Below are 144,179 nucleotides of genomic sequence, written 5' to 3' on the forward strand. Positions count from 1 at the left end.
TTGGTGTACTTTACCGTTTTCGCCCTCTGCTTCCTTTTCCCGCCGCTGCTCCCTGTGGCCCCGCCCCCCTGCCGTTCCCATTCGCCACCCCGCTCCCAGTTGCTCCTCCCTCCCTCAGCCCCTCATATGGAGGCCGCGCAGCGGCCGCGCGCAGCGGGCGCGTCTAAGGCAAGCCCGTCTGCACCCGTCCGCGCCTGGACCATGCCCAGCGCCAGAATCCCTGGCCCACGCCGAAGCCAGGCTACCCGACTGAGATACGACTCCACCACCGTCACCACACTCGACACCGGATGAACACCCGCCTGCTACCGAGCCACCCCGAAGCGAACCCACGGACCCTTTGCCTGTCAAGCCTGCAAATTCACCTGCCTCTGAACCTGCACCCCGCGCGCCAAACCAAGCAACAACAACAACCACCTCAAGTGCATCCTCCTCAACACACGCTCCATCCACAAACACGCCATCGAACTCTGGGACCTCCTCGACACAACGGCACTAGACATCGCCTTCCTCACAGAAACCTGGATGAACGCTTCCTCGGCCCCCGACATCGCCATAGCCATCCTGGACAGCTACAAGATCACCCGGAAGGACCGCATCAACCAAACGGGTGGAGGAATTGCCATCATCTACAGGAACACCATCGAAATCACGACCAACGCCAAAGACACTCTCCCTGCCACCGAACACCTACACTTCCAGATTCACACCGACCCCAAGACCACCCTCAGAGAAACCCTCATCTACAGACCCCCGGGCCCGCGCACACAATTCAGTGAAACCATCGCCGACTTCATCAGCCCGCACGCCCTAGCCTCACCAGAATACATCCTCCTAGGGGACCTAAACTTCCACCTGGAGAAGAACAACGACAACAACACCACCACCCTGCTCGACAACCTCGCCAACCTCGGACTCAAACAACTGGTGAACACCCCCACCCACCTCGCAGGCCACACGCTCGACCCCATCTTCTCCGCCAGCAACCATGTATCCTTCAACCACTCCAGCGAGCTACACTGGTCCGACCACAGATGCATCCACTTCACCTTCAAAAAGACTACATCCCACCACCACACGCAACAAATCCCCCGAAGATGCTGGAGCAAGATCACCACAGACCAACTCCTCTCATCACTTAACAAGAACCCGCCAACCGACACTGCTGACACCAACGACGCAGCCCACAACCTCGCACAGTGGATCACCAACTGCGCCGACGACCTCGCTCCACTGAAGAACCTCCCAGGCAACACCGGCAACAGGAAAACCCTGTGGTTCACAGACACCCTCAAAGACTCAACGAAATCTTGCCGAACCCTCGAAAAAACCTGGCGCCACGAACGAACTACAGAAAACATGACAGCCCTCAAGAACGCCACCCACGAACACCACCAGCTGATCCACACCACGAAAAGGACATCATTCAAAGAACGTCTAGACAACAACACCCACAACAGCAAGGAACTCTTCAACATCGTCAATGAGCTCTCCTCCCCCAGTGCCAGCAACAACGACATCACACCATCACAAGATCTCTGTGACTCCCTCGCCACGTTCTTCCACCGAAAGATCGCAGATATACACGACCGCTTCGGACCCCAGATTCCTCCTCCAATCACCGAACCAGTGACCCCCAACACCACCCTCAGTGCCTGGACCCCCATCAGCACTGAAGACACCACCAACGTCATGAACTCCATCCACTCCGGCTCCCCCTCTGACCCATGCCCCCACCATATCTTCAACAAAGCCGACACCATCATCGCACCCCATCTCCGGAACGTCAGAAACATCTCCTTCGCGTCAGCCACCTTCCCCAAGAGCTGGAAACACGCAGAAATCAACGCCCTACTGAAGAAACCTACAGCGGACCCCAAAGACCTCAAGAACTTCCGCCCCATCTCTCTTCTTCCCTTCCCGGCGAAAGTCATCGAGAAGACCGTCAATAAACAGCTGACTGCTTTCCTCGAGGCAAACAACTTGCTCGACCCATCCCAGTCCGGATTTCGAGCCAACCACAGCACCGAGACCGCCCTCATCGCAGCCACCGACATCAGGACCCTGATGGACAACGGAGAAACAACCGCCCTCATCCTCCTGGACCTCTCAGCAGCTTTTGATACAGTATGGCATCGCACCCTAATAACCCGCCTCTTCAACATTGGGATCCAAGGAAAGGCCATGGACTGGATCACCTCGTTCCTCTCCGACAGAACCCAGAGAGTCCGCCTCCCTCCCTTCCGCTCAGCGGCCTCCGAGATCATCTGCGGCGTACCCCAAGGCTCCTCGCTCACCCCAACCCTCTTCAATATCTACATGAGCACCGTCGCCGCCATCGCACGCAAACACAACATCAACATCATCTCCTACACCGACGACACCCAGCTGATACTCTCCCTCACCAAAGACCCAGCCACCGCCAAAACCAACCTCCTGAAAGGAATGAAAGACGTCGCAGAATGGATGAAGCTCAGTCGCTTAAAACTGAACTCAGACAAGATGGAGGTCCTCATCCTCAGACAATCCCCATCCACCTGGGACGACTCCTGGTGGCCCACAGCACTGGGCTCCGCGCCGACACCCTCGGACCACGCACGCAACCTGGGATTCATCCTGGACTCCTCCCTCACGATGACCAAGCAAGTCAATGCCGTCTCGTCCTCTTGCTTCAATACCCTGCGCATGCTCCGGAAAATCTTCAGGTGGATCCCCACCGAAACCAGAAAGACCGTCACCCAGGCCCTCGTCACCAGCCGAATGGACTACGAAAACGCCCTATAGGCAGGAACCACCACCAAACTTTCAGAAACGTCTACAACGCATACAGAACGCCTCTGCACGACTCATCCTCGACATCCCCCGCCACAGCCACATATCCGCCCACCTGAGAAACTTGCACTGGCTCCCCGTCAACAAGAGGATCACGTTCAGGCTCCTCACCCACGCACACAAAGCGCTCCACGACATGGGCCCCGAATACCTCAACAACCGACTCTCGTTCTACACTCCCACCCGCCAGCTCCGCTCCGCCAGCCTCGCCCTCGACACCGTCCCACGAATTCGCAGAACAACCACCTGTGGAAGATCTTTCTCCTACCTGGCAGCCAAAACATGGAACTCCGTCCCCGCACACCTACGACTGACCCAGGACCATCTCACCTTCAGGAACCACCTCAAGACCTGGCTTTTCAAAAAGTAGCAGTACTCCCCGCCCCCCTTCAGCGCCTTGGGACCCTCACGGGTGAGTAGCGCGCTCTATAAATGTGTTTGATTGATTGGTCACCAGTAACAATCTGGGTAAATTAAGAAGGGCTATTTTTTCTAGGAGTTGTCACAGGTTGGCATATATGATATTCTCTTGACAGATGCACCATGCACATTATCTCATGATGTGATGAGGACATATTCAACCTTGTATGCAGTTTCCAACCATTTTGTCAAAGACATGCACATTTCAATGTTCGCCATACAGCCCAGTCCCTCAGTTCTGTGGGATAGGCAAAGCTCAATTAATGATGTAAAATTAAAAGAGACCTGGAACCAGTAAACCAACCAATGCCTCATGTTTCAAGTCTCTGTATTACTTGGAACAATCAAGCTGAAATGTTAAGATTGTGTTGGCATTATCTGCAAGAGAAGAGCTTGACACCAACATTTGCTGTTCACAAGTGCCAAGGCCAATGTGAGAAAGACAGTTTCACCACCTCACACAATTCCCCCTGCAACACACACTGTTCCCCTCCAGTGAAGTCAAACCAGAACAGAGTTGCCTCAGGCACCCAGAGGGAGGTGCCACCGAACTGCCAATCAGAAGAGTTTGGAAACATGTCATAGAGGCATGACGAGGAGGCTTTTAAAGCACTGTTATCCCAGCCAGGATGCAGTCTGACTGAGTGTTTGGCGGGAAACGGCCTTTACAACATGGACTTTAGCATGCGTGCCATTTCCCCGCAAGTTGAACAATGCTTGCCTTAACCATGCATATGCCTTAACCATGCATGTGCGTGGTTAAGGCACCCGGCATTCTAGCTGTCTGAGCGGGCGGGGAGAGGAACCAGAAGGATCGCTGCAGGAAGGACCTGGAGGCAGTGTGGTAAGTTTGGTTGGGAGCAGTGGGGTAGGTTTTAGGGGTGGGGGTCGGTTTTAGGGCTCAGGGCGGGAGGCTGGGGTGGAGGTAGGTATCAGGGCAGGGGCCGAGTTTTAGGGCTCAGGGCAGGGGGGAAGGGGCAGTTTTCAGGGCTGGGGGCAATTTTTAGGGCTCAGGGTGGAGGGGGCTGTGGTCAGGGTAGGTTTTTGGGTTGTGGGCAGGTTTTAGGGCTCCGGGCAGGAGGATGGGTAGTTAATAGAGCTGAGGGGGGTAGATTAGAATGCAGGAGGGCCAGATTTTAGGGCTCAGGGCAGGGGGGGCTGGGTGGTATCTTTACTATGCATATACCTTTACCAAACATGCCGTTACAATGAAATGTGTTGTAAAGGCATGCGTGGTAAAGACATGCACTGTAAAGACACGGTCGTTGTAAATACCTCATAGTTAAGGCATGCGTGGTTTAAGCATGTGTCATACAACGTGTTTGGTACCAAATGCAGCCCGGAACCTCACTGTGGAGAAACGTTTCGGTTACTTCCGTTATAACCTGCATTTGTTAGGTCCTGGCTACAGACAGCTATAGATGTTTATTGGCCAGACCTATTATTTTGAATACATACACACACAGCCACCTTTGTCAATATGGTGCCCTGGGGGAAAGCAATTTGGCACTGTTGCTGCTTTTGAATAAAATGAGCTCTTTTGTGTTCAGAGGTGAGTCCCTGGCTGTCTACATCAGAATTGTGAACTGGCCTCTGAATGCCAACATCTCAGCACTTGCCCCAGCTCACCTGACCCACTCACAGATTAGCTCCTCGTGCTGGGTGCCAGTTTTGTTTGTTGGAGGGGTGGGCTTTAGTGTGTCGCAGAAGGGGGTGACAGGGAGATGGGGGGGCAAGAACGGAGACTGATGGGGTGTTCAAAACAGCGCTTGCAGCACTGCAGCAGGGTGACAGGGAATCTGCAGACAGTTCCTTATGCCCCCCTCTGAAGACTGGCGCCCCGGGCCTGGGCCCTGCTCACCCAGGCCAGAAGCCGGCCCTGCAGACACACGTACATTGAGGGGGCTGTTGGTCAGCACTTGCTCCTGATTGGGCGACTTTGATGTCTATTACTTCCCTGCAAGCTTCAACTTCCCTCCTACTAAAGGCGAGCCAAGCTTACCCATAATGCACCTGGTTAGCTTTATGGATCCTTCACCCCCGACCGTGTAGGAGTTCAGATACAGCTGAGATATACAATGTGGCCTCTCTATACCGTGGTGTGTCAAACAAATGTACTACATTAACAAAACTAGGGCACGAGTCGGGGGTACACGCAGGTGGACGGCATCCACCCACTATTTTCACAGTGTGGACGCCGTCCACCCTGCAAAGAATTTGGGCCCCACTGAATAATATGCTGAACTCGTCCCGGTGTAATTTTCAAGCACTGAGACACTTTCAGCAGCGCCTGCACTTTGTCTGCTTTCCATCTGCAACAAGCAACAACGTGCAGGCGGGGACGGGGCTTTCTTAAGACTCATGCTGGGCCCATAACAAAGGCCGGATTTGAGGGGTCATCAGACCTCCTTTTGTTTTGTTCAGTCTCTTGGCTGGCAGCAGTCAGGTGCCTCACATCTGAAGCAAATGAAGGGGGGGGGGGGGGGAACAAAGACTCACACCTTGTTAGCACTTCCCACATAGTTAAGAGAGGCAGCTTTCACTTTGTTCAGTCCCTGTTTAGGAGATATGCATGCACTGTAAGAATATCAGATGAGTTGGTCTTTCCCAGTATTTACACGAAGGAAATTGCATTTATATAGAGCTTTAAGTACCACTATTTTTACTTGACTAGCCCTACTCATCCCAATGCAGGGTGTCAGAGCACTTTACATCAACACGTGCATATTACATGTACAAGACATTATAAAAGTTTGTAAATGAATGTACAGGATGTGTAACATAAAACTGGGGGATTGCAAGGTGTAGAAGTCACAAATCATCTTCCACTAATGTCTGTGCAATGCGCTCAAACTTACACATGAGGGACCTGCTAAACACATATGTGGGCCACTTCTTGTGATGCCACTTCCTGTAAAGTTGTGGTTTGTGATGCCACGTTCTATGATGTAAATTCCTGTGATGGCATTTGTGATGTCATGCACCGTGATGTTGTGTGCCGTGATGTCGCGCACCGTGATTTCATGCGCCATGATGTCACTTGCATACTGCATAACTAGGTTAGTCCCCCCAATTCTTTTTTTAGGACTTGTGCCCTGAACAATACGTAGAATGTCCCAATGTATAACACCATGACATACCATACCACACGGTACCAGATCACGACATACCATAAGGTACCGTACTATACCCTGTCATACCATAACATATCAGGCCCTTGTAAGGACATATCATAGACAGAGTGACATCACTAAACATCACACCACTAAACATCACTGTGACCTCAGCAAACATGATCAAAGATTACCAGACGTCACATCACTAAACATCATGCTACTTCGCCAACACCCTCTTCACCATCACAACACAAACATCACATTACCATATGTTTACATCATCAAACACCACATTGCTATTCCAGAGTTCTAGGGAATGTACAACCGACGATGACGTAGATGCCCGCACGCTGGCTCTGTTATTAAACCGTATTTCCCCCTAGCCTTTATGTGCCGCGCTATGAAATGGCAACACACTCTAAAAACACAAATTAAGTTCATTGTTGTGACTGTGTAGCCAGCACGGGACGGTGTTCCTACGGAAAGTGTGCAGGGCTCGCTCATACATAGCAGAGAGCGTGAGACATGCCAGCGCTGACTGGACGTCGGGGCCCACGGGGGAGCTATTTAAAGGCGCTGGCTCATTGCCGTTCAGCTGCTGAGCCGGTGCCGGGGCGCGGAGCATGGAAAGGAGTCTCGGAGGACTGACCTGAAGCGAGGCGTCAACTGGGAACAGAAAGGTAAAGTTTTACGTCATTCTACGTGCAGTATTGACAACAGGTGCTGCGCACTCAGAAACGAAGTGACGTCGAGGGGTCACCTGGGAGACTGACATTCGCGCCTTTCTAGCAGGAGAGGAGCCAGTAACCCTGACCCCCCTCCCCCTTCCCAATTCCGGACTGTTATTATTTTTGCTCCCTTCACTTAAGACAATTTCCGGGTTGTGCGGGCTCTTTGACAGGCGAAAACATATTTTCTCAAGAAATATCAAATGTCAAGGAGTTATCACCAGTTATTTCCTTTCATTTTGCTTGTATCTATTGTTTTATGTTTTTTTCCGCAAATTGTACTTATTCTCTTTAGAGGACTGATTGTTGTCCCACACAGCACTGTAATACGTTATCTGCTATTTAGTTGCATCGTGCACTTAAATTACAACTTATAAAAGGGAGAGAATGCCTTACTTAGGGACTCCCAAAGAGAACTAAACAAAAAAAGAACTAACTAATCATGTTGAGCATCTCGAAATTGCAATATCCAAAAAATACAAAAAGTAGATGCCTTATAATAATTCACAACGAAATTTAGATACATTTAAATTGTTAATCTCTCACAATTACGCATGACCCTTACAAACTTGACCCCTGCACTGCGGCTCACTGGTTTGCATTTTTAAATCCTTGTCAACAAAAGGGATCTGCTTCACTGAGGAAGTTCCAAGTGACAGCATAGACAACATGTCTATTATTAAAACACACTTTTCTTTTTTGTTTCTAACTCTATCGCCGATGGTACAGTGACGGAACACGAAGCAAGGCTAGTTTAATTTGTCTCGGTGAATTGGGGCCTTTAAATATTGTACGATGATGTTCATAGGTTCAGTGAGCCACTCAGTGGTCATTAATTGGTGCAGTCTAGGCAGAAAGAGGGAACATCAGTGTGATGAGCCGGCATCAGAAAGCAACGAGGCACTGTTGTGTCCTTGAGTTTGCTAAAATGTGATAATGTATGAGGTGTTCCTTGGAGACTTTGATTGACAGGGAAGTACCTAGAATGACGCTTCATCAGTGCAGCCACACTGATGGCCCTGCAGCTCATGATGCAACAGGGTGCAATTAGGACTAACAGGTTTGCAAAAAACCCGAACCTTCTGAGGGGTTGAATCAGCCTTCAAGGGAGCTTGTGCACCGTCGTCGTGCATTTTGGTTACAAGCTATTGTGAATGTGTGCTTCCTGCACTTCAGCAACAAGTGTATTGACTGGAATAGGACTTGAAAATGCAGTTTTGCACAACTTTTCCCTCAGAATTGTTGTAGAGACCATGCTCTCTTTCTTCCACCCAGAAGACTCAGTTCAAAGTGAAGTTGTCCTCCAAGGTGATACTTGGTGCAAGCTTGTTCCTGTGCTGAAGTTCCAAGAGTGCTTCTATCCGACTGTCCATCAACAATGCCGCAGTGGTGTTTGCCTTATGTTTACATCTGGCTCTTTCTAAAGCGTGGACGTTGGCCCCAGGGTAATACAGCGCAATCAGAGCCATAGAAAATATTACAACAGTGAGCCATTTCACTAGACAAGTGCAAAAATGCATCCGTAGTCCAACATCATGTGGGTTTTGAAGCTTGCCTCTTCATGGTTAACCGGAAGGTGAGGAGGGATGTAAAGGGATGTATAAAGTCCAGAATGAAGTTCCAAAACCTGGGAGCAAAACTGGAACTAGAAAATGCCTGGATATTGAACTGTAATAGTCTTGAGAGTGCGGAGTCCAAAATTACCTGGGATGTGTTCTTGGTAGAACACATGGCCTCCTCAATGGGGTGTTTGAGGCAATGGTAAGCGTCTTGGAAGAAAGGGATACAAACAATTTTGAATATTACTCTTGATTCCAGAGAAAAACAGTGCTCTGAGAAAAGGAGAGGGGTAATGTGGCTCCGTTTTCTAGCTCCATGAATTTAGCAACAGATGTTCAACATGTCGATTTTACAGTCTTCGAGTAACCGCTGTCCACTTCTGTTAGAGTTATTCCTCCAGAATAAGAAACGTAACTATCCATATTCTCCTCCAAAACACCTTTTGCCTTACCATCAAGGAGAACTTGAAACTGCAGAGGATAGTATTTTCGAGGTGGAATGCACACCGGCAAAACAGGTACTTTGGCTTCAAAAAAATGTAAGCCAGAAAGGCAATAAGAAAGTAAGTAAAAAGACAGAGAGCCTAAACAAACAGGCGAGCTTCACATTTGTATTAGGAGATGGTAATGTCAGCAGTACTTTGCAAGAAGTCTTCTAGATTGCTCCAGGCGTTTGCCCCAGGACTGGAAAGGATCTTTGTCTGATTCGCATTTTGTTTACATCAGCATTTGAAGGCCAAATTCTGGAGGTGGAGCTTAAGATATAGTTAGGTTAGTATCTTCCCATCAAATAGTTTAGAATAGATTTTCTCCTGACATAAATGGTTTTGTGGGTCGGACAGAGCGTTTTGAAGAATATTTGTTGGGTTACTTGAAGCCAGTGAAGTTTATATTTGCTTTCATTAATATGGTCAAATTTACATTTGCCAGTGGCAACCCTTATGGCCAGATTCTGAATCATCTGCAAATCTGACAGCAAAGCAGCCGAGAGTCACAAGTACCAGGCTGTGGCGCCGTCGGTCCGTGATAGCACAGCCACTGCGGCCACCTTTGGATGATGCTTTGAATGGATTATTTTTAATTTGTTTCTGAGTATTTTTAGTTGAAATGAGCAGAAGATACTACTGAGTTGAACTGGGCTTCCAGGGCCAGTCCCCTGTCAAACTTAAAACTCATGCTTTAGCCACCTCAGTCTGGCCAGGTGGGGGCCTCGGCATACTGGTCGCATATTGGATCTCGATATCTCTGAATTCAATTTCAGCTTTTTCCAAAAATGAAGCAAGGGCAAACAATGGTTCCCAGCATGCTGCATTTTTTTTTTAGGGTGGTCATATCAAATACACAAATGGGTGTCATCAGCATAAGAAGTACTTTTTACTCCAGAAGAGTGAATCATTTTGATCAAAGGGTGAAATAGGTATTGAATAGGATGGAGCAATGACTCATAATATAGCTCTTCCTTGCACCATCGCCGACATGATACCCCTAATCTCTAAAACTCTGGACATATACCTTGAATCTGTTGATGTACCATGGCTGCTGCAGTAACTGTATGGAAGTTAGTGACCTTGTTTTGATTCACTGTACAGCCGTCGTCTGGTCCCAATGAGGTCAGCTCTGTGCTTAATAAAACCTCATACATCAAAATTAAAAAAGTCATTCCGTCAGCATAGGCGAGACAGAATGGTTATAGCCATACCCGTTAGCAACATGTTGTGAGAAGTTGGCCTGGCATATGCTGGTCACTAGTTATAGTGGCCACCTTGCACCAGTCCAATTCGACTCTTATGGTAGATAGGTTTAAGACAACCTTTTAAAGAAAGCTATCCTAGTGGTAGCTGTGGAGAGCAGCCTTCAGGCTAAGTCTCTGAGGAATGTAAAGCAGCTTGTTTTACCTTATAATCTCTTGAATTACCAAATGAAAAGGACACCACACAGGTATATATATCAAATATATATGTATTTATTTCTAGATACACTCTACTAATCTCTTTATGAGATTAGGACCCAGATACACATTCAAATGTCAACAGTTCTCAATAAATTAAGCACAAATATGGCTGTAGCCCTAGGGGCGTACCAGACCATATACTAAGAAAATGGTTTAACAAAGTCGACTTGTAAAATGACAAAGCCTAGGGCCTTGGGAATCGCTGGGGCTTCACTACTGCAGTGTTAGCAGGTAAGTAACAAGCCCATGGGAGACGCGTGCAGTGTCTAAACACAGCCGCGGGTTTCATATAGGTTACAATGGAGCAAGTCGCGGTTTGTATTTAAAAGTTTTAGGGCACTTCGAAGAAGTCAACAAGCAAGCCACTTACAGGGTAAGTATTTCGAGGGCCAACACACACTTGGGCACCGGAGTGCACAAGTTACCTCACCCAGGGAAGCCGGGTGCATAGGTGTCTTTTGAAGTCGGGTCCAGATGCTGTTTTCAATGGAGATCACTGAAGACTTGCTGCTTGCGACGACTGAAGAGGTGTCCGCTGGAATCCGAAGGTGGATTGAAGATGAAGAGGACCTGAAAATTGAGGGGACAGTGCTCAAAGTCACTTGCCAGTGACCGGTGGCCAGCAGGATGGATGGCCACTGATGTCGCGTCGTTTCAGGTCATCGATGGTGATTTGTCTCTTCGCTCACGAGGTCCAGAAAGGATTGACGATGACCAGCAGCTGGATTCGGAGTGTCCCATGACGTCTGCAGCTGATGACGGTATTGGCAACCGGACTGGAGCCAACAAGCCTTGGCAACTACAAGTCTCGTGTGAACTGAAGATTGATGATGGTGCAGACCAGCAAGATCTGATGGACTTACCCAGCAAGGGTAAGTGAGGGCAGGCCCGGAGCAATCAGGAAAGCCCTTGAAGTTGATGAGAAAGTCTTCAGGTGAGTCACTAGCCAACGGGCAAGTAACTGCGAAGACACCTTTTCAGGAAAAGTTTCACAGGAGCCCACGGTCACTCGGGATGGGGTAGGCCACTGATTTTTAGAACAAAGCCTGCTAGGGACTTGGGCCACAAGTGGTCCAAAGCACAAGTTCGTGGAATGTTGTTTAGGGTTTGCACTCGAAATCAGTGCATGGTTCCCTGGTATTGCTGTTCCTCATCACTCGTGGGGTCCAGATGCCACAGCTTCGCTGGGGACTCAAAATAGCCGACGAGAGGTCAGGAAATCCACTTCAGGGGATGCAGGGACTTCGGACTCCGGCGGGAGCGGTGAAGTTTGCAACCGTTGATGAAGAGTTTTGGTGCCTGCCAAGCAGGGGAGTCACTCCTTGACTCCAAGGGAGATTCTTCAGTCTTCCAGAGATAGTGGAATGTCGAAGGGCCAGGATTCTTCTTTGTAGAGCGTCGTCCAGGGATAATCTGAATTGCAGTGGCAATGCTTGGTATCTTATAGTGAAGATATGGGAGGGACTAGCTCTATGACCACTCCTCTAGGAGGGTCAGGGTAGTGGGTGGTTACACCCACTTCCCTTTGTCCAGTTTCGCGCCAGAGCAGGGGCAGGTAGCCCCTGAACCGGTTTGAGCTGGCATATGCACAGAGGAGCCTACTGCTCCCCCAGTGCAGGACTTCAAAGGCACTCTAAGAGTGCACCCACCCAGCTCCAATACACTAAATCCTGTCTGGGAGGTGGTGACACCTCCCTGTGACAGGATACCTTTTGTTGGGCTCCCTCCACTGCGAGTTTCGGTCAGCAGCAGGAGGGCAGCCCAGTGTCTGTGCTGGTGGCATCCATTTTGTGATGCCAGGGCTCTATAGGATTTCTATCGTTTTACATGTTGTCCCCTCTAGAAGGGTGGGATCATGCTCTCACATCATGGACTGATGTGGGGGTATGATTCCAAGTTGTTTGACACCAAACACGACATGTTTTGATGCAGTCATCCCAAAGTTAGCATTTTAATGCACTTAAGAGTATATGGTTTAACCGCATCCACAAACAGCCATAGAGAATAGACTCTGGTAGCTGCAGAGAGGCCCTGCTCAGACAGAGGCACCCCCTCGCATTGTAAACCACGCACCCTGCCCTCAGGATTGATAGGGCCTACCATAGGGGTGGCTGATAGGTTTATATGTGTGTGTATGGTGAGATATAGAAACCTATATCTCTGTGAGGAGTGCTAACACCACCTCACACAGGCTGCAGTAGCAGGCCTGTGGTGTCAGATTGAGTCTGCTTCCCAGGGGTGGCATAATACATGCTTCAGCCCCTGGTAGGCCTGTGAAGTACCTATGCCCTAGGTACCTAAGGTACCATATACTAGGGGCTCATAAGGTACCACAGTATCCAATCACTAGTGCATCTAATATGCACACCAAGTCGTTTAGAGAGAACAGAGAGACTGGGGCCCTGATTAGCAGGGACCCAGCCAGACTATAGCCAGAAACCAGTGTATACATCAGAAAAAAAGTGGGGGCAACATAAGTGCAGATCCTACTCTCCTACACTCCTCTTTTCTGGCATGGACCTCTGTGATTGATTGTCCCCGCAGTACTGCCTGACATCATTGAGTCCACTAGATCCTCCGAACGGAAGACGAGGCAGGCTACCACATTTCTATTAGCATCTTGGAATGTGGCGGGTATAACAAATAAATTGGGTGATGACCATTGGGCAAAAATTTGGCAGGAATATGATATAATTTCCCTCCAAGAAACCTGGGCAACAGATACCATTTTCGTAAATGGATATCGTTCTGTTCAAACAAGTGCAGTTCCGTCATCGTCAGTGAGGTCTAAGGGGGGTTTGTTAACACTGATCCCAAACACGTCAGCCCTATAAGTAAAGAAGTTTGTAGGAAAGAGCCAGCTTTTCCATATCCTCATTCTTGAGATGGCTAAACAAGGCTCTTGGCTTTTAATAAACTTCCACAATAATAATTTTGGGCCTAACTCGCACCTGGCTGTAGATGAAGTAAACAGGGAACTGGATGACATACTAAAACTACAAAGGATAAAGGAACCCATGCACATTATATGGCTGGGAGATTTTAACATTCACCCTTGTAAACACAACCTAGAGAATGTATGTGGTCTGGTGGACCTTATAGGCAACCTGTTATATCATTTTCCCCATTGCACGTATGGCAATAGCCTTAATCGGACACACTCGGCCAGGAACTTGGTGATTGTGAATAAGCATTCCTCCCTGTCCGACTCCCTGTTGAAAACCTTCCGACGTTCTGACTATGGAACAACTATAGATTTTATCCTAGTCTCAAACTCCCTTAATGAGAGCTGTATCAACGCTGATGCCCAATTCCCGACTTTTAGCGATCATGCCATTTTAACCTGCGAGATTCGGTCTGTTCCCAGAGAAGTGCCTAGTCAACAGGAAACAGACCCACCTTTTATAGCAAGAAGAAATGGTTATCAATTAATGTGGGCCCAAGTTGACAGACCCAAATTACTTCTTGAAACGGTCAGCAACTCTCTTGACGATATCGAAACCTGCTTGGATTTAAATATCTCCCCCCGCATAACGATACTGGGGTTTACAAAACTCCTCGAACATATAAATAGTGCGTTAACACGGTATAAATCCAAAAGGGCTAAGGGCTGGTTTGACTCGCCCTGTTCAAAATCGAGAAAGGCCTTGGTAATAGCACTAAGGACACAACCTAGAGATGCAACATTAATTGCATTTTTGTGTAGGTAGTTTAAAATGGCAAGACGGTCTAGGGAGGAGATGAGGGAGGAGATCTGGGCTAGATTAGAGGAGGCCCTCAGAATCAGGAAATGGCAAAGAGTTTTGGGATACGATTAATGCATCCTATTTTAAGACACAAGGAGACCCTACTTTAGAGTCCCATGTAGGCGGAGATGATTGGGTGGCATACTACTCAAGTATTTTTTCTCTCACTAACCCCCTTCCCAGTCTTCTTAACCCAATAGGGTCTAACCCTCAGGAAAACATAGTGTTTTTTCTTTTGGAGGTGACGTCTGGCTTAGAGGCCTGCAGTACTAGGAAAGCACCGGGCCAGGCCCCTATAAACCTTTTTCAGGAAGATGAAGATCTCTGGGTCTCTCTGTTGACAAAATATTTTTAACAAGATTGCACTAATAGCCCCTCCACCTTCATGGAAGACGAGCATAATAGTCCCAATTTATAAAAAGGGAGATAAGGGAAACCCTAAAAATGATAGACCTATCTTCCTTATAGACACAACAGCTAAATTGATGGGTCGCCTCCTCTTGTCTAGGCTTGAGATTTGGGCACAGGATAGCAATCTCTTAATGCAGACCCAGTATGGATTCCAACTGGGGAGGGGCATTGTTGGCCAGTGCCTGAACCTCTCCCTAATTATGGACAAATATACTAGATCCAAGGGTGGGAAACTTAATCTCGCCTTTATGGATTTATCTGCAGCGTTTCACTGCGTGTCCCACCCAAAGCTGTGGAATATTATGGTAGAGACGGGAGTTGAACAGCCCCTAATTGATTTCCTCCGGCAACTGTACTCTGACGCTTCTGCAACAGTTCGGTATGGGAAGAATGGGGAGCGCACCCGCCCTTTTAAGATCTCAAGAGGGGTAAGGCAAGGCTGCACCCTTTATTTTTTCAATCTATACAAATGGTGTGGAGGAGGCACTGATGGGTGCAATCCAAAATGTCCCCAATGTTTATTCCCAACACCTTCCCATTTTGGCATACGCCGATGATGCCGTATTGCTTTCTAGAACGGGCCTGGGTCTCCAGCGCCTCATCACAGCATATGCGGCTTTTATGAATACCCTGGACTTAAAAGTCAATCAGGCAAAGTCTTTTATATTAATTTCAGGGGCAGGGAAAAAGGGTAAAATCCCATACTTCCATGCGGATTCATTAAAAATTGAGGTCGTCAACTTTCCCTACCTGGGAGTTCTCTTCGATAAAAATCGATCGTGGACACAGCTGGTGGAATGAAGGGCCATGGTTATGGATAGGAGTTTAGCGGCATTAAAATCCTTTTGTAGGAGGTTGGGCGCTCGTCCTCTTTGCCCTATAAAAAAGATTTATCACGCCAAGACAGTATCAGCTGTAACATACGGGGCATGTGTATGGGGTATGGCACCCATTGAACAACTTCAGATAAATGAAAATACATTTTTCAAATCACTAACCTCTCTTCCGCAATCCTATTCAAATTATGTCTCCCATATAGAACTGGCCCTTCCATTCATAACCGATTCAATTCCCTTGGCTCCACTTATGCTGTAGTTATCGATTTGGCATAGGGATACTGTTCCACTTAACCAAAGGATCATTAGAGACATACTAAAACTGGAGAACCATAGCAAGATCAGATGGTTAAATTATGTCGCGCTGGATCTTAGTGCCTTAGACTTGATGAATCTCTTTAAAGATCCCACGTCATGTAAAATGTTTTCCAAGCAGAAACTGGCCAAGACTTTTAAACTGAGGGCTCACTATGAATGCAGAGAGAGGAATCATGGCGTTCAGATGGCCTGGATGTACCACTCAATACCCCCACGGGTTGAGGGGGTAGTTCTACCACTTAGCAGAGGTCTCATTTTCACACCATAAGTTTATTCTGCTGAGATTCCGCCTGAACCTGATTCCGCTGATGCTGGGGTATCCGGGCAGAAGATTTAAGCACTGCGACTTGTCCTTGTGCCCATGCGGTCTCAATTCACCTCAAAAAACGATTTACATCTGGTATTTTTCTGTAGTTTGTATGCTCAGGAAGGAAAGACATTTATCATACCTAACTTAAAGAGGCACAACTTTCGCTTAAGTCGGGTTGCATTATATTTTTTTAAATCACTGCCTAACCCGTTTGTTTGTTTTGCAGTAGCATCTTTTTTATGGGCATGCATGCGGAAAAGGAAACACGCGGTTTATTAATTAATTTTGAGGAAGTTTTATTGCTTAAAGGGAAGATTAAAGAAGAAAAGCAGACCGCACATGCCAAATAAATGGCCACTGAAGAATTTACCTTTATGGAACATAAGGATTGGGAGTAAGAGAAAGCATATGATGATTATGACCCATCCAAGGGGCACATGGATCGGATGATGAAATGATGAAAAACATCTTTATATAGTGACACAGAAGACAAGACAAAATGATGGAACCTGAAACAGAAAAAAGCATCAATATCTCAAACTATGAACAAAATTAATCAAATAATACATATAGAATATAGGAAGAGGCAGATCAATAGGTTTCCATGACCTCTCCTCCAGTGTCATATATATATTTTTTAGGTTTTGCAGAATCATCGTCTGTAACTATTTATCTTTGTGAGTCACTTTGCAATAACAAAGATGGATGAATCCAAATTGTGCATTCAAAGCCCGGAGTGTCAGTCGGAGATCTAAAAATCCCTTCATTTGATTCGCTTTGACTTTAGCAACATCTTGAGTGAAGAACAATTTATTTCCCAAACATGACAATCACTTTTTAGGTCTGGCCTTTGAGACAGCTATAGCTGTCTCACTAGAATATTGTGTTTAAAAAAATAATCATACAGCAGTGGCTCAGCCCACTACAGCCATTGGCCCTCTTGACTTTGAATGACTGTATTTTGCAACGTGTCCCTTCCTTTTGTTAAGAACTTTTTCTGCTTCTAAATTTAATTCTATAATTTTTTCAGATGCCAGTCTGTCACCATCCAGGCACTTAATTTGCTCCCCTCCCTCCCACTGCTTTGTTTTGAGTTGCAATGCTCTTCTCGGGTCCAGCAGCTTTCCTGGAAAGCAGATTTAGAATGTTACAATGGGGCAGTGGGAGTAAACTGAAAGCTGCTGCAGGAATTTAGGCAATTGAACAGCGGGAGGGAAGGAAGCCCACACTCTTAATTACTTTCAGCTTTTGCAGCGGTCAATATGGCAGGATGAATGAAATTTCAGTGCAAAATGAACCTGTTTCCATTTGCATTTAATTCTGTTTTAATTTGATCAGATGTTGCAACTTTCCGTAGAGTAGCCAGAAAAAATAAATACCCCCCCACTTGGACCTACATCTGGAATGGCTGTGAACGAGCAAGCATTTTTTTAGGTCTCGCCTACGCAGCGCGCATGCGCTGCGTAGGAGGACCTTTAGCCGTCGTACAGCTCTTTTTCGAAGCACATACTCGTGCTTGTGGCGGCATACAGCTTGCGGGAGTGCGCAGTGGCGCGCCACAAGCATGAGTATGTGCTTTGAAAAAGAGCAGACTGCTCTCCCAAGCACGCGTGTGCGCCTCTTTCCTTGCCCACACGTCCCGTCGCGCAGCTCGCCCAACTCTGTTTCCACATCTTCAAAACAGCCCCTAATCGGCAACAATGGTGGCTGCACCTTGTTTCTTTCTTATTCTTCTATCCTTATTTATCTTCGAATTTTCTTTCCTCGTTCTCCCATTTCCGTGTTCCTTACTCTTTCTTATCTTGCTTTCTTGGAGGGTTGTTTCCTTTCTGTCCACCTGGTCCTTCATACCCCTTCTCGCTTACTACTTCTTATATTCTCCCCCCACCTCCCTCTTTTCAGTTATTTTTGCATTTTACATTATTTGGTTCTTCAGTTCCTCGTTTCTTCTAGACTCTTGCTTTCACCTTTGTCTCTTCGTTGCCTTTTCTCTCCCAAACATTTTCATTAATTTTCCTTTATCAATCTCTACTTTTTCTAATGACTTCCACATTCACCTTTCATTTTGCTTCCCTTCATTTCCCTATCTACCGCTGTCTATGCGTTTTAGTTTTTTCTTTCTCTCTTTTGCCTAAAATCCTTTTCACCTCCTATCTGCCCTTTCTCCTTTACATCCACCCTCATCTTTCACTCCTTACCTTCGACTCTCCGCCTGGATGTCAACAGATGTCTGACTGAACAATAGCCGGCACCTTCTGCTCCCGCCGCCCAGTACGTTCGCCCCACCTCCCTCTCCAGTTGCACTGAATATGTATTGCGTGTCTGTTTCTCGTCCCCCTGCGTGTTGTCTGTGTGCTGTCCTCTGCACTCCTCAGACCCCAAAGCGTCTCTTATTTATATTATCCAGCTTTTTTCTCCGCTGTTCCTTCTCGTGTCATCGTTCTATGTCAAACATTTTTTTCTCTTTTTCATACCACCCCATGCCTTTTCTCCTCTCTCTTTTCTCTTCTCTCCCTTTTCTCTTCCCCTCCCCTGTGCTGTGGCTTCTGTCCTCTACCTGTTCTGTATTCATTCCGCCGTGACTGTCCCCTCCCCCTTTCTCTCAACTCTCGCCTAATTTCTTCTTCCCTGTTTAACTTCTCCCTCTATTTTCTCTACTTTCTCTCGCCAGACGCTTCATTGAGTCACCTTCTCTCTCTATATTTTTTGTTACGTCTTTTCGGACTCTCTTTCTGTCTTACACCTTCTCCTTCTTATCTTCCCTTCTGTCTTGACCTTTCACCTTACCGCGCGTCCTCCTTTCTTAGTTGCACCTGCTTCTCCACGTCATTGGCACCCATAATTTCCAACTCCTCTAATCTATGTCCCCCCATTAGCTCTTGTCCTCTCACCTGTCTCGTCTCCTCCACGCTCCCTTTTCATAGCGCATCGTTTTACTCCACAGTCGCCATTTGCTGGCATGCTCAGACCCGTCACTCGCCCCTCTGGTTTTGCTCTTGTCCATATTCTCCTCTTTCCTCCTGATCTCCAGCCCCTTCCGCTACCTCACATTACTCTTGTAATAAATTACGCTCGTGCTCTATCCCTTCCACTGCATTCTGCTCCTGAAGCTCTGTTTTGAGTACTATTGTATAATTGTAACACCCATTATTTACAACGCTTAGAAACAACTGCAGTATAGTCCGAGACACTATATAAAATCAAGTTCTTTCTGCCTGTCCTTCCCTCAATCCACCTCTTTCCTCAACCCATCTCCTGCTTTTCAGTACGTCTCTCTGTCCCGCCCTCCCTCTTCTTCTCTTCATCTCTTGCCCTCTCTTCCCTCTCCTCCCTTCCTCTCCCCTTCTTTCCGTACTATCATCTGGCGAAACCCAGTCTGAGTCATTACAAATGGTTTACAAACGGTGAACAACATTCTGCTGTGGATGTGAATATGTTCAACTACATGAAACCAAAATGTGCATCCTTTTGGATGTACTTCTTGAACATGTGTTGCCAGCAGATAGCTCGAAGTTACCATTTGTAATCACTCTCTGATGTTACTGGATGTATTGTTTGAGTGGCCTCACACTATTTCCAATGTATACCAATTAATGCAGCTTCACCCCAGTGCGCAATAAGGTTTCACCAGCATATAAAACAAGCATTGGCATAGCCAATAGGTCTCGCCTTTGGGACCTTATAAATATTTAATTCTGCAACACAATATCCTTGGTGCAACATCAACTGTTACATGACTAAACACTTATAATGTCCCAAAAGTAAGACGTATTGGCTATGCCAAGGCTTGTTATCTCTAGGAGCTATCCTTTTCTCCCACCTCTAGCTTTCCTCTTTTCTCTCGCATCTTCCATCTTCCACCTCTGCCTTGCTATATTCTGACCCTTTTTCTCTACTTTCCTCTTCACTGTGTCTCGCTTTTCCTTTCGTCTCACTCTCCTCCAGTAGACCCCTCTTCCTCCTCTTTTTGCCATTCTCTTTTTCTGTCCTCACCTCTCTTGTCTCCTTACTTCGTTTGTCTATTTTCCTACTTCCTCTCCCTCTTCTCGTCTCATCGATCCTTGTCTTTTCTTTCTACTCCAGTTACACACGTTCTCTTAGTTTCTATCATGGCATGTCTCATCCCTCTCCCCATTCCATTTATCTCTGCCTCACTTTTGCCCTTCTGACTCTCCTGCCCATGTGTCCTATCTCTCCCACTCACTTCTTCTAATGTCCCTCATTCCCTTTCAATTGTTTCCTCCCTCTGAGTCTTTCCCTCTCTGTCGCTGCCTTTCTTGCTCCTGGACAGTTGCCATAACAAGTATAAACTGGTGTTAGTTAACGTTAGTGTAGACAAAGGAAATTTCTCATGAAAGGGCAGTACAGAGAGAACGGCAGCGGTATGCTCGCTCTCCTGGTAGACGCCGCTTCTGTCCAAAGAGAAAGCAGGCGTTGTACCGGTGATGGGTCTGACTGCTCGGAACTCAATTTCACTGACTCCATCAGGAGATGAAGCAACCTTTTGGGGCCCACTGGAGGCTGTAGTTCGGACCAGGCAGACCACTCGTAAGAGGGCAATGTACTACAAACCCCATAAAGATGAGACAGCGCAACAAGAGGGCAGGGGCTGTCTGTCGCACTGACAAGCTCCTCCCAGTTGCTTTCCTTGACACCTTGAGGGCCTGGTAGCAGCCTGACCCCCCGCTCAACGGGTTGGGTGGGGGGAGGGCGGTTTTACGATAATTTACTAGTCATTTTACAACATGAGGAGAACTTACCTCAAATTCTAAATGTGTTGCCCCTGACATCCCTGCTGGTATATACCCATTCTCACTCTGATGTGGGCAGCCGAAGAAAAGCGCTGATGAGCCTCAAATTCGTTTGCTTCTTTTGGATCAAAAAAGGTTTCTCTTCACGCTTCTATAGACTATGGCCTTATTTATGAAGGCCTGCGTCGCTTTTGCGCCACCGTTGACGCAGCTGTGGCGTAAATAATGTGCCATGTTGCACCATATTTACAAAGTGACGCATCTAGGCAGATGCACTACAAAGTAAGCTTCATCATACGGAGGTGGAGGACAGAAAGTGTCTCAAACATTACAGTAGTTATTTTTAATATTATCTAGATACTCAGCACTGCCTCCATTTGCGTTATTAAATTCAGACTTTCACTTGCTGAAAGGATTTTCACAGTCACATGTAGCAAAAAGAAAAGTGAACACTTAGGCTGCCTACCAGCATTACTTGTCAAATCTTGCATATTCCTTTCACCCTCTCAACAAGGCAATGCACCCCTTTTTTGGCTCCCCAAATGGAGCAACTTTCTCGATCTGTGCCATGTAAACTTTCTGGGGAGTACTGATCCTCGTGCAGGCTTACCACTCATCAGGGGCGGTGGGTGAGATTTGAAAGTGGTGGGGCGCAAACGAATTAGCATACAGCACCGTAGCGAGCGAGCGCAGCGAGCGAGCCCGAACCCCAAAAGGGGGTTTTGGGGGGGTTACCCCCCCCACGAAAATTTTGAAAAAAAAGAAGAAAAATCGTGCATTTTCAAGCAAATTTGAGAAAGCAGGAAGGTTAATAAAGCAATTGTGAAAGTGCAGTTATTACATTAATAGATGGCATAACATAGGTAGCTGCTTATTCAGTATTACCACAGAGCTTCATACATTCTGGCCTATTATGCTCAGGTGCTGAATTCAGACTATAAGACTCATGGAAATCTCAGCTCTAAGAGTAGAAGAAGTTGCACAGCAGTGTAATGGTTGCCAGGCTCGTTCCGCAGGAGCGTCAGGAACTTGAAGAAAAGTCCACAGTCTTCCCCTACGGCCTTCCGACTCTATTAGAATAGACTCTAGAGTAACGAATGGCACGCAAGGGGAAAACAGGGAAACAAAACAAGGAAAGGCGGGGGAAGAAAACAGTCTTACAACATACTGAATATTAGACTCTAGAGTAACGAATGGCAAGCAAGGGGAAAACAGGGAAACAAAACAAGGAAAGGCGGGGGAAGAAAAACAGTCTTACAATATACTGAATATAAAAGAGGCAGCGCAATGCGCTGTTACCGTGATTCTGGTTGAGCTGAACTTTGTACACACACTTCACATAGGTCCACGCAAGTACCCCAAATATAAATGGTATAAAGCAGTGCTTCCCAAACTGTGGTCCGCGGACCCCCAGGGGTCCGTGACACATTCCCAGGGGGTCCTCAGGCAGTAATTTTAAAAGCACAAAAAAGTTCCTTGTAGAATCAGCAGTTTTCCAGCAACAATAAAAGTGTCAAGATTACGTCGGTGATTAATGTACCTGCTGGAGAGAGATGAGAGTTGTGTCAAGTAGCAGCTTTGACTAATCTAATGTAGCACAGAGGGTTAATATGCCTACTTCAAAGAACGTGTACCATGCATTTTGAAAAACATTTTTTATGTGCCTAGGTTAGTGGGTTACTGCTTTAGTCACAGATTCTTTTGTTACTGTGCAGTTCATAAGTGACAATAGTAATCTAGCACAGTGACCTATAAACTGTCATCAAAGAGCTGCTTGCAACCTGCATGATACAAGTTAGAAACATATGTTTGTTTCAAGTCTTTCATTATCCTAATCCTGCTAAAAAGGTTTATTTGGGTGGCAATACATTTTTATTGTTAAAGTCAATGCTAACCACTGTTATGTTCTGAATCCTGAGTTTGTGCTTCTCCAGACCAAGCACTCTTTAAAAATGCCTACCAGTATGAATAACATGTGAATCCTACACCCTGTAGTCGCATTTGCCTTATGTAACATTTTCTATACACTGATTTGCACGTATGAATCATTGTCTCCATGGGGCAGATTTGCAAGGAAATTGACTGTGTGTGTCGCAAGCCATTTGGCTGCGCCGCACTGAGTCACTTTCGAAGCACAGGGATGCGACATATTTACAACAATATGTTGCATCTCTGTGCTTCCCCCTGTGCTGGCGCACAAACTGCTGCCATGCGCCTGCACAGGCACATTTGCACCATGGTGCAAGGATGCCTGTGTCGTGGGGAGATTGTTTACATGCAGGAAGGGTTACTTCCTGCACATAAACAATCAGAAATGGCGTTTTTCAACTTCTAAGTGTGCTGCATTAGCACACATAGAACTTGCAAAACGTCATTGTTTTACTGATTGTTTATGTGCAGGAAGGGACACCTTCCTGTACATAAACAATCACCAGAGGTAATATCCTGTTTCTATGCGTGCTGCAGAATGCAACATGCATAGAAAGAGGAGAAATTAATACATTTCTCCAAGTTGCCCCTCTCTACGCCTCCCCTGGGGTGGCGTAGCATTCAGACACATTTCCAGATTTACGATTCCTCGCAAATCTGGAAATGTGTCCGGTTTAATGGGTGGTGCGTGGGAACACCCACAGCAACACCCATGGAACACCCCTTTCACGTAAAGTGCTGTGTGCAATTGGGCCATATTTACAAGACCAGGAAAAGTCACGCAGGGTGGCTTTTCCTGCCTTGGAAATATGGGGCACTAAAATGCGTCACCGGTGCATCACTTTTTGTGACGCACCTGTGGCGCAAGGGGCTTGTAAATCTGCCCCTATATGTGTGTGATGTAAAGTGCTCTGACATCCTACAATGGTATGATAGATGCTATAAAACAAATTAAATACATGTGACAGAGGGGCTATGGAGAGATGAGAGGCACTGTTGAAGGGTGATAATAAGGGAATCATTGAAGAACCCCAACAAAGATTGTCGTATACTGGTGCATAGTAAGGTCATCATTTACTACTCTTTAAAAGCTGATACAATTCAATATATAATGATAAATTTGTTGTAGACTGCACCATTGTTTCCTAAATTGTCTTGGGGGAGAGCCTGCCAAAGCCCCCTTTGTAGTGGTCAGGCGCACTCACTGCACTAGGTGTGCACTGTATGGGGACTGGTCTGAAAACATTTGCCAGGCCTGCTTTGGGTTTCCAGTCTGGCCCTGGCAGGAGTCTCATACTGCAAAATAAAACCAACCATTTAAAAGTTAGTCATGGAGATGCAGCGCTAACCCTCCTGTTTTTTGCAAATTCTTTCAATATAAAATACTAAAATCCTTAGTAATTCGAGTATCCGTTTTGTGTGCACACGTGTGTTTATTGTTTTCGAATTACTGTTTTAATGTTTGAAATTTAAGTCATACAAATTGCTTGGGGGTCCCCGGCTTCCAGTGGTGACTCAATTGGGGTCCTCAGGAGTAAACAGTTTGGGAACCACTGGTATAAAGGTTTTCGCAATTTGCCAAGGGGAAAGGTTTGATAGGCAGCACAAGCAACGAATCGTTCACCCTGCGGGAGACAGGTCCGGCCAGTGAACAAAGGTGAGCAAATCTGTGTAGTCTCCAAATAGAACAAACACTACAAAACTTTTAAAAACAGAGATAACAACAATGCATTTCTTACCTCAATCAGAATTTTTTGTATTCAAACAAGTAGCAGCATTCACTTTTTGTAGATGAAATCCGCACGTCTCTCTTTCAGTGTAGCAAACTTGTCAATTACTTTCATGTTGAAGTCCGGTATCTTTTGGACTAGCTTGCTCTCTACAGATAGCATCGCCAAAGCATTTAGTCTTTCCTCTAGCATGGTGTTCCTGAGGAATGTCTTTATGCGCTTTAAGGCTGAAAAACATCGTTCAGCTTCTACTGTTGTCATTGGAGTCGTAATCACAATTTTTAGTAAAGTCACTGTCTCTGTAAGTGAGTTTTCCATATGCAGTTTATGAATTAAACTCAGCAAAGTCAAGGCGCTTGTGGCCTTCCGGTACACAGGCATTCCGTAGAGTACAGTTAACTCAGTTCTCAGCTGCTCTTTTTTGAGCATAGGATACGCTTCCACAGCCTGATTCAGAGCACGCTCAGGGAAGGATTCATCATATTGTGCAAACTCTTTACTTTGCAATAAAGTTGCACTCACCAAATGTTTTGTGAACGAAAAGCGTTCTTTCGCCTGCACAATTACAATGTCACATATCTCCTTTCCAATTCGAACCAGAGAGGTGATGTTTTGTCTGCGGTTTGCAAAAACAGAATGCTGCGGCAGTTTGCTCTCTAAATCTTCAACCCCATCTCTCACTTTCATAATCTGTTGTACAAATGCAGATGTATTGGCTTTCACAGAGACAGTATCTAGGTCTTTTCTTTGCAACTGATCGTATAACACATCAACAGGAATCATTATGTCATGAAATAAAAACAGTAAGAACTGAAACTCTTTGTCTTGTAGTGTTCTAATAAAGCCATGGGCTTCATTCTGACTTGTGTGATCAAAGTCTGCTCTGGATGCTATGGCGACAAAACATTTCTCAAGGCCCTCCCTCTGTTCAAAGATTAAGTTGACTGTACGAATGTGAAAGTTCCAACGAGTTGAGGATCCCCTTGGTACGCTTTTGTCCACAATCTCATGAAGGGCTTCTGTTCTTTTGGGGGAACGTGTGAAGAATGCTGCTATGCCTCCGATATCCTGAAAGAAGACTCGTGTCTCTCTGATCTTTGATACCGCCTGTTGCATAATAAGATTGAGTTGGTGGGCGTAACAGTGCACAAAATGAGCATTAGGGTACACATCTCGAATTCTCTTCTGAACTCCACTAAGGCTCCCACTCATTACGGATGCACCGTCATAGCTTTGTGCGATAAGCTTTTGTTTTTGAGGCAGGTCCGGGAAAATTAAGTCCAGCTGACACAGTATTGCTTCAGTGATGGTTGCTGCACTAGAGTCACTTAAATGCGTGAAGCCATAAAATCTTTCCACAATGTTTCTGTCACTGTCAAGGTACCGAAACACTAACACGGACTGTGTTTGAGTGGACACATCAGTGGTGTCATCAGCCTGAATAGCCACAAAGTCTGTGTTTCGCAACTCTTGCACAATATGGCTTCTTATAATTTCGAGCATACAGTCAAGGAGTTCATTTTGTATTGTATTAGAGGTGCCCTTAAAGACTGTAGCATGTGCTAAATGTCTTTCCAAATCCTGGTCTATGGTTGACATTAAATCCACTAGGCCTCGGAAGATCCCGGGTTTTGAGGAAGTTTCTGATTCGTCATGGCCTCGCAATGCCAGTTCGAAAGCACCACAGAAACGAATGCAATCAATGATCTTGGATAGATTTTGTCTGTTCTTATCAACAGCTTCATTGTGTTTTTGAATGGATTTGCGATACGCATCATTTATCTGCTGCTCAATTGGTGCGTCTTCCCCCAACATTCCCAGTCTTGTCAGGTTTTCCAGATGATTTCTTGTGAGCGCATGCTTCTTTATTTTTTCAGCGATGTGCTTCAGGTCGACCATTCCTTGCCGTGTCCAAGAAAAGTCACCGCCAAACAGCAAGCAGGGGAAGCAGAACAGAGAATTTCTTATAGGGCACCCTGTAAGCCAATCAGCTTTTGTGTACCAGGCATTTGAGAATGTACGTTTTGACATTTTTCCTCTGTCCTGGTTAGTTTGCTGTAGGTTTATTTCAGGCTGATGAGGTCCCAATTGTTTTAACTGTAGTTTTTGTTCAAGTGGCCGTGACTGGAATGACTTTGTAATCAGCTCTTGTACTGTATTCATGATGGGGTGTTGCTGGCCTTACCAATATATATATATATATATTAAAGAAACCTGTCAATAATCAAAGTACAACGTATAAGGTGCAGTGCAATAATATGAAATTTCAGTATAAATACATTATACATATATCTTGTGCATTATCCTAATACATCTCAAATGACTGCTAAAAATAGAGCCGTACTGCCTCCTGCCTCTCTGTGCCATAGTGGTTGCTGGAGGCACTGAAAGACACTGCTTGAGGGCCTTGAGAGTGACCACATACATACATAGCCCTAACTCCCATGTAAAAAAATATATAGCATCAGTTTCCTTACCTTTAACACTGGTGTTTGCTGGGTTGTAGCCGGGGTCGGGTGAGAGAGCAGCAAAGGAGGTTGGGGTCCTCTTGTTGTTTGCTGGAAAATTGCCCCAAAATGCGGTAATGTTTCAGGTTGTCAGGTGCTGAAAATGAAAAGATAACAATTTATTTTTGAAACAGTAGGGTAATGAAACAAAGACTGTGGGGAAAAAACATAACGCTCCAATTCTTTCCTTGCAGTTTGCATCCAGCTCTTAGATGACAGTTAATAGCTGTCTGTTGTATGTTAGGATTTTAACTTAGAAACTGCAAGTAACAAAAGGATCTCTCTGACAAAAGCAGTGCCTCACTGACCTATTTACATCATATGCATTTTGTGATCTGCTTCAGGTATATATGTTCTTTGCAGCAGGCACATTAAGCTTCTGCGCTGCCGCCTGCTGCTAGTTCACTACTGGGACCACAAACATAGTCTGGCAGACTGCCAACGCTCCTATTGATGGCCTATATATGTAGGAGGCTCCTACATATATAGGCCAACAACTGATGTTTCTACTTTTTGTTTTATATAGCGAAGAAATTATTTTTGACTGATTTCCAAACAGGATTGGCCCGAGCTTACATCGCCCATCTTTAAATCTCCAGAAATCCTCCTCTTTTAGGAGGGGAAACACTATTTTGGCAAAATCCCATTCAATGGCAGTAACTCTTACATGCTGTGTCCTCTCCTCTGTAACCCCCCAGACTGCAGCTTCTTTCCTGCAACCATGTAGATCTCAGACTGAGTGGGCCCCTGAATGGTTGGCATGGGGAGGGTGTGAGGGGGGGGTGTGAGGGGGGGGATGCAGCAGACTGTGTTAGCCACTGGCAAGACGCCGTGTCACCCAGGAGCTAGGAAAATGAATTCTCTCACCCATGACTCCCAACACATATTGTATATCACAATCAAAACCTTATTTAAACGACAGCCCTTTGCGGCTCATCTCCCTGCTTTAAATAACTGCAAAGTGAGCCGAGCATGGAGTCGGCATCCATTCCATTACCGTGATTATTTCCACTCTGCTTCCTACTCCTCGCGCTTCCTGGGACGCCCCCAAACATGATGTACATACAGGGAGCGCACTCTGAGATAGGGCATTCCCAGAAGAACAGATGGCTATTGATTCCACACATCTCCTCAGACGGCTGCACCTCGGCAGCCTCTGTCCGCCTTGGAGCTGCGATTCTCACACTTCGGTGGTCAACGGCGCCGTCTCCCTGTTCACGTGGCTCTTGTGCATCTGCTATTAATTATGTTTCTATTTACTGACTGAGAGGATGTGTTTTCTGACCTGTGCCAGCTGAGAAACCTGAAATGAAGGCAGTGCAATAGACTAAAAAGAAAAGAACCAAGAAGGCCAGAGGCATGCAATAGACTGTAGTTGACGACTGAAAAACTATAGTATCTTTCCAAGAAACAAAAAATGAATGACCAACTAGCTAAGAGGCAGAGTGTGCGCTTAGAGAGAAAAAAAAGGATTCGCAGAGAAGAATAAAGAAAAGACTGAAATGGAATCAAAGCATAAGCATATTAAGGAACACTTACATATAAAGAGCAACAATAATCTAATTGTGATAACGTATGGAGTGAGCAGTGTAGATGCAGAGAACGGAAGAATGAACCGATTTTTATTGGTAATGTACCGTTTTTTTAAACTTGTTGTTATTCAATACTGCACAGGTATCACGATACATATCGACCCATCAGGTCACGATGTGTCAAAAAAGGATAAAAAGAAACCACCAATTAACATACACTTCGGATTAGCAGTGCAGGGTGTCCCAGGCCAGCAGAATAAATGAGTGACCATGTGCAGAACAGCTCCCAGATTATGCGCAGTAGAAGCCAATATAACATAACATAAGTATTTGTAAAGCGCACGTTCACCACTACGGGTATCTTGGCGCTGAATAACAGATGTAATGAAAGGTATTGTACAGTTCTAAGTGGATGTAGTGCTTTCAATGCCCTCAAGAGTCCTCCTTTCTGAGCATTTTATCAGTGACCACCGTTTGAAGGGGGGGCTGAATGCTATCTGCTATTTCGCTCCTGACCTACCCAATGGGGACCTCATTTTGAACATTTGACAAATCAACCATTTAATACTCGCAAATTTAAGATTTCCAATTTAAATTCCGAAATTAGCAAATACTACTCATCTCAGTCAACCAAAAATATAAAAGTATAGCCCACGCATTGTTATTTCATAGATTGCTTTGTGTATAAGGTTATATATAATGTTAGAGCTCTGATCACGATTTGACTATGAATCTCGCCTGTGGCACAAACTCCTGTGTTCCCCCAAAATCGGATTGCTAATAGACCACAATTTGGGGATGTCTACACATAGTACAGGCGTTATGAAAACACAAATGCAAATCATTTTTCAACACAATCATGATCATGAATCGCAATTGGTTATAAACCTTGAAACTTTAAAGACCTAAATAATTTGATCACGTTTCTGGCCCCGCCGTAGAGAGTAGTTATGCAATCTACTAAATTAAATAGGACATGGTGAAAACAAGCTCCTTGGTGACTTCGAATCAGGGTTCAAATGACTTTGAGGCCCTTAGCCATCTGCACAGGTGTCATACTACCGGCCCCATTTCGACTGATTAAACGAACCTCCCGCCGCCCCTCACGCATACGGTGGGTGATTTAGAGACCCCTTGGAAGATAGCGCTGCCCCTTCTTTTATCTCTGCATGCACTTCTCTGCAGGCCATGCAGTAATGGAGTTAGTTTTCAGGTCATCATTCCAAATGACTCCACTCACTGTGACGTGCGCCTGAAATGGCCGTCACTAAGGCAGGCAGGTACCTCTGAAGCACATTGCAAAGGCCTGTCAAGCACAGCGGAGTTTCGCATGAGGCCACAGATTTATTTCGCGATACCTGGCGGTAGCACAGCAAAGAAATTCAAAAACATATTTTTGGTTTGATTAGTGAGGCTGGGCGGAAGGAATGAGAACACAGCCATCATTAAGGACCAGCAACAGTCCCAAGAGTACTGTTTGTAAGTATTGGTAATGAATGAGGAAATGGAAAATACATTACAGGGAGCTTCCAGAAATATCAAAACCGCATCTTATTATTTGAAGGTAAACAGACCGACCACGCAGAACATTGATATGTTGTACTTTAAGTTGACCTGTTTCCTAAGATTTGATCTGATTTTCCTCTCTGGAAAAGGTACTTTATTTCTATTTTTGCTGTCACTAAACTTAGGAGTATGCAGTGACTTACTTACCTTCGCTTGCTGGCAGAATCGAAGGACTTCAATCCACGAGGCGACTCAGGCGAGGAGTGAACCCGACCGTTACCTGTAACCAGGCAGAACCGGATCCCAACAGCGCCGCGCGCCGCAAATGGCCAATCACTGCATGACTACATGAAGTCAGAGACAGTGATTGGCCATTGTGCAGGGCGGCTGAACCACCCACGCTCGGCATCCAATATGGATTGCCCCTGCTGTGCTGCGCGGTGACCGGCCAATCCTGGCGCTGCATGCAGCGCCAGGATTGGCTTGGAGGGCTCACTAACTGCTCGCCCTGTCACCCTTTTGCTGCCAGGGGCTGCCGCCAGCATAACCTGCCCCCCCCCCCTACTAGCTATGTAATGGGGCCGACTTTAATGCGCATGCTCGGGCAAGTTGCTGCCCGAAGCATACATGCGGGAAACCAACTACCGCCCCCCGCGCACTCCCGATTCAGTCGGGTGCGCGCCGGATAAATATCGTGCTAAGCACGTACAAAGCACGCACGTACATTTATTTTAATTAATAGCACGTACATTTCGGCAGCCGCGGCTGGTGGGGCTACGCCCCTACGCCCCAATGGACGCACCGCGGCTGCCACTCATGCTCCAGGCTTACTGGACCTCATCTGTCATTTGGGCCTATCTGTCCTCCATGACCAGCGTTTACTGGTGTCCAAGACAGGCTGGCCACACTGGAGTAGGGTTTGCCCTCTCCCTCATATTCTCCATTCTGTCTACTACTTTCATCAAATTGCCATACACTTTAAATTTGACTTCCACATTTGCTCTCCTGTGACTTTTTAAGACTGGATTACGTTTCTCAAGACCACATCTAGCCAACAGAATGCAATGATTAAAAGACGTAACTATCATGCGCCAAAACCATGATGGTGTTATCGCGGATAGGTCATCAGCCGGTGAAACTGCAGGCCTTCTTAATCCTACCCCAAAATCTTACTGATGAACGTGTTCTCTTCTTTCTGCTCAGTGCTCCATTCTACCCAGTTATCCATCAAAGAACTTTATACCCCATGCGAGGCAGCCAACATAGTTCATGCTTCACTGAATCGTGCCATCCTCTGGTGTAGTAGGTCTAAAATGTATGTGCAAAGGTAACAGAGGTGAAGATGGAATCATTCAGTGCAACATCTCCACTTCAGCTGCAGGACACCAGCCCAATTGCATGAAAGCAGAAAATGACCCTTTTGTAAAGCTTCTTACCGCTGGCCAAATGTGCTCAGAACTTCTGTACTTTTCCTAGGAAGACAGATGTCTGCTAATACCTGGCTTCAATGCTCAACTTCATTTAATGAACGCAGTGGAACCTGTCTGCTGTCGACAACTGACACTTTATGAACGCCTGCCCCTCCAACCCCTCCACAGTGGCATTAACTGCTTTGTGACCATATGAGCTGTCGCAAACATTCCCATCATCTCCTTGCAAGCAGCTAAGGGGGAATAGGGGTGTTCTTCCAGCCCACATTTCCTTGTGACTTGCATGGGTTTGTAATGAATGTATAGATATTTGTGGTGTCAGTTGCAACGTCCATTGCCTATTTTGTGAATCGCATATTAGGATGTTGGTTTTGCAAAACATTGCTTTCTAACTCGTGTTTGCAGATGCAAAATATATTCAAAGATCTCTTTTCATATACTTGACTTTTCATGTTCATGCTAATGATCATACATGTTATGTCCATCTTCACTCTAATGTTGTCTCTGTTGCAGGAAATGATGCCAAACATGGGGCCTTGGACTGTGATCCTTCCTTTGGTTTGTGCAGTGGTCTGGATGGATCCCTCTCAGGTAGGAAAGTGCTCATGGTTGTGAATGAAGTGCAGCCAAGCACAGCACATGCTACACCTAGTTTAACCTTTGTTTGCACCTATCACTGCATTTGGAATGTTCTGGTAATGGGAATCTTGGAGGCAGCAGCAGGAACAGAAAACAAACAAGGCTGTGATAATCGTGTTCTGTTTATGTGGCATCGCTGTGCTCCTTTCCCCGGGCCACTCAGCACCTAAGAAGAGGCAGAGAACGAGGAAAGGGTTCGACCGTGTGATGTCATAAGGGTTCAAGGGCCACGCAATGACACTTCCACTGTCCCTGGTACGTTGGTGGATTGATTGAAATGGGAAGACACCCATTCGTTTTTTGGCCTCCCTTCTTGATATTCAGGACTTGCTGGAGAGACTGTTTTAAAGACTTTTTGAAACATTTAGAAGTTTACATTTTCAGAAAAATCCAATCACTACTAACTACTTAAGCAAGCATTGTCAATGGCAATGTGCCTGGCTTTCAAGAGCCAATCCAGTTTATTACAATTAGTTAGTATCGTAAGGCAAATGGTTATGCAGTTTGGGAAGCCTGGCTGAGCCTGCAGATGACAGATTTCCTCCATCTGATGCACGAGGGGGTTTGTGCTGTAACACCAAACACAGCCAGGACTCGCAGTGTTGATTTTCAATGAGGGCCGCATATTAAAGATGGCCTCATGAGTTCATATTTGTGACATTTGGTTTTAAATAAAGCCTGCACCTGCTGTCTTTCTTTTGGTAGTACTGTATCAAGAGTTAATGGTGCCAATGTGGGGCAATATCAAACACACAAAAGGTGATGGGAGGAAGCTTGCAATTTGTCTAACCACTGGCAATCACTCAGGGTAGCACTCCAGATATTGATCGTTCTTTTGCACACCTTGCCACCTCATATTGGATCCAGCCATTTGCAAATCAGCCTTGACCCTGCTCCATTAGATACAGTCCAGCCCGAACAGCGAGGCCAGAGTACCAGAGTACACGCAAACCTGGACCACTTTCACCCTGATTGACACCGATCGCTGTACTGTGGTTGAATGTTTGACATTGTTCAACATTCTGTCCATCAATTGTTCTTTTTGCATTTGTCACCTTAAGTGGGACGGGTATGCCTGGACATGGGTCCCGTGCTCTTCATGCCACTGGATTCAAGCTAGCCTGGCTGATCAGGGGTGAAACCCCGAAACCGGTCCCAGGATGCTTGTTTCCATTACAGGGAGGACCTGGCTTGGCAGTTCGAGCTGAGCTCTTCCCATGGGTAGCAGTTTCAAGACTGATTTGCATATGGCTGGGTTTAAACTGGATTAGCATGGGTAGCAAAAAAACGATGCATTTAGGCCCAGATCGCTGTACTGGGGTGAATGTATGACACTGTTCAGCATTTTGTCCATCAATTGTTCTTTTTGCATTGATAAATTAGGCAATTTGAATGTATACCATATATGTTTAAATGTAGTTTTAATGCAGACTTTTCAACATAGCTGTGCAGTAATCTGTCATTTATTTAAATGAGTCACAGTGAGTTTACCAGTAAGTGAACTTAGACTGCAAAACAAATATTGAAACTATACACCAGAGTGATATTGTAATGTTTGTTTTCTTAGTCTAATGAAAACAGTTATAAAATAATATAAATAGTCAGCAGATTCCAACGTTTTGGTTGACACGTTACCGCCCACTCTACAATTGCACAAGCCTTCTTCAGGGCAAGGGAACTGGCCAGGATAGGTGCAAAATATTTGCATTATTCTTCTCCATTTGTAAATTGCACCACTGTCTACTTATCTGTATATGGGTCGCATTCAAAGGGTTCTACCCCACCTGCAGATGCATCCATGGAGCTATGGGACTGACCTCAACACCAATATAAAGCACAACATACATCTGCTCTGGATGTCCTAACCAGTCTATGGCTGAGAAAGTGCAGATGCTTCATAGTAGTTTGACCTCAGCTGCAAAACACTCTCCATGACAACCCATGTACCAAGACCAGCCACCTAGTCTTCAGAAAAAACTCAAAGATAAGATCTGTTTCTCCAGGTACCTTCAGATCATTTTCTTTACATACTTAGTCTCTGCAAGTCTATTCATACTTGTATGTACTCTTTCATTTATTAGGATCATGTGTTTTGCTAATATGGGTGGAGATACAAGCTGGATGGGTTTCAGCCTGATATCCCTCCGCCTGGAGATACCAATACCAGCTACATTGGTAACACAGTACGGGGCAAAAGTATTCCTCGTTACATATTTTAGGGAATAATATGCAGGAACTGGTGTTTTCTCAAGGATTCTCGAATGTTTTCCTCTAGAGTTTCACCCAAAGGTTTTGATTTCTTCCAGTAGCTGTAGTCCCTGGTTCAAACATCTGAACTCCTATCACCGGCCCCATCGAGGTTACAGGGGTGTCTCGGGAAGGGGCTTTTAGTGTGCAAATGGGGATGGCTCGACTCAGAGGCACTTGGACTGCCCCGGAGATTATATCAAAGTAATTGTCAAGCATAAGAAAAACAAGTTGTAAGTCCCAGATTAAACTCAATCAATGTATTTGACAAAGTAGCAGCTGATAGAAATAAAAAGCAAGGGCAAAGACTGAGAACTCAGGGGAGCAGAGCCATCTCCAGTACAAACCTCTAGGTTTCTCTGGCTGAATTCTGAATATTTAAAATAAGTGATATCACTATACCCTAATGGTAATCAAGAAAATCAGTTTACAACCAATCTAAAACCAGCCCATGCTCAGGGGTCAATCAGTGGTGGAGCCATTCTTGCCATGATAAAAATAGAGATTGGGAATCACTTTTAGGCAAAAAGAAATCCCCTCCTTGCCAAAAGGTGAAACATGGAAACTTTTTTAAAAAACATATTTTATTGATCGTTTATTGCAATATCATGACAGGTCATCAGTTTATGTGCATTTCCTAATATAGGTTTTGTAGGCGTGTCTGCTACTGACGTCATTATCACTGTCTAGGGAACACCCTAGTGTCAGATTGTAACTTCAATGCGCCCCCTCCCTTCCACCCCCTCTACGAGTCCACATCATTAGCTAAAGGGCTGAAGTATATGACGTGGAGCTTTGTGTGTATCAGCTATCGAACGTTTGGTATGGGGGTTCGTGCGGTGTTGGGCTTGGATGTTGGTCTGTAAGGACAAGGTCAGACCCAGATTATAGGGTTGTGTTATCTGTAGTTGGCGGATCTATGTCTCAGGGTCATGCTCTATTAGGTCCCGTCCTCTTTCTCCGGGCCCTCCAGATCCGATAGTATTAGGTCGTGCAGTATGGTCGCCCACGCCCTGGCAACTTCCATGTTGCACAGCCGTCTCTTGGCCTCCCTCATCAAGATTCGCCCTTCGCATCCTGCCCATTTTAGGAGCTCTGCTTTCCAGGTGGTTGTCTTAGGACACTCTCAGTGACTTCCAATGTCTGGTTATTTCCCGTTTCGCTAATATGAACCCCAGATCTTGGAATCTCCTAGTGACCTTATTTTTGGTTGTATGGGGGAACCACCCTAGAAGACAGTGGGCTGGGGAACAGGGGATCTCTTTACCTGTGGCCTTTCCAAATGTGCGTCCTACCCCCTCCCACTAGTCACACAGGTGGGGGCAGGTCCAAAACGTGCAGGATATGCGCCTGTTCCTCACCACATTGTGGGCACGTTTCCCTTTCTCTCTGGAAGTATCTGTGTATGCGTTTGGGGGTCAAGTAGGCTCTATGGATTACATAATAGTTTATTCATTTAAAGCTTGCATTTCTGGACACTTTAGGTGTTCCTCTCAGTATATTGCCCCAGTCCTTTATCGGAATTGGGGTGCCTAAATCCTCCTCCCGTTGCAGGCGTAATGCCTCCAGCGAGCGTAATCCATCTGCATGAAGCGCCCTATATAGACAGGAGATCGCTTTGAAGGTACCCGTCAATAGGGCTATGTAGTAGGAGCTCTGCTGGGATGGGGGCTACATAGACCCTGTCTTCCAGTGTTTGCCTATTGCTGTCGTAAGTGCTCTATGTAATAAGAGATGTCCCTGGGGTAATCCAAACTCAGCGCAGAGCTTCTCAAATGGTAGCAGTTCCATGACTCTAGACAGGTCTCCCATTTTTGTCACCCCAGCCTCCATCCTGATCTCCAGGGTCCGCCAATTGTCCCCTTGCCGAAGCGCTCTTAGCATGTCTAAGGGAATGTCTGGTGAGTACATGAACTCCGCTCCAATCTTTTGTAAACCCCGATGCCAGCACCTAGTCTGTACTTTAAGTGTGTGAGGCTCGTTCTTAGCTGACCTGTTCACCCTGAGGAATATCTGCAGAAGCTTGCATAAGGCTGGGTCAGTCGCCCCTGGGTCGTCCGTCTGTCATCGCCTCCGCACTATATATTGCACAAACCACTGCATATGTGCTGCTATATAATATTTCTCAAAATCTGGGACCCCCCATACCACCCACCCCCGTCGGCCATTGCATTGTGAGCAGAGCTACTCTCCGGCGTCCCGAGCTCCAAACAAATGTTCGGATCTGGGTATTCAGGTCCCTGAAAAAGGCCATGGGGATATGAAACATGGAATCTTTTAACTCAATGTGGTACTGATCACCATTACTGCTCTGTCAGGATCATTGGAGACACTTGGAGTAAGACCCTAAATATGATCACCAGTTACAATGAAGAGCAGAAAACCTAATGCAAAAAGGATAGACTGAATGGCAAACCCAAGCCTGGACAGCAGTGGTGCTACTACAACAGTTTACAAAAGTGATCAAACTGTAGTAAGTACCTGGTTACTGGATTCTAGCGTGACCAGGAATATGATCTGTAGGAATACTCGTAGAAATGTGTTTGATATTGTTTTGTGTTGTTCACCTCATAGTCACCTAAAAAATATACCTCCTTGCCCCCCACAGGTCCAAAGTGTTCACGTCATCAGAAGAGATGTCTTCTCCTCTCAGGAGTCTACCCTCGACATGGCTCTCATTGCCTACGATGACCAGTACAAGGGTTGTGGGAAGGAAATGGAAGCCGAGATCCCCCAGCTGTTCCAGCTTGAGTACAAGACAAACCGAGACTTTGCCTCTGCCTGGGACACAGCAAAAGAAGAATGGGAGGATAGGAAGCGATTTACGGTGAAGCCCCCAGGCTTCAAAGATGAATATGCCATTGCTATCCTGGCCTACACCATCAACGGGCCTTTGCATAAAGTCTTCAATGCCGCCGTGAGAGAAGCTGGCCGGTCCAGAGAATACTATCTAAGGAACTTTAAATTTAAAGCCCTGCACTATTTCCTGACAAACGCTCTCCGTGTACTCGACGAGCATGACACCCCAAAGTGCCATATAGTCTACAGGGGCATTAAAGGTGTTCGGTTTAAATCTGTGGGACAGAGACCCATTCGCTTTGGCCAGTTTACATCTTCGTCCTTAAATAGTGAAAATGCCTTGCAGTTTGGGAAGGACACCATCTTCACCATCGAGACCTGTTATGGGGTCAGCGTCAAGAATTTCTCCTTCTTTCCTGAGGAAGAGGAGGTACTCATCCCACCTTTCGAGAAGTTCAAAGTGACCAATTTCACCAAAGACAACGACAAGAATATCATCGGCCTACAATCGTTGGAAAAGTCCAGCAACTACAACTGTGAGTTTGTCAAAGGTAAGTCAAACTATTTGTCTAACTGAGAGTGCGTAATGAGTAAACACATAAAACCCAAAAGAGTGAATAGAATGATGAACAAAAATACAAAAAACTCCTTCAAATCATTATAAATTCGCCTCATGTATATTCATTGTGGAAATCTTAAAAATGTGTCTGAATGTTACTATTCCACTCTCATTTGCTTCTCCCTTACATAGATATTGTTGTCCTACAAGCGTGCTCTCTAACGGAAACAAGCATTGGCAAAGCCAATAGGTCTGGCTTGCATTTTGAGCCAATTAAATCATTGAAAAAGCCCGCGGCACCGGGAAAAAAAATGATTGCATTCTGCAACCTATACTTTTTATGAGCTAAATAATTTAAAGTTTGATGATTGATTATACTCCTGTATTGCAAAACAGTCCTTCATGCATTTCAATGCAAGCACTCCCTTTGAAGTGGAATGACACACCAAGCATCCAATACCATAAACTGGGCGGAGCCAAAGCCCATTCTTGAGCTTGTAACAATAGCTCTCGCAGTCAGCTCTGTGTTGTCAAGCCACACCGGAAAGGGTACTTTGCTGTATGTTCAAATCTCACCTATTTACCTTGTGTGCATAAAGTACTCTGTCATCGTATGTTCTGGTATTTGCTACATAAAACTGCAGAAATAATTCTATAAGTGGGTGGCGAGCTCTGCCTTATACGGTAATATACATTACTTAATCTTTGCAAAGACAACTTTCATTCAACCAACTCAAACATTTATGATTTGAACATGTGACAGGCAGGTCACACACAGATCTAAACAATAATATTTTATGTCACTGAGCTCAACCAGTGAAATTGCTTTTAAATTTCTTTTAAATGAAGCAGACTGTACTCATAGTGACAGAACTTCTCTACAGAAATGAAACACAAAATATGCAATCCAATATGAACACCGTTTTAAGAAATTGGGCTTTTAGTTGAGTGGGATGGGACCCCACTCAAATAAACACAATTCTTGTCAGGGCAAACCACTAAAGTCACTATGTAGTCCTGTGCTTAACGCTCAAGTAGCTTTGGCACAAATGCTGTCAGGTTTAACTTAAAGGCAATGTCTAAAGTATTAATGCAGCACTCAAACAGTGGTAAAGTAAAACCACAAAACAAGTAAAAGCCCAAGCCAATTTAGAAAAATAGAGTACATTTTAATAAATAAGATGACACAAAAATAACAAAAATCGAATACTTAGAGCTAGAGCTATGAATTTTTAAAGTTTCAGGTGAAAATAGAGCCAAAAACCACAAAGCACCCCTCACTTTTATCTGGTTGCGCTGGACTGGCTCAAAGTCACAAATTTAGGCCAACCACGATAAAGCACAAGTCAGATACAGGGGACCACATTTTAATTGCTGCAAGAAATGTTATGTATCCATCCCTCTTACTAATATGAACCGGTCTGTGTTTAAACAAAAGGATGGCTGATAAAATACTTCCGAGACAGGGTCGCTGTTCTTCATCACGGGTGTACAGTGTGGGTCCAGGGGGCTGGATCATTGCCAGATTCTCAGGAAAAATCATGACAGTTCCGTTTTAAGTTAGGCCCTAGTAAAGTGTTCTCTGGATCAGCAGGAGATCATTATCACACACAAGCTTTTCAGTTAGAAAATTATTGCCTATTAAGACTCTCATTATGAATGGCCCAGTAAACTTTTTTATTTTACGGAATTTTATATATCGCGAACTTGACCCGAAGGTATCGGGTATCAGAGCACTTTACATGTAAATGTGTTGTACTTGTATAGCACACTGTTACCCTAGGGTGTCATGGCACTGTACTCATACCGCTGTGGAACCCTTCCTATCTTTTCCCTGTGAAATGTCCACTCCTGGGCACCCCCAAGGTGAAGCCAGGCATCCCAGCCATGTCGGGGCCGTTGTGGAGATTAAGCAAGCTATTGCCCAGAGTGTGACCCATGATTAGAATAGGCACCGAGGCGAGAATTAACAGGTCCGAGGAAATTAAGCCCAAGACCCGCCGAGGTGGGAATTGAACCCTGGTCCCGGGCCAGACCTCTGCATCAGAGCCACCCTTCTCCACATAGCACCAGTTGCGTTACATGAGGACACATTCATTTTTTGTTAGGCACGGGGAGATTAAGTGATTTGCCCAGAATCACAGGATGTTCAGCGTCGTTGCCGAGACTCAAACCCAGTTCCCCAGATTCGAGGATGACCGCCCTAGACTTTAGGCCAACTCCTCTCCCCAAACAGTATGATAATCAGGGCTCCCAGTTTTATGGTATTATTTTTTTTACATTTCCGTCTGTATTGATCCTTATTTATTTTTTGCTAATGTTATCTGTATTTATTCATATTTAATTTGGGTTTTGTGAAAAACTGAAGTTGAAACTAGTATATTTCTTAATTTATCTAACTAATAAATGTGAACTCATGCTTGAACAATTCAATTATATGAACACCTACAGATGATAAATCAAAGCATAAATATGAAAATATAAACATTTTAGCATTAAGGTTCTTTACTAATAATTCTGTTCTTTTTTTTTTAACCTCTTACCTGTCAATCTACACAGCTGTTGGCCTGGCAGTCATGAATGACAACATTTAGAATCACCAAAAAAAAATCACATTTCTGTTTTTATCCACATTTAAAAAAACACAGATACAAAATAAATGTTTTTCTGTCTGTATTTATCCGTGCAAATCAGTAAAAAACTGAAAACAGGGAGCCTTAATGATAAAACAGGCCAATTGAGACTTGTTGGGGATTAACATGCTGAATTTTGGGTTTCTGCTCCAAAATCTGCATTTTCTGGAAAATTCAAGGCATTTTTTCCTCAATAAATATCGACAGGTTTGGCCCACCGATATTTATCACAAAACCCATAATTATGGAATGTGCAATAGCAGGAGGTACAGCACATATCGCAATTAACTGGGCCGCTCATAATGAAAGCGTATGAGTTTAGCCCTTCACCATGGGGGCATAATATGTGGATTAAACCTCTTGTGCACTAGAATCTGCATGTCCCTTATTTACTGAGCATGTCCCTTGCTTTATTTAACCAGATTCGACCTTGTAATCCATACACGGGGATCATTGTAGGAGTGCAGCCTTTATTGTACCTAGCAATTATCCTGTGCAGTGAACTCCACACAACTTACAATTCTGATCCCCACACAAACCAGGGGATTGCACAGGGGTTGGAATGATCCAGCCCACTTGTAATCAGGCCCTTAGTGTATGCACATTTATCTTATCTATCCTTATAATCCTGTCCTGGATCTGTCTCTACTGGATGTATGCTGGACAGTTCTGTTTGAGACTGAAGGGCTAGCTAGGCACATCTGCCGCTTCACAAGAGAAAGGTGTTACTTGTAGTCCAGACTGCTGCTCTGCAGATAAAAGCACTTGGCTTCTGGTCTGAAATGGGACAGCTGCAGCACAATACTTGTAAGTGTCAAGGGGTGCAAGGCCCTAGAGCTCAGGATTTCCTCAGCAGCAACACATGACTAGCACAAGCGTAGTTTCTTAAAATAGCAACTGTGGTATTTAAAATATAAATGGTAGAGCCTGAATGTAGCAACATGAACGCAGAGAAGTTATGAAGAAGGAGAGCACTCCTAGGATTGTTGATTGTAATTCTCTTAACTGCAATTTTAACTTCGGTGCAACAGTTGTGTAGAAGTTTGTCCCCTTCTACCGAGAAAAGACTAAGTTACTGACAGGATGGGAACCTGTATATAGCTGTGCACTATTCACAAAGTGTCTACTCTGACACTGTATAATCTTTTAGCAAGTTGTACATTTATTTCTCAAGGTTACAACCAGCAATTCATATGAAAGCATACCATTCTGTACAAAACAACGTTTCAGTAATGCTTAACAGTGAGCAGTACAGTCAGCATTAACATAATGAACATCTATAATGATTGTCATATATTGTGCTTTCATCAACATCACTCAATAAAGTTAAGTGGCATTAACAATGCCACTTAAGTTTTGTACAGAATGGTATGCTTTCATATAAATTGCCGGTTGTAACCTTGAGAAATAAATGTACAACTTGCTAAAAGATTATACAGTGTCAGAGTAGACACTTTGTGAATAGTGCACAGCTATATACAGGTTCCCATCCTGTCATTAACTTAGCAACATGAACGCAGGCATGCCCTGAGTCAGACTGGGACAGAAAATAGGCCTAGCCACCAAATTAAAAGTGACTCTAATTAGATAATTAGTTAAAAAATAGTAGCCCACATTTTCTAATCACTCCAGCTTGGTACTTGTGAAGGCAAGCTGTATAAGTGTTTTGCATGCATTTGTGCTTGCTGCAGGCAATGTTTTTGGTGGTATCAGAGAAACCAAACATAAATACTGGCCCACCAGACCATAAAACAGGCCCACAAACATTCAAAAACCAGCCTATTTACTGACCTGTCTGACTAGCCCTTCTGACACTGTCCGATTGGCCTATAGCCTAGGCTGCCACTAGGCATGCAAGCGTCTAATAGGGTGTGTGTCAGTGGTGCAGCAAGGGAGCCATGGGATCTAATACACAGCATAAAGCACCCCCAACTGATGTGCTGGTAGAAGACACCCATAATTGGGGTGCATTGGAAACCCGAAGCTAGGGTCATGGTGCAACTAAATCAGCCTCTTTAATAATGGCTATGCCTATGTCCTGTTCCAAAGGCAAGGGGTTGGATGATAAAAATGAGGACATGAGAAAAGCTTGTCTACAATATGTTATCCATATCATGGTGCAGTAAACTGAACTCTTCAAATCACATGAAATGGGAACTTCCTTTTGAAGTCAAATCTATTTTTATGTCCCCGGGACCATCTTAAATTTCCTGTGTACCCGGGCTAAAATTACCAGGTCATCAAACCATATGATTCAGACTTTTGAGTAGAGCTTCTGGGGCTGTGGGCAGTTGCTGTGCCCGGTCCTGCGTGGTCTCTAAAACGTCATGGTTTTGGGGCAGAAAACTCTTCCCTCATCACTTAATCTGTTCTCCCTCACCCCTCCCCTTGGTCTACTAAAAGTCTGCACGCACCTTTACCACATGCTTGAAGGTGATAAAATATGCAGATTCTGGCCCAATATTTCTCCCAAGAAAGAGGGGAAAACACGTTGATTTAGAACCAGTACCCAAGTCCTGTGTTGTGTTTTATATATCATTAATCCCCAGTCCAGTGTGGTAGTTGAAGATACTGACCTCTGAAAGTGACAACAATGTGGTAAACAAACGTTTTACCAAAGTATTAGTTCTTGAAACCAGAGAATGCAACTTATTGTGGAAAGTGTATACACTCTAAGGAGGACAACTTTGCCTCAGCTGAGGATGAAGGAGACACCACACGGGAGCAACCAAAAGGTTCACAGACAATCAATGACTGCATCCCAGGCTTCTCATCCACCGTGCAATCCTTCAAGTGAAGCGTCCTTACAGTATGTTAGGATGGGATCTGTGGCTATCTCCAGCCTAATATGTTGACACTTTGTGTTTGAAGGGGGGGGCTACTGGCTACCCATAATGCTAAGATTACTTCCACAGCAGCTGTGTTTCTCCTTCCTTGAGCAGTCAGCTCCTGCATGTTCTCCACGGTCTCAGCAGGTCAGGTAGGCTCCCTGGTCACAAGCAAACCCACAGCTCTTCTAACAAGATGGGCGAACCTCAGGTGATGTCCCCTCACCTGGGAGACTAGCTATCAACCTGTAACCAACCCTTGATCTCGGCAGTTCTTCAAGTAGTCTGCAGATCACTCCTTTCCTTAATCTTGAAGAAAGAACTTAGAACTGAGCCCAAGTGGAGTAGTGTGAGTCCCACTTTAGCACATACTTCTCAGACAGGAGGTGTTGATTCCACTGTCATGCCAAGGAGTTGGTTTGGGTGGTTCCTTTTCATATTTCATGTTCTTTCTTCAGCTCAGATACAGTCGTTATAAAAGATGGTGGCTAGATGTTAACTCCAGACAAGACTACCTAAAACATGAGCACAATTGCTTGTGAAACTCATGCACTCGGCTGTTATCAGCCTTCCTGAAGTAGCACTCAGGGAGAGACAAACTTTAAGGCCCTGCCGTTTAGCAGTAATCTCTCTGAGAACAGAATCTGCTGAGTCACTCCTGTTCCCTCGCCTTTTCCCAAATGACCATGCTTAGAAAGGAGTAATCAGCAATCCCCTGCCAAAGGGTCACCATGAAATTTCTAAAGGCTGCTCTAGTTCCACACTCACACACTTCATCATCGAGGGTTGCACCCTTTAGCTCAGTAATACAGGCAATGAACTGTCTCTGTTTTGGGAAGCTATACTCAATCTCCATTATATATCCTACATAAATACTGGGGTAATAAAACACACACACACACACACACACAAACGCATGCACGCACGCACACACACACACAGACACACACACACACACATTGTCAGCATAAGGATCTGGTTGCCTCATGCAAGCGTATCCTTACACAAGTGCACATCCTGACTGAGTCAAAGAAAAAGGTCTGTACGAATGATAAAAACAGTACACCGCCACATTAGCTTAATGTCAACAGCCTAGGACATGGGCAGTGGTCCTCTGTCGGCTTGAGGTCTTGCTTCATATATAGGAACTAGATTCTGGACCTCAGAATCAAAGGACTAACAGGATTAACATGTGAGCTAGGCCATCGGAAATCAGAATACCAGATATCATTTGCATTTGGGTCACTCACGGCAGGGGTACAAGCCTGTTTACCATGCAGGGGGCATTTCCATCCCATCAGTTCCAAATAACCTTTTCACTATGTGCCACAATGACATGTTTGACCTGCTTGCACACACTTTTTGGTTATTTGCCTAGCTGAGTGATATGAGATTGAAATGCATTCTGACTCACAAAATGGGTTTAGTGCATAGGAAATAGCCAATTTGCAGTTGCTCACCCTCTGATCATGTAGGGCTTGCAATAGGAAAATGGCTTTATACTTATAGTCCTAGGGCTGTAACCTGGAATAAATTACTCACCTCCTAACTAAGTGGCTTTACGCTCACCTGTATGAAGACCCTGCCCATCATCTACAACAGTAATGCAAATGAAATTGTCCAGTTTTTATGTAGTGCTTAATGAACTGCTTCTAAGCACACACAATTAATTGTAGGTTCCAAATCAAAGGGATTAATCAGGGTGCCAAAGTATGAGGAAAAGAGAGCTATAATTCAGTGACCTTAATCACTATATCATGTCTGGGGTGAGGGATCAGCCTGGCTCCCAACCCAACATAGAAGGTGCAGTCAGGGTGAGCTGGGGGTCCAGACATATTGCAGGCCAGGATAGACCCAACAAACACCCAAGCTGACAAAACCCTTAGCTGATGAAAGGCTGAGAAGACAGGAACTGAGGAAGAAGCAAGAGGACTCCTCCAGTAGGCAGTCTGAGGTTCAATAGAGATATAGAGGGTGTAGGTACCAAATAGAATGGTGTGTTCGAACCACAGCTTCCTGTAATAGTTATCGAGTGCCATGGAGTCAGTCTCAGGAACTGGAGAACAACTTGCAAAGTCTCAGTCACAGAATCTGAATGTCTCTAGAGAACCTCACCAAAATGAATGGCCAGTACTTGTCTGTTGATGAATGAGGAAAAAGGCTCCTCTTCAGCCCTATTTTGTTTCCTGCGGCAAAGAAGAACAATCTAGTAGGTCCTCTGCTAAAGTGCTGTGCGGTCACACAAGCAGGTGTCACAAATGTGGTGGGAAAGAAGAAGGTAGTAGTATTTTCTGGACCCTCCATTAAGCTAAGTACTTTCTTATAACTGTAGTCTATCTAATGACCTCATCTGCAAATGGATGCTCTCCAGTCTCCATGGATCAGGTCCTGGGTGATGTTGGAGTACGTGAACCCTTTTCAAGTCTAATCAGCAGAACCCTCATCACTTCTCAGGATGTCCCAGCTGTGGGGAAAAAATAAGCATCCAAAGTGGAGACCGCAGCTCCACTGGCCTGTCCAAAGCCAGGGGTATGATAGCAGTCCAATTCTCGCACAGAAATGCAGTCAATATACATGCCACATTTCAGATAGTTAATCTATTGATACCAAACTGAAAGATTCAGGAGGAGGTTTTAATGAGAGGGTGTTCTCACAGGGTGGCACCCCACCTCGGTAGATTCCTCCAAGCTGAATTTCCTTGGAGCTTTCACCACTATCCTCATCTGTGTCAAACAAATTGTTGGAATTTCTATTGTGCTTCATTGTCTTTTCGTTAAAGGACCTATATTGTGAGCAATGCTTGCATACCCTTCCACAATTTACTCCTTTCACTTGTGTCATTTTGATTAGTTCTGATTCAAAGATGCGCAAATCCTGGGGCTGGGAATGCATTCCTGACTTAGGACAACATTACCCTCCCTCATGGAAAGGGACAGGCACCTCAGTATCTTTTTCCTTCTTTCTTATCACTTTCTTTGATTCAGGAGCTCCTCAATTAAAGTAAAATGGGCCTGAGGGTTGGTGTCACTGGTAAATGTATTGGTAGTGGTAGTACCAATTGTGGTGGTATTGGTGCTAGTGATGGTGGTATCACTATTGATGGTATCTGTGATATCAATAATGTAGTATTGATGTGGGTGGCATAGTTGGAGGCAGTGGTGGTGGTATCTCATTGATACATATTCCAAAGAAGATGTCCTCTAAAAACTACACTGGAAACAAATTCACTGGGGCGAAGTGATGAAACACATGACTTTCTTTGTCTTGCACTGTTCTTGCATCAGTTTGTACAGCTGAAGAATATCATGTATTCGAACCAATTATTGAACTAGTGTAATAAGTTATTGATTGCTTCAAGAAACGCAGGTAGGTGCCCATATATGGTAGACCTAAAAAATGAAGAAAGCCAGAAAAAATAATACAAAGGGGCAGAAAAGTGTGAAACAGATTTAAGGATCTGCAAGATATATGCACTACTTGAACATGTTTTATGAGCTGCTGATGCCTTGGGCAGATACTCAAGGGTGTGTCATTGTTTTAAATTTGATAAAATGCGAATGAGGCATGGGACCAGCTATTGCATAAAAAAAGACGAGTGCAATTTTATCCAGAAAAAAATAATCTAGGGTACATTGTTGATAGTGATTCATGGATGAATAAAGTATTTTGAAACAAAGTTGAAGCATATTATCAAAAGAAAGGCTTCCAATACCATCTTCTTGACAGATATGAGCATGTTCAAGAGTGTGCAGGATGCGCATTGGAGTCTATAGTAACAGAGAGTGGAGTAACTAAAGAATAATTTTTACTGACAGCAAGTGCTTACACTATTAGAAGCTGATAGAATTGAAAATATATATATTCTTGCACAGAATATGTTCATTGTTTTTATTCAAATGGAGCATGCCCACAGTAATGGGCCATAATTAAAATACTTGAAAACCATGCTCTAAGGGCTTTTTTATTTGTCTTACCCTTCAAATTAACGAATTAATTTATACTCTTATTTTTTGTTACAGAAAAACAATGTAAATCGCTCAAATGCCTTTTAGCCTCTGGTAAGTTAATTTTCTTCTTATTTTTATGATTGTATTCAGACATGAATAGAACAGATATAAAAAGCACCACCCAATAGTATGTGTGCATTTCTGACTGACAACACCCAAAAGGATATCTGATTTCCATCTTCCTTTCTCTCATGTTTCTACCTCTCTCTCCGGGCCTTCTATTCACATGATTCCTCTGCTTCTCTGACTAGTTCTCTTTACATCTTACCTTTTAACTAGCTTTCACTCTCTCATTTTTCATTTTGGTCTTTTGTGTTTCCTACTTCTGTTTGTGTCTCTTGCATTCTGTATCTCAGTCTCTCCCACTCCCTCCTTTTCTGTCTGTCTATGTGTCTCCTCTCTCACTCTCTTTTTGACTCTCTCTATCCACTATATCCGTCTCTCTTTCTCTCTCTCTCTCTCGCTATCTATCTCTCTTTCTTCTAGCCTCTCTCATTCTGTATCCAGCAGGAGCTAAGACTGAGATGTTCGGAAGCACCCCTGAAACAATGGGAATTTTAAGAGTAGAATATTTTCCATAGAAAATGAATTGCTGTGTAAAAAAGCATTGAAATGCTGCAAATCTGACACAGGTCTAAGTAGCTGCTTATGGTTTGGATCACAATCACCTATCTGAAATTACCAATGCCTTTTCAATGCTGCAGTGGTGACATTGGAATAGGTAGTGCCTTTTTCAGGGGTGTGGAATTTAATAAAATATCTACTTTTCCATGGGGCAGGTTGCTACATAAATCTACTTGTCCTGTAACAAAATCCACTTGTCCCTTTTGTGCCATGTAATGTGGTGACAAATTACGGCAGCAATCTCATTAAGCAAGAGTTCTGATAAAGCCTCTCTAATTATGCCAGGGCTTGTACCATAGTAGGGTTTGAATACTAGCAATTCCCTTATGTTGCTACGTTTCTGCAGGTCTACATACTGGGGCTGAAGGTAGTGGTAAGCAATAGTTCAAGGGTTGGAATGCCCTTTTGAGTCTGTGCAAAGCTACTAACTTGCATGTTTTAAGGGTTTTCAACAACTCTTTTCTAATCTTTTCCCATACTGAAAAAGGTTGGAAATTTACCCCTGACAGTGGCAGACGTAAAACTTCTTCAGGGTTGGGAAAAAAGTGGTTGGAGTAAAAGTGAACTTGAAACATTCAGATTTTCACATGAGCAAATCTAAACAAGCACATTTGCTCATGCTAAAATGCAGTTAACAAATATTTTCTAGGAGTAGTATTTCTTGGCCTACTTCTGTAAATTCTTGTGAATTCACGGAGACTGTATATATGCACTTAATGCATGGATATGTACCACGGATGCACTTTTGAGACTTTCTTTAATAATTGGGCCTCTAATTAGGCCTGGAGTAAACCATGACCTTTTGTGTTTAGTAAAATGTTGTCTTTCTCTCTCTGTCCTTCTCTTGGTCTATCAGCTGGCTTCACTGTGAGTGACAGTATTCTGCTCTATTACAAGGAGCATTTTGGCACACAAAGTAGTTTTGTTCAGTGCCTGGAACTGCTGTGGCAATGTGTGCTTTTGAGACCAAAAACAGTTTTTTTGCTTTTGCCAATGCTTGTTAGAATGGTGAGGGCCCTGCAGCTCCCACACAGATAAGGTTTTACAAAAACCATGCCTAAACAAGTCACACATTGACAAAACCAAAAACCTGACCACCAATTTCAGACCTACTGGCTTTGCCAATGCTTGTTTATTTTTGTTTCCCACAATCGTATTTTAACTGGTTACACTGATTTTCCATTTTGAATATTTTTGGGAAATACAAGCATACATCAACATGTTACTAAATAATGCTGCAAAGATATGGTACCTAAAATCTTACAGTAGTTTAGCAAAATATTTTTTTCCTACTTGCATTTTTTTGTGAACATTTTATTGTGAAAGCAAAGAATCATCACTGTTGCTTTCAAGCTTCGGCAAATATTTGCATATAATCAGAGAGCATTCTGGGAGCATTATACATAGCCTCTTATTACTAAACTTTGAAAACGTGTGTACACGTTTATACTGCAACCACCGTCAGTAGTGCAGCCAGAGCTGACAACCTTTACTTTTAGTGCTCACCCTAATTATAAAGGCTTTGCATTAATGAACCATAAATACAAGTTTGAACAGTGTTAACACATAGACACACATATTACGTTAACTGTAGAGAATGCCCTTCCTTGATCCATAATGTGGTATTGTAAACTGGGAGCTAAAGGGTTTGTGCTGCAGTGGGTTGGGCCTACTTGTCCCAAAGACAAATTAGACATTAAAACGTGTTGCCCTTGACCCCAAACAATATGTCCCAGGCATCATAGTATAGGATTTCCACATCCCACACTGGTGATGAATTTCAATGGAGTGTACAGATGGTTGTAAAGCACCTTGCCCAGGTTAACCCCTACACTGGTAGATTGCAATCTATATTGATCAGCTTCATGTTTTCTGACATTGTGTTACAAAGGCCAGAACAACTATCATATTGACATGTACACAGGATGCAATGTGGCATCGAGTGGTTAGGCATTTTATCTCAGGGTGCCTTTTTCGCAAGTTCCATTGGCTTGCTGCACATGGAAGTGTCTTAACAGTATTGAAAAGAGATGGAGACCTTGAAATACAAAGAATATCCGAGTGTAGATTGGTAAACTCTCATTGATTTGTCTGAGTGGTAGCAGTATAACCCATAAAGTTAGGTAGTCATCCGTTGATCTGATTTTTACTAGAACCACGATTTGCCAAATAACAACTGCCTTGCAGGTTCTTTGTGAACCATATTATGGTCAGGGCACAACCTGTAGTGAATCATAAACTCCTTGCTGGTCAACATGGAAAACAAAAATTGATGAAGGAGGATGTACCCTTCTTCTGGTTCTACGTGCAAAGCACATGATCTTAAGCTTCACCTGTGATGTGAGTGGGAGCCAGTAAATTCCTGTGGTGCAGGTGTTGTGTGTCAGGTGCATTTGAGTAGTTCGTTCAGAAGTCTACCATGTTCAGCAGATGCTAGATCACCCTCAAGAAGGATTGAGGTACTCACAATGCGTAAAGTACCTTTAGAGCTGGTTGTCATTACCACCATGGCTAGTATACAGAAGCTTCTATTCAGACTATAAATTGACCAAACACAGAACCAGTGTATGGAGCTCAAAAGTAGATTCAGAATGTTCTTGCAGGATAATTGTCTCAAAGGGGAACAGCTTCACTGTATATCTGCTGGGGGTAAGTTGTATATCAGTATGTTCTGACTGTAATAGAAAGTGAAATGTATTTTGATCGTGACCTATAATGAATGCATTTTCTTGTTATAATAAATATTTCCCATATTTTAATAAAGAAAACAAGCAAAGAAAATACACCAGTGTTGGCAAAGCAACTGCACAAATAATGTGAATCCTTGTAGGCCTCATGGACTAGTATTCTAACATAGAACCCATGACTTTGTTCTATGCTACCACTTTAGAAAAACAACTAGTGAGAATAATTTGTACTCATTTCAGAGCAGGTTCAGTTAGTCAGGCCATTTCAATAGGGTGCTCCTCCTAACTGATGATCTATTGGAGAGTCAAGAGCCTTCAAAAACACATACAAACCCTGCTTTAATTGGAGGGTGGGCTTTAAACCCCAACTTAAACTTAGTTTTTGACTAAGCAGTTAAACAAATGATCCTTGATTGTAATGATCTACTGGAGACCATCACATCAGACAAGTCCCGCAAGAACAGCACAGGGCCAGAATGCAATCAGAGAGTCAAGAGCCTTCAAAATCACCTACAAACTCTGTTTTAATTGGAGGGTGGGCTTTAAACCCCAACTTAAACTTGCTTTTGACTAAGCAGTTAAACAAATGACCCTTGATTGTAATGATCTACTGGAGACCATCACATCACACAAGTCCCGCAAGAACAGCACAGGGCCAGAATGCAATCCGAGAGTCAAGAGCCTTAAAAAATCACCTACAAACACTGTTTTACTTGGAGGGTGGGCTTTAAACCCCAACTTAAACTTGCTTTTGACTGAGCTTTAAACAAATGACCCTTGATTGTAATTCCTTCTGCACCTCTGCCAAAGATTTATTGAAAGAAATGTGCTTTCATGGAAAATTAAATTAATTGTGCAATCTGATATACATTTCCAACACACCATCTTCTCTGTGTCTAAGGTATCCATCACCTTTCCTAATAATTCTGATTACTCTCACACTACTGTTTCTAGTCACTGTCTGGTAACAAATATGTATTCCTGCTCAAACTACAGAACCCTATGATCTACTATACACTGTACATTCCATACCCATACTATATTAACATGCATATGCTGGATTTATAAATAGTTTTCACATCATAGAAGACTGTACCTCTCCGGTATTGGTGGGAGCTAGTATATTTGCACAAGTTAATACTCTCAAAATCCTACTATGGTGCTAAAATTGAATCCTCCCTGTTAGAAATTGGGGGACATATCAGCAACAACCGGCGATAATTATCGCTAAGCGCACTTAGCGCTAGGATAATTATCGCCGGCTAGCGTGGATTTTTATGGCTGAGATAGCGTGCTATTAGCAACGCTTATCTCAAAAGCGATAACAATCCTCGGGTTAACTGCCTAACGTGAGATTATCGCTGGAAACCCAGCGGTAATCTCACGCAATGTGGTGTTAGCTTGTTGATAGGGCCCCACAAACTTAGTCATGATATCCACCTTCCATAGGATATCATGGCTAAGTCAGTCCTGAAGCAGGCGTAAGGAAAGCAGCGATAACTGGGGTTATCGCTACTTTTCTTGCCGCTATGCTTCATAGCGTGGGGCTTGATGAGAGGAGAAATGTTGCTTAGCGACATTTCTCCTGTCATGTCAGGTCAGGAACGCCCACTTTGCATCTCATTAGAGATGCAAAGCTGGGCATTAGGAAGTCCTGCGCTAACGCAAGTTTTCATGCGTTAGCGTGAGCTTGCTAATTAGGCGATAAAATTATCGCCGCTTTTCGGCCGAAAACGGCCGCAAAAGCGGCGATAATTCTATCGCCTCGCCTTGCTGATATGCCCCCAAGTTACTGGTTGACTTGGGTATGAGCCCTGGGATCAATCAGCAACCACAATCCTAGTCAGGGTAAGAGGCAGGCAAACCCTAAATTAACCTGTGCTCACCCTCTGGTAGCTTGGCACAGAACAGTCATGGCTTAACTTAGAAGCAATGTGTAAAGTATTTGTAAAATATTTGTGCAACACATCAAACAGTAAAACAGTGAAAACCCCACACAAAAAGATCCACACCAGGATTAAATATTAGAACTGACTTTAATAAATAAAACAAGATGAAAGCGACAAAAATCCAATGAGTAGAACTGAAGTTATTGAAGTTTAAAGAGTATAGTGAACAAGCATTGGCAAAGCCAATAGGTCTCGCTTTTGGGACCTTATAAGTATTTATTTATGAAGTACACTAACACTATCCTTGGTGCAACAACATCAACTGTTGCAGGACTAAACACTTAGAAGGTCCCAAGGCGAGACCTATTGGCTATGCCAATGCTTGTATTCAACACAGCTGGACTCCCCATTTCATGCCCATACCCTAGAGGGGTGGTCGTTCTATGAGGAGGGAGGAGCCTCTGAGAGACCAGTCAGTCCCACACTGGCGCCACTGACCCTGCCTTTGTGCCAATAGGGCTTCACGCTCGCAGTGACAGGTAATCTCGTGATCACCATGGTATCTCTACAAGCGGTGTGCACTACGTGAACACAAGGGGCCCTCGGATGACGTGTGGCCCACAACTGAATTGGGCCATGACATGTAAAATTGCTTTTCAGCACTGCGAAAGCTCAAGTTACATTTCCCTGCCTAGCTGATCTGCATACTGCAATAAGTCTAATTCAAATTGAAAATAGTTAACTCGTAATTACTGGGCATGGTCCGGCTCGCCCTTGTCCGACTTTTAACCGGTGCAAATGCATTTTTGTCTTTACTTAGCTATATGTTAAGCCTAGCTAGATCGTGTCTAGGATTTTCTGGCGGAAGGAAGAAAGGGAGTTTGATTCAGGTGGCTTTCCAATTATGCAGAGGAAATACAGAAAGTCTCATGGTGAGAACGCATTATTTCCATCGCCAATGTGAGGCCTTGCGATTGGGATTTACACTGGATCTCATGGTGATCATCAGTCCATATAAAGAAAGGAGGAAGCGAGACCCTAGCGACAGCTCAAACGAGTGGTGCGAGCGCTGTAAGACGCGAAAGTGAAAGCGCTCCCTGCTGCTAATTAAAACAAGCACCAGGCCATAAGTTTTGAATTATTGCGCCCCTGTCTGGGCACGATAATTCAAAACATATGGTGCCCGTTAATAAAGTCATATTAGTTTACCGTCTTCGCTGCCGCGTCGTTCTTCACGTTAAAAGAAGACCTCATACAGGTCCTAAAAATAATATCTTTAGATGCAGGAAAACGCCAGCGCACTCATCTAATATGGCTACGGCCCACACCCGTGAAAATTATAGTTAGCGGTCTAGAACTATGACAGGGTAGCTACAATAAGACGCATGCGCACCACTCATCACCAAGTCTTTATACTCCTTTGAGACAACAGCGATTGTAACGTCGCTAAACCGATTCCTAGTGTGAGGCTGCTGTTTGAATCGCATTACATTGTCCAGTGTGTTCGCAGAGATTACGAACTACTCTGCCCCTACATGCCCCAAGTTGCCACGTATCAGCTCCTCACCTCTCTGGGTCACGGGGAAATCTGAAGAAGGCCACGTCTGACTGCGTGCTTTTCTCTGTGCAGTTGGGGGCCATGCAGAAGTTGGGCATCGTACGCCTTTGTGTCCCAGAGGTTAGCGAAAATAAAAATAAAACAAGCGCGGGTGAGAAGTTTGAGGAGGAGGCAGCAGGGGGAGGGGAGAAAGGAGGGGGGCTGCGCTTCCCTTGCGGGAGGAGCATTAAAACCATGGTTTCAAAGCTCGCTCCCGCAAGGGAATCTCCAAACATGCACGCGTTGCCATTGAAAGCAATGAAACACGTGCACGTTTTTGCCTGAAAAAGTGAATCGATGGCTAAAGGTCTTTTGCGCGCTGCGTAGGCGAGACCTAAAAATAGCACCAAAAAGCACACCGTGCTATTCAGAGTTATCTGGTTAAGCCAGACCATGATAAAGTCACAAGTTCAGGCCAACTGCGATGGAGCATGGGCTACACGGACCCAGTAAGGCCCACTGAACAGAATACCTTAAATCCTGGTTGCGGAGCATTGCGTGGATCTGCGTCAAAGATGCATCAAAGATGCATCGGGTAGCTGAAGCGATGCAGCGGTTCCGAGTTGTGGCGAGGCTGCGGTGCGAGGTCCTGATGCGTCGACCTTGAGGATCCTGTTGACATGACATAACTTGCAATGCAAAGCTGGGTGTTGAGGATGCGAGGCACAGCCGAGGTGATGTGTCGGTTCCGATGAGTGGTGAAGCTGCGATGTGGAGCTTTGTCATTGTCGTTGAGGCTGCCGTCGATGAGGGATGCAAAGAGCTTGCACTGGGAAAATTGTTGAGCAGTGGCAGTTCCGAAGGCAATGTGTTGGTCCCAAGATACAGGAGGAAGCGGCGATGCAAGTCTTTTGCAACGGTTCCATTCCACACAACAGCGGTGATGTGTCGGTTCTGCTCGGGGTTGCGACGTTCAGTCGAGGAGATGCGTCGGTTCTGCTTGGGGATTCGTCACTCAGAAGAGAACCGCTGGCAAGCAACTTTGGCCCACTTCCAAGGGTCCAGGTCTGGAGTGGCACCACTTGGCAGGGTAGGCTCACAGATTGCATAGTCGAGGTGCAGTGGTTGGAAGCCTGTAATATCACTGAGGCTTCAGACCAGGAGGCCAGCCAACAAGCCCATGAAGTAACTCTGGGTTCTGGGGTTAGAGATAAATGTCCAGTCCTTCCCACCTAGGCAGGGGGGCAGCAGGCCAGCACAGCAAAGAAGGGGTCCATCAGAGTGACAGTTCAGCAGAGTAGTAGTCCTTTCAACAGCACAGCAGTCCTTCCTGGCAAAGTATCCACAGGTCCAGAAGTGTAATATCTTGGTAGTGTCTGCGGTCCAGTTCTTATTCCCAGTGGTCCCTTTGAAGTGGGGGAGACTTCATAGACATTCCTTTGAAGTGCGCAGAGGTCCTCCCTTCCTACCTGGCTCCAGACTCACTACAGGGAGGTATGCAGCCCTTTGTGTGTGGACAGGACACAGCCTATTCGAGTGTAAGTACGCCTATGCCCAGCTCCTCTCTCCCACCCTGCCAGAGATGGCCCATTGAGACACTCCTAAACTCCAATTGTGTGTGGCTGTCTAAGAGGAATACATGAAGCCCAACTGCTGACTACACCCAGTCATGGGATCAGAGACAGGCTACAGGCACCAAATGGCTAAACAAGAGTTTCAGAATAGCAATTTCAAATCCGACTTCATCATAAGTTTGAATTTTAAATTGTGAGTCCAGAGATACCAGACTTGAAGGGTTTAGCTCTTCCTACTTGGAAATTGTGACTCCCTTTTAAGAAGCCCTCACACCATGGCTCTGGCCTGCCATTGAACAGCATATCTGTGCTGTTTACACCTCCATTTCGCCCTGCCAAGATAAACCTCTTGCCAGGCCTAAATCTTCACTTTTTATACATATTAGTCACCTCCTAAGGTAGGCCTTGGGGAACCCAGAGGGCACGGCATAATGCACTTAAAAGCTAGGACATGCACTTTTAAGTTTGACATGCCCTGGTAGTGAAAAACTCCCAAATTAGTTTTTCACTACTGCAAGGACTATCTCTCCTGTTAGCTAACATTGGGATTAACTTATTACATCTTTTAAGAGTAATTCACAATTTTGAAGGGATAGACTTTTCAAATTTGGTGTCTCTAGACTCACAATTTAAAATCAAAACTTATGGTGAAGTCGGATTTGAACATGCAAGTCTGAAAATGTCACTTTTAGAAAGATGGCATTTTCTTACTTTAGCCGTTCTGTGCCTGCAGCCTGTCTCTTAATACACATCTGGGGTGGGTGACAGCTGGGCTTTGTGCATTCCCTCTAGACTGCCACATACAAAAGGAGCTTAGGTGTGACTGATGGGCCATCTTGTGCAGGATGGAAGAGAGGAGCTGCACACAGCCTCACACTTACACCTGAATAGGCTATGTCATGTCCTCACACAAAGGGCTGCATACCCACCTATAGTGAGTCTGGAGCCAGGGCAGGACCTTTCTTTGAAGTCTTCCCCACTTCAAAGGCACAACTGGGTATAAGTAATGGACCTCTGACACCACCACTGCAGTACACGTCTGGACCTGTGAAGATTGTACCAGGAAGAAGAACTGCTGTGCTGCTGAAGCACTGTCACTCTGCTTGACTGCAGCTTTGCTGGACTCCTGCCTTGCTGTGCTGCCCTCCTGCCTTGCTGTGCTGCCCTCCTGCCTTGCTGTGCTGCCCTCCTGCCTGCTGCTCCCCTGCCTTGGTAAGAAGGACTGCACCTGCATTAGTTGAACGCAGACTGACTCCAAGGGCTTACTGGCTTGCCTCCTGATTAAAGTCTCAGAGACATCAAAGACTTCCAACTTATTGGCATCTGCATCTGGTCTCTGCCATCTGTGAGTCTGCCCTGTCAAGTGGTGCCACCCCAGTCCTGGACCCTTGGAAGTGAGGCCTTAGGTGCTTCTTCAGCCAACCCATGCATCCGCAACAGAACAGGTGCACCTTCGTCGTTGCGTAGATCGGAACCGATGCATCTTCGCCTTTGCATGGTGCAGACCCGGTGCATCACCTTCAGAGCCAGCGCATTGCCCTCGAAATTGACGCATCCCCTGCTACAGGAGCAGAACCGACGCATTGCCTTCAGGACCAGCACATTGCTTTTGGAACCGATCCATCGCCACCTTTGCGTGTGGAAAATCAACACTTCTCCCTCTGCTGCAGGATTGGAAGCGACGCATTGCTTCGGCTGCACTACACATCTTTTTCCACGCAACCAGGATCAAGCTACTTTTGTTCAGAAAGCCTAAGTTCGTCCCTGTATCCGGCCCGTGCTACATCGCGGTTGACCTGAACTTGTGACTTTGCCCAGGTCTAGCACAACCACATATCCCAAATAGGCGCTTAATGCTTCTAAGCACTATATTACAGTTTATTCTTTAAAAATTCATATCTCAACCTCTACTTATTGGATGTTTGTCATGTTGGGCTTGTTTTATTTATTAAATTAAGACCTATTTTTCTAACATGATGTGGAATCTTTTTGTGTGGTATTTTCTCTGTAATACTGTCTGAAGTGTTGCACAAATACTTTACACATTGCCTCTTAAGTTAAGCCTGACTGATCTGTACAAAGCTACCAGAGGGTGAGCACAGGTTAATTTAGGGTGTGTTTGTGACTGGCCATGACCTGGATTGTGGTTCCTGCTTGGACAGGGTGCATACCTCTGCCAACCAGAGACCCAATTTCTAACATCCTCTCACTCATTCCAGATATCCTGAGACATAGCATCATTATGCAATCATTGCACAATACTACAGAGGAAACAATCATGTCAAGGATGCCCAAAATCTGCCAAGAAGTACAACCATGTTGTGGGGACCACTACCATGTCATGGATACAACCCATCATGCCAAGGAGGTCTGCAATGTGTTAAGAACTATTTTTGATTCAAAATGCTAGTTTTCATTTTCTGTTAATACATATTTGGTCTCCAGACATCAGTGTGGCATTTTAAGCAATAGTTCACTTGTAAAACTTCTTTACATGGATTTATTCTTCCACACATACCTATGTAATACTCTCCCATGCTTGGGATACCCTGCAAAATGGCATGAATACTAACAGTAGGCCAAGTATGTCCACCTTTGTGTCAGGACATAGTTGTGCCAAGAGTGGTCATCGTTATTCCACAGGTGACTATGAATAGGCCAATGATGCCCACAATATACCAAGAATGTCTCTATTATGCCAAGACTGGACCAAGTATGCCTAAAATATGTCCACAATGACCATCACTGTGGCAGGGGTCGGCACCTGAAGTCAAAGTAGCTAGAAGAACCACTATTATTGATTGATTTATTACTGAGAAGACCACTGTCATGAACAGCCACAGCTGTGCTAGTGATGACCTGGTATTGCTAATGGTAGTCTCAGATGCTGCCGGAGAGGGACACTTTCATCCACAGAAGAATACCACACAAGCCACTTACACCCACATACATCCTCATCAGTGGCTACTTGGTCTGCAGTTCATTCACTCCAAATGTGATGGAGTTTAATGAGATCTTGGTATTTCAGTAGGTCAGAGTATGCTGCTTTCAATTCTCTTTTAGATTATATGCCACCACTACATGGACCAGAAATATGATTAAATGAATCCTAAGGGCTAACTAGGTAAAGATAGGGTAATGTCTGATGCTGCAGTGGTGGTGATGTAGTGCTCCACAATGCAATGGTACTCAGTAGAGTGAAATAGAGCAATGTTTGCTACGCTCAATGTTAATCGAATCCACTACATTGGGGGGAGTGGGGGGGGGCACTAAATCATCACCACTATATTGAGGAAAAGGAAATTGTTAAAGACAAGTCAATCAATCAGTCAGGATTTATAAAGTGCAGCTAATCACCTGATAGGGTATCAGGCGCTTGCGGGTCCAGAGGCTTAGTCGAATAGCCAGGTCTTGAGGGCCATTTGGAAAATCCGAAAGTGAGGTGATGGTCTGGAGGTGCATGGGGAGGATTTCCCAGGTCTTTGCTGTGATGTGAGAGAAGGAGTGTCCTCCACTTCTGCTTCCGTAGATGCAGGGGGTATGGGTAAGTGAAAGGGCAGCGGAGGGTAGTCTTCTCAATGGTTGATGGAAGTTCAGGTGGTGGCTAATGTATGCGGGTCCTTGGTTGTGTAGAGCCTTGTGTGTGTGGGTCCACAGCATGAATTGGCATCTCTTCTGTTCGGGGAGCCAGTGGAGTTACCTGAGGTGGGGTGTGATGTGGGTTCGTAGTGGAAGGCCGAGTATGAGTCTAGCTGCAGTGTTCTGTATGGTCCGAAGTCTCTGTAGGACGTGTGCGGTGATTCCTATGTAAAGGGCGTTGCCATAGTCAAGTTGGCTGGTGATGAGGACCTGTGTCACAGTGCATTTCGTGTGTAGGGGTAGACGCTTAAAGATCTTACTTAGCATGCGCAGAGTGCGGAAGCAGGCAGAGGAGATGGCATTGATCTGTAATTTCATGGTGAGCTTGTTGTCCGTGATGATTCCGAGGTTCAATGTGTTGCTGCTGTTGCCAAAGATCAGTACTTCCATCTTGTCTGTGCTCACCTGCAGGCAGTTATTCTTCCTCCAGTTGGCGACGTTTGTCATGCATCTGTGGAAGTTGGTTCTGGTGGTGCTGGTGGTGATTGAGAGGATGAGTTGGGTGTCATCTGCTTAGGAAATTATGTTGAGACCGATGCTGGACAGCGGGGTCATACATGCATTAAAAAGCGTGGGGCTGAAAGATGAGCCACGGGGGATGCTACAGGTGATTTCCTTGAGTTCAGAGGTGAAAGGTGGGAGGTCGATCCTCTGGCTCTTCTGGTGAGGAAGGACTTGATTCATCTAAGCCTGTAATCTTGGATGCCGATGTAGTGGGCTCTTTCGATCAGCGGGTGGTGGAATACGGTGTTGAATGCTGCTAAGAGGTCGAGGAGGATCAAAACTACTGTTTCTCCTTAGTCGAGAAGGGTTCGGTGTAGGAGAGTAGGATCTGCACTTATGTTGCCCCTACTTTATTTCTGATGTATACACTGGTTTCTGACTATAGTCTGGCTGGGTCCCTGCTAATCAGGGCCCCAGTCTCACTGATCTCTCTAAACAACTTGGTGTGCATATTAGATGCACTAGTGATTGGATACTGTGGTGCCTTGTGAGCCCCTAGTATATGGTACCCTAGGTACCTAGGGCATTGGTACTTCACAGGCCTACCAGGGGCTGCAGCATGTATTAGGACACCCCTGGGAAGCATTCACAATCTGACACCACAGGCCTGCTACTGCAGCCTATGTGAGGTAGTGTTAGCACTCCTCACTGAGGTATAGGTTCCTATATCTCACCATACACACACATATAAACCTATCAGTCACCCCTCTAGCAGGCCCTAACAATGCTGAGGGCAGGGTGCTTGGTTTACTATGTGAGGGTTTGCTTCTGCCTGAGCAGGACCCCTCTGCAGCTAGCAGAGTCTATTCTCTACTGCTGTTTGTGGATGCGGTTAAACCATATACTCTTAAGTGCATTATAACCTCGCGGTAAATGCTAACTTTGGAATGACTGCATCAAAACATGTGGTATTTGGTGTTAAACAACTTGGAATCCTACCCCCACACCAGTAACTGGTGTGGGAGTAGGATCCCACCCTTCTAGAGGGGACGACATGTACTCACTGTACTACACGGTAGAAATCTTCTGGAGCCCTGGCATCACAAAATGGATGCCACCAGCACAGACACCGGGCTGCCCTCCTGCTGCTGACTGAAACTCGCAGTGGAGGAAGTCCAACAAAGGGTATCCTGTCACAGGGAGGTGTTACCACCTCCCAGACAGGATATAGTGTATTGGAGCTGGGTGGGTGCACTCTTAGAGTGCCTTTGAAGTCCTGCACTAGGGGAGCAGTAGGCTCTGTGCATATGCCAGCTCAAACCGGTTCAGGGGCTACCTGCCCCTGCTCTGGCGCGAAACTGGACAAAGGGAAGTGGGTGTAACCACCCACTACCCTGACCCTCCTAGAGGAGTGGTCATAGAGCTAGTCCCTCCCATCTTTTCAGTATAAGATACCAAGCATTGCCAATGCAACTTAGATTACACCTGGACGACGCTCTACAAAGAAGAATCCTGGCCCTTCGACGTTCCACTATCTCTGGAAGACGGAAGAATCTCCCTTTGGAGTCAAGGAGTGACTCCCCTGCTTGGCAGACACCAAAACTCTTCGACAACGGTTGCAAACTTTACCGCTCCCGCCGGAGCCCGAAGTCCCTGCGTCCCCTGAAGTGGATTTTCTGACTTCTCGACGGTCATTTTGAGTCCCCAGCGAAGCTGTGGCATCTGGACCCCACGAGTGACGAGGAACAGCAATACCAGGGAACCGTGCACTGATTTAGAGTGCAAGCCCTAATCTACGTTCTACGACCTTGTGCTTTGGACCATTTCTTGTCCAAGTCCCTAGCAGGTCTAGTACCAAAAATCAGCGGCCTACCCCGTCCTGAGTGACCGTGGGCTGTTGTTAAACTTTTCCTGCAAAGGCGTCTTTGCTGTTGCTTGCCCGTTGGCTAGTAACTCACCTGAAGACTTCCAGAACGACTTCAAGGGCTCACCTGGTTGCTCTGGGCCTGCCCTCACTTACCCTCGCTGGGTAAGTCCATCAGATCTTGCTAGTCTGCACCATTGCCAATCTTCACTCCACACGAGACTTGCAGTTGCCAAGGCTTGTTGGCTCCAATCCGGGTGCCGAAACCGTCATCAGCTGCAGACGTTGTGGGAACCTCCGAACCCGGATGCTGGTCATCGTCGATCTCTCCTGGACCTCATGAGCGAAGAGACAAAACACCATCATCGACCTGAAAAGACGCGACAGCTGTGGTCATCCATCTTGCTGGCCACCGGTCACTGGCAAGTGACTTTGAACTCTGTCCCCTCAATTTCTAGGTCTTCTGCAACTCCAATCCATCTTCGGATTCCAGCGGACACCTCTCCAGTCGTCACAAGTAGCAAGTCTTCCGTGATCTCCATTGAAAACAGCATCGCGACCCGACACCAAAGGACACCTATGCACCCGGCTTCCCTGGGTGAGGTCACTCGTGCACTCCGGTGCCCAAGTGTGTGTTGGCCCTCGAAATACTTACCCTGTAAGTTGCTTGCTTGTTGACTTTTGCGAAGTTCCCTAAAACTGTAAAATACAAACCGCGACATTTGCCATTGAAACCTATAGGAAACCCGCGTGTGTGTTTAGACACTGCATGCGTCTCCTGTGGGCTGATTACTTACCTGCTAACACTGCAGAAGTGACGCCCCAGCGATTCCCAAGGCCCTAGGCCTCTTCATTTTGCAAGTCGAGTTTGTTATACCATTTTTTTAGTATATGGTCTGGTACGCCCCTAGGGCTACAGCCATATTTGTGCTTAATTTATTGAGAACTGTTGATCTTTTGAATGTTTACCTGGCTCTAATCTCATAAAGAGATTAGTAGAGTATATTTAGAAATAAATACATATATATTTGATATATATACCTGTGTGGTGTCTTTTCATTTGGTAATTCAAGAGATTATAAGGTAAAACAAGCTGCTTTACATTCCTCAGAGACTTAGCCTGAAGGCTGCTCTCCACAGCTACCACTAGAATAGCTTTCTTTAAAAGGTTGTCTTTAAACCTATCTACCAAGAGTCGAATTGGACTGGTGCAAGGTGGCCACTATAACTAGTGACCAGCATATGCCAGGCCAACTTCTCACATTGGTGGGCAGCGTGTGGGATTCCAGCTTGCCATTGTTTTACCAGAAAATCTCTATTTGAATTACTAACTGAAAACCACTAAAGGTACTCAAGGTACATATAAAGTCAAGCTAGTATCAATAAGTTCCAATGAACGTAGAGCTGTTTGTGAAGGGATAAGCACACCCTTGCTACAGCTCAAGCTAGGTCCAGTAGGCCTCAACTAGTGTAGGTAGTACAACACTGCACAACACTAGTATGTCTCACCATGGTGGAGTCAGTGGGTCCACCCCATCTCAGTACAAAGATATAGCCTACACTGAACTGAAGGCCTTATGCTTTGAAAGACAACTGAGGGTGGGCAGGAGTCCCTCATCACAACACCTGATAGATCTGTTAGTAGCAGATGACCTGAGACAAGCTGTAGGAGCGAGTGCGTCTGCATCAGGGGGTGGGTCAAACATAGTCTCGGGGTCTGATGATGAAAATCAAGATGACCTGGAGTCTGTGGTTGAAGGGCCAGACCCAGAAGGGTCTGAAAAGAACAAAGGAATTCTCCCTAAGAGAGCTGACAAAGTGGGAGAAAGGACTAGGTCCCCTTCAAGGGAATCTGACCATTCATACCACTTTAGAAGAGAATCTGTTCACCAGAGGAACTCCAACTTTCCCAGTGAGTCCTCCTCTGAAAGAAGGTTCAAGATGCTCCAGTATGAGGAAGCTAGGCTTGCCCTCAGAACCAAGCAATTGGCCTTAGATAGGGAAGCCTTCGAGCTCCAAAGAGCTTCTGAGAAGGAGGGGTTAGATACCCCTGGTGGCAGCAACAGTGTCCCTAGAGGCAGGGATTACATTCCAGACCATAGGAACCTGTCCAAGGTTGTTCCTCCCTACCAGAGTGGGAATGATATCCACAAATGGATAACTGCTATGGAGAGGGCCTGTAAAGTTCAACAGGTCCCCCAGAAACAGTGGGCAGCAATCTTGTGGCTCTCCTTTTCAGATAAAGGTAGAGACAAGCTCCTCACTGTTAGAGAAGAGGATGCTAATGATTATGAAGCCCTGAAGAGTGCTTTAATAGATGGGTTTGGCTTAACCACTAAACAGTACAGGTTGAAGTTCAGAGACACCCAGAAAGCACAGACTCCGGATTGGACTGACTTTGTTGATTGTGCAACCAAGGCTCTAGAAGGTTGGCTGGTGGGTAGTAGAGTAACTGATTTTAAGGGATTGTATAATCTTATAATGAGAGAAGAGATCCTTAATAACTGCCAGAACCAGTTGTTGCATCAGTACCTGGTGGACTCTGATCTGACCTCTCCCCAAGAATTGGGAAAGAAGGCAGACAAATGGGTCAGAACCAGGGTGAGGCAGAAAAACCAGAACCAAGGTGGTGACACTAAGAAGCAAGATCCTAAAGGCTCAGAGAAAGGTGGGGATAAATCTAAAGATCAGAAGTCTTTACAAGGGCCCCAAACATCTGCAACTGGTGGGGAGTCACAATCTGCAAAGGGAAAAGGGCAAAAGAAGCCCTGGTGCAAATTCTGTAAACAGAAAGGGAACTGGACTTCTGACTGTACAAAGTCCAAAGACCAAACCACCACCACTCCAGCCCCTAAGGCAACTGTTCTCCCTAGTGCAGCCAGTGGTGGAGGTAATACTCAGAATAAGGGTGTAGTAGGGTTGACCCTGGGTTCTGATGTGGACTCTGGCCTAGTCAGAGTACCCACACAGGCATTGCTAGTTTGTGAGGGAGACCTTGATATGTCCTTCCTAGTGAGCCCCAGTAATCTGGGCAAATACAAACAGCAGCCTATCATAAATGGCAAACAGGCTTTGGCATTTAGGGACACCGGTGCTAGTGTCACCATGGTGGCAGAGGACCTAGTGGACCCTACACAGATCACCCTGGGTGAAATGTACCAGGTAACCAATACAAGCAACACCAGGACCAACCATAGCCTGGCAGTTGTGAATTTCTCCTGGGGAGGGGTAACTGGCCTCAAAAAGGTAGTAGTCAGTGCAGACCTCCCTTTCGAATGTTTGTTGGGCAATGATCTGGAGACTTCAGCCTGGTCTGAAGTAGAATTATGGACTCATGCTGGGATGTTGGGCATACCTGCAGAGGTATTTGCTGTGACCAGGTCACAAGCCAAAATGCATAAAGCTGAACCAGCTCTGGATCCTGAAACTATGGACCAGGTGCTACCCAAGAGGAGGAGCAGTAGGGTTAAGGCTGGGCCTTCCCCTCTGTCTCAGATCTCAGATTCCCCTCCCGAGGGAGGAGAAGCAGAGCCTGAAGAAGGAACTGCCCCAGAGGAACTTGAGCCTGGTCAGGTTGAGTTCTTGGGGGCAGGGGGACCTTCCAGGGAAGATCTGAGCAAAGAGCAACAGTGCTGCCCCACTCTTGAACCCCTCAGACAGCTGGCTGCTGCTGAGGCTGCTGGGAGTGCTAGTGGGTCCCATAAGGTTTATTGGGATGAGGGGCTCCTATATTCTGAGGCTAGAGATCCTACCCCTGGAGCCATCAGGAGGTTGGTAATTCCTCAGAAGTTTAGGGGGTTCCTCTTGACCCTAGCACATGATATCCCATTGGCAGGACACTTGGGCCAAAACAAGACCTGGGACAGGCTTGTACCACATTTTTATTGGCCACACATGTCTGAAGACACAAAGGAGTTTTGTCGCTCCCGTGTCACTTGTCAAGCCAGTGGCAAGACAGGTGGCACCACAAAGGCCCCCCTGATACCACTACCTGTGGTGGGGGTTCCCTTTGAAAGGGTAGGGAGTGACATTGTTGGTCCCCTTGACCCACCAACAGCATCTGGGCACAGATTTATACTGGTGGTAGTGGATCATGCCACCAGGTATCCAGAGGCTATACCCCTAAGGACTACTACAGCTCCTGTGGTAGCAAGAGCCCTCATTGGAGTCTTCTCCAGAGTGGGTTTCCCTAAGGAGGTCATCTCTGACAGATGTTCTAACTTTATGTCAGGATATCTAACTGCAATGTGGAAGGAGTGTGGTGTATACTACAAATTCACTACTCCCTATCACCCACAATGCAATGGGTTAGTTGAGAGATTCAACAAAACCCTAAAGGGAATGATTAAAGGACTCCCAGAGAAGCTTAGGCGAAAATGGGACCTTTTACTTCCCTGCCTTCTGTTTGCATACAGGGAGGTTCCTCAGAAGGGGGTTGGCTACAGCCCTTTTGAACTTCTGTTTGGGCACCCTGTTAGAGGACCATTATGTCTGGTGAAGGAGGGATGGGAGTTACCTCTCAAACCTCCCAAACAAGATGTAGTGGACTATGTACTTGGTCTCCGCTCCAGGATGGCAGAGTACATGAAGAAGGCCAGTAAAAACCTTGAGGCAAGCCAAGAACTCCAAAAAGCTTGGCATGACCAAAAGGCTGTCTTGACTGTTTACCAGCCAGGCCAGAAAGTGTGGGTGTTGGAGCCTGTGGCCCCAGCAGCTCTCCAGGACAAATGGAGTGGCCCCCATACAATTGTTGAAAAGAAGTGAGAGGTCACCTACTTGGTAGATCTTGGCACTCCCAGGAGCCCCCTTAGGGTGCTCCATGTCAACAGACTTAAGGCATATGTGGACAGGGCTGACATGAGCTTGTTCATGGCAACTGATGAGGACCAGGAGGAGGAGAGTGACCTTCTCCCTGACCTGCTCTCACAGAACCCTGATGATGGGTCAGTGGATGGTGTTGCTTTGGCAAGCAGCCTCACTGAGCATCAACAAACTGAATGTAGACAAGTGCTACACCAGTTTAGAAATATGTTTAGCCTGACCCCAAGTCAGACTTCCTGGTGCACCCATGAGGTGGACACTGGAGACAGTCTGCCTGTAAAGAGTAAAATCTACAGGCAACCTGACCATGTCAGGGACTGTATCAGGACTGAAGTCCAGAAAATGTTGGAACTAGGTGTTATTGAGCCCTCAGATAGCCCTTGGGCTAGCCCAGTAGTCCTTGTCCCAAAACCTCACACCCAGGGCGGTAAGAAAGAGATGAGGTTTTGTGTTGACTACAGGGGCCTCAATGCAGTCACCAGGACTGATGCCTACCCAATACCAAGGGCAGATGAACTAATAGACACTTTGGCCTCAGCCAAGTATCTCAGTACATTTGACCTTACAGCAGGCTATTGGCAAATCAAGTTAGCTGATGATGCCAAGGCTAAAACAGCATTTTCGACCCCTGGGGGGCACTATCACTTTGTGGTAATGCCCTTTGGTTTGAAGAATGCACCTGCCACATTTCAGAGGTTGGTGAATAAAGTTCTGACTGGTATGGAAACCTATTGCTCAGCATATCTTGATGATATTGCTGTCTTTAGTTCCACCTGGCAGGATCACCTGGTCCACCTCAGGAATGTACTGGAGGTCCTGCAGAAAGCATGCCTCACTATCAAGGTCACTAAGTGCCAGATAGGGCAGAGTCAGGTTGTGTACCTGGGCCACCTTGTAGGTGGAGGCCAGGTTCACCCATTGCAGAGCAAGATCCAGACCATAATGGACTGGGTAGCTCCTACCACCCAGACACAGGTGAGAGCCTTCTTGGGCCTGACTGGGTATTACAGGAGGTTTGTTAAGGGATATGGATCTATAGTGACCCCCTTAAATGATCTGACCTCCAAGAAAATGCCAAAAAAGGTTCAGTGGACAGCTAGCTGTCAAAAGGCATTTGATGACCTCAAGCAGGCAATGTGCACTGCCCCCATCTTACAGAGTCCAGATTACAAAAAGAAGTTCATTGTCCAAACAGATGCTTCAGAGCTGGGTGTGGGAGCTGTACTGTCTCAACTTAATGATGAAGGTCAAGACCAGCCAGTAGCTTTCATAAGCAGAAGGCTGACCCCTAGAGAGAAACGTTGGTCAGCTATTGAGAGGGAGGCCTTTGCTGTTGTGTGGGCCCTGAAGAAGCTGAGGCCATACTTGTTTGGCACTCACTTCATAGTTCAGACTGACCATAAGCCCCTCCTATGGCTCAAACAGATGTAAGGTGAAAATCCTAAACTGCTCAGGTGGTCCATTCCCCTACAGGGGATGGACTATACAGTGGAACATAGACCTGGGACCCAACATGCCAATGCAGATGGACTCTCGAGGTATTTCCACTTAGAACATGAAGACTCAACTGGTAAAGATTAGTTTAATGTCCCTGCATTTGGGGGGGGGGTTGTGTAGGAGAGTAGGATTTGCACTTATGTTGCCCCCACTTTTTTCTGATGTATATACTGGTTTCTGACTATAGTCTGGCTGGGTCCCTGCTAATCAGGGTCCCAGTCTCACTGGTCTCTCTAAACAACTTGGTGTGCATATTAGATGCACCACTGATTGGATACTGTGGTGCCTTGTGAGCCCCTAGTATATGGTACCCTAGGTACCTAGGGCATTGGTACTTCACAGGCCTACCAGGGGCTGCAGCATGTATTATGCCACCCCTGGGAAGCATTCACAATCTGACACCACAGGCCTGCTACTGCAGCCTGTGTGAGGTAGTGTTAGCACTCCTCACTGAGGTATAGGTTCCTATATCTCACCATACACACACATATAAACCTATCAGTCACCCCTCTAGCAGGCCCTAACAATCCTGAGGACAGGGTGCTTGGTTTACTATGTGAGGGGGTGCTTCTGCCTGAGCAGGACCCCTCTGCAGCTAGCAGAGTCTATTCTCTACTGCTGTTTGTGGATGCGGTTAAACCATATACTCTTAAGTGCATTATAACCTCGCGGTAAATGCTAACTTTGGAATGACTGCATCAAAACATGTCGTGTTTGGTGTCAAACAACTTGGAATCCTACCCCCACACCAGTAACTGGTGTGGGAGTAGGATCCCACCCTTCTAGAGGGGACGACATGTACTCACTGTACTACACGGTAGAAATCTTCTAGAGCCCTGGCATCACAAAATGGATGCCACCAGCACAGACACTGGGCTGCCCTCCTGCTGCTGACCGAAACTCGCAGTGGAGGAAGTCCAACAAAGGGTATCCTGTCACAGGGAGGTGTTACCACCTCCCAGACAGGATTTAGTGTATTGGAGCTGGGTGGGTGCACTCTTAGAGTGCCTTTGAAGTCCTGCACTGGGGGAGCAGTAGGCTCCTCTGTGCATATGCCAGCTCAAACCGGTTCAGGGGCTACCTGTCCCCTGCTCTGGCGCGAAACTGGACAAAGGGAAGTGGGTGTAACCACCCACTACCCTGACCCTCCTAGAGGAGTGGTCATAGAGCTAGTCACTCCCATCTTTTCACTATAAGATACCAAGCATTGCCAATGCAACTTAGATTACACCTGGACGACGCTCTACAAAGAAGAATCCTGGCCCTTCGACATTCCACTATCTCTGGAAGACGGAAGAATCTCCCTTGGAGTCAAGGAGTGACTTCCCTGCTTGGCAGGCACCAAAACTCTTCGACAACGGTTGCAAACTTTACCGCTCCCGCCGGAGCCCGAGGTCCCTGCGTCCCCTGAAGCGGATTTCCTGACCTCTCAACAGCCATGTTGAGTCCCCAGCGAAGCTGTGGCATCTGGACCCCACGAGTGACGAGGAACAGCAATACCAGGAAACCGTGCACTGATTTCGAGTGCAAGCCCTAATCTACATTCTACGACCTTGTGCTTTGGACCATTTTTTGTCCAAGTCCCTAGCAGGTCTAGTACCAAAAATCAGCGGCCTACCCTGTCCTGAGTGACCGTGGGCTGTTGTTAAACTTTTCCTGCAAAGGCGTCTTCGCGGTTGCTTGCCCGTTGGCTAGTAACTCACCTGAAGACTTCCACAATGACTTCAAGGGCTCACCTGGTTGCTCTGGGCCTGCCCTCACTTATCCTTGCTGGGTAAGTCCATCAGACCTTGCTGGTCTGCACCATTGCCAATCTTTACTCCACACAAGACTTGCAGTTGCCAAGGCTTGTTGGCTCCAATCCGGGTGCCGACACCGTCATCAGCTGTAGACGTTGTGGGAACCTCTGAATCCGGCTGCTGGTCATCGTCGATCTCTCCTGGACCTCGTGAGCGAAGAGACAAAACACCATCATCGACCTGAAGAGACGTGACAGCTGTGGTCATCCATCTTGCTGGCCACCGGTCACTGCCAAGTGACTTTGAACTCTGTCCCCTCAATTTCTAGGTCTTCTGCAACTCCAATCCATCTTCGGATTCCAGCGGACACCTCTCCAGTCGTCACAAGCAGCAAGTCTTCAGTGATCTCCATTGAAAACAGCATCGCGACCCGACACCAAAGGACACCTATGCACCTGGCTTCCCTGGGTGAGGTAACTCGTGCACTCCGGTGCCCAAGTGTGTGTTGGCCCTCGAAATACTTACCCTGTAAGCTGCTTGCTTGTTGACTTTGCGAAGTGCCCTAAAGCTGTAAAATACAAACCGCGACATTTGCCATTGAAACCTATAGGAAACCCGCGTGTGTGTTTAGACACTGCATGCGTCTCCTGTGGGCTGATTACTTACCTGCTAACACTGCAGACGTGAAGCCCCAGCGATTCTCAAGGCCCTAGGCCTCTTCATTTTGCAAGTCGAGTTTGTTATACCATTTTTTTAGTATATGGTCTGGTACGCCCCTAGGGCTACAGCCATATTTGTGCTTAATTTATTGAGAACTGTTGATCTTTTGAATGTTTACCTGGCTCTAATCTCATAAAGAGATTAGTAGAGTATATTTAGAAATAAATACATATATATTTGATATATATACCTGTGTGGTGTCTTTTCATTTGGTAATTCAAGAGATTATAAGGTAAAACAAGCTGCTTTACATTCCTCAGAGACTTAGCCTGAAGGCTGCTCTCCACAGCTACCACTAGGATAGCTTTCTTTAAAAGGTTGTCTTTAAACCTATCTACCAAGAGTCGAATTGGACTGGTGCAAGGTGGCCACTATAACTAGTGACCAGCATATGCCAGGCCAACTTCTCACATTCGGATGTTGTCGATGGCTGAGATCAGGGCGGTTTTGGTTCTGTGATTGCTGTGGAAGCTGGATTCGGAGGCAATGAGTAGCTCGTTTTGCTCCAGGTGTGTCATGAGTTGATTGTTGAAGATCTTTTTCAGTACTTTTTCTGGGAATGGGAGCAGGGAAATTGGCCAGTTGTTTTTGAGCTTGCTGGGATCAGCGTGTTTCCAGACATCCTGAAATGTTACGGTGGTGATAGAGGTGTTGAGTAGGGTGGTGAGTTCCTGGCCGATCCTTTAGTTTCCAAGGTTGAAGATGGGGTGCATGCCTGAGTCTGTGGGAGCTCCCGAGTGGATGGATTTCATGATGTAGGTGGTGTCCTGAATGGAGAGGATGTTCCAGGTGGTCAGTGTGTGGTTTGTGTCGGTTACGGTGGTGACGTATCTGTCGAGGAAGTCTGGAGGTATGAGTTGGGGTTCGAAGTGGCTGTATATGGTTGTAATCTTGTTGTGGAAGAAGTGGACGACATTGCCACACAACTCCTGTGAGGGTATGATGTATTCGCTGGCAGCCGGGTTGGAGAATTCCTTTAACGATGTTAAAAAGTTCCTTTGGTGCTGGTTTCAATGCGTGCGGCAAGGGCTATCTTCTTTGTTGCCCTCACCAGGCGGTGGTAGAGATTGAGTGAGGTCTTGAAGGCTGCCCTGTAAGAGGTGTCCTTGCTGGAGTGCCATCTCCTCTCCAACTGTTTGCTGTCCCATTTCAATGTTCCGAGTTCTTTGGAGTACCAGCTGGCCTTTTTAGAAGATTTTCTACGGATGTCACTCTTGATGAGGCAATACTGTTTGCACAATTGGTGATCCAGGTGTTGAAGTTTTTCACTCCCTGTTCAAGGTTTGTGGCGGTAGCAGGGTTGGAGGTGTTGAGGGCGTTTGCCCAGCTGGTCTCTGAGATTTTGTTCCTTTTCCGGTCGGAGGCGTTAGTCATCTTGGGAGTGCCGGTGCGGGGGCTAGAGATGTTGAAGTGGACTGTGGAGTGATCGGTGCTTGCGAGTTCTGTAACATGGCTGTATTTGACGCGGTTGATGGACGTGAAAATTGGGCCCAGCGTTTGTCTTGTGGTGTGTGTAGGGTCGTGAACGATTTTGGTCAATATGAGGCTGCCCATACTGTCGAGGAGGTGTGCAGTGTTTTTGTCATTGGGGTTGTTGATGTGGAAATTTAGGTCACAAAAGAAGATGTAGTCTTCGGAGTCTAAGGCTAGGGGCGCAATGAAGTCTGCGATGGTGTTGCAGAAGCTGGAGTGCTGGCCTGGGGATCGGTATGCGAGGGTTCCTCTGATGGTTTTTTGTCGCCCATGCGGAGCTTGAAGTTGAGATGTTCCATGGGGATGGTGGTGTTGTCGGTGGTGGTGGTACACTGTATGGTCTCTTTCTAGATTATGACTGTTCCCCCCCTGACTTGTGGCAATGTCTGTGGCAGAATGTGAATTCAGCCATGTCTCAGTGAGAAAGACGATGTCTGGTGCGAGGGTGGCAATGAGGTCCCATAACTCAGTGGAATGCTTGCATAGTGAGCATATGTTGAGAAGGGTGCATGAGATTTGGGTTTTGTTTAGGTGGTGTGTGTGCAGTGGCAGGTGAAGTGTCAGTGGGTGCAGGTGAAAGGACTTACCTTGGAGTGTTGGTCGGCGCAGTGGCAGTATTTGTTGGAGCATCCAGGGTTGATGGTGTAGAGCTCGGTGATGGTGTATCTTCAGGGGGCAGGACGGTCAGGGGTCGTGGAGCTGGGTGCGTTCCAGGCACGGACAGGCGCAGACTGGCTTGCCTTTTGTGTTCATTTGTCATGCAAGTGGCGAGTCCGCTCGCAGTCATCCTGCATCTTGCCTGCATTAAGAAGGTCTGGGGTGGATCCAGCATTCTGTTGGTGAGAAGAACGATGAGTGGAAAAACCCAGTCAGGAAAACCCCAGCAGGAAAAGTCAGGCAGCTGCGGTATCACTGGATCAGTCTGGAACAAGCAGGAACTGGAGGCCACTGGCAAGTGGAAAGCTAGGTGTGCAATTGTCTGAAAGCAATAAGTTAAGGTGAGAGTTAAATCATTAAATTAAATGAATAGGGTGATGATAGCTTAATTAATTAATACAAAAAATAAAACCTGGAGTCGAGGGTGTCTCACCCTGAAATTATATAATGCCCCACAACGTAGTGCCGCACAATGCAATATCACTTAATGTAGTTACATTCAACTATGCTGAGCACTCACATTGTGGGGCACCACATCAGGAAACATTAAATCATTAAATGTAAGTAATATCAATAGGAGTAAGGGTTAATTACTTAAAAATAGCATACTGGTATCTTCAATTATTAAACTAAATACATGAATACAGAAGGGCAGTCAGCAGGGTTTCCCCCAAGGTGAAGTATTGTGCCATGATGTAGTGGTGGGGATGTGTGTCCCACAACGTAGTGTTACTCAATATAGTGGCATAGAATTCTTTTACACACATTTGCTTACACATTGTAAAATATTAACATATTACAACTTAGGTAACAAATTCAATTTAAAGTGAGAAGAGCAAATCCGGGGCAATCAACTGGGATTTCAATCATATATTCTCTTTGAGTTTTATTATAGGGATTTTAGAGGTGAAGTTTACAATCATGATATTTAGATATTTCCCTTTGAGGTTTAACAAACGAGTTTCACTTTTTAGTTCTGACATTAGCCAAGACTTTTTGCTTTTACTAAAATACATTCTAGACATACTAGACATACTTTTATACAGAGGTTTCAGTCGGTCCTCTTCCTCCATTGGTCTGCTGTAGTGCCATTCACAGTTTGCTTCCCTTTACCACATTATTCAGCATGGGGCACAGAGTCAGCCAGCTTCAACCATTGCCTTACCTGGCAATGAATAAGGAGTCCTCTTCAGCAGCAAGAGCTACTTGTGCAATGTGTGCAATTGCATTTAGAAAATGGCTTTTGTCAAAGCTTATTTTACTTAGATGTAGGGCTGGCAGCCCCGACAACATTGCATCTGGGCCACTTGCATATTGCGTGGTTTTATGTAAATGTAAATCACAAATAGGCTGCAGCAAAGCCAAAAGGTTGGTAGCCAAGGCCTATCCACTGGCTTTGCCAGTATTTGTTTTTTCTGTTGAGGAAGTCATTTGGCCCCAATATGTCAGGCATAGAAGTATTTAGACTTCCTAAAAAGTAGAATGACTTCCACAGTTAAAGGCACTGAGTTTTAGAAATTCTTTTTCAAAAACTTAACTGAGACTCTTGACTGAAGCCAGCATTTTGGGGGAGATGGAATTTAAAATGCAGTACTTAACCTTTTAATTAAATGCATCTTGGTAAGTAGACATTCACAATGCTAACTTGCTTCTAGAGTTATAAGATGTTTGAAACTCGTGAGATTTCTGCAAGATGACAGCAGGGATCATAGAAGCTAAATCTGTTTCAGGCATAGCACTCCATTTCAAGTGCTGCCGTATTTATGGATGTTAATTGCCAATACCAGGTACATCAGTCATTTCAGGTTGTGGTATTACATGTGATTCCAAGGGATTTCCCCGCATTCCCTCATGGAATGAGGAATTAATTATGGGTATCGGTAGTATCACTTTCTGCATGTGAACTGGTAATTCTCGGGTTGGACCTGGAAGATTTGTCCCAGAAACCACAGTGGCAATACCACTGAAGTTTTAGGACAAAAAGCATGCTTATGATCAAAGCAATTTTAACAGGGGACTTGTTGTGATGGTCATATATTGTGTAGATGCTGAACATCTGTTTTTGTACTTTTTCATTCATTTAATATACTCAAAACCCAGATAAGGACTGTGCTTTATTCTTCCCTTCTAGCTCCAAGCACAAGAAACCTTTCCTCAGCTCTGCAGACAGTCCTCTTCTTGTGGTGGTTTGTTGTGGTTGTAAACACGTTTGGATGACCTGCCTTGGACTTGATAACTTAATCAACATGCATACTCTCAAGCAAGCTTTCAATTTCTAAAGGCTCTGCATGAAAATCCCACAGACATCCTCAGGCGCTTGCTTCTTCTGCACGCCCTTAATGATTGGTGAAATAGCTCCTCGGTCACCACGATGCAGCATTTTCTCCCATGTCAGCCCTGCTAAGAGGAAAAAACAAGATACAGCAGTGGTCTACAACATTTTCTTATGTGTTCATTCACAAGTTTCCTTGATCTTGGTCAGTGTGAATCTTTGTGGCCATTTGCACTTGATTTACTTTAGAGAAGATTTGACAATAAGGTTATATTGCATTGTATACACAATGTACAACCAACCATTTTAACCTCCAACCTATTAGTTAATCTTACAGTTTGCAATGAAATGCATTTTTTAAAATTATTTACATTTCCTGCTATATTTTGATGTGTCCGGGGAAAGCTGTACTCTTGAAGCAAACGGTGTTTTTGTATTTCATCCTTAAAACGTGGTGTCAGTTTGTAAACCCACACAAAACAGATTGTAGACTTTCAGTGTCATCCAACAAGTGCTCACATCTGTCCCATTAACCACAACCCGCAAGATGTACCTGTTTGTATTTGAATTCTTCCAAGTCATATCTCAGACAGACATCAGGTCTCATGGAGACTGAAAACTAATAGAAGGATTTTCTATTCCTTTCTTATCCAAATCTGAAACGCTAGAATGCTTTCACAAATAGACATAATTTCCTTTTAGCTAGAATTAGAATTGTGCATGTTGGTTGATACCATTGTCAATATTGCTCACTTGCAGAGATCTAATAGAGGCCTCCAGGTGATTCTTTTCTGGTGCGTACCTCCATAGGGCTTCAAACCCTTACTTGATTATCTAGTTAATATCACATTAGAAAAAATTCCATTTATGGGGGTCTCTCTTCAGTGGCTTTCTGTGAGAAGGAGTGATGATTTTGTATAGAATGAATGGTTTATAAAGTGTGATTTTATATCTCAGTTCAGCTGAGTTCTTTAAACAGTGTGTATATACACAGAGACGCGTGTAGTTGTGTTTTCAGGACTTGGCGATTTCTATGCAAATGTTAATTGAGAAATCTGAGACATGTTTTCAAGTGTGTACTTTTGTAAAAGTATAATAAACATTAGAATAAAATATTAGAATTGCCTTTTAGTTTCTAGTAGCATCCTAATCGAATGTGGATATTTGCAGTAAACTAAAACTCATAATCGACCATGCTGGTTGCTACCAGCAGTCTAATAGAACTAACATAGTTCATATTTATTTTTAACTCACATAGAAGTAGTCTGACCTTTATTGTTTTCTAGCAGCAGTCTAATAAACCTAAAAATGCCTATACTGATTACTAGCTCAGTCTTAAAGATTAAGAATTGAAAATTGTAAAATGTCCATTTTTATTTTGCTGTGTTGTGATGGATATAGAATTGTTCTTATTGGCGACCAGAAGGGATGTAATAAATATGGATTTGCTAGCAGTGACATAACAGATTTACTATTGTCTATGTTTGTCAGTGGCAATGATGTAATATATTTATAATGACTCCTTATTGTGAATAGCATTGAACTAATTCATTGTGAATTGTCCTTGTTGATGGATAGAAGTGATCTGATAGATTTAGAATTCACTATATTGGGCACTATTGGCAATCTTCCTGATTTAGAATAGTTCCTCTTGTTAACAACTCATCAGCAGCCAACTAAGAAATGGTAAATTGACGGTGTTGGTCATCAATGATGTATTAGAACCAGAATCCATGCTAGTCTTTGGCAGTGATTTAACAGATTTAGAATTTTTTAAGCTGATTTGGTGATTTCTGGGAGGGGTCAATTTAATTGGAAAAGTCTGTGTTGCTGCCACAGAAGATTTAACAAAGCTTTAATTACTGACGCAGGTCACTAGCAGTAATCAAATACAAATTAGATTAGGCATGTTGGCTTCAGGAAACAATGTCATGCATTTACAGTTGACACTATTAGTTGCTAGTAGTGACATAGTATATCTTCAATCTGTTCATATCAGCTGCTATTGTGATCTAATGAATTTAGAATTGAAATGTTGATCACTAGTGGAACATTATTATATTTATTACAGTCATATACCTTCATCTCATGAACTATTATCCATGCTGGATGCTAGCAGTAGTTTAGATTAGTCTAAATTGGTCACTAGCAGTTACGTAATTCAATTATTCCCATTACTAACAGTGATCCAGTGTTTGGGGGTGCCCATATTCCTACCTCAATTTAGCTGTCTATCAGATTATGTATCCAAATCTATCCTGTAAACTTAAAGCTGTCTTATACATCATGCAGTTCAGCTCCTACAATACTGATTCTTCAGGCTTCTTTTCATTAGCTCCCCTTCGAGTTAAGATTTTTTTAAAAAGGCATGCTATAGTGTCAAAACAAATCACTTTCAACAACCTGTGCACCAAGTTTAAAAAACTCACTATTCACAATAATGAGTCATCAGAAAGCAGGAAAATGTTTACTGTGACAAGACAGATTTTCAGAAAACCATGGCAACTGATATCTTTGGGGGAGACTTTGTGGTTGGTGATTAATAGATAATCATCTTGCAATTTTCAAATGAGTCATCAATGGCAACAGGAGCCAAAACCTTCAGCATTACTTTTTAAAAAAAATTCTTTGGTTATGAGCCCATCAATTGTGAAAAACATATAACTTGTTCATAATTCAAAGTACCGTCTCCAATGCAGCGCTTTCTAGACCAGGTTCTAATCACATTATGATGCAAAAATATGACACTGATGTGAAGCAGTGACTGTAAGTGTGGGGAATTCATAGGTTTATCAGTTACATTTAAAATTACATTTTGAAGTTATAGAAATTTGGTTTGCATTGTTTTATTTTCCAATGAAATCTCCACTCTTGAAAGAAATCATCTCACTGAGCTCAGGTAAAACCAACTGAACAGCCTGGTCATTTAGTGAAGTTACTCTTCTACACCTGCATAATGATGAATCCCCTCCAACAAACAAGCCAAGGTAGATGGATGAATGTTCTAGACCATGACAGATATATGACAAGTCTGGACCCACAGGAGAAAGGAAGACATAGCAATCAATGTTTTGCAATTGATAATTCCAATTTCCAAAAATTCGATAGCCAATTGCCTTTACAAGTCATTGCTAGAAGGACGCTAAGTTGTGGTAAATGTATTGGTTAAATTAATTTGACTAATCTTGAGGTTAGAACCACTTTTGCAACGGTCAACGAATGGACACTGTGATAGTCTTTCAAGTGTCCTTGTTGAATGCCCGAAGACAGGGCGACTCATCTCAGTAGCTACAGTGCTACCCTCTATTTAATAGTACACACGAAATGTGTCAAGTTTCTCCTTAAGAAGGTCCCAGTCAGCAGGAAAAAGCCACAAAGGGCAGACATAACTTTCTTCGTAGTCTTTTAACTCTAGATAACAGATGAAGATGAATACTGATGTAGCACAAGCCAGCAAACCTTCCCAGAACAGTAGAGCAGATAAAAGAAACAAGCAAGATCTTTTAGAAGAAATCCAATAGCCTACTGGCTGCAAACAAGCAACATTCAGAGGTAAACAGCGTTTTGTTTGCATGCTAAACAACGTTGTAACGACCGCGTTGTTATTTCGCATACCGTTACAACGTATGTCTGAACAATGACTTGCGTTAGGGGCCAGAAGGTGTTGGATTTAAAATCCAACATCTTCCCTAGTGTTCGCACAGACTGGAGTTGGAATAGTAAATTATACTATTCCAACATCCAGCGCCCCCTAAAAGCAAGTCATTGTTCCGACTTGCGTTGTAACGGTATGCGAAATAACAACGCAGTCGTTGTAACGACCGCGTTGGTATGGCATGCGTTGTAAACGCATGTGAAAAAACATCCTATATTCACACTCAGGCGCAGAAATATTAATAAGTGGGCAAGACATGCAATGAACAATAAGGGAATGAATAAGTTGCAATGTGTCCATCACTCATCAACTCCTCAATAGCTGCAGTTTAAGCAATAACTGCCTTCATAGAGAAAGAGTTAACTCCATCTTGAATTGGGAACTTCAGGACGTAATCTCTGGACTGACCACCATCTTGGAAAGACCCATTCTTAAGTCTTGACAATACCTCTTTCTTCCAACACATAGCACTAATGAGACATTTCTCCTCCCATGCAAATTGCTCCGCTCCAACCATGCCATCCTCACTACACTCTAGTCACAAAGCATCCCTCCAGGTGACTGCAACTGCGGAAACACCAGTGCAGTCTAGGGAGAGAGGACGCCCAGATGCATGTTCAAGATCATTGGCCATGATCAACCTTTTCATGAAAGTAGCCCAGATTTGCATGAACACCAAGAAGACTCCAATTCCAAAAACTCAGGAAACCTAGAGGAGTCAACTAGTAAGTGGGGGCAAGGGTATATGAGAGGGCGAAATTGAATACATATGTCAGCTAAAGGAAGAACCTAGGTAGGGAATATAAGCCCCAACAAGGTTTTTCAGAGTTCCTCCATAATTGGCTAGGTAGATATCAATAGTGCAGCAAGTGTAATGGAAACGGGGCATTGGGGGCTTACAAACCCACTGATCGCCAACAGACCGGAGGCCAATTTTTCTTGCTTGTACCAGGACCTATGCTACCCCACAGCACAAAATTCCAAGTTACAATAAGGTACACAGCAGGGCCATTGTAGGAAACGATACCTAATAAATTAGCACAGCCCTAATAAAATCAGCTGTGTAAATACTACAATAGGCTAACTAATAAGTGCTAATTGAGGGCTAGATTATTATTTTTTTTTAATCTAATTTTAGACCCATAAGATGCCCTCAAGTAGGTGCACAATTACACATTTTTGAAATTCTCAGAGCTTTACAGCAGTACTTGTGAAAAGCTATATCAGTTCCACGTTTCTAGGGGATCTCCTTGAAAATCTTTGTCAAAACCTATTTCCTCATATGAAAACGCAGTTCTATATGTGCAGTTGCACAAAGTGTTCAAATACTCTTTGAAAAATGTCCTTAGTAGGAGGCTTCTCTTACAACCCACTAATTCTGGGTAGTATTTCTTGCCTGTTAATGCTTTCAATGTACTTAATCCTACCTTTGGCAGAAGTAACTCCTTCCTGAGCAGGAATTGGCACATGAAAGGTGTGTGAACACTCAGAAAAAGTAGCTTGGCTGATGGGCAAAAACGTTCAACTTATTACATTCCAGCCTAACAACACCTCAAGTTTTATTTTTAGTGTTAATGCATGTTCAGCGAATGGCAAACATAGCTTTACATTTGTAAATATTGCTATTTATGCATGTATGCTAAACAAACACAAGTAAATAGATTTTAGAGCCTGGCTGTAAAAGCAGAAGTTACCTCCTCACATACAATGCACAATAGTAGTTTATCCATGGTTACAGGTAGGATGCTAACTTGGCAGTGATCTTCCTTATTATGAAGTTGTAACATCTGTGACTGTCACAGTCTGTCAATTATGATGGGTTAGAGATGGCGACCTGTAGACCCAGGCGAATTAAGCTGCCCACGACAGAGAGGGTGGCAGTGCAGCTTAGGGCAAAGCATGCAGCAGAGACAGAATTACATGAGAGATTGGTTCCTGCATCTGAACACTGTGTTTATGATTCATGAATACATCAGAGTGATGGTCAGGACCATGACTAGGTGAGATGCCATTTACTGAATGCACTGCCGGGGGGGTACCTGACAACAGGCCTGTGTGAGGGACACAAATGATGACAAACATATTGTATTAAAAGATATTGTTGCCCATAATAACAATTATATAATGATAAGTATAAATATTTAATTGTAATTAACATTATTATAATTAAAAGATAAAGAAGTTGTATTAAAATAAAATGAATATATTTAATAATATATAGCATCAGCAATATTAATTTAACTGTAAAATGCTGAAAATATAAGCATAGCTTTATAAAACATTACTTAATACAAAATTACATTTCAAAGTAAAATTATAAATGACAACAAATGTATTATACACGTACAAATAATCGTAAAAATATATACTAGTAATTTATATTAAAGAAAAAACTAGCACATAAACATAATCATTGTAAATTTGATTAAACAGAAAAAATAATATTTAAAAATATTCAACAAAAAATTATATTTTTTAAAATACCAAAAAGTATAAAGTAAATAATGTTCTTCTTCCAGTCCAACAAACATTGAGTAAAGTACATACGTTGGGAGGTTGAGATTTACTATATGAACTCCAATCTAACAAACACTTGGCGAAGTGTATACAAGGGCATGTTGCAGGGGGTTGGTGGGTGGGGGTCACATTTATTAATCTTGCTTCAGACTAACTGATATTGGGGAAAGTGCATCTATTGGGGAAGGCGAGGTCAGATAATTTCTGTTGGGCCTGTCCCTCCCTGCAGGGTCACCCCCAAATATTTTGCCTTTTTCCCTCCACTTTTTGCTGAATTTGTTTTTGTTGGCCTTGGGACTCTGTGCACTTTACCACTGCTAACCAGTACTAAGGTGCATGTGCTCTCTCCTTTAAAGATGGGTAATTGGCTTATACCCAATTGGCATATTTAATTTACTTATAAGTACCTTGTAGAGTGGAACGCCATATACCATTAGCCTGTAAATTAAATGCTACTAGTGAGCCTGCAGCACTTATTGTGCCACCAACTTAAGTAGCTCTTTAAAACATATCCCAGGCCTGCCACTGCAGCCTGAATGCAGTTTTGAACTGTCATGCTGACTTGGCATTTAAATCCCCTTGCCAAGAACCAAACTCTCCTTTTGTGGCATATGCCACCCCTGAGGAATGCCCTATGTAGCCCATAGGGTAGGGTGCTGTGCAAGTAACAGGTTGGACATGTACTTTTAAGTTTTATGTGTCCTGGTAGTGAAAAACTCATAAATTCGCTTTTCAGTACTGTGAGGCCTACCTCACCCATAGGATAACATTGGGAAATCCCTATTATATTTCATAAGCTGTAATTCCTAATTGAGAGCAGGTTGATGAGTCATGTTTGGTACCTATGAAATTGTAATAATAAACTCTCTTTATTGGTAAAGTCCGCTTTTTCAGTTCAATTTTGAAAATGCTACTTTCAGAAAGCTGACATTTTCATGCACTTGTGTCTGCAACCTGCCTTGGGTCACATGACTCGGTGTAGCTGATAGTTTGATTTTGTGAATTCCTCCCAGACAACCATCTTCTGGCAGATGGGGGGTGACCATGAGTATAGCCCCACTTACACCTGATTAGCCTGTGCTCTGCCTTCACGCAATGGGCCTAACAATCCTGCAGGGGAGTCAGGAAATTCTATGCACTTCAAGGAACCTTTCCAGAAGCTTTTCCCACCTTCCAGAAAAAGAGCACTAGGGTATGAACATAGGACTATCGGACTGTCTCCTCGTTACACTTCTGGACCTGTGTATACTCAGGCAGGAAGAAGGACAGCGGTGCTGCCACTCTACTGGACTGCTGCTCTAAAGTAACTGCTTCCCTGTTGTGCTGACCTGCAGCCTATTACCCTGTTGCCTGGGGAAGAAAAGCTGGACTAGAAACTCCATCTTGAAACCAGGACCCCAGTAAGACTCCAAGGGCTAGTCTACTAGCCTCTTGATCTGAGCCTTAGGGACATAAAAGGCTCCCCAAACAGCTCCGGGTGTAGCTCACGGGCTCCTTAAATCAAGCTTTTGGATTATTCGTGACCAGGCCCTTTTGCACCGGAACTACACCACTCATACCGAAAATGAGCGTGAATCACCTTGCACCCAATTAATCAAAAGCACTCTGTCATCAGTCTTGTCTACCCCCATTGCCAAATTTACCAAACACTTGCAAGGAGCTCAACCTGAGACAGCCACTTTACATGCAAAGTTTAGATGTCTTGACAACTGCAAAACTTCCAGCTCACACATCTTCAAAGTTTTCAGAAAAAGCAGTTTGTTTCCAGTTTATTCCCTCGCAACCAGCTTTTCATTAGCTTTTAGTCCAACTCAATACCCAAAAAGACCAACAATCTCCTCTGGCTCTCCATTTTTTCTATTGTTAAGGGTACACCTACCACTTCAGTCATATCAAGGAATTCTTGTACTATTACGGGACATAAAACCCTCTCTCTGATTCAGACCTACCAACAAAAACAATGCAGGTAGTGTAACGCCAGAGTCATGCCAGATCTATCTCCCTGTGCCCAATCTAGAAAAGGGCGGCCCTTTCTGTAATACATATGGTGCTGGCATACATATAGATATCACCAGAGGGTGTTCCCACATTTGCATGGGGGCGTGGCCCCATGCAAATGAGGAAATGAGCAGCACAACTATGCGACCGCCCTAGGGGCAGCTGTATTGCTTTTGATTTGAAACAATAGGACACACCTAAACTCAGCACTCCCAAGAGTAGGTAAAATGTACCACTGCACCTTTAAATGACACACGTACAAAAATAACTCAGCACTCTCAAGATGAGGCAAGGAAACAGATTCAGGTGCATTTCAAATGAAACGCGTGTTTATCTCAACACTTTTAGAAGGAAGGCAAAATATATTGGTTAATGCAGATTCCAAAATATCAAGTAACATAGGCACAAAAATAAAATAACATATGGCATATATACATGGAGCAGAGAAACTTATAGCTTATATGAATGAAGTAAGTAAAACAAATACATCTCTGAAAGAGTGTTCAACATTCTTGCCAACTTGGCTGGAGGTGTCCTTGACAGCCAGGCAGATGTCTCAATCTGGACCCTCAAAGTTCCCTGTGCCAACATGTCAGTTCCATAGCGAGCTCCTATCTGAGTTCCAAGATTTCCCGCGTTTAAAACATTTTACTCAACCTGAGGAGAAGCTTTGAGAAACCTTGCCCCTTTCTTCTCAGTTGCAAAAACCTAGCTGACCGTAATGGTCTGTGTCAGGATCAAGACAGAAGCTGGCCAGGCCCCTGTATTTTGATAGCGAGACAGAGCTGTTCATTCTGTACATTTCTCTGGCAACAACAATCTCTTCCCTGAAAGGTACCAAGCGCGCATCCCACACATGTTCCAGATTACTCTGCACGGTGAGAAGCGAAAACAAGTGAAAAGCGAAAACATCCCCTCCCCACCCTGGAACTGCGTGAGAGCACAGAAAATGGAGTCAGTTACACAAGATGGAGTCAATGGTCAAAATAAATATCGTTCTTAATAGCATCACAACAGCGCATTCAATGGAAAAGGGAGCACTTTCCCTGTTTGCGCCCAGCACACCTGTTTAACTGTGTGCTATGGTGTGAGAAGGGAAAGTGCCCACTATGTGTAATCGGGCCCTTGGTAGCTACAGCACATAGCAGACAGGGTTAACTTAGGGCAATATGTAAAGTATTCATATAGCAATAAAGTCAAAATACAAAGCAATAAACTTCCTAAACCAAATTGGACAACTAGTGTAAAAATTAACAAACAAAATTAAAAAAATCTAATAAGAAAAGGCAGAGATATGAATAAGCACCAATGATAGTCAATAATCGAGGTAGACAGGGACCTAGGCACAATTTGATGCTAACTGAGATGGAGCACGGGTTGTATACACCAGCTAGGTTTGTCCTGGCCAAAGCTTTTACCTTCTGACTTTAAGTCACAATCGAGCACAGGAATGCACCTCTAAAGCCCTCCCAGACCCCAGGAGAGGCACTTGGAGACTCATGGGGTGTCAGGCAGAGGCCAACATTAGGAACCATTCCAGGTCCAGTTGCAACTGGTCTGCTGGGTAGTTGCAGAAAACGGCTCTGGTAGCTTGTTGAATCCCTGTAGCTTGAACAAGAGGGCTGCCTTATGACCCTTGGAGTCCACTACTTTGTCCTCTGGACAAGGGACTGCTGATCCAGTCCTTCAGGGCCCATCTGAGGTCACAGACAGCAGGTCCAGTCCTCTTCAGGTCTTTCTCAGGTCCAGTAGTAGTCTGAGTAGGGTACTGTGAATGCCACATATTTGCATGGCACTAGTCTGTGGGTGGGGGTGGGGGGGACTTCTGCTCCCACCCTAATCAATAGGGTAAATGTTCACAGGGATAACTATAACCACTTTTGAAGAACTTCCTGTGTGCCCTAGAGCAAAGGATCTCACAGTCCCCCTCTGTGCCTAAATTCAAGATTGTCATACCCTTGCCCCCTTGTGCAGATCCTGGGTGCTTACCCCCAGAGGTGTGGCCATGGAATGAGCAACCAATTCTCTCTGGTCTCTTTGAACCAGTTCTGGTGGCAACTCCCTCACCACTGTGATTGGAGCCTGGCTGACTGGGGGAACAAAGAAGGCGCCGGTATGGGCATCATCTGACATCTGCCTGTTACAGGGCAGGCCCCTTTGAAGATAACTAAGTTCCCATGCACTGTCCAAATAGTCATCCTGTCAGAGGAAAAGAACACCTGCCATCTTCCACTTGCCATTTGCCTCAGCACTTAGGGCCAGATGTATCAAAATTGGATTTTGTGAGTCTACAATAGCGAATTTTACAGAGTCCCTATTATAGACTCGCAAAATGCAATGTATGTAGGTTCCTGCAAATATTTTGCAATTCCTACGCATTCCTTAATTGCGACTCGCAATGGCTTCCCATTCATTTCAATGGGCCTAGAGGCCCATAGGAATTAATTGGAATTGCATGCACAATTTGCGAGGACTATTGCGCATGCAATTTCAAGGGTGCAAGGGTGCCAAAAGAACACCCTGTTGAATCCCTGAAATATGCATGTGTGCACATGTGGCACACATACATGCCTTAAGGGCATGTTTGTGCGCCACCTGGCACTTAGAAAAATGCTAAATTGTGCATTTTTGTAAGGATTTGCAATTTACCACCAACTTGAAGTTGGTGGTAAAATGCAATTCCTGAAAGCAGGGTCGCAAATTTAAAGGTGCTTCCTGCATTGCATTTAGCGAATCGAACATTTTGATTAGCTAAATACATTCACAAAATAGGTAATCGCAAAAGTTGTGATTCCCTATTTTGCAAATGCCTTTTGGGATGATACATCCCAAAAGGCTTTTTTCCTGTTCGTTCTGCGAATCGGCCCGTGTGCGAATGGGAAAACGCTTGATACATCTGGCCCTTAGTCTGTGCCATTAAATACAACCTTGGGTCATTACCAAGTTGCCCATCCGTCACTCTCACATCTTCACGTTTCTTTGCTCTATACTCCACATCATTTCTTAACCGGCTGTGCTACCAAAGCTGCAGTGAGCCGGACTAATCACATGTATGTATTTCAGTATGACACACTCTTCTGGCTCCCTCTTGCACAATACACTGTGCAAGTTTGGAATTGCGGTGGTCCAGTTTTTAGTTATGGCCGGGACTCTCAACCTCTTTTCCAGCTCACGTTCCTATCCTTTTGAACTCTCCTTAGAAAGTATTTCTCTGTGTAACAGTTTAAAAATGACCATGCACACCTTTGTCCATATCTTGTCTGTTGTGGCGGCCGCAAGATGTGACCTCAATTGTTACGTCAAACCCCAATACGTAGCTGTCACACCTCCACACCTGCGACCTTATCATCCAGGTCAATAACTCTGCTTTTTCAGAGGTGTCCACATCCTCCATAGAACAACTCACACGTCTCTTCTCAGGCAGTGTCTCACCCACATTTTTCTCCACTCCTTTGGTCTTTTCCCAGATTTCTATCTTAAGTAGTGACTTACCGGGCACTCCTAGTGACCTCATATTTATGTCGGTGAGTAAATCAATGTTATGTTATGTTATGTTAATCGGTTTTATAGAGCGCAACAGCTGCCTCAGCTAAGAGGCGTCCCGGCGCTAAGCAACAGCAGAGCAAAACGCAAAAACGATCAAGGCCTACAAAGATGAGAACAGGAAGGTCTTAATTGCTTTCCTGAACTGGAGATAGTTAGTAAGCTCCCGAATGTGGACCGGCAGAGAGTTCCACAGCAGGGCCGCTCTATGCCGGAAGGAGCGTCCGCCAGCACGGGCTTTCCTTACCCGGGGAACCAATACTAAACATTGTCCCATAGAATGAAGAGGTCGTCTGGGGATAAAAGGTAAAAGGAGATCGGACAAAATGTAAGGAGATGCCAGCTGCAGAATTTTAAAGGCAAAGCAAAGTGCCTTGAACTCAATGCGCCTAGCCACCGGCAGCCAATGGAGGCGACGGATGGCACTGGTCACTGAGCAGGTTCTACGCAAGCCCAGGAGAGATCTAACGGCCGCATTCTGGACTCTCTGAAGCCTCTGTATTTCAGATTTATTTATTCCCAAATACAGCGAGCAGGCGTAATCTAGCCTTGACGAAATCAGGGCCTGAATAATGGTCTGCCTGGTAGTGGCATCAAAAAAGGCCAGAATGGGTTTAACCCCACGTAGAAGACCAAAACAAGTGCCTGCCACCTTCTTCGTCTGGACCGAAAGTTGAGTGAGCTGTCCATCCAAACCCCCAAGTTCTTTACTACCGGCTTGTGGGTAGGTGCCGCGCCCAGACTGGCAGGCCACCACAGGTCACTCCAGTGCTCATGGTTCCCCCCACCAGCAACACCTCAGACTTGTTAGAATTCAGTTGTAAACAGTTGGCAGTCATCCACTCGGCGACAGCAGAGAGGTCGCCCTGAAATTTCCTGGCGTCCTGCTCGGGGTCACTCGAGAGGGCCACCACCAGCTGAGTGTCGTCAGCAATGCTCTATTGCTGTTGTAGGGACATATTTGACATAAAGCTATCAAATCTCATCCAGATGTTGCCATTTTCAGTGGTGGTGTCTTAAAGTGTGTGTTTGTGAGTTAATAGAACCTCTGGTAAATTGAACCCATTCCCACCACGTATTGGAGAAGAGTTTTGAGGTGTTGTTCCATTCAGAGAGAATGACTTTGAGGCTGGCTGTGATCAAAATGTCCCATAGGATTTGCTTGTCTTTGTTCAACGCATGCTTTATGTCAGGGGAGGAGGACAGCACCATCCTTCCTAGGATTTGCTTTCTCTGTATTGTCTCTGCTGTTTCTTCTTGTTTGTAGAAAATCATAATAAAGACTTTGTGAAATAAAAAAAAAAATCAATGCAGTGCTCTGTGTCGCTTTGCATAGCAGGCAAAACTTTAGTTAATAATCCCAAAATGCGCTGTTCATTTCTTCAAGAGCTTTTGTGCTGTCCCCCTTGCACTTATGCAATATTATTTGCACTGGTCGGCCACAGGGACAAAGACTTCAAGGTCAGGCAGCAAGATGATGCCTGACCCAGGCCTGTAAAGCCAGCTTTGGTCATGCTTCACTGACTCCCAGTGAAGGTGAGGATTAAATGCAAAGTCCTCTGCACTGTCTTGCTTTCCTACAATAATTTGCAAACATTATGCTTCCAACAGGATCCTGTGTTCAGCATGGACAAATGTCAATATCCAAAGAACCCTCATCAGACTGAAACACTGGGAAAGGTCTCTGGAGATCCAGGCTCAGCCTGTCAATCAATCAAGCATTTGTAAAGCGCACTACTCACCCGTGAGGGTCTCAAGGCGCTAGAGGGGAGGGGGAAGAGGAAGCAGCTACTGATCGAACAGCCAGGTCTTGAGAAGTCTCCTGAAGGTCAGCAGGTCCTGGGTCTGTCGCAGATGAGTGGGGAGGATGTTCCATGTCTTGGTGGGAGAATGATCTGCCGCCGGTGGTCATTCGGCAAATGCGTGGGACGGTGGCGAGGTCAGCAGAGCGAAGCTCGCAGTTCGGGGTCTAGAAGGTGAGTCGTTCATTGAGGTATGCTGGTCCGGTGTTGTGGAGTGCCTTGTGCGTGTGGGTGAGCCTGTGGAGCACAGTGAACCCCTTCACAGGACTGAGCTATAGTACACACTTTGCAGAAAAGGCCTGGAAATTGAACTGTTCTGGATCACCTGCTTCTGAAGTCCACATATTTGGGGGCAGTGACTGAAGATATTAGAGCAATGTTTTTTGTTGTTTTTTTTTTTTTTTTAAATTTTATTGAACAATAAATCAATTACAAGCATGGGCCTACAACCACCGGGGCCGGCCGCTAGATTCAGAAAGGATCATACAGTTATTAAGGCAGTAGTCGACTCCCGGGGCCCAGCCCCGTACATGGCTCCGGATAGTCCTAGGGAAGCAGGATACATAGGTTTAACATAAATAACAAATAAAAACAAAAGGCGAGGCATAAGGGCAAAAAGTGTGGGTCCGGCTACCTCCGGGGGACTCTACTTCAGACCTTCAAATAGCTATCAAGAGGAAGGAGTACTGATAGGTCGGGGGGGGGGTCACGGGAGAGGAACGTCTATATTCGGTTATTCCAAAAGTCGCAAGGAACCATCAAGGGTCAGGGGGATAAAGCAATATCGGTGTCCACTAGGGGGGGGAGTACAGATACCCCCACGATACGCGTTCCATTGCCCCCAGATTCTACCCCATGCCCCCGGTTTACCACGAGCCACATACACAGTCTTCTCCCTGAACATGCACCAGTCCATGTTCTCCTTCCATACGGACACGGTGGGAGGCCGCTGGGAACCCCAAAGCTGCGCTATATCTCTCTTGGCAATCATGTTCCCCAGGGCCGCCCACCGAGTCTGAGCCGCGTTATAATCATTGGGCTCCCACACATTCAGGACGCAGCGACGCACCTCCGGCAACAGTGCAACCCCGGTGACTTGTCCCATGACCACATGAACCCGGCGCCAGTATTCAGCCACCTCGCGGCACTCCCAAAGGATATGGAGAAAGGTGGCACTGAGCCCACATCCCCGCTTACAGAGCCCGTCTTCAGAAAATCCCATCGAGACCAAACGGGGACCCGTCACATACACCCGGTGGAGAATCTTAAGCTGGACCAGGCGGAGACGGGCTGGAATGGCGACTTCCTTGGGGGACGACAGTGCGGACTGCCAGTCCTCGTCGTCCAGTTCCACCCCATCCCCCGTCCACGCCTCCCGGAGGCGCACCAAGAGGTCAGCCCGATTATTGATAAGTTTTTTATAAATTAAAGAGATAGTACTGTCGGGGACATGACCATCGAGTATGCGGTCCTCGAGGGGCGAAGAAGCCGGGATCTTGGTCCCCTCCCCAAAAACAGAGAGCAGGGCATGCCGAACCTGGGCGTAGCGGAAGAACTCCCTTTCCGTAAGTTCGTATTCGCTCTGGAGCGCCGCGAATGTTTTAACCGCACCCTTAATCCATAAGTCTCCCACTCTACTAATACCAATCGTGTCCCCACGTTCAAACCCCTTCGTTGTCCAGAGGCTTCCCAGTCGGTCGGAGGCAAACAGGGGAGTAGCACATGTTAATCGCTCACTCCAGCCCATGGCTACGTTGGCCGCCCTCCAGATCCGTACCGCAATCTTAGTAGGGCCCGTAAGGGTCCGTCCAGCCGAGCTGGAGTAAAGTGCCCTATTATAGTTTCCGCCGGGAAGCAGGAATTTATCCATCTCATACGCCGGATTCAAGCCAGGCGCATACGTGGCATGGTTAATGGCCGATAGCTGTGAGGCCCAATAATACCTGCGAATGTCGGGAAGCGCGATGCCCCCGTCGTACCAGGGGAGAGTAAGCTTTGCCAGAGCGATACGCGCCCGTCCGTCCCACACCAGTCTCCTCTGCAGGCTCTCCACCTCCCGAAAGTAGGACACAGGAATGACATCGAAGGAGTTCTGAAGTGCATAGAGGAATCTGGGAAGGGACATCATTTTAAACAGTGCTGCCCGACCCAGCGGGGACAAGGGCAGCTTACACCACCGAGCCGTGTCCTCCCTCAAACGCCGAAGTGGAAGCAGGAGATTCTGCTCATAGCGAGCCACCGGGTCCATCGAGACGTATATTCCCAGGTATTTAAAGCCGGACAGAGATAATTGGATCGGAAGCCGAGGCGGCAAGAGAGGAGGGTCGCCAGAGATAGGATAGACACAGGATTTAGACCAGTTGATCGTTAGACCCGAATTTCTCCCAAAGGAAGTCAGAACATCAAAGAGAACATTAAGCGACTGCCGCGGCGAGGTGAGATACAGGAGAATATCGTCCGCATACAACGAGACCCGATCCTCGAAGCCCGTGGCCCACCGGATCCCTCTGATCGAGGGCTCCCAGCGGAGCCAAGCAGCGAGCGGCTCCAGGGCAAGAGCAAAGAGCAGAGGGGACAACGGGCACCCCTGCCTCGTACCCCTACCGAGAGCGAAGGGCCGAGAGGCCCGCCCATTAACCACCACCTGAGCCATGGGTCCCGTGTAAAGAAGCTTCACCCAGCCAAGAAATCCGTCCCCAAAGCCGAATTTGGTCAAGACAGCCCAGAGGAATGGCCATTCGATGGTGTCAAAGGCCATCGTGGCGTCTAAAGAAACCAGCACGGCTGGTTCGGAGAGGTACTCCGCCCTGGCGAGGGCGCCGTGAAGACGCCGCAAGTTAAGAGCGGTGTTACGGTGAGGGATGAAGCCGCATTGATCAGGATGAATCAGTTCGCAGATGACGCTCAACAAACGATTGGCAAGGACTTTAGCCAGGATTTTAGGCTCTGCGTTTAGCAGTGAAATAGGCCTATAGGAGGCACAGCGGTCTCGTGGCTTACCGTCCTTGGGAATCACGACTATCGTAGCCAGACGCTGGTCGTCAGGAAGGGAGCCTGCAGCAAGGGACTCCTGAAACATACGACGGAGGAAGGGCGCGAGTTTATCCGGGCGCAACTTATATAATTCAATAGGCAGACCATTGGGACCCATCGCCTTGCCCGAACGAAGGGACCGAATCGCAGTTGCAATTTCATCTACAGACAAGGGGGCGTCCAGCTGCTCACGGTCTTCGACGGACAGGCAGGGCAAAGCAATATCCCTCAGCAGAAGGCAAGAGTCTTCCTCATCCCTATCAGTCACCGGGGAGTACACGGCCCGGAGGTGGTCAGCGAAACATTCCACAATCTCACCAGGCTCAGTCACACACACTCCATCCGAGACACGCAGCTCCGGGACCACACGATTCACTCTCTCCTTCTTATCCAGCCACGCAATCAACTTTCCCGCCTTGTCCCCGGCATCATACAATCGACCCTGCTGCTCCCTATACATCGTTTTGGCAGCGTCAGTGACAAGAGACCTGTATTCAAACTGTTTCAGGCTGAGGGCATGGAGCCCGTCCGGAGTGACACCCGTCTCCAAGGCCGACTCCAGCCCCGAGATGTCAGTCTCCAGCTTCACCACTGCCTCACTCTTGAGCTTCTTAGCCACCACTATCTGGGAGAGGGCGTGTCCGCGGATTACGGTTTTAAAGGCTTCCCACAGGGACATTGCGGACGACACCGACCCCTCGTTTTCAAGGAAGTATTGGTCCATAGCCTTAACCAGGCTGTCGCGAGTCGTAGGGTCTCGCAGGTACCACGGGTTGATGGGAGCGATCCGCCCTGCAGACCGCGACTCGGTGTCAAAGAGCAGCCACAGCGGGGAATGATCGGAGATACCCCGCGCCAGGTGCCTAACCTCTCGTATCCGACCAGTCTGTGCCGCGGGCATAAGGAAATAGTCTAACCTAGAAAGACTCCCATGCGCCCCAGAGTGAAAGGTGTACTGACATTGGGTCGGATGCATTAATCTCCAACTATCTACCAGACCGAAGGTCTCCAGCAGTCCACCAAGCCATGCCTGGGCAGCGGGGAGGGCCCTGGGTGGGTGACGATCCAGGTCACCCGAAACCACCGAATTAAAGTCCCCGCCCATAAGCAAAAGACTATCCGGAAGCTCAAGCAGCATTCGACCCAAGTCCGCGAAGGTGGAGTTCTGGAGGCCCGGGGGGACGTAAACTGAGACCAGGGAAAGGGGCTGCCCCTCCCACCTCCCAACCAGACACACATAGCGCCCTCTGTCATCCGAGATTACCCTAGTGATATCCAACGGAAGTGAGGATCGCAGGAGAATGCCCACCCCCCTGGAACCAGTTGTGAAACCAGAATGGGCCACGAGGCGGTATCCCCCCCTGTTCATTGCATGACAAACATTACCAACCAGATGCGTCTCCTGGATAAACACCACATCAGGAGTCAAACGACGCAAATACTGCAGTACTACACCCCGTTTGATACGGTCCCCCAACCCATTGACGTTCCATGACACCAGCCTCAACCCGTCCCCCCCCATCCCCTCCAATAGATCAAAGGCCCCCCAGTCAGCAGCACAGTTCCCGAATATGGACAAAAATCAGTACCTCGCCCTGCAAACAAAAAACACACAGCAAAACAACCCCTCCCTCCCCCCAACCCCCCCCCCAAATCCAACTCCCCCCACCCTGCACCCCTGCGGGCCAGAAAACCCCCCCAACTTGCAGTGTGCCTGTCGCCCTACTAACCCCATTCTACGAAAAGACCCCGGAGGAGGAAAGGGACCCGTCCCCGCCCGCCCCCCACACAGGTCCTAGTGAGACAAAATGAACAAAAGAAGTAAAACCCAGCTGAACAGTGCAAAATGGCAAAATCAAGGACCAAAAGTCACTCCAAAGGGGACCCGTCACCTCCTGCGCCTGCAGAGGGCCCGGGACGGCCACCTCTGTCCGGCAGCGAGTCCAGCCAGTCACTCACGGCCACTGGAGAGTCAAAAAAGGCAGTCCGATCCTCATGTTCCACTCGGAGTTTCGCAGGGTAGAGCATAGAGTACTTTAGGCCCAGTTCACGGAGACGACGCTTCACCCCCTGGAATCCCATCCGCTGTTTCTGGACAAGTTGGGTAAAGTCCGGATAAAAGTTAATGGATGAGTTCTCATGACGAACCGGGCCGTGGACCCGTGAGGCCTGCAGAATCGCATCTCGGTCTCTATAGTGGAACAGTTTGGCCACGATAGGCCTCGGGGGGGGCCCCGGCCGTGGCCGACCGCCCGGAACTCGATGGGCCCGCTCCACGGCAAAGAACTTACTTAGGCCTGCAGGGGCCAACTGTTGGAGGATGAGTTCCTCGACCAGGAGGTCAACCGGGCGGTTGTCGGAGGACTCCGGTACGCCTATGACACGGATGTTGTTGCGTCGGGCCCGTCCCTCGAAGTCCTCCAGCCGCCGAGCCATCTGATCGTTGACCGCCTTAATGTCACCAAGCGCGGCCTGCAGGTCCGACACATCCGCACCAAGGGTGGAGGTCCGCGCATCGAGAGCCTGAACCCTCTCGTTCGTTTTAGAGAGATCTGCCCGAATTAAGGTGACATCGATTGCCACCGTGTCGATTTTACGGGCCAGGGCCTCGTATTGCGTGGCGATGGTTTCCCTGATGCCATCAATGGCGCCCATGATGTCCTGCAGGGAAAGCTCCGGAGAGACGGTCGTGCCACCGCCGGCGGCATCCGGGGGGGGGCCGGTCGCTCCAGGGGACCCTCTGCCCTGAGTGTAGCGGTCCATGTTGTTGGCCTGGACCGGTCCCCCGCGGAGGGAGGCCTTAGTCTTACGCCCCTCGGGGCCCCCCTTGCCCCCCATGTGGTCACGGACACCGAAGGGGACCGCCGATCAAGAGTCGTAGGGGCACCGGCACCGCGGACCAGCGCCTCACCAGGGACCACAATATAGCGGTGCGGGGGGACCCAAGGCGATGGGCACACTAGTGGCAGGTGGAGACAAGGCCTCGTGCAGAGGCCAAGGAAACACCCCGCCACATCAAGTGCGTTCGCAGGCCAGCCCCCAGAAGTCCGAAAGTGAAACCGAAAGTGGTAGAGCGGCCACTGGCACCGCACTGCAGCCGCTGTTGTTCAATTACGACACGGCTCCACGGTTCACCTTCGCCCCGGGCACCTCCGTCGGGTGGGTCCCAAAAGTTCGAACAACGACAACTCAGGATTCCCAGGTCCGATTCGAGTTCTGAAAAGAGATACGTGCTCAGCCGGTCTTCATCTGCCAGATTCCATAAACCACATCAGGATATTCTCAGGATAAATTCCGAGGAGCAGCAAGGGTCCGGGGAGCCCTGTGCTCACGCGACCATCTTGGATGCGCGCTAGGCTCCTCCTCTCTGTTGTTGTTTTTTTGTGCAGATTTAAATAGCGCAATCTCGACCCAAAGGTATTGGAACGCTTTACATGAGCACCAGTTATGTTACACAAGGGCACATTCATTTTTTGAGGCGGCATGGGAAGATTAAGTGATTTGCCCAGAATAACAGGATGTGGAGTCGACCCCCAAAGTCGGCAGTCGAGACGTGAGACCACATCCTCTCCCACAAGCTAAACGCCCTCCATTACGAAAACATCCAGACTTTTTGTTCACTAACAGCACTGTGAAATAACCAAACGGTAATGTGTAGCCCTTGTCTAAAACTGCTCAATATGTAAATATTAAACTGTAAAGCTGACCACATAGGCAACCCTGTACATTGGAACACAGTCCTTATTACTTGTGTAGAACACCATGGATATTTGTAAATCACATGCTGGGGTGTCTTGGTACTGAATAATAGATGTATATTGTCATCCAACTCAAAGATACGCGCATTATCGACCTCAGAAGGATGAAAGGCAGAGTGCACCCACTAAGATTTGGAGGTCAAACACCACTTCCAGCAGTGGATGCATTAGTCCACTGAGCCAGCAGGCCTGGCAAGCCACAGTGGCAGAGTACACATGACATGTTCGAGGTGACATTAAAGACCATCATACATGACTGTACATCCTCTGACAGGGGTCACACCCCATCCTGGTCCCTTGTCAAACATGGGTCTGGGCTAGACCCGCTTGCTTGATCAAATATCCACAATGAACTGTCTCTTTGGGGACACAGAGCGCTGCACCTGCCAATGAATGGGCAGCCACACAACATAGCTCTATGTTGATTTAGATAAAATCTTGGTCCCTAACACGGAGACAGTGGGCAGCTACCCTGAGGATCATGAGGAAGAGCGCACCATCACGCCCGAAGGGGAAACCCTAATCCTCCTGAAGGGTATTCGGATGGATTGGGCCCCTGGACCCAATGGTCTGCCGGGTAGCATCTTCAATGAAGATCGGGAATTCTGGGCTCCCCCCATGCACAGTTTGTTCAACCAATGTTACAACACATCAGAAGTACCAGACTCATCTTGCACCCTATTTATAACAAGCATTTGCAATGCAATATGTCTCGCATTTACGCGAGTTTGAGCTATTGACATTGCAAATGACAATGCCTTTTATTTTTGTTTTTAAAACATAACTAAAAGGCATTGTCATTTACAATGCCAGCAGCTTAAACTCGTGTAAATGCGACACATATTGCATTGCAAATGCTTGTTTCATTCAGTGAAAGGAAGTACAGCCCGACTGAGTGTCCTGCTCCATCCCTCAGACAAGGGCGCTAAGCATGACGTACAAGCAGCTGCACTGCTTTTACACAGTCCGCAAGCAATATGAGGGGTCCGATTACAACTTACTGTGGTTATGATCGGATCAGAACTTGCTTTCCCTTCAAGACAAACGAGAATACTGGCTTAAAACCCTGTTCTTTTTATAAACGCACATAAGTTGCCGTGAGGGTACAAAAGACCGTGGTCCTTCAGGTTTCCTGCTCGGTTCCGGCTTAGACGTCTCATCCCTTTGGAGTATGGACCTCTCTTTCACAACGCCCTTACTATGAGAAATGGCAAGGGAGTGGCTGTGAATTAAGATGGCTTTGGGTACCCCGATGCATTGCCAGGCCGGCCCACACCGGTCCAACTCAATAGCTCACCGGTACTTCGCGCCTAGCAAATGAAAACGGTGGCAGCAAGTACCTTCGGCACAGAACTCTAGGAATTCATAAACACAAAGGGTCTCTGCAAGGCAGAAAATCGGTTTAGGCGCAGCCTTTTCTGCCTGGGACCAGGCCCCCCAATGGATGCACTCAGGTTCAACTGGGTATGAGGTTTTCTACTTGTGGCAAGTGTGGCATTCGTTTCACAGCGTGTTCACAACCTGCGCCAATTGGCAGAGTGCGTTAATGGTCTGAGAGAGAAGGGTGAAGTCAGCTGCTATTGTATCAGTATATCCGAACACTTTGGGTGAAATGTGAGCTGGAGATCCGCCAAAGCTTCCTGTGCTTGGCTCGGAAACGTCTTGTCTTGGAAGGAAGATCAGAATGAACAGAGCTCACAATAAAGGAGCCGCTGCTCTGCGAGCAGCTGCTTTCAGATCAAAAAGAAACTGGAACAGGCACGGTGCGCGCGCACTGCAAGGAATGTCAGGTGTGCAGCTGGCAACCGGCCGTGCTGCTGCTCGCTCCCGAGCTCCCTAGGCCAGGGGAGAGAGAAGGCGGGACATGCACCCGCCTTTGGCCAATTGCGTGCTGTCTTTCTTAGAAAGACGCACACAAAGGCCAATAGCGTGTGAGCACATGCACAAGCGTGTGCTTGAGCGTGTGCTCCGAGTTAAAAGTCCTTACTAGAAGCCTCGCAGCGCATGCGCGCTGACTCAGGTGAGACCTAAAAAGGGAGACGCCTCCAGCCCGGAGAACTGCAGGCTGATTGCCCTGCTGGACGTTGATGGCAAGGCATTTGCAAAAGTGCTCTTGAAAGAGCTAGAGGCCTGGATAAATGAAAATCACATCATACCCCAATATCAGACGGGATTCCGGCCCAACTCATCCAGCATGGATAAAGCTATTGTCTTGTCATATTTGGCAGCCAGGGTCACAGAGGCCACTTCACCACCACTTTATGCTTGTTTTCGTTGACTATAGCGCTGCCTTTGAAGGCATTGGCCGTAACACACTTTGGGCAAAACTCGCAAAGTGGGGCACCCGAGGAAACTCGTGGCGGCCATTAAGGCGCTTCATACCGGTACATAAGTCCGTACCAAGCTCCCGCAGACACATGCAATGGCTAAGATCTATTTGAACAAAGGGTTAAAACAGGGCTGCGCGATTGCTCCCACCCTGTTTAATTTGTACACTGTGGACTTAGGAGAGGCACTATTGAAAGCTAACATCTTTCCACCCAAACTACGCCACCTCAGACTCCCCATCATGCAGTACACAGGTGATCTGGTATTATTGGACCAAACAAGAACTGGTATGAATGGGTCCTGGAAATATTACATCCATACAACTCAGAGAACAACATCCAAGCTAACAGCCACAAAAACGAAGGCTCTGGGGTCTCTGAACACATTCGGCAGCCAAAGGCATAGGCACTGGAAGCAGGGATGCTGGGGTGTTGCAGCACCCTAAAATAACCATGCTGGAGTTCAGAAGGTAAAAGAACAATAAAGAGGCCTTTAAAATGTGTTCTTCTAACATTTGCTGTGGCTTCAAAGACCTGGGTCAGTTTGTCTTCTGAGAAATTACTGCTTATTTTTTAGCATGAAGATTGGTGTTTACTTTTTCTGACTGCAAAGTGAGAGCATGTTGTGAAAGTGACCAAGGTAACAATCTGGCTGATGTGCAGGGAGCAGAGGGACTGTAGAATGCCATTGTTTCCAACACACAACGAAAATGAAATACCTGTGAAGGAACTACACAAATATGCCAGAATATAACAGGAGGTAGGAAAGAACAAACGAAGAGCATTTTTTTGTAATTCTAACGTGTGATGGAAACAAACATTTTATAGCATCAAATCAAATCCACACTTTTACTTGTGATGCAGGAATGATGAATATTCACCGAGACCCGATATGCACACATTACAGTTTCTGTGCTCTGTAGAATCAGTAAAACTGTATGTCTGTGCAAAGGTAGTGCCCATTTGACTGGAGAAGGCGCTGTGATCTGTTTGAAACAGTGTACTCTAAAATGTACCACCAGCTCCACAACACGCCCTTACCACTCTCCCGCTGAACACATTTGCTACACATGTTCTTTGTGTGGCGTTTGGATGTGTCACAGTCCCTATGAGTTCAGTGATGTAACACTGATGGATGGCTGCACCCCCACTCTGGGATTTGTTCCAGCGTCACAAGCCAAATGAAAGTCCTCGTCTGTAAACACCTTGCCCTGAAGGCAGGGGCATGTGTGGCAACACCACAGCCCACACTCTGACAACCATGCGCCCATGGATGCCCTGTAGGAGGCACTGCCTGTCCAGCAAAGCGCTACAATGCCATACCAATAGCCTTTGTGTGCTGTACACATGCCAACAACACCCTAGCATAACACAAAGACAAAACAGCACCCTTGCAGGGCAGTTGGACAGAGTGGACGGGACATGTCTGTGACACAGGATTGTATAAATAGCTGCGGCAGATACCGGGGGGGGGGGGGCGGCGAGTGCTGGTGGCGGCCTGCCAGGGCTATATAAAGCCCCCTGCCGCCTCGGCTCCCATGCCAACATACCGTGGTGAGAGGGGAGCGCGGGCGAGAGCGGCGCAGAGCGGACCAGCAGTGAAGAGCGCAGACCCCCACAGCCAACATTTCAGGTAACTTCCATGGCACGTAGAAATGAAAGAGGGGCCTTGACCGTGTGTCCAGAGCGCGAGGCGGGTACCTGTCGCGGCGTTGGACGGAGCCATGCGTGTAACTTACTGTGTGTGTGTGTTTCCATAGGTCCCCAGGGAGCCGCAGCTCAACAAACTTCCACAGCAGTGTAAACAGCTCCGTGGCGTCCAGGTGCAGTGTTTTCAGTCCGGATACTTATGTATATAAATCATTGTTTTAGGTGTGGTGGTCACACAAGTAACTATAAACTACAAGTCCCACAATGCACTGATCCGGTAAATAACAGCGCCAAACTTTAAAATTGATATCGAGTGATCTGGTGAGCAATTATGGGCATATGTAAATTGAATAAACCTAACATTAGACGTATTTAAGGGTTGTGTTAAACATTTGCACAGTATGCTGTATGTGGCTTATGAACTATGACTATCCCTAATACTTAAAACCCATTTGTACTATAATTTTATATTCATTTGAGTGGGGGTGTATAGCGCGGCTCAGGAAGGTGTCCTCAAGGCGCTGCATGTTGAACAGAGAGGTCCTGCCCTTTTATATGCTAGTTCTCAAAGTTTTAGCATTCAAGAGTAGACGAAGACCATTTGGGAACACGAGGTGGCAGTGTGTGTCCAAGTCTCCACACCAATACACTCATTTGTTTACATATGCTTCACACTCACATGTTTACCTAGTGGTTCACACTCCCGTTTAAATGTCTGCCACATGTTTTTACATCAGAACCAAGGAAGGCCCGTCCTGCTCTCAGAGAAAAACCGAACCACGTCCGTTTCAGAAAAGAAAATTCCCCGAGGTTGAAATCTTCAGGCTGCTACAAACCTGAGCTTCTATTCTTTTATTAATGAGAAGTTTTGTAAAGCGCTGTAAGTAGAGTTCCAGTTACTTCATAGCGCTAACGCTGGAAGCAGAAGAAGGCGCTGAGTGGAGTAAGGGAGAGCCCCCATTTTGACTTTCTTCATTGCACAATCATCACTAGCCTTATGGTGACAGTAATAATACACGTTTTAGAGGGCTATGCGGTTGAGCCATCCCACGGATGCAGTATAACCACATCACTCATAGTGGGTTTTCTGCACTACTTAATACACACACAAACAGGGAAAGTTCTTGAACAGTTTTTAGGTCTAGTGTGTCATCGCAGTCGTCTGCAACATAGGTTGTGTTAGACCTAGCATCCTTGGTGTAGATTTCCCCTAACTTTTTGCCTTCATCCTCCTGTTTCCATGACTTTGTTTTTGCTGACTTTAGGACTCTGCGTACTTTACCACAGCTAACCATTGCCAAAGTGCATGTACTCTCGCCTTAATACATGGTAGAATTGGCTTATACCCAATTGGTATATTTAATTTACTTGTAAGTCCCTAGTAAAGTGGCACTGCCTGTGCCCAGGGTCTGTAAATAAATTCTACTCGATAGCTTGCAGCACTGATTGTGCCACCCAATTATGTAGCCCTTTCAAACATGTAAGGCCTGCCATTGCAGTCTGTGTGTGCAGTTTTAAGCTGCCATTTCAACCTGGCAAAATAAGCCTTTTCCCATTTCCAAATCAACCCGGAAGGCAGGGTCCATTGTATTTTAAAGAAAGACATGTACTTTTAATTTTACATGTGCTGTTAGTGAAACTATTACATTCGTTTTTTACCACTGCTAAGTGTGTCTATCCCATAGGATAACATTGGAGTTACCTTAGTTTATTTAATAAGTGATCATTTCCAAATAGAAGCAGGATATCAGTTCATGTTTGGTGTCTTTGGACTTGAAATAAAAAATCCTCTCTCATGCTGGAGTCAGATTTTGATTACAATTTAGAAAATGCCTGCCTCTGGGTCACATGACAGGGTGAAGCTGACAGTTGGGCTTTATGTATTCCTGCTAGACAGCCACACACAATAGAAATCTTTGGTGTGCCTGGATGGGCCATGGCTGGCATGATGGGAGGACGGAGATGGGCACAGCCCTAGTTACATGTGAATGGGCTGTGTCCTGCCTCCACACAAAGGGCTGCATACCCCCTTTTGTTAGTCTGCAACTAGTGCAGGGGAGGCAGGAAATAAGGGAAACAACTAGAAGCTTCTCCCACTTCAAAGGAGACACCTGGCATAAATATTGGACCTTAGACACCAATTCTTCAATACACTTCTGGACCCATGGAGGGTCTGCCAGGAAGTAGGACTGTTGTGCTGCTACAAGGACTGCCACTCTGCTGGACTGCGTCCCTGCTGGACTACTTCTTCGCAGGACTACTACCTTGCTGGACTACTACCTTCCTGGATTGTTGTCCTGATTCTTTGCTGCCCTGTTGCCCTCCTTTCCTAGTCAAAGGGATTTGGATCTGCATCTGAACTCAGGACTCGTAGAGGGACTCCAAGGGCCAATCTGCTGGCCTCCTGTTCAGAGCCACTAGGACATAACAGGCTCAGAACCTCCTCAAACAGCACCCAGCTCCTGACCCCCAAGTGGTGCCCCTCAGTTCCTGGACCCTTGGTGTGGCCTCAGAGAGGCTTAATTGAAGTTTTTTGGGCTCTGCGCGATCCCGCAATGGCCTGTTGGCACCGGAAACTTGTCACTCGCACAGACCGCCAAAGTGAAGTTCCATCAACCCGACTCTTCGCGCTACAGTATTGACCGCTCATCGAGACGCTACTGCGAATCTTCTGCAATGACAACAGGATCTTCACACTACAGCCACAAACTTCTGTGATGCCATGTCCCCTCTTCGAGCTACATCGACAGCCATCCACGATGCTTCTCTGCTCTTCGTGGCCCTCTCCACCATAAATGGGAATCTTTTAGCTAGACTGAGAAAGTAACTTTTCAGCGAGTCTAACTTGGTAACTGTATCTGACCTACGCTCTATTGCAGTCGGCCTAAACCTCTGACTTTCTCCCGGTCTCGTATGGCCAGATAGCTGCGAGTAGCGCTTTGGTCTTTTTGGAGTGATTTTCACTTAAATCTTTAAAATTGGATATCTCCGGTTCAACTGATTGGATTTTTGTAGTTTTGGTCTTGATTTAATTGTTACAATTTGCTCTTTTTGTCTAAATTGGATTGGTGTAGGATTTCTCTTGTGTTGTGTTGTCCCTTTCTTACTGTTTGAAGTGCTGCGAAAATACTTGACACATTGCTTCTAAGTTAAGCCTGACTGCTCTGTGCCAAGCTACCAGAGGGTTGATCACAGGTTAATATAGGGTTTACTTGTGCCTCACCCTAACAAGGATTGCGGTTGCTGCTTGAGTAGGCTATCACCCCCCTCAACCGGTAACTGAATTTTCTCACATGTTGCAATCAAATCTTTAAAATATACATTGAATAGTCATTGCCTCCACCAAGAGCAGTAATGTTATGTTGTGTATCCTTCCACCTCCTACCTAGTGCTTCCTTTGTAATGCATGAGAAACGTTTTCAAATGTACTCTCTAATATCAGGTTGTTAGTCACATTCAATTGTTTCTCTCCTATACTTACTCTTTAAAGAAAGCAATCTTTTTTAGCTAGGTTTTCCCCTGCTTTGGCAACGCCAATAGGACAGGCTTTAAAGTGATAAACGGAATGTTTTCATGCAACACATGTAAACAGCACTTGTTATTATCCTTGTTTACACCCAGTTTTTGTCCTCTAGAGGACAACAAAACACTCACATTAAAGCATTAGTCCTAAAATACCTATAAATAACAGCCTAGTTAACTTTTTCAGTACCCTAAGGCAGCAGTTCTTAACCTTTTGACTTCTGGGCACCACCAGTGAAAGACTTCTTGACACCGGGGACCCCTATCTAAGCAATGTCTATAATTTTAACCTCAGAAAAATACACAAAACCACAGAAACAAGCATACATTAAACAAATGCATAAATTCTGAAATATTTTGTTTTAGGAAATGGGGTGCAATATATGGTGCGGTTGTGTGACCTCGCTGTGTAATACACTCACCAACTACTTTAGGAAGAGTAGGTTTGTTTGTTAAACCCTCTAGCTCAACCCTGGGTAGCGGGGCTCTGAGCAGTAAGGCTTACACAAAGAAACAAGTGTGAATCATTTAAATAGCACTAAAACAATTGAAGAAGAAATAACTAAGATGCTCAAGAAATCCAGCACAATTTATAAACATTGAGCAGATCTTTATCTATTTTTGGACACCAAAATGAAATAGATCCAAGGAGAGTTCTGGAGATATAGATTTTACATCTGTTAGACCTGGCACCATTGGCGTGGGTCACCCTTCCATTTTTGTCGGTGCCTCAATGTGTTTTTGTGTTGGTGTTAGCTGCTCAGGGCACTGTGCCACTGCCATCCAGTGCCACAGTGCAAGTGCTCCCTATGGTAAAAGGTATTATGGGAATTGACTTCCACGTTTGGCATATTTGGTTTACTGTCAGTCCCTTGTAGAGTGCACCCGGGGTGCCAAGGGCTTGTATATCCAAATCCTGCTAGTGGGCTTGCAGCACTGATTTTGCCACCCACCGAAGCAGCGGGGTAAAATGTGTCTAGGATCTGCCACTGCAGAACCTGCGCGCGGTCTGGTACCGTCGCGCTGACTGAGCAAGTGTCCCCACTTGCCAGTCCCTAAACCTTCCCTTAACTACATGTTAGTCACCCCTCTGGTAGGCCCAAGCGCAGGGTGCATTGTAGGCATAAGGTAGGACATGCCCTGATGTGTGTGGCATGTCTTAATAGTGAATTACAGCCATTTTTAGTTTTTCACTATTGAAGGCTACCTGCTCTCTATAGGCCAGAATGGGCTGCGGGGATCGCTACACGCTGTGACCCCCGTGGACTCAGAGAGCATGGTAGAAAGTCATGTTTAGTATGCCTGAACTCGGGACAATAAAATACATCTTTTAGTAAAGGTTATTTTAATATCCTGGGTTTGCAAATGCTACTTTTAGAAAGTTAGCCTTTGCGCGCCTGACCGTCTCAGACCGCCTCTGCTGGGGGTGTGGGTTCTGCCTAGCAACAGTACAGGAGCAGGGCTGGGGGATTCCAGGAGACAGGTTGGCTGCCAGGTGGTGGGTAGAGAGATCGCACCAGGATGGGTGGGAGGAGTACACCCTGACTCTTGAATAGACCTGTGCTCTGCCACCACAAAGCCGGCTCCGCCCCCTGTGGAGCGGCTGATGTCTCTACCCTGCTGCTGAAAGGAAAGAGCAGAGTCACCAAAACAAAGTACTCCAGAACTGGACTGAGCCAGGCCCAGGCCCCCTGGCGCTAAAGAACAAAAGAATCACTGTATAAAAGTAGGAGCCTGGCTCCTAAGAAATCAGATCCAGATTGAACCACGAAGGAACTCTGCCCGACTAGAAGGACCTGGAAAAAGCTGAAGGAGGAGTAACTTTCCCTGACCTGGGGGATTGGCCTGCAGTAGGTGCCTTGCTGAGGAAGGAGAGGAAAAAGACTGAAAGAGACTTTTGCACTTTGTTCTTCAACTATCTCCAAGGGCTTGGAAGAAGAGCTTGCCCCCTGAACTGAACCCCAGGACCACTGGGTTCACCGTGTCTCCGCTCGTCTGAGAACTCGAGCCGTGTGCTTTCTCCCGCCGGAGTGCTCTGCGCACCTTGCCACCCCTCCTAGGGCCGTGACACCCAGAAGCCTGGCCGCTTCCCCTCGCCCTGGACCCATCGAGTCTGGCCGCCCCGCTTCCCTGTCACCTGCCTGCCACTGGAGCGTACCTGGTGCCCTCTCGCCCTCCCGCCGGATTTCTAATTGGGAAGTGAAATCAAGCCTCGGACGGCCGCCCGTACGTCGTAACGTATCCGTCCGCCCCGCTTCACCTCCCAGCCTGAGTCTGACCGTGCCGCCCTCCGCAGTGACCTCCCGCACAGTCCGTGTCGGAGGCCCTGGGCCGCACCTGTCTACCGAGAGCCGCCCGCTGAATTCTTGATCCGGAGACCCGCGAGGTGCAGAACCTGCATCTCCCCTGAAGACTCGTCCAAGAACATCGCACGTTCCCAGGTACAGTGAACTCTCTATCGGACTCGGGGTCCGCAACGTTCTGATTTCCCCGTATTACTGTACCCCGGGTGCACTGCGCATCATCGTGACTGGACCGACTCAACCGAGCCCTGTGAAGCGCTCGCGATCGAACAAGTTACCAAAGAAAAGAACAGTGCCTAATTATCATCTCGTGGCTTCCATTTCGCAACCGTTATTGATGGTCTTGTACATGCCTGCGTAACAAAGAATCTTTTATATAAAGCATCCGTATTTTTGATACAACTTACGCCTGGTGTCCATTTGTGGGGGATCGTTGTGGTTTACTGTGTGTGATCATAAATGCTTAACTGACTAGCGCCCTGAAGTTTAGCCCTGACTGCTCGCGCCACACTACCTATAGGGTGAGCAGGGGTTGTTCGGAAGGGGTAATTCCCTCGCCTGAATAGAAGAAGGGACCGCTGCATGTCACAAGTACCTACCTGTGCCAACCAGAGGTTCCCCATTCTAACAACATGGTATAGTAAATATGCGCTGTGAGAAGTTGACCTGATATATGCTGTCCACTAGTTCTAGTGGGCACCTTGTATCAGTCCAAACAAACAATCCCTTACGGTGATTGGTTAAAGACAGCCTTTATTGAAAGCTATCCTAGTGGTAGCTATGGAAAGCAGCCTTCAGGCTAAGTCTTGAAGGAATGTAAAGTAGCTTGTTTTACCAGTCTATAATCTCTTGAATGATCAAATGAAAGGACAACCACACCAGGTATATATTTAAAATATATGTATTTAAGATAAAACACACCCCTCTAGTCTCTTTATGAGACTGGAGTTCGAAGTACTTAATTTACATGTTAGCAATCAACAGTAATAGCACAAATACGCGTTTGGGCCCTAGGGGTATACCAAACCATATACCAATAAAGTGGTATAAGAACCACGACTGAACTAGACACAAGGCCAAGAGCCTGTAGAATCACTGGGACCCCAAGGAACCACCCAAGGTAGTGACACAGGGGACCCGCGGGGGCCGTGGGCAGTGTGTAAACACAACCGCGGGTTCCTGTTAGCTTCTATGGGCAATGTCGTGGTTGGAATTTTAAAGATTAGGGACACTTAGAATCAGTTAGGACCAAACCCTTTTGGACTTAAGAAGTTCTAGGGCTAGCACCCACGGGAGCACCGGAGTACTCGTGTTACCTCATCCAGGGAAGCCGGGTGCATAGGTGTCTTTTGGTGTCGGTTCAGGTCGCGTCGTCGATTACAATGGAAGCTGGCGAAGAACTGATGCTGCTGTGAAGAGGAGAAGTGTCCGAAGAGATCCAAGCCTGGATCTAGGATGGAAGGAACCTGAAAGCAGAGGGAACAGAGTCTGGGTCACTTGCCAGTGACCGAGGGCAGGATGGACCAATGCCCACAGATGTCGGGTGCTTCAGGTCAGTTGTCGGGTGTCTTGACTCTTCAGCCACGAGGTCCAGGAGATGGTTGATGAAGTCCACGAGCGGGATTCAAGCTGTTCCACAAAGTCTGTCAAGTGCTGCGGTGTCGGCGACCAGATTGGACCCAACAAGCCTTGGCAACGGCAAGTCTCATGGAATGAGAAGAAGGACGTCGGTGAAGACCAGCAAGATCTGAGGGACTCACCCAGCGAGGGTAAGTCAGGGCACATCTGGAGCAACCAGGGAAGCCCAAGCAGAAGAGGAGTTGCCTTCGTGGGAACCCACTACCGAACGGGCTAGCGATCGCAAAGGAGCCTTGAGCGGTCGCACTGGAACCCTGCCCACGGGTCACTCGTGGAGTGAAGGCCAGAGATCTTCAGTGCAGTCAGTGCTCAAGGCTGGGGCTACTCGGAGCCCAAAGCAAAACTTCAAGGATAAACAAGAAGTTGATGTACCAGCAATAGTATGCAGAGCCCAGGGGTCACGGTTCCTCATCACCCACGATAGCCACGGGCCTCAGCTTTGCTGTGGACTTAGGGTAGCCTCGGGGAAGTCAGGAAATCCACCTCTGTTGATGCAGAGACTTCGGTGTCCAACGGGAGCTTCGGAATTGCAGACCGGACAGTTGCTTCTTTGGTGCCTGCCAAGCAGGGGAGTCACTCCTTGACTCCATGGGAGATTTCTTCAGTCTTCTAGTCAGGATAGAACGTCGAAGGTCCAGGATATATATTGCAGAGTTTCGTCCAGGGTAATCTAAAGTCGCAAGGACTGGGTTCCCATACTTATACTAAGTTTGGGGGTTGGACATACTCTAGGGACCCACCTATGGGAGGGTTTGGAAAGAGGGGTGGTTACACCCATTTCCTTTGTCCAGTTTCACACCAGAGCAGGGGCAGGTAGCCCATGCAACCGGTTTGAACTGGACTATGCACAGGGACACCAAGTGTGCCCCCAGTGCAGGACTTCAAAGCACTAGAGAGTGCCCCCGCTCAGCCCCAATACACATATGCCTGTCTGGGGAGGTGATTACACCTCCCTGGGACAGGAAACCTATTGTCCAGGCCTCCCCTGCCAGAGTTTCACTCAGCAGCAGGAGGCCAGACCCGTGTCTGTGGCAGAGGCATCCATTTTGTGATGCCAGGGCTCTAGAAAGTCCTACCGGGTTAGACCAGTGTGAACATGTCTCTCCCTCTAGAAGGGTGGAATGCTACCCCCGCCGCCAGAACTGGCGGGTGGCTAGTTTTCCAAAGCGTTTGACACCAAACACAACATGCTTCCGTGCAGCCATCCCAAAGTTAGCATTTACCGCGAGGTTATAATGCACTTAAGAGTATATGGTCAGGCTGCACCACAAACCGCATCAGAGGAGGTACTCCGAACGCTGCAGAGGGGCTCTGCTCATGCAGGGGCACCCTCTCACATAAAAACCAAGCACTCTGCCTTCAGGATTGTTAAGGCCTGCCATAGGAGTGACTTATAGGTTTTATATCTGTGTGCAATGGTAGTGATATAGGTAGCCTATACCACTGTAAGGGGTGCAAGTACACCCTTACCCAGGCTGCAGTAGCAGACCTGTGGTGCCATTTTGGAGGGCTTCCCAGGGGTGGCATAATACATGCTTCAGCCCCTGGTAGGCCTCTGAGGTACCTATGCCCAAGGTAAATAGTATACCATATACTAGGGGCGTATAAGGCACTCCAGATTCCAATTAGATATGTGCCTAATGTACATGGGAACCATTTTAGAGAGGAAGCAGCTAGGCTGTGGTCCTGATTAGCCATGTGAAGCAGATCCTACTCACCTACATGCGCTTTTTACTCAACCACAAACAAGCATTAGCAAATTCAACTAATTTGCTACTTAAAAACGTTTTGAGCATCAATTTTGCCTAGTTGTATTGCGGTGTATCATAGTCACTTACGGTAACCACCTCCAGCAGGGTGCCAGCTCATCTTGGGACTGGAGGATCTAAGAGGATCTCGAGATGAGCCAGAGACCAAGCCTCTGGGTTGAGCTATCAGTGGTTCGCCCAACTGTAAGACTGTGTCTGGCATGCTTCGAACATATCGCCAATCACATGGCAAACCGGCATACGCCCCTAACCTCCTCTTGAATGGCCTCTCCTGATTTCCGGGTTTCCTTGCGTCGGGAGACCTGGCAGCTTGGATGACGCACTCCTTACACACGACCGGCGACCTTTATTTTGAGGGCCAATTCCTCTCCCTTGACCAGCTGACCACAGACCATGCTCTCCCCCTAGACCAGTTACTTATATACAGTTCCTTATATACAGGCAGATCTGCGACACCTGTCGCATCCTTTGGGGCACGTTTGAATCAGAACCAACCACTCATCCCATCCTGCAGGCCATACTCACAATGGGCGCGGGCTGCCACCTTATTACCTGGCTCTATAAAGCCATTCATGACCTCTGGGCTGCACCCCTCACCATGCTGAGAAGTAAATAGTAGGAGGATTTTGGGTGAGCCTTACATGATAAGAAATGGAACAGGCTCCAGAGCACTCCCAGTAGGACTCACAGAACTCTCGATTCAAGAACATGCAATTCTTTCTGTTGCATAGAGCGTACCTCACTCCCGCCTAGCTCAATCACTATTACCTTGACATACATACTACCTGCCACCGCTGTCACTTCCCGGATGCTGACCTCAAGCATATGTTATAGGCCTGTGTAATACTGCGGGGCTACTGGCACATGGTATATACTACCCTACAAGAGCTCACATAGCACCATCATGGCAAAAGGTCCCCCCCCTTAGCATGAATGCCCGCAAATAAATACACACCACACAAGTTTATACTTGGGAAAAACTGCTGCAGGTTTATTACATACAACGTTATGTAATCTGGTGGGTTAGCTTACGGGCGATCCAAGGGCAGGCAGCCTTCTTGCCACCTACCCACCTGATGAGCCTAGCAGCATCGTGGCGAACCACCTTTGTACTGCACCTTCTGGGAATCCCCTTCTTGGATCACCTGACCCTTGGTCCCTTATACTCACGCTCCTTTCAGGGCGGAGCGTAGCTAGGCAAGCCCCCGGTTGCTCAGGCCCACAACCGCCCGAAGGACTAACGGGGCACCGATACAGATTCCATTAACCTTCCATGAGGCTCCTGGGGTTCGGCTCTGGCACTCCTATGTGCCGCGCAGAGGTACCCTTCTGTACCCATTTGCTTCCAGATCGCCCTGTAACTCCGCCTGCAACGAAAAAGTACAACATTACAAAGTTCTTGCCATACCTCCTTCTGCCAACAATCCCGGTAAGCAGTAGGGTGGGAGACAGCATGTCCGTGTCGTGGTGTCCGCGGCGTGTCCTGTGCACAAGAGGCAGAAAACATGGTGAGGGGGACTTATGTACCCCTCACCCTGCCCGGTGCACCAGACATGACGCGGCATGCCCGCGACCCTGGTGGGGACTCCTCCCCAAGCCAACCCCCCCGAGGAGGGGGGGAAATGTGGGGGGGAGCCCGATGTCACTAGTGGGCCGCCCTCCTGAGTGGCCGCCTGCGGTGGCCTCGGGCAGCCGCATAGCACCATCAGGCAAAAGGTCCCCCCCTTAGCATGAATGCCCACAAATAAATACACACCACATAAGATTATACTTGGGAAAAACTGCTGCAGGTTTATTACATACAATGTTATGTAATCTGGTGGGTTAGCTTACGGGCGATCCAAGGGCAGGCAGCCTTCTCACCACCTGCCCGCCTGATGAGCCTAGCAGCACCGTGGTGAACCACCTTTGTACTGCACCTTCTGGTGATCCCCTTCTTGGATCACCTGACCCTTGGTCCCTTATACTCACACCCCTTTCAGGGCGGAGCGTAGCTAGGCAAGCTCCCGGTTGCTCATGCCCACAACCGCCCGAAGGACTAACGGGGCACCGACATAGATTCCATGAACCTCCCATGAGGGTCCTGGGGTTCGGCTCTGGCACCCCTATGTGCCGCGCAGAGGACCCTTCTGTACCCATTTGCTTCCAGATCGCCCAGTAACTCCGCCACAGCCCTGGAGACGACCAACCGTCGCCTCCAGGACCCCCCACCAACCGCTCTAGTCTTTACCTGCAACCCTTTTGTGCTAACACCTCTTGCAAGTCTAACAAGAACAAGTCCATCCCTACTGGTGTGAGGTGTACCCCGTCTGCCTCAAAGTATCCCTTGACCCTGTCTTGAATCATTTCGTGTCTAATGAATCCCAGGCCCCTCTGCTGAGTGAACTTGCGCATGGAGCTGTTCACCTGTCTCCTGGACCGCTCCACCGCCTCGCAAGACTTCGCCCCCTGCCATACTCTCCGTGGCACGATCTCTGACCACCAGAGCTCTCACTGACCCAAGCGCTTGCTAAGTTCCCCCAAGTCAGTTTTCATGGCATACAGGAGCAAAGTCCTCCCAGAGGTAGTGAGGTCATTGCCCCCCAGATGGATCACCAAAAAATTGGGCGGGGCACCCAGCGCCGCTAGCGAGTGCTCCAGTCTGTTCATGAGGCTGCTCCATCTCATTCCAGGGAAACCCAACCACTCAAACTTTGTCTGCGAGAATCCACGCATCCAGTTCCTGATCGATGCCCAACGGGCCAACTGGGAGATGGCACAGTGCCCAATGACCCATACTTGTGACCCTGATAAAACAAAGGACACATTTCAACTCAGTATTTTTATTATTCAAAGACATTATGCCTTTGCACTTAGACACTACAAAACTCATCAAACCACGTGGCACACAACACTGCAACACTACAACACTATTTTCCGCTACACAGACGCCTTCAAGGGCGGATATAGCGTTTGTAACACTGGGACTCCCAGCGTCCCACTTTTTTCACACGTTCAGGTTCCATGCCTGCTGTAAATGCAGTGGCGGCTGACCCAATCCTGAAAGAGTGGCTGGAATATTTTTTATCTGCCTGGAGGAGGCCGGCCCTGGACAAGCAAGCCCCCATTAAACGCTCCACCTGGAATTTGGTTAGAGGCACCAGGTCGGCATGGATCAATAAATAACCAGGTGCCACTGGGAGAAGTGATATGTACTCCCCGACTTTGGAAACCGGGCAGTATCTGGGGTCTCCCAACGGCATTAACCCCACCTAACCCCCTTCCCTTTCTGGTTTGTTTTTGACCTCCTGAGGTGGATGGTCAACTTACCCTCCACCCAATATCCAACATGCCTATGCGTCCCCTGACCTGTCTGTCTTGGACTGAGCCACTAACTCACTAATGCGGGCGAGTGGGTAACTCCTCCTAGGACATTTAACATGGCCTTCAGAATGGGAAAGTCGATAGGGGACCTGCTGTCTGGAACCCTGGGCTCCTCTCTGGCCCACCCTTTCAGTGCCGCCCTAATGACAAAGCACTTAGCTGGGTCCTGGCCTCCCCTCAACTTAACATCATGGCTGACAGCCGCCAAATGTCCCCTGTTTTTTGGCCCATACCACAAACGCCTGTACTTTGCCCTCAATGGGTTGCCCGGACAGTCCCTAGGCATCCGCCACTTTGTTGAAGGAGGCCAGATGGGCCAGGTAGCACTTCCTAGTACCTGGGGCCAAGGACCGTTCCCCCAGTGCTCTCAAGTGTTGTTTCACTCCAAGATCCTCCAGAGGGTTGCCGAGAAGGGGGTCATCTCCGCTCTCGCCTGCGGCCAGGCCTCCCGGAAACGGAGCCACTGAAAACGAGAGATAGCGTCAGCTGCCATGTTCTTGACCCCCTCGATATGTCTAGCCCTACACTCCAAGTTGCAACGCAGGCTCCCTCTGGCTAGTTCCCTGAGCAAGCAGAGCACCAGCGGGCACTTGGCTGTCTGCCCATTGATGGCCTGCACCACAGCCATGTTGTCCGACCAGCATAGGACCTTTCTGTCTGACAGGATCTCTGGCCACAGGTGGAGTGCAATGACGATGGGGAACAGTTCCAGAACTGTGATCTTGGCAGTGATGCCGCGCTTGCGCTAGGTTTTGGGCCATTCCTGTGCACTCCACTCCTCGCCCAGGATTGCCCCAAAGCCCTCCCTCCCTGATGCATCCGTGAAAAGGCTGAGTTCGGGACTGTCCGCCCAGGGAGCCCTCCAGATAACAGTCCCATTGAAGTGAGACAGGAACTCCCCCCACATGGCCAGGTCCTTCTTCAGGCCTACTGCCAACTTAACAAGGTGGTGTTTCTTAGACACTTTTGCTGTGGACCTGGCTAATCTTCTAGCGAACACGTTCTCCACCGGGATGACTCTGGCTGCAAAGTTGAGCTTGCCCAAGAGGCTTTGGATGACACCCAAAGGAGCCTTGTCTTTCCCCAGCAGTGACTGGATGTCCTGTCGCAAAGCCTGCACCTTCTCAGCAGGGAGTCTAGACACGCCCATCACCGTGTCCAGCTCGATGCCCAAAAAGTGAGAACCTGCGCAGGGCCTTCCGTCTTACTAGGTGCTAACGGCACCCCAAGGTGTCAGGCAATGTCCTGAAAGCATTGTAGCCTCCTGCTGCACTCCTGCGTACCAACACCCCCGATGAACAGGAAATTGTCAAGGTAGTGGGTCATCCCTTCCACGTTAAATCTTCCTGAGAGGGCCCACTGCAGGAATGAGCTGAAGGCCTCAAGACACGGCACACCCCATGGGCATGCACTTGTTGTAAAAGAATTCCCCTTACCATTTGAACCCAAGGAGGTGCTGGCTCTCCGGGTGGACTGGTAGTAGGCGGAATGCTGACTCGATGTCAGCCTTGGCCACCCACGCTCCCCTGCCCGCCCTCCTTACCATGTCCACCGCCATGTCTAGAGAACAGTATGAGACCGAGCAGGAACCCTCCTCCAGCCAGTAGTTCACCGAATCCCCATCCGGGTACGACAGGTGTTGAATCAACCTGAATGCCCCTGGCTCCTTCTTAGGAACCACTCCCAAGGGAGAAACCACAAAGTTCGGGAGAGGAGGATGCTAAAAGGGGCCCGCCACCCTCCCCAGGGCCGCTTCCTTCTTAATCTTTGCCCCTACGACTTCGAGATGATCCATGGAGGACCTAAGGTTCTCAGAATCCCTGCAAACCAGGGGCCCCTGATAAGGAATTCTGAAGCCTTCCAAAAACCTGTGGGCTAGTAACATTCTGTTCTTAGCATTAGGATAATCCCTTAACAGAGGTAGCAAGTTGGAAATGACAATGGGAAACGGACCTTTGTCCCGGCGCTCCCCAGTAGGGGCACCCGAGGGGGGTCGTGCAGGGCTATGCAGGGAGGACTTGGCCAGGGAATGTCGGGCCGGACGCCTACTTGTCGTGTCGGGCAGGCACCGAAGCGGGCTCGCACATGTCGCAAGAGGTGGCAGAGTGTGTGGAGCCACACTTGCTGCAGGTGTGGGAGAATCTACAGGCCTTGCCCCAGGAGCATACCCCTGCGTTATACAGCACTGCAGGGTCAGACTGATTTGCATATGGCCATGTCTGGACTGGGGTGGCAGAGTGGGCTAAAGAACGGTGATGGATCAAACCCGGATCTGTTGACTGGGTGTGAGTGTTTGATGGTTCTGATGCTCCGTCCATCACCACCCCCTTTTGTACCGCTTTGTTCGCCATAAGTTGGCAGGGTATGCTCAGACGTGAGTCCCTTGCTCACTTTGCCACTGGATTCAAGCAAGCCTGGCTGAAGACGGCTGAAATGCCAGAAACCGGTCCTAGGAAGCTTGTTTCCGGTCCAGGGAAGGCATGGCTTGGCAGTTCGGGCTGGACTGTTCCCATGAGGCACAGGGTCAGACTGATTTGCATATGGCCATGTCTGAACTGGGGTGGCAGAGTGGGCTAAAGAACGGTGATGGATCAAACCCGGATCTGTTGACTGGGTGTGAGTGTTTGATTGGTTCTGATGCTCCGTCCATCACCACCCCCTTTTGTACCGCTTTGTTCGCCATAAGTTGGCAGGGTATGCTCAGACGTGAGTCCCTTGCTCACTTTGCCACTGGATTCAAGCAAGCCTGGCTGAAGACGGCTGAAATGCCAGAAACCGGTCCTAGGAAGCTTGTCTCCGGTCCAGGGAAGGCATGGCTTGGCAGTTCGGGCTGGACTGTTCCCATGAGGCACAGGGTCAGACTGATTTGCATATGGCCATGTCTGAACTGGGGTGGCAGAGTGGGCTAAAGAACGGCGATGGATCAAACCCGGATCTGTTGACTGGGTGTGAGTGTTTGATTGGTTCTGATGCTCCGTCCTTCACCACCCCCTTTTGTACCGCTTTGTTCGCCATAAGTTGGCAGGGTATGCTCAGACGTGAGTCCCTTGCTCACTTTGCCACTGGATTCAAGCAAGCCTGGCTGAAGACGGCTGAAATGCCAGACACCGGTCCTAGGAAGCTTGTTTCCGGTCCAGGGAAGGCATGGCTTGGCAGTTCGGGCTGGACTTTTCCCATGAGGCACAGGGTCAGACTGATTTGCATATGGCCATGTCTGAACTGGGGTGGCAGAGTGGGCTAAAGAACGGTGATGGATCAAACCCGGATCTGTTGACTGGGTGTGAGTGTTTGATTGGTTCTGATGCTCCGTCCATCACCACCCCCTTTTGTACCGCTTTGTTCGCCATAAGTTGGCAGGGTATGCTCAGACGTGAGTCCCTTGCTCACTTTGCCACTGGATTGAAGCAAGCCTGGCTGAAGACGGCTGAAATGCCAGAAACCGGTCCTAGGAAGCTTGTTTCCGGTCCAGGGAAGGCATGGCTTGGCAGTTCGGGCTGGACTGTTCCCAATAGGCACAGGGTCAGACTGATTTGCATATGGCCATGTCTGAACTGGGGTGGCAGAGTGGGCTAAAGAACGGTGATGGATCAAACCCGGATCTGTTGACTGGGTGTGAGTGTTTGATTGGTTCTGATGCTCCGTCCATCACCACCCCCCTTTGATACAACCTGCACTTCCCACTAAAGACTCTACTGGGTCCCTGCTTGGCCTCCCCGAAAGGGCTGCCTAAACTGACCCTTCCTGTCCTGCCTCTGGCCCTTGCTCGTCTCCCCCTTCTTATTTTTAGTGCTTGACTTCTCGCCGGCCTCAACCCTGCCCTTGCCCATGTGCTGAACCCAAAGACGCACCTCCAACTGGTCCCACCCCAGTTCCGGCCATATGGTTATCTGTTTTCTAAACTCACAGTCGTACTTGTACCAGCCCATCCCGCCGTTAGTCTCCGCCTCATCAGTGATAATGCAGGCATATTGAAACAAACCAGGCAGTTGTTCGGGGTATCGCTCCATCACTACCGCTGCCAGAATTGAGAAGGCCTGCCCCCATCTCTTAATTGTTTTCTACGGCCATGCCTGGAAGCGAACCTTCTTGTCCTCTTCCTTGCCACCCATTCTCCTGGTGTCCACCCCTTCGGCCCCATGCATATGCAGGGTAAAAATATCGATGAACTCCCTACTCCATATTCCTTCTTTAGACGCAAGTGGCACCTCCCACGCTAAGGAGCACCGGCCTGACATCAGGGGGGCCAATGTGACTAGTGGCACGGGAGCAGGAAGCGCGGTGGGCATCGCAGCGGGAGGAGTGGGAGTACCTGCTGCTGAGGGCGCGGGTGGCGGGGCTGCGGCTGAGGCAGTTACTAGGGGGGGAGCATATTGCTGTGGCCGGAGGGGCTGACTCTGCCCGTTGCTGGCAGCCTAAATCGAGTGCGGTCCCCCCCTACTGCTTCGGCCCCCGTAGGGGTGCTGTGTGTACTCAACTGCCCCGGGCTCTGGCCCAGGCCCTGTAACCCCCTGCTACAGGCTCCCACATGGCAACCTTGCTTGTTAACTGCACTCCCGCCTCCCCTCCAAACATGCTTGATCGATGGGCCACCCTGTGCCTGCGCAGGTGGTGCTGCCCTAGCTACCCCCATGCCACTGTTCGTGTTGGTGACCACGCTGGGGTTGCTAGCAGCCAGGAGGCCAGCTCTGACCTCCTCCATGAAGTTCGATAACGTGTCCGTGAGCTTACCCAGGTCGTCAGGTGTGGCAAAGTTCGGTGACGGCGTTGCGTTGACCAGGGGTACCACCGGTCTGACTGCGGGGGGCAGTGGGGCATCAGCAACCGGCATGGCCGCAGTCCGTTCATTGCCCGTGGTCCGGCTCTTAGCTGGCAGCGGGTCTGCTGGGAAGTCCTTTACTGTGGGCCTGCGAACCCTCTTTGAGCTGGTGGGGCCGGTCTCCTCGGCGGGCTCCTGCCCCGTGTGTGGGACAGACATGGCGATACCGGAGTCGTCCGGACTGTGCGCCATCAATAGCTCGGTGGCCCAAGCCACTCCTTTATCCCTGACCATCTCCATAACGGCTGCCAGCTGCGCATCTTGGGAGGTTCCTGGCTGGGAATCCTCCACCTGGGACATCTGAGAGAAAAGTTGGGGGGATCCATGGCTATTCATCTGGTCAGTTCAGAAACAGCTCACCCAGAAAAGAAATAGAACTGTAAGCCATAGATCTGGCTGGTGGTGTCGATTCGACCTTCCTGTCCCGCCCCTCGAGCACTTGGTCCCCAGCCCCCGACCCCGTACTTACTTCCACTGTTAGTTGCTATGATCTTATCCTGACAACACTGGGGTTGAGGGGTGGGGAGGATCTTGATGAACCATGCGCGCGGAGGATGAAGAACCATTATTATCCATTCAACATCTACCGACTACCGGGCCTTGGTACGGCTCAAATTCCCTGCCAGCCCATCCTGTCACCCTCCCCCCTCACTGGTGAGACTCTTGCATCCCACCCCACCCTGCACCCTCGGACGTGCTCACCCCACGTGTTACCTCAGAATACGCCTCTTGTGAATGGGCCTGTGTTGCACCCTACACTTCGACGAGCATCCGAGAGCGCGAGTCGTGGCTGAAACACAAAACAGCGTGGCGTGAGAAAGAAGGCTAAACATATTCCACATTATGACGTGGGTCCTCCAAGTATGACCGATTTGATGACAACTGGCGGAGCCAGCGCGACACGCGCACACAACGGCCCAAGGCGATAACATCGAGCCCGCCCACAACCACCGCAGTAAACACTACCCATACTCATTAAGGCCCTGGGAAATATAATTGATTCGCCCAGACACGCGACACCCGCTGTCCGGGATCGATGCTGCGACAGTGAAAATAATGTTCGGGCCGCAACCCGACCCCCCCCAACCGGGGGTCACTGAGGCGTGATTGCACCTGATACGTCGGGCAGTACGCAAGCCTGGCGCCTGGCCGCCCCGGGGAGCACGACGCGCACTGTGATTCTACACCACAGGCTATGCGTGGGAATGTACACAACGCTAGGGAGGGGGTCGCTACCCCGTACCCCCCCAGGCCCTGAAACATATGGCCTACTCAGGCTGGCGCCAGGAATGTAACTAGCAGTGGTGGGATCTGAACCCACGCCTCCAGAGAGACTGGAGCCTAAATCCAGCGCCTTAGACCGATTGGCCACGCTACCACGTGGTAGCTGGATGCCCCCCAGAGTAGCGGGAAGCGGGCCGCTCGAGCCAGGGAAGCCCCAAGGATTCCCTAATGCACAAACCCCCCCGACCCCGGGCTGCCCCTGCAGACTCGGACTGCAGCTCACCCAGCTAAGTCCGGGGCCGTGGCCACGCGAGCATAACCCAGCCGGGTGAGGGAGCACTCACCAGCAATACGGCGTGCGTATCGACGAGGACCCGGTTCCAACAGCGAGTCTGACAGCGTGTCCAGTGTTGTGGTGTCCATGGCGCGTCCTGTGCACAAGAGGCAGAAAACATGTTGAGGGGGACTTATGTACCCCTCACCCTGCCTGGTGCACCAGACATGACGCGGCATGCCCGCGACCCTGGTGGGGACTCCTCCCCAAGCCAACCTCCCCTCGAGGAGGGGAGAGTAAAAGTGGGGGGGAAGCCTGATGCCACTAGAGGGCCATCCTCCTGAGTGGCCCCCTGCGGTGGCCTCGGGCAGCCACAGAGCTCACAGACATTCACACGTTGGAGGCATGGGCATTGGGTATTTTCATGCGCAGAAAGAGACATTGTGCGCATCCGTTTTGCAACTCTAGCACTCCTCCTCGCTAAGCTCACACTTCACTGGTGTTCCCCAGCGACCCCGCCGGTGGAGGCGTGGCACGGTGCACTGTGCAAATGGGGCACTGCTGAGGAGGAAGCCCTCCGCTACGAGAAGGTCCAGCACCTTCGCAAACATCCCATGGGCCACCCTCCTCATATATTTTCAACAGAAAGTGAGCGAGCAAGGATGATATGCCCACATAATGATACTTCTGCCTACACTGCTACCCCCTGCACCCAGCAGCCTGCATCCCTGCCAACTATCTCTCACACCTGTTTCCTCCATTCGCATCCACCCACCCACTCCCCTCCCACCCCCGCCTTCCTACCCACACTCTAATTTACATCTTCATTGTCGACACCCTGCGGTAGGTGCCCCGCACTCCATCATGTCAGTTCCCTTCATGACACAATGACCCATGCTGTATACCACATCTAACTCCCAAGACAGAGTTCCATTCTATGCCAATGCCACAGCACCTCTCTTGTCACCCATCCCGGTTTTACTCCCCCCCCCCCCCACAGTTTCTAGTATAGAGCCAGAGCATGGACATACCTCAACCACGCACATGCCACTTTTTCAGCACTACCTAACACTATACAATGCTTCTGTTTTTCTTGGAGAAATGATATCTGCTGTGTAGTTGTGCATTTATTTGTCCTCCTACAACCATTGTGTATCTTTCAAACCCCAATAAAAAAGACTGGCTCTGGCATGGCAGAGTGACCACCAAAGATGCGTGTGATATGCAGCCAGGGCCAATGGCATAGATCTGAATTGGCCCCCAGCCCGCCAGTCACTCCATTTCAGTGTGCTGCTTGCAGGGCTTTAAGTGCATGAGATCTTGCCCAGTCTCTGATGCAACTGTAATACAAACTGTCTTTGAAATGGGTTCATATTGGGTCCTTAATTCATGTCCTTTAGAGACAAAAGCAATGTTCGAATTTCCAACAACGACTGTAGAAAGCCTTGTAGTAATCCATAACAGCAAATCACTCCCTCTTAAAATTTCATTTTATCTCATCTTGCATTTCAAAAGGTTATTTTTTTTTTCATATGTTGTGATCTGTCTTTTTGCCGTGCAGCATATAACTTATGTGGAAGGAGTCGCCTCTAAGAGTCTGGTTGAGTTCCGGGTGTGAGTGAGTGATTGTAGGAAGCTGGCTTTTTATGTAGTGTACCAAAACTATGTAGAAAGTCCTGACGACCCTTATTGGCTTGCTTAAATTAATAACCCCACATGCTCTCTTTTGTGGTAGTGTGGGCGAGCAATTAAGGTTTATCACACGATAGTGTTAAGAATTTGTTGTACACACAGAGTCAATAAATGAGACACACACTAAAGAAGAAATTCAAGACCAATTTAGAAAAAAACAATTATTTTTATTTATATTTTAACACCCAAGAACTTTGTAATTGGGTAAGGACTTTTCGAGATATCAATTTTTATAGGTAAGTAAAATTGTAGCACAAATGTCTTTTGACGCAGTAATGTTTTCTATGGAGAAAGAAACGTATACTGCATGCAGGCATTAGCAGTCGGATTCGGGGTCCCCTTTAGGACTTAGAGGTCTAGGGTGTCAAGGTCCAAAGTACCACCAGTAGTTTGAGTGTACCTACCCTGGAGTATCCGGGTGCAGTGATGCTTAACAGGTTAGTAGTCTTGAACGCTACAATGCAGGTAAAGAGAGGGCCACCTAGAAACAGGGTGCAAAGGGGGACTTTGGACAAGTCCGAGACCTTCCTATGGGGGGCTCAGTTTGTGAGTGGTACAGGTTTGCTATGGTAGGTCCTGGCATCTTCACACTTGGCGGGAAAACGCATCTGACCTGCTGGAGCATGGTGACTCCCCCTCCTGCGTGGCTGCTGCATCGATCCAGTGGTCAGCAGAACAGCAAACCGGACATTGCTGTTGGTGCCTGCAGTTTGCAAGGAAGTGGCTCCTCAACTTCAAGTGAGATGCTGACAGCTTGGTGAAGTGCTGAAGGCCCTCTGAGGCTTTTGGGGAGGTGTACAGATGCAGGACCAGTCAGGTTGGCACGGTTGTTGGGACAGGAGCAGGCAGGCAGGGTTTGGCGTTAAAGGCCACCAGCAGTCCGCAGTTCTCACTTCTTCGGCTCTTCTCTGTCCTTCCTGTGCTTTTGTCAGGGGAATCTGAATTCCTGGTGTCAGGGGGCCACCTAAATACTAAATTTAGGGGCAATAAGGGGAGTGAAGGGTAGTAGCCAATGGCCCACTTACCAGTGGGGTCACTATACACCATATAAGACAATTTCCTGTGGGGATTGGGCATAACCCTGTCCCAGAGTTCCTAATTCCACCAAAATCACGATGGTGGAATCCTTCTTTCGAGGGGAACATCAAGCAGCCCACCTTAAGTGTGTGACTGGCCTGGCAGTGCACCACGCGTTCTTGCATAGCTAATTTTCGCCTGACAGCAGAAGAAAGTGGCATGAAAGGGAAAAGAAGTGATTGAGACACTCTGAAGACCATCTACCCTTCCACAGACCATAGCAAAGTTTACCAATTGAAATATTTTCACTTCGAATTATAAAAAAATAAATCATTGTTTCTCATTTATTTAATTCTACTAACAAGCATTGGCAATGTCAATTGGCCTAGCTAGTTTTTGGTGTTGTGTTATTTCTGGATGTTATAGCATACAACTCATAGAGAGTAAAAAAAAATACTGACCAGGTGGCATGCTTGGTAAAGCACAGAATTCTAGTTTTCTTATTACAAGCCACTCCCTTAATTACGTTGGCCAACCCTCTTGGAAAGAATTCCCAGTTACACTTGCCACTGTCCCTTTTAAGGACTCCTCACCTCTATCATCCCAATTAAAGCACTGGCTGCCTGGGATAATGGCCAGAATGATCCAATCAAGGCACATTGTTGAAGCTTCACGCCCCTCAGGCTTCATGTGTGGTGCTTGGACTCAGTGCTTCAGCAACAGAAGTCAGCAAATTATATCAGCCTCGATTTCCCTCTGTATGAATCCCTCTTGTCTATGAGAAGTATCAGACATAGGATCTGCATGTCAGTGATTTCATCTTTCACTGGTGGATCCTATCAAAATCCAGTTTTGTTGACTTTCTCCAGGTTCCGGCCTTCCAAGCCCCCAGCACCGCAGCACCCGCTTCCCTCAGGCTCTGCCTGGACTGTCACCCACCTCTCTCTACAGTGTGGCAGTGGGTCACCCGTCACTGCCTGTGGCAGTTTAATAACAACTCTGAGAGTAGCAGTGCAAACAGGTACTTTACTGACTGTTTGTTAGCATCCCAATGATTTGTTCCTATAGCGCTTAATGTTGTGTCATTCTGAAGCACTGCAGAAAAATAATATTCTGATAATCAGGGCACATGGTTCACTCAATTGCTTGAGTCATAGTTGCATATGTGACCTTAGAAGTGGAACATGCATCTCAACAACATTTAATTCATACATCTGAGATGGATCACTGCTATTCTTTCTGTCCAGAGCTTCTCTTCTAGTAAACAGTGGCCTCGTGACAGTGCCATATCAAAGATGTCTTGTTTGCCAGTATAGAAACTTCTGTTCCTGGGGTTGGCACCTAATTGCACATAAGACAACAGCCACTCGCTGTGCAGTATCAGGATTCTTGATGAGATTCGGTAACAGTACTTCCCCGTCCAAGAGATTTCCCATTGCTTGTTGCCCAGCAGCTAGAGGCACAAACCCTTCAAAGTTACTAGCCACTTTTAACAACTCAGCATATGCATAGGAGTACCAGCTCCAAATGCAGCAGCATGAAGGTCCTTTACATATATAAATCCACATATACATCCACTAGAGCACACACGGACACCTGCACAGAAGATGTATCCATACACACAACCATGCACATATACCACATACACAAAGTGACCTTTAATCCACTCATACACCCAGGCTAACCATCAGATATCCTTGCACAAATATCCAGCAATCCACAGATATTTTCCTTTTACATGCATTCTCCAGTCATCCGCTCATCCATCTGTCCACACAAATTCAGCATTGAAGAAAACATAAATTCACAAGACTTCCAGTTTCCCACTCGGCCAATTACCACAAGCTGACACCACCATCCACTTCCCCATCCAGTTATTCATGTCTCAATACAGCCTTTCACCCCCTCACACATAACATATGATGATGACATATGTAGTTGTAAGTGCACGTTCACCCCTTGTGGCATCTTGGTGCTGAAACAACATATTAATCCTCACGCCAGCCTTACTTAACCGTTTTGCCTGCTCCAACATGTAAATGTTGTAAATGTTGTAGACTTGTAAAGCGCACAGCTGCCCCAGCAACGGGGCGTCCCGGCGCTGTAGACCGCTGGGGAACCCGTCCTGGCTATCCCTGTGAGATGGTCCCTTTCTGGGTATCTCCAAGGTGAAACCAGGCATCCCCGGCGTCTGTGGGGGGCCGTTGTAGAGATGAGGCAAGCTTAATGCCCAGAGTTGCCGAGTGTGTTCCTGGTTAGAGTAGGTACCGAGGCGAGAATTATCGAGTCCGTTTTGACCCTGGTCCACGACCCTGCCGCGTCGGGAATTGAACCCTGGTCCCTGGCCGATTCTCTGCTTACGGGTCTGCCGCCTCTAACCAGTGAGCCACACCTCCTCCAACATCTATGCCCCATTCAACACACCCACACTGTGATCTGAGAGAGGAGACTTCACTGACACTTCCTGAGTTCTGTGACAGTAGGAAGCTTGTACTGCTGTTGTAGGGTCAATGGAGGGGGTTGCCACTCCAGTTACCGTGCTGCACCTTTTCAGTGAAGAAGAGACTCTTGTACTGAGGTATGGAAGCCTGCACTGATGACGCCCAGATGGACCTGTCGTGTGAGGGATAATGTGGTGTACTTCTGCGAAGATGGGAAGCTTGTCAACGGATGCTCATCGTGTATCGGTTCTGTGAGAGAGGGACACTTCCTCCGCTAATGCCTGGCTGTGCCTGTTCCGTGAGTGACGCTTGCACTGCTGACGGTGTGCTTTTGTCCTCTCAGCATCAGCTGACATAGTGTCTCAGTAGACGGTGCACACTTCACCATCTGTCAAGACGGGTTATAAACGTGTTGGACGGATTAGATCATACAACTGTAGCACTAATGAGGGCAGAAGTCAGACACTACAAGTAGAAAACAATTTGTCAACAAGGATTAAACCCACCCAGCAACTTGATTAAGAATAACAACATTCATCTCCACCTGGGTAGACCATGCCTGGGCCTGTTGTGCACATACTAGTGTAGTAGAAACATGCAGTCTCACAGATAGAAAGAAAAACAATGGACCTGTGGACATAGACATCAAAGGGACAACGAGAGAGTGAGGTGAAGTGGCGAGGGAAAGGGAAGGCTGAGTTTAATCAGACATAGATGATGGACACCAGCAGGACCTCAGAGGCAGGAAGAGCAGCACACGGGCAGGCAGCTAGGAAAGGCGAGCTCTAGAGAGGGGGCCTGGCATAGGATGGAGAGTGGGATGCGAGGGAGAGCTGCAGAGAATGAGCTGTACAGGTGACAGATTCCAACATATAGAAAGAAACAAACAGGAGAAGAATACAAACAGTTCACAGGTGAGAGAGACAGGTGGCTTCTGTCATAGGGGTGAGAAACAGACAGACAGATATGAAGGGACAGGTAGCAGTCTTCCTTACATTTTATACATGCCTACAAATAAGTCTTGTGCTAATCTCCAAAGCATGTCCAAGAAAAAGTAGGTCACCAAAAAGAAAGCTCCCTATAAAGGTGCTGGACACTACACTCACTAGAAAATGTATACAGTAAACAATTTCAAATCAAACAGCAGAAGGCTGGGGGGGTGTGGGGTTGGGCTACCGAGATAAAGCAAAAGCAAAAATATCCACATTTACACTCTACACCTGGAGACCACTGTCCTAGCAACTGCTATGACCTTGTATACAGTCCAGGCTGTGCAAGTAGAGCACGGGCAAAGGTGCGCTTGGCCCGGGCTCCACCTGTCAGAAGCTGCTCCCTCTCTGTCGCTTTCTCTATGGAAAGATTTCCCTACTTTCCTCTGGCTGTGTCAGTCTCTCTCTCTCTCTCTCTCGCTCTCTCTCTCTCTTCTGCTATATCTTTCTCCTTACCTCACCCCTCTCTACTCTAATTCTCATACTGTTCATCTCACCTCTGCTTACCATGCCTCTCTGTTTTCTACCTCTCCCCTCTCTTTCTACCACACCTTTCTCTACCTCGCCTCACTCTTCCTCGCTATTATTTCTCTCCCCCTCACCAGTCTCCAAATCCGCACCCTTCTCTCCGCCTCACTTCTCTATCCATCACTCTCTCTGACTGCTCTTCTGTCCCACTATCTGTCTCCCTTTCTCTGCCTCATCTATCTTTCTGTCTCTCTTTACTTCATCTCACCTACCCCTCTTTTTCCCACCTGTCGCTTTACCTCTCTCTGCATCTTGATGCACCCAACCCCTCTCTATATATCCCAACTCACCTGTCCACGTCATTTCTAGGTCTCTAGCTTGCCTCTCTACCTCCCCGTACATCTTGATGTTCTCAACACCTCTCTATCTAGCCCAACTCACCTGTCCACGTCATTTCTAGGTCACTAGCTTGCCTCTCTACCTCCCTGTACATCTTGATGTTCCCAACACCTCTCTATCTATCCCAACTCACCTGTCCACCTCATTTCTAGGTCACTAGCTTGCCTCTCTACCTCCCTGTACATCTTGATGTTCCCAACACCTCTCTATCTATCCCAACTCACCTGTCCACATAATTTCTAGGTCTCTAGCTTGCCTCTCTACCTCCCCGTACATCTTGATGTTCCCAACACCTCTCTATCTATCCCAACTCACCTGTCCACGTCATTTCTAGGTCACTAGCTTGCCTCTCTACCTCCCTGTACATCTTGATGTTCCCAACACCTCTCTATCTATCCCAACTCACCTGTCCACATCATTTCTAGGTCACTAGCTTGCCTCTCTACCTCCCTGTACATCTTGATGTACCCAACCCCTCTCTACGTATCTCAACTCTCCACCTCACCTGTCCACCTCATCGCTCGCTCACTACCTTGTCTCTCTACCTCTCTCTCCACTACCTCACCTATTTCCCACTGCTTTTGCTTACCTCTTATATCTACCTCTTTAAACCCTTCTCACCACTCAATACATCACCCCCCTCTCTGCACTTCAGAGCCCTGGTATCATCTCAGCTCCCTGACTCTCTTCTCCATCTACTTTACCTCAATTTCACATCTCCCTTTACCTCACCTCCCTCTCTGCCTCCATCTCTCTCTATTTCTCAACTCTAACTTTACCTCACCACTCTCTATACCACACCATTCTCTTACTCATCTGTCTCGCTACCTAATTTATTTCAGTACCTCACATGTTGCTCACTGCGCCATCTCTCTCTAATCCACCTCTTTCTCTCTCACCACATGACATTTCAATTAACTTCACCATTTGTTCATCACTCGTCTCTTTCTTTCTCTGTTCCCTCTACCTCATCTTTCACACTACCTTACTCCTTTTTCACTAGCCGTGTTTCTCTGTCTCTTTCCCTTCCTTTCATTCTATCATTACTTCCTCTCTCCCTATTTCTGTCCCACTTTTAAATACCTTACCAGTCACCTTTTTCAACCCATCCACTTTACCTCACCACCCTCTCTACCACTCTCTCGTTAAACATCTCTTCACCTTGCTAATCTATCAACCTCAACTCACTGTCGCTTCATTTCACCTCTTTTCTGTCTACAACTGGTCACTATTTTACCTATTACCCATTTTAATCTACCTCTCTCTGTGCCACATTACTCTATTTATGTGACCTGCATCTAATTTTTCATTGTGTCCCTTCTGCTCTCCCTCCCTCTCTCTTCCTTCCATCTCTTTATATGCTATGAAAACTCAGGTTTCTACTTGTCTACTTTTTCCTCTTTTTGTCTGGATTATCTCTGTCATCTCTTTCTATCTTGCTAGCTTATGTACCAAACCCTCCCTCTTGGTACATGTCTTTCCCTCTATTTATACCTCTACTTCACTCTAAAACAGGGCTCTCCAACCTTTTCTATAGTAAGAGCTTCTTCTGGTAAATGAAAATCACCCTGAGCTACTAATACTATTAGTGTGGCAACAGTGCCACATCAGACAAGATTACATCAGTGGCCACCCCAGGCAAGATTACCAGCAGTGCTCACCTCATTACCCCAGGCAAGATTACCAGCAGTAAGGCAAACATTATCTATGGATATGGAATGCCTATTTATGATTAATACATGACAGCCATAGCTGCAATGGCACTGGCACCAATGTCCTCATATTAGTAGTCAATCTTCCCAAAGGTGCATAATTGAACAATCAAATATCACCTTTTCACTTTTGGGATAAAGACAATAATTCAACCAAGCAAAAGCTTCTAATTTAATAGCCTGGGAGGCACACTGGGGGGCACTTACAAGTAGCTGGAGGGCTACCAGCAGCTCACGAGCTACTCGTTGGAGGAGCCTGCTCTAAAACCTAGCCTATCTCTCTAACTTTGTTTTTCAACTTAACCTCTTCCTCTTTCTACCTCTCTCTAGCTTTCTTTCTGGTTACTTCAGCTTTTTCTCTTTACCTTACATCGATTTGTCCCTCATGTATATCTGTACCTTATCTCTATCGCTACCACTCATCCCCTTCGCCTCACTCTCTCCGCTGGCCTCATTACCTCTCAGGCCTTCTCCTGCCTGCAGCCCCTTCCTCTTGCTCTTACTCATCAGAGCCAGGGGTCACCACCCAGCTTGAGGAGTCTACAAAGAGAAAGTGAAGAGGGGAGAAAAGGAAGAGAATTATGGGGAAAATTATTGAATTTCAACTGATGGCAATTGTGAAAATCCTAATAGCAATGTTTTGGTTTTCACTATTGTTGAAAAAAGGACAGTTGTGAAGAGGAATTCATTTGTATTAAGTATATCAGGCAATTAAAGCTCAAATTTCCAGAACAATGTGTACATGATTTTTAATCTTGTGCATTAGCCCACAGAACACCTACCAAGTCACTCCTGACATAGTTTTCCTACAATGGTAAGAACCGGCTGTTTAGAACCTGAATTCCACATAAAATATTATTGGTTTGTCAATGCTTCTGTACCCTTTCTTTTGGTGCTGTTTGGCTGGCTGGAGCCTTCAGCTGTTTTTGCATGATCTTTGACAATTTGTGGTCTTGAGTGAGATGAAAGTTAGCAATAAATTCAGTTTTGTTCTCAACAGGGTGTCCCAGCATATGTCTTGCCCGGGGCCAAAAAAACTCCTTAAGATGGCACTGCAAACACATGCATTGTTGGCACTCCATTTTGCTTGCAATGCCCAAAATGTTGTCTTAGGAAGAGCGCTATGCTGCCAACAAATCCCTGCCCACTAAAAGCAAATCTCAGAATAACCCTCAGAGACCAACTCTACATGCTCCACCAGAGCCATAATATGGAAAGAAAATACTACTGACACCAGAACCAAGCACTTGTTAATGATGAGCAGAAGCTACAATGAAGTAAGCACTAAAAGCAACAGTTCTCAATGTGGGGAAATAGCTTAGTAGATACACTTACAAGGAAACTAAAGTTCTTCCCCAGTCTGTAAGCGACTCGCGATGGGTAGGAGACATTTTATATTTTCTGTCCACAGAAGCTGCTGGTGGCATCAGTGGTGGATGAAGACCTGGTCCACCCCGAAACATGCAGTAGGCTCACCACATCTTGTGAGTGCCTCCTGCTGATCTGGTGGCTCACCTTCTGGGAGTCCATCTTACCTCACCGGTTGCCAAGGCTTTGGCAGTCCCCTGATCTGGAGCAGCACACGGTTCAGCGTTGTGGGTTCTATAGGATTTTGGGGTACACAATCAGCAGCAGCAGTAGCCACCTCAGGGCTTGGGTCTGCTGACTCTTGTTAAGGTTGAGCCTGTGTCTGCTGTAAATCCTGGGGAGACACAGATGACCTTGACCTTGGTGTTGGAAGAGCTGATTAAGGGTCTTACCTAATTACATCAATGGTATTGATGGCACTATATCTGTATTTGGAAACATTTTTGATTGTCACCAGCTGCTTTATGGCTTCTGGATCAGTGGTTCTGCAGTTGTGTTCATTGTAGGTGTCACCCAGCCTGGTCTGCATGACTCCACTGTGCTTCGAAGCACGAGATGGCGGTACTCAATCAATTTAAATTGTGCTCTTACTGCTATGACTGCCATCATGATGGTGTAACAGCTGCTAATATTTTCTTTAAGCAAAAGTGTTCTTTAAAGTAATAGACTTGTCTTTTTTCCATTTGTTATATTTTATGAAGTCCTGTTCGAAGATGGCAACCGTGGATTTGTTTGAATAAACCAAATGCATTCTAGGAAGCCTGCTGCACATGAATTCATGTGCACAAGTGGCCATTTTGGAATGGTCAAAAAATGCAACCAGCATATGGTGGGAAAGGGTTGGGGGCTTAAAAAGGGCAATATGGAGAAAGGAGAGAGAGAGAGGCAGACAGACAGAAAAATAATAGTTTCCATGCACTGCAAAACAAGGTCTGGCATCAGCTGTGGAAGGATTCATCAATTAATCACCAATCAAACACTGTGAGATCACAATATTCCTAGGTTAGACACACACAAGAAGAGGGAGGAAAACAATTTAATCAGGAGGAAAGAAGTGAAACAGACAGAAAGGCCATCCAATAATGAGAAAAGTGGAGACTCATAGCCTACTCTATGGATATGATATGTATTGGAAACAATAGATCAGCCTACTGACAGCTAAAACTGTTGATAGTCAAAACCTAAAATTACACAAGTCACCTGGCAGCATGGTATCAAGCTCCACTAAGCTTTCTCCCTAAAGCTGACTTTGAGGCAACAGTGAATGCAGTGATGCTATCTTAGCTCAACAGAGGCAATGCGTTGCTCAATGGCCTATCCAAATAGTCTTTTATGCTACTGCCTGAATGATAGAGAACATTTAAGAAAATCTCACCCATATTTAGAGAACTCCACTGACTCCTTCTACCAACAAACATTACTAGCAAACTCTGCTGCATCACCTGCAAAGTTCTAGACCTAAGTACTACCTCCTATCTGTTAAACTAGCTCAAGTTCTCCGGTGGGCTACAAAACAACCCCATTTGGCTCAAGACAAAAGAATTCAAAAAGGACAAGACACTAAGCCTTCCTTTTCTTCACTCCTAACATCTAGAACTCCAAACGCACCCAGTTCCATCAGGCTCCCTCACTCTTGCTCTTCGGGAAGTTATTGAGCACCCTTCTTTTCAAGTAATACTTTGTCCACATATAAGTTCTCAGATGATGGACCTGTGCTGATAAAGTGCCTTGACCTGCCAGCCTCCCGTGCTTAACCACCTCCTCTGTTGTCTTCCCTTTGAGATACACCTGTGTACTGTCTCAGATGGCTTGCGATATGTATGTACTAATAATCCATGTGTACACCAGATGGAAATCATTTCTACTTAGGGCCCGATTCTGGTTTTGTTCGGGAAGCAAACCGAACGACTCATGTCCGGAATGCTTTCCGAACAACTCGTGTCAGGGGAGTACGACCAAACAAGTATGATGCATTTGAATGCATCCAGATACGATTTGGTCGGACTCCCATTGACTTCAATGGGAGCCTGTGTATCGAACGCGTACACAGGCTCCCATTGACAAAAGGGGTGGTTGGGGATCATCGTGCAGCCTGTGGCAGGGACCCCTTGGTGCCTGCCACACTGTGCATGGTCTGAAAAGGGGGGCCCATGGATACTCCCACAGGCGTGATTCGGAGGGACCTGGTGAAGGGGGGCCTACCACGGGCCCCGAAAGACCAATTCCGGCTGCCTTTTTGATCCGTGTAAAACAAATCAGAAAGGCTGTCCGAATCGTTCATCGTACTTGCTCGCTTGGAAAACCTACTCCATAGAGCTGTACGGTTCGTCTCCGGAGGGCTCTATCTCTACGTATGCCTTCCGGAACCGTATTCGGTCAGTGCTAAGGGTTTTCAGGAATCATACTTGGCCGTTCGGAATTGGGAATGAGTCGATCGGAAGCAAGGGCTCCGGATCGGTGTAGGTAAAACCAAATTGGAGCCCTTCCAACCGAGATCGGAATCGGGCCCTTAATTGGACAGATGGTAAATTGTCTTTCTTTTCCTCAGTTAGGTGCTTACGACACCTATTACTGCCTTAAACCCCTCCCTAGTGGTTCCAATCTTTACATTTACAGCCCACTGTCTTTTCATTTATTCAACCTCAGTTCTACTTCATACCTTCTGCTCTTGTTCTTAATTACTGTTTCCAGATGGAATATGGGGTGGTAATGCCTGTCTGTAAAAAACACAGAGGCGTGATGACCAAGGGATATTGGTGAAATCCACAAAATAAAAAATGAGGGCTGTGACATGAAGGGAGGGCTGCAACAAATTACAGAATTGCCCCAGGGTCCTCTGTCCATGAGAGACCATCCTACCCTGATCCCCTTGCTTCTCTTTCTCAAAGAAACAGAAGTGTGCCAGGATGGCCTAATTGGAAAAAAATGTATGATAGGGTGTGGGAGGTGGTTTAAAATACACCAATGAACTGCATGCATCAGGGAAAATCAAGTGGTGGAACGTCTTAGAACTAGTGTGAGTGACCTAGGATATATAGTAAACGTACAAATGTTTGGTCATTTAAGGTCAAATGGCAATTAACTTGCCTGGCAACGTTAATGTTTTTTAAGTTACTGTAGTAAGATATTGGACTGTTTAGACAATATGTACCCTAAATAAATGTATATGGATGCTCATGCTAACACATACATTTTGATTTATTTTTATGCTTTGCAGAATTGGTGGTGAAGAATGGGGCCTCCTGCTCTGATCTTAGCTCTGCTTCCTATCATGATGGTGCTGGAGATCCCCCAGGTAACTCTTCAGGGCTGTATGGTGACTCATTTAATTATGAATAGACCACTGAAATGTGGTGTAGCTGCTGCCTGATTACTATCGGTTTGAAGCTTTCAGGAGTATCCCTCCTAGCTGCCACCATGAGAAGATAAGAATTCTCCTGATTTTAGATACCCTTCATTCTGATCACCTAAAACTTTGACCTCAGGTACTGTAGGGGAGTGATCATCTTCACCTATGGAAAACCAAAGAATATATACAAAAAACAAATAGTGTCAGGGTAAAAATGTGCGCTAGGCTGTACTAAGTTACACAATATTAATTCTTAAACTACTCAAAGGAAAATAAGAAACGGCCATCTATCGTTTCCAGATTTGAAGACAAAAGTCTCCAAATATTTTAAGCAAATAAAGTTTTATATCTTGAGCTATTGTCCAGGTCCATTATAAGTCCACAAAAGTATTCCTTGTGTCACCACCTTATTGACTCATACACCAGCATGTAAACTCTTAAATAGGTCTTCTGCCACCTTGTCTCGATTTTACCATGAACTCATCCTAATAGTTTTATTACCCAATGGTATCACACAACCTGCAGCAAACCCAAACAAAAATTGATATAAAAAACTATTTGTTTTTTGTATAAATTTGTATAATTGAACTGGGCAATTGCTCAGGATATAAAACTTTATTTGTTAAAAACCTAGGAATATGTTGGAGTATCTCAACATCCAAGAAATTTGCAGTGGGTGGTCCATCAATCATTCAGTATTTGTTAAGCACAACTACTCACCTGCTAGGGTCTCAAGGCACTGGGGGGCAAAGGGGGGCTGCAGGTCCTGCCCGGGACTGAGGTTCAGTCGAAGAGCCAGATCTTGAGGTCTTTCCTTAATTGGGTCAGCGATGGGGACCGCCTGAGGTGGAATGGGAGCTTCTAGATGGGGCAGATGAAACTTATGGCAGGACAGTCTTAGGCTTTACTGTTGAGTGGCATTAATACATAGCAAGAGCAGTTCAATCTGAAGGAGCTGTAAGGACTCCCAGGCCAACTGCAAGGTCAGAACCTTACTGCGCTGCCTTTTCACTCATCTATTTCATTTATTCATAATTCCTCTATGGAACATTACATGCATAAATCCAAGTCACTAAAATCCTTAAAAGTAAAGTCTAGCTGAAAGTCAATTGTACAAAAGAAAATAGGGTTCCTTGCCTATACATTATCAAACTCAGTTGTTGGGCAATAACAAACTTTCTAATGTGTTCCTCTGCCATGATTTCTAATGTAAGAGTATAAAAGCTAAAATTAAAAAGAATAGCCAATACCATATCTAATGCTAAAGTGACAAGGGCAGAATTACTTGTGTATATACCTTGTATAATTATGCAGATAAGGCAAGGGGATCAAAGAGCAAAAGATTTATCAAAAATCAACTCAAGGTTAAAATATCTAAACCTTAATATATTTACTGGGATATCTGCCAATAAATCAACATCAGAGACCTATATGATTCCCATATACATTCTTAAAATGCCGTTTTCTGCCGAGTTCAAGTTCTGAGGCCATTCCCATTGGAGTGCATACATATGATGATCATTTTGCAGGATATAACTAATTCTGGCAGCTGCGTGTATATTTGATTAAATTAAAGGATTTGATTCTTGGTTCAAACATGCATTGTGTAGCAAGCCTACAAAAGGATGCTTGCTAGTGAATGGAGTTACCATATTTTATAATCCCACATCTACACTGGCCATGCACTGTTTTAAGAGATACATAATGCTTGAATCCCTTTGAATTATGGACCAACACAACTTGGATATTTAAACACATTTTAGAAACACAATAGGAAAGTGAAAGAGCTCTCTTAAGATCAGCCAATCCTTCAGGGAGGGTGTACAAAAGCAAGGCAAACTACAAACATGCAAGTTGAACCAAATGGAAACTAGAAATTTTATAAGAATGAAAGACTTAGTCATTACTTTAAGCATATGATCAGTAAATACCTTTTGGGTTTTCTATTCTGAGGTATACTATGAAAGGCAAATTGATATTGCTAAAGAAATAGTCTTTTTGAATAACTTAACCTTACCATAGAAATTCTGGGACACATTTTGAGTTCTTTGATAACTCACCAACATATTCCTATTAGATGAAAATAAATTGGCAGGCATGAATGGATTTGCAATCTTGTTTAATAAGATCTTGAAGTCTAAACAAATAAACCAGCAAAACATTTTACAGAAAACTTGAACACATCAACAGTGGTACGGATTCCCAAACACACAATAAAATAATCAGAGAACATGAATTATAAATATACCTCATTGCGTATTGTGGACCATAAGATCATGACTCAAATAAATAGACAGGTAGATTGGACAAAGCAAAGAATTTGTACATAAGTTCCAGCTGGGGTTCCTCTAGAATGGGTATTTATGAGGGGTGTCTGGATACATGGAATGTTTATTTTAATACAGACATATAAAAGTGTTTAATAACATGGAATGTTTCTTTATCTGGTGCACTTTCCAAGCTATGAATTTTGTAGAAATGTTTAGGATAAATTAAAGCAGGGTATGCAGAATATTGACAAATGGGCTGCTTTCTGAATCAATGGAATTGTCAATGGAAGAGAAACAAGGACAGGCCATTATCAGCTGCTATTCGACATAAATGATAGACAATGGGGGATCTGGAAATGCACGCATTATTTTATACAGACGACACGTTCTTGACCCTTTTAGACTATGGGTCAGTCAGCCTGATTCACAAACTGCACTTTGTAGTACCTTTTCTATCACTACAAAACATAAGAAAAAAGTACTACAAAGTGTAAACTTTGCTAATACGTATATGCGTGGTGTTCTCCACCCCAATGGGGGAGTCTATGCACCTGTCAGTATAGATTTTAGTTGTAACTGTGGGAGGGACACAGAAGAGTGGGTGGGAAAAGGGGCAAACTTGCTACTAAATGCAACGGGATTAGGGAGGAGTAAGAGGGGTTTAGGGAGGATGAGTGAGGGGTTTAGGGAGGGATGTTACCCACCCATACACGTAACCCAATTGCATACCTCTAGGTGTGGAGACACTTTTGTTGTAAGTTTAAACTCCGAGGGACTGATTCACAAAGGTAAACTTACACGCTTATGTAAGTTTACTTGTTTCAGTATTCACAAAGCTGCAATTTAATAGAAAATATACCACTACAGAACCTTCGCAGTCAGGGAGGAAAACTCTGCACAAATAAAGATAGGACAGACCTTACAGGCCATTAATTCTGTTTTGGTTTAATCATGAACGTCACAAATGCACTCTCTAGATGGGCGGTACAGCATTCTATAAGTAGAACTTCTGTGCTCATTTTTGATATCTTATTGGTGCAATACCTGTATCATCTGGAGTCTTCTGAGCAAGTTGTTTATTGCACCAAACAAAACATTAGGAGGGAGGTGGCAACACTGACGAGTTCCTCTCTTGATCTAGAATGAGGTAGCCTTTGACAAGTTCATCAAAACCTTACTAGACAGGTTTCCAGTAATAAAGCCAGCCACACACATATTCAGAATCGTTAATTTGCAGAAGATTGAAATATTTTCTTTGTTGACTTAGCTGTCTCATTCATATAAGTGATGTAACATACTTTTTACCTGCTTTGTGGTTGTACACACAGGTACAGATTCCAATGTGGCTTGTCCATTTCAGAGTTACATAAGTGTCAATGTTAGCCCAGAATCTGGCATATTGTTTAAACTCTCAGGGTCTAAGGTCTTATATTTGTTAGACGGTGCCATTTAAAAAAAACTTTTTTTACTGTGATCCAGCTTCGACTAGGTTGGAAGTGTTTTGAAATGTATTGCCGGTTGCACAAAGAACAAGAATTGATCTCTTTACAGGGGCATAGAGTATGATTTCTTCTTGATGAGTTGAGGAATGACCATCAGCCGAGCTGTCCAAATTCTCGGCTACTTACATGTTTTGTTGCATAATCAGGTCCATCGTGCACTTGGCAGTGTGAGTGAGCGGCCTTGCTTATTGGTGAAATTCAACCCCCCCACGTTGTCTATTAGACGCATGGCTTCTACATCATTAGTGGTATAAATCTGACAATAGCCGCATTTTGAGGTCTATGGTTTGTATGGTTTATAACTGGTCGATGCAATTCTGCATGAAAGGTGCTGTTGCCTCCTGGGGTGAGTAATGCAGTAGATGGAATAAATAATGTATCAGATGTATCAATAAGCTTCACTTACATCATGTCACAGATGACATAATGGTATGTGGGAAGCATCTTGCCATATGATGTAACTGAGCTTTATAAAACCGTGTTTCCATGAGTCCTAGGATTTGCACTTGTTTTTGGTAGCTGGTAGTGAATTTCATTGGTGCTTCTGGAGGACGATAGAGATTTATCACAACCTCTTTCATGTTGTGGGGTTGATTTCCATTCGATCTTCTGGCAGGGTTGAGAACAAACTGTGGTTTGATTCAGATTTTTTTCATCAGTGGCAGGTCTCTCAATTGTTTGGTAGTCACAAGATAGACTAGCTTGTTCGGTATGGTATGCTGGGGTTTGCGTGCCTAGAGCGAAGGCTTGGTGGTACATGGGCATTGGCTTGATATGGATGGGGTTTAGGTGGACATTGGTTTGCTTGAAATTGCAAGGATTTTTAGGTTGTGCTGGCAGGTTTTGGGACTGGGGGCTTGTTTGATGGCTTAACATTTCTTCAATTAAGTGTTCATTTCCATTTAATTTTTTTATTTATTTTTCATGTTATCCTCACTTTTTACTCACTTCCAGTCTTTAAGCCTATTACTATATGTGGTAATTGGCTTCCTACTATAATTCTAGATGTGCTCAAAGCCATGTTTATTGGTATGAGGTGTATTGCTTCAGTTTACACACTGCACCATTATTTTGTTAGCTGTGAGTTGGACTATATTTAGTGAGTATCTAGTTGCCTGAACCAATGTCTCCACAATCCTTTGTAAATGGAAAGTGACCTAGTTTATATTCCTTATCTTGTCTAGACTGAGTGTCATCTCATCTACAAACGAGACCTCTTCCTACTGGAGCATACCATTGACTTGAGACTCTCCGCCTTTGACGACCAATATAAGGGATGTGAAGCGAAGATGGAGCAGGAGCTCCCCTCCTTGAGCAAGACTGAATTTGCAAAGAGCAAATACTTTTCCACAGCCTGGAAGTCGGCAAAGTCAAAATGGGAAAATAGAACCGACACCCCGGTCTTGCCCAGTGGCTTCAGGGATGAGCATGCAATAGCCATCTTGGCATACACTTCCAGTTTCATGCTCCACAAAACCTTTGACAAAGCTGTCAGAGAAGCTGGCAAATCTGCTGAATATTATCAAAATAATTTTAGGTATAAAACTCTGCATTTCCTTTTAACCAGAGCTCTCCAGATATTGGAAGCACAGCAGGAGACCTCACAGTGTGTCAATGTGTACCGTGGCTTCAGAGACATTCGGTACAAAGCCGAGATGCGGAAACGTGTCCGGTTTGGCCAGTTCCTCTCCTCGTCGCTCAGCCAAAGCAATGGCTTGAAGTTTGGCCAGCACACCGTCTTTGACATCGAAACTTGCTATGGGGTGAACATCAAGAATTTCTCCTCCTACCCGGAGAGCAAGGAGGTGCTGATCCCACCATACGAGAAGTTCATCGTGACCAATTTCACTAGAACACCAAAGCAAAATCTTATCCAGATTCATTCAGTGGACAAGCTCAATTTTTACAACTGTGAATACTTCAAAGGTAAGTTGGTCTTTAAATATCACTGTTTTCCCATGTTCTTGCATCTTATCGGCACATAATAAACGTTCGTTCGCAAGGGCCAAATTCAAGGCACGATTTTCAGTATATTCACAAGACATATATGCATTTAATGAATTTAAAATTGGAAACAATTACATAGTTAGTGAATATCCTGAAAAATGCACCGTTGGAACCCTACCGTTTAAAGCATGAGCCAACTTTTGAAAACAAAGACCAAGAAAGAGGCTCTTTCCCTGGGATGGTGTGATCTGAGGACTGATCTTTTTGGCTGATGTACAGTAAGTTTTAGGAAACGTTTTTAGTTGAGGATGAGAGGAGGTGGAGGAGGAGCAATGCATAGCCTAAAATATTTTACAACATTATTAGAACAGGAGTGCAGTCACTATCTTTGAATTAAGTATCCATTAGAGATCTTAGATATGATTCTCATAAATGTTGGTGTGGTACAAGTTTTTTTTTTTAACAAAATGTTATTGTGTACAAGACAAACCCATGCACTTGGCATCCATTATTATACAATAGACTCAAGTTCTGCGTATCAAAACTTCAAGCTAACAAAATGCCCCGCCCTCTGTGTTTGTGGATTGCAGTTGTGAGTGCTCTGTGTAACAGTAAGTGCCCATGTGGTAGTTCATATCTCTCCCTGAATTCTTTGAAAGGTAATAGTGGGCTTTCCTCGTATAGTGTTCCTATTGTGGTCACAGCAGCAGCCGTCAACTTTCTTAGTCCATTCCAGTTGCCCCTACGTGGGAGTTCCACTAGAAACTTCAGCGATATCTCTGGTGCGTATGGTCTTCTTATTTTAGCTCGCTGAAGACATCTAGGCCTGCATTTCTGAAGTAACTGAAACTCCGAGGTCCCACCCGCTCTCGCTGAGGGAAGTCGTAATATCAACATCGCCAGTTGTCGGAGGGCCGGGATGTGGGGCCCAAGGCCTTCTGCTCGTGGACTCCTACCCACTGTGCGAGCCACTGAAGTTGGGCCACCAGGTAATAGCTTTGGAAGTCTGGAAGGGATAGCCCACCCTTTGTAATAGACCTCTGCAGCTTGGAAAGTGCCACTCTACGTCTGCCTGAACCCTAAATGAAAAATATGGTTATTGCTCTTAGATCGCAAATGTATTCACTGGGATCCACACCGGGAGGGTCACGAAGAAGTATAGCAGTCGTGGTAACGCTACCAATTTTAAAAGGGGGACTCTACCCATCACAGATAGAGGCAAGGAAGCCCAGAATTCAGTGCTTGTTTTCAATCCCCTTATGGCCTTCCCACTGTTTCCCTCAAAGTTATCGGATGAGTCGTGGTATACCCCTACCCCAAGATATGAAAGACATCTGAGTTTCCATTTTACATCTTATATTTCGGTGGGCAGGCCCTGTTAGTCAGGATCGGGAACAAAGACGATTTCTTCCAATTGACCCATAAGCCCGAGACCTTCCCTAGGTGCTTAAGCAACTCCTTTGCTTCGGCATAATCCTCTCCCATGACTGGAGGAAGAACAGGAGATAGTCTGCGTAGAATGCTATATGGTGGCGTTCTCCGAGCACCTCCAACCTGTTGTAGTGGATCCCTGTCCTGGCATGGTAAGCCAAAGGTTCCATGGCCAGTGCGAACAGGAGGGGTGACAAGGGGCACCCCTGCCTCGTACCTCTATTCACTCTGTAGCAATCAGAAATAATCTGCCCTGTTTTCACCCTAGCCACCGAGTCTTTGTAGAGCAGCCTTGTTCAATCTACGAACCCTTGTCCCAGACCAAAATCCAGTATGACTCTATACAAGTAGGGCCACTCTAAGCTATCAAAGGCCTTCTCCATATCCACTGTAAAGACAGCAGCCTCTTCTCTGTCATAGGAGCTCACCTCTAGTCCCCATAGAAACCTCAGCACATTGATGGCCGTGTAACAGCAAGGAATGAACCCGGACTGATCCCTGTGCACCAGGGTCACCATATGCGGGAGAAGCCGTGTGGCCAAGATTTTACTCAAGATCTTGTATTCTATTTTTAGCATTGACAATGGCCAGTATGCTGTTTTATCAAAGGCGGGTTTGCCTGGCTTTAGAAGGGGCACTACTATCGCCTCCCTTGTGGTGGCAGGAGGGTACCCCCTTCTCGCACTGAGCTGTATAACGTCACTAGTTGGGGGCCCAGTTCCTTCACATACATCGAGTAAAACACCACCGGGAGTCCATCTGTACCTGGAGTCTTGTTCCTGGCCATGGCTTTAATTGTGGCCCTAACTTCTGGGAGCATGATGTCTCCACACAAAGCGTCTGCATTAGTAGACGGTAGAGTAGGTACCGCTATCAGCTCTATAAATGCTTCCATGTCTTCCTCTGTACATGTGACCTTGCTTTGATACAGGGCAGTGTCATAAACTCCAAATGCTCTATTGATGTCTTGCTGGCTGTTTATTATGGGGGCGTTATCTTCCCTAAGCTCTAAGATTACAGAGCCCCTCCTAGCTTAATTGGCCTCCCACGCCAGGAGATCCTCTGTACAGTCTCTATCGCTATGGGCTTTAATCATATAGTTTCTATAGTCGAAGCATCTTAACCTTTCGACTTGTTATGCAACCCTTTCTTTGACTTCCATCAGTAGTTTTGGGGTTTCCTGGTGCCCCAGCCTCTGCCTCTTTAGGTCTCTGAGCCTCTGTTCTGCCGCTAACGTTTCCTTGAGGAGGGTTACCCTTATGCCCACAGTTTCAGAGATGCATCTGCCTCTGATCACTGCCTTAAAGGCATCCTATTCTATTTTAGGGTTCGAGCCCGTTCCTTCATTCTTCGTGAAGTATTGGGTGATGGCTATCGGTATAGTGGCTTTGGTAGAATGGGTCCTCAAGGGATTCTGGTTTTAGTCACCAGGTTAGAGTACAAGGCCGGGGTTTCGACCATCGCGGCCCTATCAGTAGAGAGTTATGATCGGAGATTGTTCTCGTGAGGTACTAACTGAGCGTCACCAGTTCATGTATGTCAGGAGAGCATAATATGGCATCTAACCGAACGTGTAAGTTGTGTAAGTGCGAGAAGAATGAGTAATCTCTTTCCCCCGGGTGAACGAATCAACCAGGCCCCATTGGGATCACCATTCATTGAGGGCTTTAGCTGACCTCCATGTTGGGGAGTCTATCAAAGGTGGATTTGACTGGTCAAGGGCTGCGTCTGCAAGACTGTTGTTGTCATGCACTAGGAGTATTGAGCCCACTAGGACTGGTGCTAATACCCCAGTAAGTATCGCCAGGAATGACGCTTGATCCATATTCGGCCCATAAAGACTCCCTATGGTGACATCTTGCCCATCAAGCTTACCAGTGACTACCACATAGTGCCCTTCATGGTCTACCCTTTGCCCAGTGTGTTGGAAAGGGACCCCTGGCCTAATCCAAATCATCACCCTCTAGAGAAAGCAGAATAGTCCGTGTAGAAAGCTTGCCACCTATGTTGTAGTGCGTCCCTTTTCTTTGCCTAGAGATGTGTCTCTTGCAGTAGTGCAATTTGAACTCCCCTACGCTTGAGATACGTGTACACTTTGTGTCGTTTGGGCATGGTGTTTATCCCCTTGACATTCCAGGTTAAGATTTTATAGTCTATGGTGGGTGCCATGTGAAAATCGTTTGCCGCCTCTCCCTGGGGCTTTGTGTACCTATGCCCACTCCCACCTCCTGTGACGTCCTTATGCCTCTCATCCCGCCTGGCACGCCATTTTCCCAACAAATGTTTAACCAAAGATGGTGTGGTACAAGTTGCTTAGTGGGTATGGCAGGAAGATAAAAAATGGGATATTAACAATTAATCACATTTTCAGAAGAGAGAAGATTTATGCAACACAAGTTAATGACCCAAATATTTCTATTTATTATTGCAGAGACATATACATTTGAAAATATTTGTATGCCTTTGGTATTGAGGTAAATGAAAGATTGTTAATGACGGCTTTATGGAACCTTCTAAATTAATATGATGATTTTGTTACAAATTGTGCTTATATTTTATTTTATCTTATTCTTATTTTACTATTAACTGCATGAAGAAGCACGGTCTAGGCAACCCAAGATAATAAAAAAACTGTTAGCAATTAGTAAGCACAGCAAATCAGTGTCCTACAATCACAAAATACATTTTTACCAAAATAAAACATGAGCATGTCAAGTAGATTCACAGATTTTCAAATGGATCAGTTCAGAAAATATAGTTTTGGAACGTTTTTGAATTTGCCATATGAGGAAGATTGCACACACATCATAGGAGATGGTTTGCTAGGTATGCCAGCGATATGACATTGTCTTCCCCTTTTTGTAAATTACTTCCCTCTTTTTCCCCTCCCACCCATCCCTCCTTGCATTTTCTTTACCACATTTGCAAATCTTTAATCTGCAGCCAAAAGAATAGCGTAAACCCAGCAGTCACTACTGACTATGTGGCTTCCTAAGTTTGATAGAACATGGCAGAAGATCCACTCATCGAGTGGAAAGAGGGTCGGGTCAGGCTGGCTCAAGGGATCGTGCAGATGAGACTTGACTGAAATAAATGGCCTCCGGGACTTATTTACATCCTCAGTGGCCAGAGTTTATAGCCATTGTGTTACACAGATTTACCACTACAATTACTCTTTTTATGACACATATGCGTAGCATGAGTAGTAAAGCTTTCCCATGAATTGCTTTCATATGAGCATTCATGTCATTTAATAGTTCTCAAAATGCCAAAAGTCCCTACCAGTGGTCTTCTGGCCACACGCTAGTTGGATGCTTCACCGTGATCAGATGTCAGTCTTATTTCTCCAAATCGAAGGTTTGTTCTGCAAAAAGGCCTTGGTTTCCTAATCTTGTTATTCTGCAGGGGCTGCTCCTAATCCAGATATATGATGAGCTCAGATAGAGCACAACCTCCCAGTTGCTTCCAGGAACTTCAGAAGATATAAAGTCCTTCAAGCGACAGGGCAGGGTTCAAACTCTGCACCCTTCCAAGATGGCTGCCTGCGAGATCTTGCATCTCTAGAGAGTTCCTCTGAGAGCCTTCTGGTTAGAGCCTTCATACTGCAGGCACATCATTGGGCTACAAGGGCAAACATCTAAACAAAAATAGCTCAATGATACCATTCTATAAGGCAACACCAGAATCTGCCTTCCCTTTGCCAAATAATTCTTTAGTCTTCTAAACCATACACTTCAGTCCTACACTGGGTCACCCTTCTACAATTCCTGGCTACTCCAGACTGCACACCACCCCTGTCATGCACCAGTGTGTGTCTTTACAGGGTACCTCGTGTGAATGTGTCTGCTCAGTTGTGGGGTATGGACACTGACTGCAGGTTTCCATGTTGTCTGCTGGACCATACCCCTTCCGATCCATCAGGGTCCGTATTATGGATCGGGTGCACTTTCCCTATTTTAACCACAGCACACCTTAAAACAAGTGTGCTCTATCACATTGAATGTGCTGCCCCCAGGGCAGCCGCAGAGTCCTGCTGCCCTGGGGGTAGTGCATTGAAAGTGAAAAACGGAGCGGCTTTGAAGGAGCCGCTCTATGTTTCACTGTGCAAGCGGCAACCCACCTGCAATTTTACCAGCCATTAGCGATCCCCTCGCAGGTGGGTGCAGTGAGTGACTCCACCCGCTTGCAAGGGGATGTCTGGGGGGCCTTTTCTCTCCTCCAGAGGGCTGCTATTAGGGGGTTCACTGACAGTGCACCATTTCTTAGGTGGTGCATTGTTTGTGCAGCTCCTGACAGCTTCTTTGCCTCTGTGCCTGCGTCTATAATATGGCATGGGCGCAGAGGCAAAGGGATTGCCTCATTTGCATGGGCCCACCCCCCCATGCAAATGAGGGAACTTCCTCTTGTGATAGTGCTGCAGATCGGCGCATATAAAATCTCCCTGCTACCACAGACAGAGTAAATCTACAGTCACACGCACATACATACATCATACGCTAGGGCCCATCACACTGAAACTCATTCTATTTACTCTATCCACGCTGAATAAAGGAGAGAAACCTAAACCAATCTGCATCTACCATGAGGTCAATGCAACCATAAAGTTATTGCCCTGAGTCATGATTTAAAACATAGGAAATACATTGGAAACTCAATAAATGACAAGAAATGAACACCCAACACTGTAATTCAAACAAATGCTTATTTATCTAAATTAATTCAAGATGAAAAGTCAATCATTAGCAAAATCATTATTCTCATAGTTACCTATTCTAGCTAAATGGGTCAGGACAGGTCTCTCAGTAAAGTCTCTCGAGCTGCCGTCCTCAGCATAGGTTCAGGAAGAAGTCCAAAACGCAATGAACCACAAGGAATGCAATAAGCGCAATGGAACACGGACCCTCTCTAGTCTAACATATTTATAGGGAAAGTTACAAATAAAAGTAACAAACAAATGTTGAATATCCGTTGAGCCGCTGAGCAGAGCGAACAGGAAAGGATGTCACTCAGTTACATTTAGGAAACCTCCGCTCAGGAAAAATCACAAAAATAAAAAGACGGAAGAAGGAAACTCGAGTTTGCAAATGTATCTTTCGTAAATGTTCTTTCCTTGATATCTTAGCAGAGCCACCGCAGACTAGTTATTGTTCATTGTGATTTTATCCTTGTCCAAGGGCAGCTGGAATCGTTCCCAGAGCTACTGTCCTCACGGAAAACTTTCTAACCAGGCAAAGGCTGCGGTCAGGTGACTCTCGACCATGTTCAGCAAGGCCTCCCATCAAAATTCAATCACTCGAGTGCAGGCTGTAAAAGGCAGCCATCTTGTTTTAGGCCAAAACGGACCATCTTAATTAAAAGAAACACAAAACAACGTTACCACAGCATAATGATTAAACAGTGTTATTCCCCACTAATACCCATATGTATATGTAATTATCTAGGCTTCTGCAACGCAATAAAGCATTAGTACACGTTATTTTAAAAAGCGTTTGTTGCTTTAAACAAATAGCACTTTGCAACATTCATTTAATTAGAACCGCACATTATTATTAAGCAACATTTATGCATTCCCACGTGTAGTTTCTCTCATTAGTAATGTTGGTTAGTCTGACCTTAACAAGACAAACTATTAATTAGTGTT

General features: G+C 46.3%; 2 protein-coding genes across 4 annotated transcripts in view; both read left to right on the plus strand.

The window, feature by feature from the left end:
- Positions 1 to 6,924: 6,924 nt before the first annotated feature.
- Positions 6,925 to 76,224, plus strand: LOC146806118 (GPI-linked NAD(P)(+)--arginine ADP-ribosyltransferase 1-like). Its single transcript, XM_085623449.1, has 5 exons — positions 6,925 to 7,048; positions 32,126 to 32,203; positions 37,107 to 37,848; positions 47,337 to 47,375; positions 74,621 to 76,224. Exons 2-5 carry the CDS (start codon positions 32,129 to 32,131, stop codon positions 74,704 to 74,706), a joined length of 942 nt encoding a protein of 313 aa, XP_085479575.1. The 5' UTR covers positions 6,925 to 7,048; positions 32,126 to 32,128; the 3' UTR covers positions 74,707 to 76,224.
- A 22,659-nt stretch (positions 76,225 to 98,883) lies between these two features.
- LOC146806119 (GPI-linked NAD(P)(+)--arginine ADP-ribosyltransferase 1-like) overlaps positions 98,884 to 144,179 on the plus strand; it is a 76,217-nt gene continuing 30,921 nt past the window's right edge. The window contains exons 1-4 of one of the 3 annotated variants that reach the window (XM_085623451.1): positions 98,884 to 99,027; positions 99,155 to 99,321; positions 131,257 to 131,334; positions 136,345 to 137,086. In XM_085623451.1, the coding sequence (XP_085479577.1) occupies positions 131,272 to 131,334; positions 136,345 to 137,086 (805 nt within the window). In that variant the 5' untranslated portion in view covers positions 98,884 to 99,027; positions 99,155 to 99,321; positions 131,257 to 131,271. The remainder of the gene's footprint in view (positions 99,028 to 99,154; positions 99,322 to 131,256; positions 131,335 to 136,344; positions 137,087 to 144,179) is intronic. The other 2 variants (XM_085623450.1, XM_085623452.1) reach the window with 2 other exon arrangements.

The sequence above is a fragment of the Triturus cristatus genome, chromosome 8 (assembly GCF_964204655.1).
Source record: "Triturus cristatus chromosome 8, aTriCri1.1, whole genome shotgun sequence".
Taxonomy (NCBI): Eukaryota; Metazoa; Chordata; class Amphibia; order Caudata; family Salamandridae; genus Triturus; species Triturus cristatus.

Coding starts and splice junctions, on each gene's coding strand:
- LOC146806118 (XM_085623449.1), top strand. CDS start 32,129: ATGATGCCAAACATGGGGCCTTGGACTGTGATCCTTCCTTTGGTTTGT. Junction 37,849..47,336: donor CAACTGTGAGTTTGTCAAAG/GTAAGTCAAACT, acceptor TTTTTGTTACAG/AAAAACAATGTAAATCGCTC. Junction 47,376..74,620: donor CAAATGCCTTTTAGCCTCTG/GTAAGTTAATTT, acceptor CTTCCCTTCTAG/CTCCAAGCACAAGAAACCTT.